General features: G+C 37.5%; 2 protein-coding genes across 5 annotated transcripts; both read right to left on the bottom strand.

Moving 5' to 3' along the window:
* Positions 1 to 41,373: 41,373 nt before the first annotated feature.
* timm21 (translocase of inner mitochondrial membrane 21) lies at positions 41,374 to 49,902 on the bottom strand. Its single transcript, XM_028005844.1, has 7 exons — positions 49,823 to 49,902; positions 47,026 to 47,454; positions 46,780 to 46,842; positions 46,347 to 46,444; positions 45,822 to 45,895; positions 45,589 to 45,694; positions 41,374 to 41,684 (listed from the first exon to the last, which is right to left on the bottom strand). Exons 2-7 carry the CDS (start codon positions 47,318 to 47,320, stop codon positions 41,592 to 41,594), a joined length of 729 nt encoding a protein of 242 aa, XP_027861645.1. The 5' UTR covers positions 47,321 to 47,454; positions 49,823 to 49,902; the 3' UTR covers positions 41,374 to 41,591.
* Positions 49,903 to 50,572: 670 nt separating this feature from the next.
* Positions 50,573 to 120,790, bottom strand: neto1l (neuropilin (NRP) and tolloid (TLL)-like 1, like). Of its 4 annotated transcripts, none has more exons than XM_028005729.1 (12): positions 119,889 to 120,788; positions 119,359 to 119,418; positions 119,123 to 119,257; positions 117,250 to 117,498; positions 75,910 to 75,951; positions 74,571 to 74,698; positions 70,175 to 70,257; positions 68,785 to 68,930; positions 62,403 to 62,516; positions 58,701 to 59,331; positions 57,784 to 57,858; positions 50,574 to 51,305 (listed from the first exon to the last, which is right to left on the bottom strand). In XM_028005729.1, the coding sequence occupies exons 1-11, from the start codon at positions 119,914 to 119,916 to the stop codon at positions 57,798 to 57,800; spliced, it is 1,677 nt and encodes a 558-aa protein (XP_027861530.1). In that variant the 5' UTR covers positions 119,917 to 120,788; the 3' UTR covers positions 50,574 to 51,305; positions 57,784 to 57,797. The 4 variants fall into 4 exon arrangements, with proteins under 4 accessions (XP_027861531.1, XP_027861530.1, XP_027861529.1 ...); XM_028005728.1 differs by lacking the exon at positions 50,574 to 51,305 and adding an exon at positions 51,582 to 55,932 and having other exon boundaries at positions 119,889 to 120,789; XM_028005730.1 differs by lacking the exon at positions 57,784 to 57,858 and having other exon boundaries at positions 50,573 to 51,305; positions 119,889 to 120,790.
* Between the last annotated feature and the right edge of the window lie 18,394 nt (positions 120,791 to 139,184).

Genomic DNA, 139,184 nt, shown 5'->3' with positions numbered 1-139,184 from the left:
ACTAAGCTTAAATTATTTAGTAAACCCAAATAGGCAGTAGGTTACACCTCAATATGTAAAAAGTAAGCAGACTTGTAGCTAAAGACTTGTTGCAGAAGTTGCAGATTCTGAAAATTAAACTATCATCTTCCTTCAACTTAATTATTCACTATTTTCTGTTGATCTCTTACATAAAATGCCAATAAAATATAAATAAAACCTTTGACGTTTATGGGTCTGAAATTACAAAACATGGAAACTTTCACAGGGTTTCAATATTTTTAAAATTGCACTGTAGGTTCAAAGACATCTTAAGCTAATCCAACGCATTCTCTCTCATTTCTATTTATTTGTTGTTCTGTTTACCGACTGTAAGCTTTTGCATTTGCGATGAATTATGTGCATGTTATTAGTGACTGTAAAGAGCGGTTGAAGGAGGAGATGCTAACAGCCGGCCAAGTTCAGTGCTTTTGTGCCAATCTTTAGTTGACCGTAGCCAAGACCCCATATTCCTTCTGTCAAACAGGCCATCTGTCATGCTGTTTTCTGCCATATCATGTCCCAGGTCAGCCCACACCTTGCAAACACATTCGGCCAATCAACCCACCAATGGGGACATAGAAAATATGCCCTCTCATTGACACACAGAGAGAATATTTTCACACGTCGAGGCTGAAATACGATGGCTGCAAAAAACGAGTGACACATGAGGTTTTGCCTGACTTGGGTTGCAAACAGAGGTGAAGGTGCAGGTGAGGTAAGGGGAGCAGGAGATGGTGTTTAAAGGCAGAGCAGGGGTGCATGACTATGAAAAGATAGTAAGGGGTGAGGGAGAAGAACTGGCCAGCTGTGAAAGACTGCAGTCATTGCTCACTCTCAGCTCTATACCTGCAGACTCAATGAGCCGTTCCCGTGCTGCAGCAGGGCCAAAGCCGTGCGATTTCTCAGGCTCATTCAGCCCTACCACGCCTGCAGAAACAGACGCATCCAGGGCCTTGTAGTGCCAAGACTCTGCAAATCTACTTCCCCTGCTACGATTCGCTGAGTGAAAGATTGAGCAATGACACTGTGACATTTAAGGGTGTCAGATCATGTGTCAGGTGGGGGTGAGCTTGTCGGTGTCACCAACAGCAACATTGTTTTAGATTTGGATTTATCCAATAAGTAAATGAGACAATGTTTAAATATTCTTGTATTTCGTTATATAGCCTGTTTTTGTGGCATTCCTACATTTTCTACATCCTCTCCAGAACCAGGTCCTGAAGGAAAGAGTGAGTGCAGAGGTCTGCAGATGTTCATTATATCCTGTCATATGTTCAGGCAGACACAAGGGTTCTTAAGCAAATCAAGGTATGTAAATTTTCCAGTGTATTTCGGTTCTGACCAGACGCGTTTAGTGAGGGGATAGATGTGTCCAAAATAATGTTTTTTAACATGGAGAAGAACATTATCAAAAGCTGAAAAACAAATTACAGTGAATATCACTTTTTTTTGACACAGGTGAAAAGCATCTAAATATTTGCTTAATCAAAATCTCAAGCAGCCCATTAAGTGATGCTCCTGGCTAATTTTCAGCTTGGTGATCTCTTAGTGGATCTGGATATATACTTTCAATTATTCTGATGTTGAAAGTCAAAATTCAGCTTCTTTGTTGAAACATCCAGATTATATTCTTTAAATCTCCAGAAAAGAGTCTTTGTGGACATGCACTTTCACAAAGTTCCCAGGCCTTTTGGAAGAGAAAGACACCCACAGCATCACCGTCCCTCTAATGTACTCAACAACAAAATATCCATCCATTCAGCCATCATCTATAGTGGCTATAGTGGGGGGAAGCTGTAGTACCCAAAAAGAACTGATGCATGCATGGAGAGAACATAAAATCTTCATATAGAAAGACTCCAGGCTGGGATTTGAATCTGGGACTATTGCTTCTAATTGCCCCACTGCGACCACCTACCACAAACAACATAGACTATTTGTTTACAAAATATGCATTTATTTTAAGGCTTTTTACACATCTTCACCAGAAGTGCCAATAAATGTGTCAGAAACTGTGATAGTGACGCTACTCCTCAACAAGCCCCTCTTCTATGAATAGGATTTTTATTTCTTAGTTTATTTATTTCTCTTTTTTTCCAGTAAAAAAAATAAATAAATAAATAACCCTCCAAAATCTCTCAAAACACTTTTGACTCTTTGAATCTTTATATGCCAGGGATGAGCTCTAAAACTCTTCTGAAGCATTGTTAACACTTTTTTTTTAAAACACACTCCACTCTGAGACTTTTGTTGTGTTTTATGTAAAACTAAAGAGGTTTCCTAGTTAATCTTTATGGAAGACTTCCATCTTGTAGCATTAAATCCAAATGAGAAAAAGCAATCAACCATCAAAAAACAAAAGTCTACATAAACAACACAATAATTGTTGGAAATTTAATCAGAATTTTCACATACACTCCAAAGCTTTTGAAAAGGCCTTGAGTTGAGATGAGATGACGTGCACTCCAGCAGATAATGTTCCTGAGATTGTCAAAACATGCAATATTTATGATTCAGAAATGTTGTGATCAAGAACCTGTCTAGATGAATGTCGCTGCATTGCATCGCAGCATCCTTTAATGTCAAGTTAAGCAATCTCATTCTGCTAGTTGTAAACTCAGTAAGCTTTCGAAATGTAATTAATTTATGAGTAGTGTTAAGCCCTGAATGCACAATTGTCTTTTTACTTCTCTTGAATGATTGCATGTCTCAGACCTTATATAACAGAGAAGCTACTCTCCCATTAATGGATATTCTCACTTCAAATTTTGATTTGGAATATTCCGAGATTAATTGCAGGGTTGGGGAAGTTAATAAAATCAGCTTTGGTACTGAAAGTGCAAACTGCAACCTGTATATTTTCCAAAGCCTCTTCCAACTCGGGCTCAGAGCCTGGTGATATCCTTTTATGCAGCTTCTGCAACGAGACGCCTGAGACAGTGAGAGACACAGAATTAGAGCCATAACAGAATCAAAGCACCAAAAAGCTAAGCAATGTTACAATTTAGAACAAAATTATAATTCTACAACATAAAAATATGCTGGAACCACTTAACAAATAAAGATAGAAACATTACATTTAATTTAAATACAAAATTAAAATAATGCCTGCATGATGTTGAGAAGGCAGTAGGCATTAAGAAAATGCAACAGAACTGAACAAAGGGAAACTATATTTATTGGTAGAGAAAGTTAACTTTCTTTTCCAATAAAGTAAGTTTATCTGTGGATACTGTGTGGAGCTGAAAGTATTGGCGTGTAGGATATGAAACATGTATAGGTGGTACTGACTGAGCTGTTGAGAATCCGGTTACTTTAACAACACCCAGCTGTGCATAGGCCCTCAGTAATGTAAATCTGAGCTGTCCAAGCTTGGACTCCACGAAACGCTAAAAAGAAACTGCGCCAACTCCAAAATATCTCTTACCTGCGTAAAATAAAAATGGCTGAAGATTCCACTGCTTCTCAAACGTCTCAGTATTCACTGCAAAAGACAAATTTATCCAAAATTGGTCCAAACGTTAAGCCTGTCGCTGATAATAAAATTAAATTGTCAGTTTGTGGAAAGGGAGCGACTTCCTGGCTAGTTTCTTCACAAATTTTGTTGCTTCAGAAATGGAAGAAACAACACATTTACATTTTTTTCTCCCTTACTCACAGCTTTTAGTTTTAAGAAAACCAAAAGTCTGTAATTAGGGTATGTTACGAGCTTTCAGGGAAAACGCTTTACTAGCAAACACAGAACAAATTAGGATTTAGTTCGATACCCAAAGGTACCATTCTCAACTAAGATACAGAAGTGTTCCTTTAGGTGTACCTTTGCTGTGTTTATGCAGATGAATGGGATTCCATATTGTTCGAGTTAATATTTTCTTTATATTTAAACCTGTATTCTTGCTTAAACAGGTGAAACATGTCTATAGCAAGGGAAAATAACACTTGAACAGATGGACCCAATTGCCACTGTTCGCAACATCAATAAGGAAGTTTACTTCATCTTTATCCTACCCTTGGTGTGTCTAGCCCTCATCAGTCTGCTATAATGGTCTCTGGATGTGTTATATAGTAGTTTTAGGGCAGAATCCATCCAAAGGCAGTGAACAAATGGACAGAGTGAGGTAATAAAATGCAGGGCCAGAGTCCAGGGGGTCATCTCTCTAGTTTTCTACTGATATTCTGGCTGGACGTATCTGTCTTTGTCCTCCCCTCTGTGGTCCATGATGGATAGCAAAAGGAATATGGCTGATGGTGAAATATTTCCTGTTCTTTTAGGGTCTTCTTTTTCTCCCTTTCTTTTTTTCTTCCAAGATCACCATTAGCAAAGAGGCAAAGTTAAGGGTTGGAGAGATGAACTCTGTGAAATTCAATCATGGGAATTGAAGGTTTGGAGGCGTGAGGTCTTGGCCCCATGGGCGGCTTGGAGATTGCTTCAGATTAATTAATGTCAAAAAATGGAGCGGGTTCAGGCCGTAGAGCACAATTAGATATGGGACTGCTGGGCATGATGTTCACTATTCAGTGTAAAAAAAAAAGGAGAAGAAGAGGTGATACCTGCTGATTTCCCCCCCTGCTTGTGCAAGGAGAATATTTCAAATTTGGAGTTAGTAATTTTGAGCATTGAACAGTTATTTAAGTGGAAATGGTTTAGGCAAAATCTGCCCATGGCTAAATAAACAGAAAAATGTCGACTTTTATGACTGTACTCAAGCTGCATATAACCAGACAATGAAAAGTAAGTAGAACTATCTCTGTCTCCTGTAAAACACAACATGCTGAGGGTTAAGTGGTGGTTAAAAGGGGGATAACATTCAGTTAGAATGTGCAGATGTTTTTCTAAAGTTTGAACTATACAATCAGTTTGGGCTTCTGTGTAAATACATCCCATCCCTCTACAATCAGTCTGACTCAACTTTATTTTGTTCCTGATATTTCAAAATTTAACCTAACCTCAAGTAAATTCTCATTCAACTCCAGTCACTTCCTAAACTTTTTGGGTACAGACACAACACCGCTTTATGAGCCGCTTAGATTTTAGGCAGGTGAATAAGCTACATCCTGCTCCGTTTAGTCCATGGGGAACTGGAGTAATCGTTCACCATCACTTTTCACAGGGAGCAAAAATAAATCCTCCAATTTTCAGCTCAGGCAAAGCCATTTGTTTGCTTCACCACCATCCTGTGGTTGCGGGTGACTGCACCGACCTCTCACCACATGGCACTCACTGTCCTCTCGAGAGCACACATCCACACATCTCTGTGCTCACAAACAGAGGGCACAAGGATCACGGTAATATTTCACACCAAAAACACACAAGATCTTTAAAGCTGGGTGCTTCGTCTCCGCACTGCCTGATTTGACTTGTGCTTTTGTTCCTTTGACGCGGATCAAATTCCAGAAGGACTACAGATTTTGTCTTGCATAGAAATACAAAGTAGCAAAAATCTGGGAAGTAAAAGAGAAGTGACATAAAATTGTTTATTTCTTTCACGAATATCGAAAACTTAAATTTTCTAATAAAAAATGTGGTGTGCATTTGTATTTTTCCCCTGTGATATCCTTTAATAAGACCCAGTGCAATCAATTGCCTTCATCAGTCACCATATTAGTAATGCAGGTTTTGCAGCAGTATCTCAAGCTTTGAATATGTCATTGAGCCCCATGCAATCCTTAATCTGAAAATGATTGCACAACTATTGCACAACTATAAGCCTAGCAACACATGGCAATTCACCTGTGCTAAAAGAACCACCCGAGGAGCCAATAGGCCTGTGGAGGAGCTGCAAGGAGGAACTTGTCAACAGCAAAACTTTTTCTGATGCACTCCACAAAGAAAACAATAAGAAATCATATTCATGTTTATTGTTTTGTAGAAGCAAAGCACAACCGCATATGTGGCAGAAAACCCACACCGCACATCATCCTGAACACCATAGACCATAAGAATGTCTCCACAGGGAAAGAGCAGTAGGTGATTCTACAAAGAATTAAATAAGGGATACTGACTATACACACACATAGTCTATAGGCACTCTCATTCAGATTTTTATTCAACCAAGAAGATGTTTAACTTCCACATCATAATTATGTTTTGAAACACAGAAGTTTTTAGCTGTAAGATAGCACATTGACAAGAATATTTTGCAAAGCACTATAAAATAGAAAATAGCTTTTTGAAGATTGATTTTCATAAACGGCACCCAAGAGATAACTGCGAACTCTTACAAAAGCAAGCAAAACATGTATAAAATGATACTAATCAAACTCATTACTGGGATATTATACTTTCTCATTATTCTCTGTAATCTACACCCTGCTTTAATAATGAGCTTAGATGCAGAATAGTGTGCTCTATTAGAAATATAGATATCCATCATGTCTACCCCTCTCCCGTAGCGGCCAGCTGCGAAGGACTGCAACGCGCTTTCCATGCTTCTCATGAGAAACGAACCTTGTTGACAGGCGAGGGGACGCCTCTGTGATTGTTTTCATCCCACGTTGGACAAGTTAATTAATTTCAATTACCTGCTCTCGTGTTGAAGGCTAGAAGTCAGAGCTGGGAAGAATTTTGTCAAGAAGGTTGTCTCAGTTTTATTATTCCATTTATCAAAGAAGACATAGCCATACACCTGAGAGAGAGAGATAGAGAGAGAGATTTGACTTTTTTTCCCCTCTCAAGTAGTTTTAAGTGCTGCTCTGCCTACAATAATAAAAAGGTTATGAAGCAAGAACAAACCAAAAAGCATTAGTTAATGGAGGATTCAGCTTGTTTTCCCAAAATTTTAGACCATTCTGAAAAAAGCTAAACCTTTATGGCTTCTGCTTTGAAAGTTTCTTCACTCCAGGAGTCATTTTCAACTCTTTCTATCTTTGAGACATGCCTTTGGAAAAGATGAAAGTAAATGTCTAAGCCTTTTAGTCAGGGTCAAGTCAAAATGGAGAGTGTTCAAATGTCTAAAAGCATGAATTTGAAGGAGAACAAGAGACTTTCAAAGGATTGTAATGGCTAAATTGGCAGCAGCAGCCATGCTGAATTATTTTGGACTAAATTAAGAGACGCTATCTGGTTTCTTTTAAAGTAAAACGTCTTTTTCTATTAAAACTCCCATGAATGTAACAACCGTCTAAGCTGAACAAACTAATCATCATGGATTAGGCAAAAGCTTGAGTTCTAGTAAAAATAGAAAGACACATGAAAAACTTTGAAACAATATAGACAGAATTAGTAAAAAGGCAAAGAGAGTGGAAACCTGTTTGATGAGTTTTGGTGTCAAGCTTTCCCATTTTAATGTCCATCAAAATTTTCCATTTTCATTTGATCAAAAATATCTTGTGCATCTGTTATTTGATAACATCCAGAATTTTTTTTTCACAATCTCTATCAATTCTTTGCCATTTTATTTTACTGGCTCTTTAGCACTTGTGTCATGTTTTGAGGTTTCTGGTACACCTGAGAGAGTGAGGGCTTTGACAATTTGCCCAAGCTAAGACACTTAAGCGTATATGTAGGTTTGCGAATTTTTAGAAACACATTGAAACCTATAAAATGTTCTGAACTGTGTTTTGGTAATAGAAATAAGCAAAGTAATAATGATGGAAATGCTTTTTATATAATGAAATCCAAGAATATATGTGCTCTACATGGAGATTTTAGAATTAATGTTCTGGTCATGTTCCCTGTGTGGCTGCATAGATCAGCAGGCAGGTTTTTGAACAGAGGGATTAATTTATAGCAATTGTCATGTAAGAGAAAACTGTATATCACACTGAATATTAATAGTTCACTGATATTTCATTGTGACATAGTGGTGAAGATTCAATTTATATTCTATTTATACTATTATTCACCACCATGACGCTAGTTAGCGTGCACCAAAGTCTGTCAATTTGAATGATTAAGGTACAACTCAATTCATTTCACTGATTATCAGAATCAAATAACACCAAACTTTTATCTGAATATTAATTTTTAACCTTTGCATTTTTAAAATGCAATTAATGTAAACCAAAAAGAAGATATGTCTTATCACTTTCATTATCTTTATTGAAAGAACAAGCATGGTAAATCTGATAATTTTACTAGAGGTTGCAGGGATGTCATGTTCAATATTAAAACACCAGTGTCAGCTTTTTTAGAAAAATAAAACCATCTCAAATTTAAATGGCCCACATTTTGACTTAGAGGATGTGAATGAAGCACCCCTTCCAAAAAATAAAGTAAAAAAAGAAATAAATGCAATCAATACCCAAAAGATCTCAAATATCTACTGAATCCTTATATGTCAAGAGGGATATTATTGTGATGGTCTAATTAGGGGTTTTATGACCTTATTTAATGTGAACGTGTCCAAAGGGAAGCATAAGAAGGAAAGAGGGACCATGTGGATAGAAGAACTTGCAGTTTTTGACATTTTCCTTTTCATGCTGACCCATGAGAGTATATGTATTATAGCGTGAGAGTATGAGTATATGAAAGTGAAAATAAATGTGTGCATGAGGAGAAAATATGTATGGGAGTATGCCAGAATGAATTATGGCCTACATGACCCCCCATAGATGTGTAAACTGCTGTAACAACACTTCCAAAAACCGATGAGACAGCAGGATTGTCACAACGAGGCTTCCTCCCTGCTCTCAAAATAACAGGGATAACTTATTGAATGTGGCAAACACAACATGTTCACTGAGCCTTATGTCATCTCTGTTGTAGGTTTGTCTGCTTGAAGCCAAGCAGCAGCCATGGGAAAATGGAAAAGATGATAGGACCTCATTTAAAACCAAACATCATTAAGAACCAAAAATTAATAGAACTTCACTGGGAATTATTTCAACATTCAAAATCACATCTTCAGAACCAATTACATGTAAAACCAACACATACAAGAGCAGCTGGCTATGCATCAGCTTCCTCAACCTCCATTAGTGTTCAATATTCTACATGTCAAACATTTTGCTAACTGTGTAAAAAGGAATACCATTCTGGTTTCCTTTCACAGAATACAATTAGCTTCTGGGGTTTTTTCTTCTTCCTATTTTCCTTTCAATTATTTAAGACTTAGGCTAATGAAAATTACAAGCTGTTTGCAACAGATTTATATAATTAATATTTATTTCCCATGCTTTATGTATAATTTAAACATTCACCAGATTCATTAGAGTTTAGAGAGCAATAAAGCAGGGCTTCTGGACTTATTCTCTCTCAAACAAATAATTTCCAGAGATCCTTATATGATCAGAGTTTGCTAAGCAGTCCTTGGTGGCGAGATCATTCCTAGGTATGAAGCAGGAAAAATAAGTACTAGAAATGCAAAGGTTTTTCCTCAGTAAATGTATGTCTAATAGGATTTACTGGCCTGAAATGGACATATGCAAAGATCAAGAAAAACAAATTAGTCCATAAACTCTGTAATAAAATAAAATGGCACAGGGAAGGATTAAATCTTTCTCAAATTGATCTAATACATTTTGAAAAAAAAGTGTTAGGGCCTAATTTGTTATAACAACTCTAAAAACTGTCTTCAAATCTTTAAGGTTTTAGCAGCTGTTTTCTGTATGGTCATTGATTTTCAATTTCATTCAAGTAGCTCAATTGCCAGGACTACTATTTGAAACAATACAAATATTTCCTGGGTTGTGTGTGTGGGTCATTGTCTTCATTGTTTTATTTTTGCATTCAAGAATGTTTTGATTCATTTCCCCACTCATGATAAGGTTACATATAATATTTCTGTCACACCATGACATGCTCATCATCTAACCCCATTTCATTGAGTTTTTGGGGAGATGTGCAGCATCATTCCTCCTCTAAACACAGTGTGCAAAGCAATAGAAAAAAGAATTCAGTTTGGGTCTTGTTTAACTAGACTTTATGTTATTGTTCAGTGGCAAAAATTAAATGAGTTTCAGCACGCTTTCTCCTCAGCAGTGGTGTCTCTCACACTATTTAAAGAGGCCATTTCAGTTAAGTGCATTGTTCACTGTTTTGAGTGAAACACTGTAACTACAATTTCAAGATCTTTCTGAAGTTTTCAATGAGTGGCCATTGGCTCTTGGATAAATATTCTTTTATTTTCAGACTGACTGATTTATTGTGACATTATGTACTTTCAACCTCTGGATTATGGTCCCAATGGTGCTTCAGTATACCACTGATATATTAATGTTTTCTCTGCATAAAGCTTTTGAAGGTTTTGAAAAAGCTCTTTGTTTTTTTCCATTAGGATGTGTTTTCTATTAGCTAATTGGTAATAAAAACCCTTTGTACAGGCTATTAACTGTGATTCACCCAGCTGCTATTAATTTGTACTGTCAGAGCTCAGGGTTGCTTTATAAATGCTATCAGATTTCAGCTGACTTCTTAATGTATTACCTTCATATATTCAATACTTTTCTGCCCTTGCATCATTTAAATTATTATACATAACATCATTTGTTTTGATTGTTTTTGCATGTTCGCATTACTGAGGTTGTTACTGACATAAAGAGTGAATTTTATGTGAATAGCCCAATTGAAAGGAATAAAACACTTGACATGTTTAAGACCTGTGCTATTACACATTTCAAGCAATAAAATGTGAATTATAAACTATTTGCCAAGAAATAATGGAGTGGAATAGAATTACTTTATCTATTTCAAAGGGGTAATTGAATAGGTGAAGAGCAGACAAATAATAATAATAATAATAATAATAATAATAATAATAATAATAATAATAATAATAATAATAATAAGCCAAGAGTTAAAAAAATGTGACTGGAACAACCAAATAAAAAAATGTAGAAGCCACCTATTTCTGATGCCTGCCTTGTCGAGCCAAGCACACATTTCTCACTTCAACAATACATGCATTACCATAATAGCTACATGGAACACCATAAACTCCTAAATTGATTGCTTAATTGTTCAGAATACTCGAACTGCACCCTAATGACCGCAGAATGTCGCCTCGGGGATTGTAGGATTTGTGTCAACATTTCTCCATGCCATCTCATTCATCCCCTCCTTTCTGTTTCGCTTCTGCAAAGCGTGAAGCATGAGATTGGATTTACAGTGTAATGGAATAGAGCGCTTTGTTTCTCCTTCATGAGAGACAAGGATAGCACTGATAAAATGCTCTAGCTTGGCCAGCTGGAAAAAAGCTGATCAAAGACTTTGCAAACAGGAAGGTAGATTGGTGTGTTTTTCCATGACTTGTTAAGTTTACTTTTCCAAAAACAATTTTGGTTTTTCGTGGCAGCGTTGCAACAGATTTGCTCCGTTGTCCGTCTCCAGCTAGAGTTTGGAGGGAGAGCAGGAGTAAATAAAAGTGGCTATCAACAGGCGGTGAAAGGCTCTGATATGACAGGTGTTATGTTTTGCCTAAAAAACCTGCAGCGAGATCCACATCGAAACAAACATGATAAAATCCATGCTCCTTGCTTCAGCTCATTGTTGTTGGAAGCTGTGATGAGGATTACTCAGCACTCATGCCATCCCAGTGTGAAACGTAATCAGACGGAATAAAATTAGATTCTCTTCCTTTCAGTCAAGAATAGCCGTTTTTCAACATTCGTGGTCTTTCAGTTCTTTGCGCTGGCTTTCATATTCACTGAATAGAGTGCCATTATCAGTTAATTAATTCTTATCTACATTTCTTTTGCAAAGATATAATGTTTTGCAGTGTCACACCAAAAGCCTGCTCTGCTTAATGCCACAGCTAGTGTCCATTACCACAACTTCATTCCCATTTGTATTTGCACAAACTAAAGGAGAGAGAAAAAGAAGCATCTATCGATTCTGGCTGAAGCAGATTCACAGGAAGGTGACCCTTGAAGCAATTACTGTCCAGAGGACTTCTAGATATTGGTTGTACTTGATGCTGAATTTATGCTCTTGATTCTCCCAGATAAGATAGAAAAGTACAGTATTGAAATGAAACGTGTCAGCTTTTTTAAGAATAGCATGTTGCTCAAACAAACAGGATTAAGATTTTAATTTCTTTCTAATAGTCTCTACTACTCACCCTGGGAAAGCAGTTGTGCACTGAAATGATTTATTTGATCTCACCTTGAAATTTACTTCCCAGTTGCAAGTCTGTTTGTCATAGTCCGTTTAATTTGTACTCAGGTGTCATAATTTCCCAGTGAAAAATAAAAAAAAAATCAAACTGCTGATTACCTCTCTCTACAAATCAATGAGGTATCTTTAGGAGCTTCTTTCCACTGCGGCGTGAAGTGGAGAGAAGCAGTAGTAAGTAAATTGGAAACATAAAATGGGGTTTTATTGAACTGAAAGAACCCCATGTTCACACCCATGGTTTACCAGGATGCGGCGGTGAGCGGTAAAATATCTCATTTCAAATTTATTAAAAGTCCCAGCTTTTAAAAGGTTTGAAACATATTTAGTTGTTACAGTGCCACGGCGCATTCAAATATTACAATGAGCTGAGCTTATATAATGCTTTTCTAATCAACCGCTCAATCAAACTCATAACCGTCTGATCACCAGATGAGATTATTGAGATCATCCCTGCCAATGCAGCACAGTTTTATTCAGAAAGTACATTTTAAGAAGGTTAAAGGTCAAAGATTCAAAGTTTTTTGTCAGATGTTTGTGGTTGTCGTTGGTGCTGCATCTGTTGCCCTAAAGTGATGCAGGATCACAGGACGATGCAGCCATAGAATTTAGTTAGAATATTTATATTCAAGTCAGACCTGGTCCTGCATGCTTCAGTCCTCTTGTTGTTGAGGTGCTGTGTTTTGTCCAAAATACGTTCCTTAGATTTATTTATAGTACTGTAAAGCAATATTTGTAGCAGAAATTTGCCCCCTTACATTTTATTTTTATCACACTTTGCTGTGTGATAAAAATAACAAACAAATGTTACTTTCAGACACAGATACCCTGACCAAATACAAATAAAAACTGTTTTCAAATGATAGCTTCATTTATTGAGGAGAAAAAGCTATCCAAACCAATCTGGTTCAATGTGAAAGAGTAATATACTTCAATTTATTTAGATTGCAAATGAATTGCTGCTTTTTGAGATGTTTCAGCCTAGTTCATGTTGTTGGAGAGATTCTGTTTTTGGTGGATTTTTTGATTGGACATCTGTTGCAATAGAAATACCTACGATGGGCTTGTGAAATTGAACTCAGATGTTCAAAAATGTAGGTTGTTTGGTGATCTGAAACATGTAAGCGTGACAAAAGGCATAAACAAAAGAAATCTCAGCACTGTATATTTAAGGGAGAAAGGTTGCTACTTTCAGAAGCATGTTTTCTTGATTTGTTTCAATGATTATCAAGACAAATTATATGTAAAACTATTCAGGGTTACTGATTGACAACAGTATTTCCTTCATGGGTGAGGAAGTGGAGGTGATGAAGGAGCAGAAAGACCTCAGTGTTCACATGGTCAAAAACCATTTATCAGGTAAATCAGCCTCTGCAATATTTCAATATTCGTTGTATAATTTATTTGATGTTCATTAGGATCGGTCTATTTTCCAAAATCATTTGCAAGGTATATGTCTCACACTGGCATTTGTCTGAAGGGCTATGGCTGACCAAACGCAGACTTGCTGAGGAATCATATTGTTTTATCTCATCTATCCAGACAGATTTAGCTACGCAACATGCCACATCAAGGAAAGCTAGTACATGTCTGTACTAATTAGTGTGTTTGACTAGTGATAAGTGTGTGATCTATAAGCACAGACAAAGCATTCTCTCTGGAACAACTCTGGAACTTCACAACTGGAATATATGCTTGCTATTTTATAAAAGCATAAAAAGAGCTTGACAAGTTTCAACTGCATACAGGCCTATATGTAGCGATAAACGTAAAAAATAGTTTTGAAGCATTCCTTCACACTCACAGTCCAAAGATATTCCTGTGGATTACAAATATAGTGATTTTGGCGCACTAAGTTGAGTTCCCCAAAGACAGTGTGAACGACTCTGACTGCCTGTCATCTTCTACGGACTCCCACTTCAAGCCCATGAGCTTTTTATTTTTTTATGAGGAAGGAACTCAGCACAGTTTGGCTCAAACATCAGAATCCAATTAAAATGTAAATTCACAGTAAGCTGATAAACGGAAACAACAGTCCTTTTGGCACCATGCAGGAGGCATCCTTCTTTACAGGGAGGCTTGTATCTTGCCTAGAACAGCATGTGAGCAATCAGGCCCAGGAAGTGCCTGGAAAACAGAACATCAGGGTGAAGACCGGCAGCTTAGAGGACTATCATTAAAAATATATATATTTTTGCTGTTTTTTTTCACAGTGTTTTGTTCAAGACAGATCTTCTTCTTGTTCTGTAAGACTTTGCTTTGATGTGAACTCTAACTTACTTGGAAGTCAGTCGTTTTGGAAAACAGAAATCTTGACATATGTCAGATTTCTTCACATATACGAATCCTTAAAATGTTTCCAGATCAAGATTTAATCCAGGGTTTGATAGTGCCACTGGAATCAGAACGTTACAAAATTACTGAAATGGCTGACATTTTTTCTTAAAATGAAAGCAAACATCCAAAGACATTTGTACACATTCGAAGCAACAGAGTATAACAAGAAACAATTCAGAAAAAAATGGTGCATACAAATTGTACGTACCAACTGGGCTTATTGCTGAGACAGGACCAGAAGGCATCAGCGTTAGGCCCAAAGCACTTTAGCGATTTGTAACTTATCTTTATTACAGTCGAGACTTTTATTAGAAAATGCGAATGTCAATAAAAGAATATAACATTAGCATGATGGTGCTGATAGAGAATACATTATTGATCATACTAAAAGGCTAAAATAAGCACATTACAGTCAGTAAGTGACCAAACCTGCTTTCAGACTTTAATCCTCAAGACAAACTGAAAAAGGGAGAACAGAAATATATTCTGAGACTTGTGCAAATGTGGTGATCAATTACAAAACATGTCTTAAGGTCTTTGTTCGTCACTAAGTTCAATGTCCTGATTTTACACACAATGACTATTTCAATTATTTATTTCCATGTTTGAATACTTAGAAATTTAAGTCTATTCACAAAATGAATCTACAATGCCAACAGTTTCTCCCACTGTAGAGGAGTAAGAAAGAACAATCAAAGGAAATTTTTTCATCTGATACATCAAACATTTAATATTAAACATGAGTCCAGTCTTGACCGCCTTATCATTATGTCTGGACACATGCATGTCTGCAGCATATGCTCATTTTTCTTCCAGACATTCAGACATCCACGCTTATCCTGTCATCACACAGATGCGGGAGGCGGCATGCCCCCGTCCTCAAGATTATATCTAGAGCGGCACTCCAAGGAGAAATGATCAACATGCTTATCGCGCTTTAGACATTGATGAAGATGAAAAGATGTGGATGGCTCTATTATAGTTTGGAGTGATGAAACAGCTCATTCTATGAATAAAAAATTCTAATTATGTTATTTTTTTCTCCATGTAACACGGTGTGCTCTTATGGAACATTCGGATTACTTAAAGAAACTCTGTGTACCTGATAATATCAAAGCTTACATTAAAACAGATTATTTGAATAATATCAAAAGATTTAGGTACAAATAAAAATCTAAGCGTTCACAACTGGGCATGCTAATAAAAACTGTTTGTACCTTTATCTGTTAAAAATGACAAAACAACCTCAGAGGAATATCAAATTGTGATTTTCACTTTGAAGCAATGTTCTCCATTTTTAAATCTGCTTCAGCTTAAGTTGCTCAAAATAATTTTCAGTTCTCTTGAACTCCTCTCTCGTCATTCAGGAGGAATTTTGGATCTCTCTTTTATACGGTGTGGCTGCAGTTCATTACGGTTTGCAGATTCACATTCATGCACAGCTCTCTCAAGATTCTGTCACAACATTTCTACCAAGCTAAGATTTAATTCTTTTAGGCCATTAGAAGCACTTAATAATTTTGCTTTCTCAGTCGTTTAACTGCTGAATAATGTGTGCATTTGAGCTCACTCTTCCAGGGATTTGACCGAATTTCAGCCAGTCTTTGCTTGTGGTTAATAAAGTGAACCCAGTCAGTGACATAGGGTGTAGGTCGTTCAATGTTTTGTAGCTGTCCCTCTTTGAAACCTAAACAGTAAGCGAGATTTGATAAAATCTTGGCTACCACTTTATGGCTACAAGTGGTGTAGGTACATGCCGTTACACAGTACGAACATTGAGTAATTAACAAGTTGGAACTACAATAACTTTTGAAAACAAATGTATTTTATTTAGAGGTTCTTCTTTTTAAGCCTGTTGATAATGACATCATTTTTAAGACACGTCTCACTACCTATTTTAAACTCTATATCCTGTATTTTAAGGTGTAGTAAGTATATTCAATTTCACAAAATTTCAACATGGGCTTTCTTGTTTCTTGTGTAGTTTTGCATTTTAATGGTTTGTGTTTGTGAAAACACATTTTTGATCTTTTTTCCCACTGCTTCCTCTCACATATGGTCATCACACCTTCTATGAAAATAGTTGATAGCTTCCTCAGTAGATATAAAGCTATATAAAGATATAAACTAAAATTTCCTTATTTGCTGTTTTGTTGGTTTATACCTCAGTGTTAGTTTAGCTTTGTTTGTGACGTCTTGTTTTGCAGTGGGAGAGTTTTGAATTCTGTAAAATTAATGTTATTCATCACCAGCTGCCTCCCGCCAACTCTTTCTGCTTTGGATCCTCAACAACCACCCCCACGACAGATGATTTTAATTTTATCGTCACGCGTAAAACCGTTGAGTCAGGAGAAATGTAGTTTCTGTTCAGCGATTGCAATGCACTGGCCTGGTTGATGCCAACAAAAGGATCAGAATTTATCGACAGAAAAAATAAATAAATCTGACTGCATAGTCATCTGTCATTTCACAGATAATGTGGTAGAATTATACAAATTATTTGTAATTTTTTTTAGTAAAAATGTGCCTGTGACTTCAATAATGAGTTTTAAACTATGTAAGCTTTCTTAATTCATTTTCAAGAGGTATTAGTATTTCTTTGCAGTCAAACATTTGGAATTTTTAGTTAACTTTCTGCAGAATATGTTCACAGGTTCATAAATTTTAATTTTAATTATCAAATTTTAATTATTTATCCAAATTTGATGAAATTTGATAAATCTCCCCTCAACACCCCATAAAGAAACTACAATGGCAACATGACTTATTAGAGTTTGGATAACTTGTTAAATGTTTTCCTTTGCACAGCTGAAGCCCTATGGCAGATTTTCATCCATTCATCCATTATCTAAACTCGCTTAACCTTGCAGGGTCACGGGTGAGCTGGTGCCTATTTCCAGCACTCCTTAGGGTAAAAAGTGGGGCAACTTTCATACATAAAAATCTACTTCTTTTAGTAGACTTACCACAGCATTACAACAAATATTGTATAGTCGAAGGTGTGCAGACTGAAAATGGAGGCCATCGTTTATCAGTTAAATGACTTGATAAAGATCATCTACAAGAATCTTGTAGAAGTAAATTATGTTAAAACGTCGTTACTCAGGGGAGTGTAAGGAAAATTAATCAAGCCAAAAAAACCCCACAAAAACTGTGCAATTGTCTTAACTTGGAGATGGACAGAAAAAGTTCGATGTACGACAACCATTTCCGAACAAAAAATTATTTTCTTGCAGAGCTCAAGAGGTGTGGTGTTATTCCAGACTTTGCACCTTCAAAATGCCTGTTGGTTATTACATATTTGTGCATTCGGATAGCGAAATTCATCTTTTCCAGATGTCTGAGGGTAATAGAATCATGGTTTCATTTTTACAGATGGCCTTCCAGACCTCAATATCCTCGCAAGGGGTTCAGCAAAGGTATTTGGAAATATTGTTTTTGCCTGTTTACATTATGAATCTCTTTAGTTCAGAAAGTACCAAAATATTAAAGATACATCCACGATAGATTGTTGTCTTTTTCTAAGAAATTTTAAGATTTCTGTTAGTCAGCAAGCCTAGCAATATAATGTATGTCTGAAACAGTGAATCAGTTAAATCTTTTCAGCAGTTTAGCCTTGTTTAAATCACATAATAACTTATTACGACACTTACACAAGCAGTATGTAAGTGTTGAGAAAGAAACATGTTGTGTTTAAACTCAAATTTAAACTTTAGCTTAAAATTTCAACTAAAATTTATGTATCAAACCTGCTCATAGGCAATTTTTTTTCATACAGCAGGTAAATGTTTAGAGCTCAATCACATCTTGAAATAGGACTGCTTAACTTATCTGCTAGCACCTTTGAAATGCAGAAACAAGAAACATAACATCCCTTAGCATTCATTCCATAAAATGGGCCAACAAGTGATTTTAATCAAACCAATATCCCCTTTGAAATGTATAAATCTTTAGAAGGAACGTTATTGTCAATGTATGTCCCTTGATGTGTGATAAAGCACACCTTGGTGCTGAGCTAATTTCAACCAGATTCACTGCTGCTTTGATGCCCAGCAACAAGTGCGCCTTGCCGAGTTGCGTAAGGCCAAATCATAAATTGGGCAACACTGCTCTCTGGTGGCTAATTAAGGGTAACATCCTTATTTCTCTAAAAACTTAACCCACCAAGTCAGTCTTATTCATTGATTCTTTTGGTCCAGCATTACATTTTATGAAACATGAGCAAATTTAAATGCCAAGCTATTATTTAAATTTTACCTAAATCAAACCCTGCACTCTGGATGCTTTTTTTTCACTGATTTCACTTAATGTATTTAAAACAAGTAAAAAAAAAAAAAAAACACACCTCCGCACATAAGAAAATGAACTGAAATAAGACTAACACAACATAAATTTCATGAGATTTCACAGACGATTTTTCAGAAAAGCAAAATTTAACAGTCAAACATTGTGTTGGGAGTGAGATAATAAGCCATGATCAATGGAACCACGAATTTTGCTATTTCCAACAGAAAACCTTTAAAGTTGCAGTATGTAAGTTTTACAACATTTTTTTATACATGTTAAAACTGTCATGTTGTGACACAAAACAGGTAATCTGTGTAAAGATTGAGCTTATGTATCTTCTCCCATTGCTATCAGAAGAAATGCACCGCTCATGGTCAAAAACAACCAGTGTCTTAGCGCTGTCAATCACACTTGTGTAAACACTCCTAAATATGCAAATGACAACTTACCGTTATTTGCTGTCATCGGTGGTCATGCTAACCAGCCTGAGCTCTCATGGCAGGTTCTGACATTGAGAAGAAGCTGTACCACGGCATAGAGAAAGGGGGAGGTAGTACCCATGAGTGATTGACAGCATTAAGAACCCCCTCCTACCTCTGATTGGTTGTTTCTGACAGAGCAGTGTATTTGTGCAGAAGACAGTAGGCCCATAAAGAGAAGGCAGAGGAGCTTGATTTTTTCACAGGTCGTCTCGTGTTACACAAAGTATAATATGTTGTGATCATTTTAACAAATATGAAAAAGAACATATTTCTGTTTAAAAAAGTCACATTCTGTAGATTTATGGAGGTCCAGACATCAGTTTGTGATCTCAAGCTTAAACATATGTCTAATTGAACAATGATTTGAAGCACACATGCAAGTATATCACTCACTGAACAAATCTGTGTGTGGCCAGGTACTTTTCACTGCACTGTACTATGGAAGCTCTTATAGATGCACCTTTCTCTTCACAGTATGCCAGTTTTAATCTTTAACAATGTCTGTCATTCCTTGCCGAGCCAGCTCACCGTTACAAAGCTGAAGCCTTTTATTCAGCTAACTTGACTTTAACACTCAAATACTACTGCAAGAAGAATGTTATTATTGTATTTACAATGCATTGTTTATGAGTGATCTATGCTTTCCAAGAAATAAAAAGCAGAAAGCTGTTCTCTCCTCTTCTGGTGAAACAATCATTTAAACGCTGCTCAGCTCGTGTATGTTGAGTACAGACTCTTCGACTCACAAGCAGAAATTGATAAATGTCTTGAGCATCAGTGATATTTTATCCTCTTGTGCATGCACATATTTTATCTGCTTGTGTGGAAAACCATGTTAGACAGATTTGCTGAAATATCGAGGCACATGCTGCTTCACATCTAGGTGTTGGCAGGGTCTACAACTCATCAGGATTCACGTACCCCTGGCATTCAAATGTGGATTCATGCTGACAGAACTTTTTTGGCAATCTTCTACGTTCAATATCTTATCCCAGGTAAAAGTTTGCTTCACGCTCTGTGTTCCGTTTTTTTTAATATCCTAATTATGTGACAGAGCAAAACAAAGCTGTGCATTATTGTAAAACTACAGGAAATGTTTTGATTTAAAAAAGAAAAGAAGATTCAGATCTAAATCTAATTTGAAACCTGTGCCTATAAATCCTGAAAAATTGCATTCATAGACTACCCTGTGCAATCCAACTGAGTTTGAACTAATTTGCTATGAAGAATGGGCAATCATTTTTGATGCAAAGCTAGTGGAGACAGACCCCATAAGGCTGTCATCTGCAAATATAGAATAAGGTTGTTCAACAAAACAGGCACAGCAGGCAATGCACAGCACTGCTCACATTGTGCATTAGCCGTTTTTGTTCTGCAACATATAATGCCAAGAAAATGCATTGTTTGTGTCACGGAATATGAAACAGCTTAAAGACCATGCGAACTTTTGCAATTATTTTAAAAAAATAAATGTGAGATTTTTTCAGATTCATTTAAACTTTGATTTATTTGAGAAAATAGAGGCTTAAATAGCTGCAGTCTGTCTTGTTTTGCGTTATCGGTATGCTGCTAAATTTGTTTTGTTCTTTTGATTGCAATAGATAAAAAAAAAAGAATGAATAATGATGCTTTAAACTTCAAAATTACGCAACATAAAAGGAAAGCTTTTTATACAGAAGATTTATTTCCCAATTCAATGCACAAAAAATATTTTCCCCCTTAACTGTCACCTACAAAACTGGTTGAAATAATAGATTTTTCAACCACCATAGGGAATGAGTATGAAGTGAACTAACAGAACATACAGTATATAACAGGACAGATTTGCTTGTAGCAGAATGGTTAGGACTGTTTAACATGCTGCTACTGACAGGTTAGTGATATCAAGCAGGTTCAAACATGCTTTCATCTGCACCTTTGCTTTTGCATCCGTCAGACTGAAAAACCAAACAAATGTATCCAGTAAAAGGCATAAGGAACAAGGACATTTATCAGTGTAATGTGATGACTAACCATTACAACAAAGCATAGATTAAAAAAAACAACCCACCCTATTTCATACATGTCCCAAAAATTTAAATACAGTTATACAGCATCCATTCGTTCTTTCATTTTATTGTAAAATCTAAGGGGAAACAGTGATAAGATGGCCGACCAGTGCAGGAATGGGGAATGTGTATGTAGCTCCATAGTCAAAACACTGTGTTGACGCCATTACAGGAAGCCATTAGCTAAGATATGAGGCCCATTTAATCTCTGGTGGAAAATTTTAGTTTAAATGGGGGGGAAGCTTTAAATTAGGTATACATTGGTCTAAGAGAGAAAGTAAGAGAAAATGTTTATCCACAACTTTTATTCTGTTTTTGGATGCTTCTTTTAGGGTTTTCCATGGGAGATAATCAGCCTCCATTTCAACCTGTTACCAGCCTCCTAAACTGTTATGCCAAGATTTTTTTAATGAATATGGGAACACCTTCTGTGGTCCTCCATAGCCAGGTAATCCAGTTATTTTACATTTTTTAAAAAAGATGCAACTTGTATTTTCATGTGCACCTCCAATTTTCAAGTCTGTTAGTGCCAGAGTGCAACACATACAATGTAAAGAAATCTTAGAAGAAAAACTTCAGTGTTGTGTCTTTCACCAACCGTGTCTCATGCTCACCAAAGGCTACAATTAGGAGCTAGCTTGGATGGAATTTTTTGCTTTGTGCTACTACAAAGAGTCACTGCTTGGTCACAATATACACTGTTGTTGAACAAATATCTGAACTTTATTTTCCAGGAGTATATTACTATTTTAGCCTTATGATAGTCTTCTAAAAAGGACACTAAACGCCTTTCCAAAAACAGCAATTTACAAGGAAATACAACACTTGAATAATGTCAAACAAAATAAGTTTAGTGGATGACTGCAGGCATAGCGATTTTACATAGTTTAATTTCATTTCATAAGAACTTTTATGCTTCTGTTTATCTTTTGGAATAAAGAAGCAAAAAATGTTCAGTAGTGATGACTATAACTGCAAGAATATATCTACTGACATTAAATGTTTCATCACCTTGCTCCCCTTCTGTGCTCAATCCCATTCAGTTAGGTAAACTAGCATCTCAGTATAAGCCACAACTTAATTATGTAAATGATTTAGTGCATTTATAGATACCTCAAGTGAAGTAATGATACACCAAGCAGACATCTGATTATTTCTTATGCATATGTACACCTGCTGGCTCAAGATGTTTTAGATTGTCTAAAACAAGAATTTTAATATCAAACAGGTGCTGAATAATTGTGACAACTACAGAACAAAGTTAAAAAATGTAAAATTAGGAACAAGAACAAACTTCTCCAAAAATGCTGTAAGAATAAAGAAGTTAATCCAGCTCTGTGGGACATTGCAGACAAAGAGCAAGAGGAAAACATATAAAAATGAACACAGATTAAAAGTCCCTCTTTCTGTTGTTAATCCTGGCTGGGAAACAGGTTCTGCGGTCCTGACCGAGGCACGAAGGCTTGCTGCAATCATCTGTTATTGAAAACTCATCAGATGACCACTTTTTAATACAAGTAGAAAAGCAAATTGGTTTTAAAACCAACAAAGGCACACACACATACACAGGCACACACCCACCCAAATAAACATTTGCTCTCACGGTGAGATTAAGGCAGGCAACAATCACTGAGGTTGAATGTAGGAAGGCAGTGCATGGGGTGGAGGAAAGGCAAACTTGAATGAGCGGCTGTTTAAGTGGCCCTGCCTTCTGGCAGAGGCTCGCTCTGGCTTACAGGATTGCCCTGGGGGCTGGCTACTGGAGGCGGAGTCAGTGTGTAGGGGGGAGGAGCTTCGCTGATGCGAACCGAGTTTCCACCCTCGGAAATGAGAGGAGTGTTGTGGGAGAGATGAGGGGAGTCGGTCTCATCGGTTTGAGCGCATTCGCTGTAGGGAGGCGGCTTCAGGTCATCCTCTGCAAGGGGGAAAAAAAAGCCAGCCAGTTTTTAGCTTTTCATACAAATATATTCAAGTTTTAACGTCACATGATTTTAAAATGTTTGTATTTGTATCCAAAACTTATATTGATTTTTGTCAGACCACTTTTATCTGATTTACCTTCAGGATTCCTTAGGCCATCTAAGACTTTCTCAGGTCTTCAATATTGTTTTCTAATCAATATTGCTCACTTTTGCAACAGGTTTCTTGAAGACCTAAAGAAGCAATGCTGATGGGTGTTTTTTAAAACCAAAAAATATATATATATATTTTTTAAAACCTCAGTTTTAGGTGAATTTTAGTAGTTCTGCCTTGTTAGGAATGCAGCCCCAGTAATCTAATTTATCTAGTTTTTTAATAGGATCTATTTATGTTATTGTTAAGGTATATTTTCTCCAATGTTAAAATCATTCCACAACATTTCTTCATTATGAATACAACTGTTACAATTTGGAGATTGTTACAATTTGGTTGGCTAACATGTAATCATATACTACTTCTATCCTTAAGTAACAATTTTATAGTCTGATTATTATTGACTGCCTTAATACATGTCTCTTTATTTGGAGATATTATAAAAATGAAACTTAATTAAATTTATTCAAAATAAATACACTTCTTAAATATATATACTTCTTTCAATAAGTGACGCATCAGCATGGCCTCTCCTCTCATCTAATCTCCAGTCTAGGAAAGCAACATCTGTGGTATTAGTCAAAAACTAATTTTACATCCTTCTTATCAATACACATGCATGTAAAATCTGCACATCATAACCAATGTACACAGTTCACAGTTAAGGCCAGATGGCCAGACAAGTAAACAAATGGGAAATTATGGTGAAGATGTCTTCTTTATTAATACTACAATCTGCAGGAGACAAATATAAACAGTGTCAAGAAAATCCGAGCTCATCCCACTTCCCCATGCTAGAGATTTTAGTTTAACAGTAATAATAAAGTTATCTTTAAAATGAATCACTCAAGTGATATCAAGGCCCAACAGTAGACTTAAGTGTCAATAAAATAAATCTGGTTGTGTGTGTTGTTTTTGTCTCATGCAAACTTTGCTTTAATTCTACTTTTTTCTATCTAATCATAAGAAATCATAGTCAGTCAGAGAGAGTCATTAAACAGGAAAAGCAGGTTTCCTGGAAAAAGAGGAAGTTTCCAGCCTGCAGATTTATAAAAATAGCTGAGACTATTTTAAAGCATGAAAGTTTTAAAAAATTAAATCTAAACATTATTAGTAATTGGATAAGATTCAAAGTAAAATACTTATATGAATATTGGTTTACTTGTAATAATACACTTATATTTGTGGGAACTACAAGAAAAACAAGTAACTGTAACTTTAGTAGTAAATAATTAGAATCATGTATTATTCTTGGTTTCTTTTCAGAAAAACATCTGTAATAACTCACATTAAGATTATAATAAGAATAATTAATAAGTTATGGTTATAAAATCATAAATGAATGATAGATCAGAGAAGCTGAAGAAAATAAATGTGATATAAGTTATGGTTATAAAATTATAAATGAATGCTAAATCAGAGAAGCTAAAGAAAATAAATGTGATATAAATGTGATTTTGACATTAAACTTGAAATGGTGTAAAAAGGTGTAACTGCAATTAAACATCACTGATATGTTGGAGGTAGAGAGTAGGTGAAAGGTTGTGCAGGCAAGGGACACAGGAGGTTGAGCAACCCTGAGACATTGGCACAGACATCAGGAAATGTCTGTAAGACAGTGATGGATATGAGATCATCTGTCTAAGCAGACAGCAGGCGCACCAGGGGGGTGGATAAACCCTATAAAAGGTGGGTGCAAAAGAGGAACCTTTCGTTGGATCCTCCGGGCAGCTTCGAGCCAAGATCGAGATGGACAAAGAACTCTGCAGCTGAAGAAGAGCCGGGGCCACGGAGCCGGAGACTGTCCTGCACATGGAGACCAACCCGTCTGGCCCACAATCTGTGGCTTCGAATCGCACTTCTCTCATCGGCTGGGTTCTGACCCCAAAGACAAAGATGAAGACAAAGACAAGGAAGAAGAACTGGTGCCTTTTTTCCTGCCAGCACCAAGTCCTGTGTGACCTCAGCATCCATGCGGAGAGGAGGCTCATCAGACCTGCGGAGATCCTGGCCTTCATCGATCAACATCTTCCTCCTGTTGCAACACCTTCTTCATCATCGTGCCAGGTCTGGGGTTCGAGGCGCCAAACTCCGTCCGTCTCTCTCTAAGGTTCCCTTTTTTAGTTCTCAGTATCAGCAGTAGGGAAAGATAGACTAGATGATTGATTTTACTTATTTGATTATTTTTGCTACTGAATGAAGCTGTACTGACCCTTGCAAAAATGCCTTACTAATAAAATATTTAGCATAAAGAAAATCTAAAAGATGTTGTGGACATTCAGTTAATGAGTCACCTTAAAGTTCTTTGATGGTTGTAAAATAGCTGTGATGTTTGATTCTGGAGAGGAAGAGGTGGAAAATGTTTTTAGGTTGCTGGTAGCCCATATTTAAAACCTCATCCTTGGGACTCGCCCGAGTCACTAAAACCTACCTGGTTCAATAACAAATGCAAGTTGTAAAATAGAGAACGAGCGACCGTTAACAGGTGTGCTCTGTGAAACTAGTTGGCTGTAGGCTGCTCAGTCTGGCTAATTCACAGGGGGAAGAAGGGTGGGACACCTGGATGTAGGCCGTCAGATAACCAGGCGAATCGTTTCTCGAAACCAGCTTAAACAGAGTTTACTTCAGTTCTGGACAGGGTAAATCCCAGCAGATTTAGGAAACTCAACGGACCCGTTAGACGGAGAGCTGGTAGCACATCTCCCCTCTCAGAAGAGGAAGTACGAGAGTGAGAGAGTAGAGACAGAAAGGAGGGGGGGGGGGGGTGTTGCGCAACAACAAGTGGCGCCCAACGTGGGGCTCGATCCAACGGAGTAGGAGGGCCCCATAAACCAAGTCAGTAAAAACAGATGTGTGATTCTGAATAGCTCACTTGGATGGTTAACTCTTAGGGAATAGAGTTAATGGTGACTGATAAGGCCGTCAGTCACAACCCTTGCAGTAACTGTATAGCATACAGGTGAGGGAAAGCTTCTACTGAGGATAAATGACCGGATCCAGACAGTGAAGCTAGTAGCCAACATAGTCTAGACCCATCCCTGCTCGAAGGCTAAAGAGAGGCTTTGGGGGATAGACAACTCGAACCGACAGAGAGACGGAGTGATGGATGATCACTTCGAGGAGGAAAATCTGGGGAAGAAACCGGAGGAAGCCGGCCGTCCAGATCGTTTGGAAAAGGAGGAGACCTCAACAGAACTGCATCAGCTTCTACACAGCTACTGTGACTCAGACCTGAAGCAAGTGGGGAAGTTGGTTCCAAGAATGAGGAACTGAAACATCAACCCCTGACAAAGGAAAGCTGGCTCACTCTTGCTGGAGTGGTTCGTGATGTAATGCTGACCAGACCAGCCAGCAACCATGCAGAGGAGACGGAGAAAGGTGTCATCAGCCGACGATGGATGAGGAAGCACACCGCGTCCTCCACTGCAGCCATCGAGAAGACATCCGGCAACAGAGGAACAAACACCAGCAGCTGACATCATCACACAGACGCAGACATGGTTAAAGACATCCTGCTGGACCCGGAGCTTGAAATTGGGCCAGCACAACCCACCAGTAAGAAATGACCGCAAGAGACATCTGAGAAGCCAGAACAACCGGAATGGACAATCTACACCGATGGATCCAGAAAGGGGTCCGACCAGTCGGCATACTGGGGATTTATTCTGAAGCAGGATGGCAGAGAGAAATGCCGTCAGAAAGGAAAAGCTCCCGGTAGTGCTCAAGCCGGAGAAGTAACGGCAGTACTGGAAGGATTGCTGGAGCTGGTGAAAAGGAAAATCAAGAGTGCCAGGTTAGTAACTGACAGTTACTACTGTGCTCAGGCCCTTAGAGAGGACTTGGCCATTTGGGAAGAAAATGGTTTCGAGACTGCAAAGGGCAAGCCCGTGGCACACAAAGATTTGTGGAAAAAGATTGCTGAGCTAAAAATGCAGTTGGAGATAGAAGTTGAGCATCAAAGAGCACACACGCATGAGGGAGCTCATTGGCGTGGGAATGATGAAGTGGACTGTTATGTCCAACAAAGGAAGATCGTCTTTGTCGGTACCGAGAAGTGGGACAGAACACCTAAGGACAGGTGGTCCTAGAGTAGCACGGGGAGCAGGTAGTACGGTGCGTGCATAAGGCCCTCGAATATGCAGGCGTGCTACACCCCCGTGAAGAACTGAGCAAGCAGGACTGCTGGATGTCCCTTCAGCCCATCCGATGCAGCTGTGTGACTTTGAGGTATGTGGTCGATACGCAGGGCACCCAGGGCAGCGGATGGAAGGTTTGTTCATCAAGAGCACAGTCCCATGGGGTTCAGTCTGCATGGACGTAGCAGAGCCAATGGGGACAACAGGAAAGAGAGGTGAGAAGTACCTCTTGGTGCTGATGGACACAGTGACAACTGCTAGAAGAGCAGGTCTTCCCCTGCAGAGGAACTCCGTTCACATCACAGAAAGCAGGGAGGCGAAGACACTTCTCCTTTTTGCTTAGAGAAGGAAAAGGGAAGTTGCAGCTTGAAGTGTCACTGAAAACAGGGCAGAGAGTTTGGATTAAAGCTCAAGATCGGCCTGCAACTACGGTGATCAAGCTGAGATTCAACGCCCAAGATTTTGTAAAGTAAGTACTGAACTTCAACACAGTACTACTGATGAAGAAAGGGGTCCATGAGGAAGCAGTGCTCAAGCCAGTTCTTAGCTACAGCGAACCAGAACATTACAAGAAGATGGCCAGAGAATCAAGCACCATGCCATCCTACAGTAGACTGGTCACTATTACAGGAAGGTTGCCGTTCAAAGAACAACTTCAAGGCTTTGGACTGGGAGGGCCGTGAAGAAATTGGATTATGCTAAAGAAGAACTCCTGTCACAACCTGATGGATTAAAATGGAAAAGGATCATGATTACGGATAAAGCGTCATGATGCTTATGCTTTTTGCTTTGCTCTGCTGAACAGCCAGAATTTGATTTTTTTTTTTTGAGGCCTTCTGTCTCAGCCCATCTTCCCTAAAGAACCATTCCACATCCTGAAGAACCGACAGTTCATCCAGCGAAGGTTCCTGTAGAAGAATCAGAGCGATCCAAGTTTTCTTCGACATTCATCACCTCATGGGGGAAATCAAAACTCCAAAGAGGGGGTGTCAAGAGAAGTGGAGTTTTGATGACTACACTGAGCCCTCTGTGAAAACTGAGGATGAAGAATCTGCATCTTCACATCCCAGACGAACTTCTTCTCTTTCTAGGGGATGAGGACGGCGAACTGCAGGAGGGTGATGGACTCCCAGCATGTGAAAGGTCTGACCTCGTGGAGGGGGTGTCAAGAAAATCCGAGCTCATCCCACTTCCCCATGCTAGAGATTTTAGTTTAACAGTAATAATAAAGTTATCTTTAAAATGAATCACTCAAGTGATATCAAGGCCCAACAGTAGACTTAAGTGTCAATAAAATAAATCTGGTTGTGTGTGTTGTTTTTGTCTCATGCAAACTTTGCTTTAATTCTACTTTTTTCTATCTAATCATAAGAAATCATAGTCAGTCAGAGAGAGTCATTAAACAGGAAAAGCAGGTTTCCTGGAAAAAGAGGAAGTTTCCAGCCTGCAGATTTATAAAAATAGCTGAGACTATTTTAAAGCATGAAAGTTTTAAAAAATTAAATCTAAACATTATTAGTAATTGGATAAGATTCAAAGTAAAATACTTATATGAATATTGGTTTACTTGTAATAATACACTTATATTTGTGGGAACTACAAGAAAAACAAGTAACTGTAACTTTAGTAGTAAATAATTAGAATCATGTATTATTCTTGGTTTCTTTTCAGAAAAACATCTGTAATAACTCACATTAAGATTATAATAAGAATAATTAATAAGTTATGGTTATAAAATCATAAATGAATGATAGATCAGAGAAGCTGAAGAAAATAAATGTGATATAAGTTATGGTTATAAAATTATAAATGAATGCTAAATCAGAGAAGCTAAAGAAAATAAATGTGATATAAATGTGATTTTGACATTAAACTTGAAATGGTGTAAAAAGGTGTAACTGCAATTAAACATCACTGATATGTTGGAGGTAGAGAGTAGGTGAAAGGTTGTGCAGGCAAGGGACACAGGAGGTTGAGCAACCCTGAGACATTGGCACAGACATCAGGAAATGTCTGTAAGACAGTGATGGATATGAGATCATCTGTCTAAGCAGACAGCAGGCGCACCAGGGGGGTGGATAAACCCTATAAAAGGTGGGTGCAAAAGAGGAACCTTTCGTTGGATCCTCCGGGCAGCTTCGAGCCAAGATCGAGATGGACAAAGAACTCTGCAGCTGAAGAAGAGCCGGGGCCACGGAGCCGGAGACTGTCCTGCACATGGAGACCAACCCGTCTGGCCCACAATCTGTGGCTTCGAATCGCACTTCTCTCATCGGCTGGGTTCTGACCCCAAAGACAAAGATGAAGACAAAGACAAGGAAGAAGAACTGGTGCCTTTTTTCCTGCCAGCACCAAGTCCTGTGTGACCTCAGCATCCATGCGGAGAGGAGGCTCATCAGACCTGCGGAGATCCTGGCCTTCATCGATCAACATCTTCCTCCTGTTGCAACACCTTCTTCATCATCGTGCCAGGTCTGGGGTTCGAGGCGCCAAACTCCGTCCGTCTCTCTCTAAGGTTCCCTTTTTTAGTTCTCAGTATCAGCAGTAGGGAAAGATAGACTAGATGATTGATTTTACTTATTTGATTATTTTTGCTACTGAATGAAGCTGTACTGACCCTTGCAAAAATGCCTTACTAATAAAATATTTAGCATAAAGAAAATCTAAAAGATGTTGTGGACATTCAGTTAATGAGTCACCTTAAAGTTCTTTGATGGTTGTAAAATAGCTGTGATGTTTGATTCTGGAGAGGAAGAGGTGGAAAATGTTTTTAGGTTGCTGGTAGCCCATATTTAAAACCTCATCCTTGGGACTCGCCCGAGTCACTAAAACCTACCTGGTTCAATAACAAATGCAAGTTGTAAAATAGAGAACGAGCGACCGTTAACAGGTGTGCTCTGTGAAACTAGTTGGCTGTAGGCTGCTCAGTCTGGCTAATTCACAGGGGGAAGAAGGGTGGGACACCTGGATGTAGGCCGTCAGATAACCAGGCGAATCGTTTCTCGAAACCAGCTTAAACAGAGTTTACTTCAGTTCTGGACAGGGTAAATCCCAGCAGATTTAGGAAACTCAACGGACCCGTTAGACGGAGAGCTGGTAGCACATCTCCCCTCTCAGAAGAGGAAGTACGAGAGTGAGAGAGTAGAGACAGAAAGGAGGGGGGGGGGGGGTGTTGCGCAACAACAACAGTATAATAGGAAGTATTATTAAGCTGAAATTAGTCATATGTCCTGTTGCAACAGATTGACTACAGGTCAGAACCATCCTCACATCTTTCAGCTAAGCAATTACTGGGAATTGACATCAAATCTCAAAATATTGATAATGATCATCATTTAGTGAAACACTTCCCCCAACATTTCGGAGACCCATTTCTCTGACTTAAAATCTAACTTATTTTTAGCATTTTGTCAATAAATGTTGAAGCACAGTGATTTGGGGGGCTGAGTTACCGCTCACTACCGTCCTGGGTTCATGACAAGCACTGTGCCTCAACCAGAAATTTTACAACAAGAATATTTTATAATTTTCTTCCACCTTAAAAACACTTTTCAGTTCTTCATCAAAGCTTAAAAAATATAACATAATGAATAAAACATGAGCAGGGTTATGTTGGAAAACACCTGCAGCAAAAAGAACAGACTGAAATTGTAGTAAAAGTTCCCGAACAGCAGCACATTTCCAACACGGCTTACAGTGGAACCTCAAATTACCAGAATCATGACTCAACCATGCTGTATCCTAAATATTTTTGGCCAAAAATGTACAACTGAAATATCGAGAAGCCATATATGCAGTGCCTGGAAAAATATACAAATGCCCTTGAACTTAAGATTACAACACTCCCTTTATTCTGATAATCCTAAATAAGATCCAGTATAACTAATGGTCATCAGAATCTAATAAGTAAAATGAATCTGAGTAATTTAATCAGAATATAGATCTAGCGGTTTTCTGAAGATCTCAAAGGTTTGTAAGAGAATGTCAGAGAAAAAAGAAACAGCATAATTGCAGACATGTTAAGGATTACATTTGAGAATGTGAAAACTGAATCAAGCTGCATTTTATTGAGGGGTAGCACAGTCAAGGGGCTGAATAAAATCACAGATTTTTATTTGCACTCTCTACTACTTGATGTTAGTCTGTTACATACAATTCCACTGAAATGCACTGAATACTTTCTCAAGGTATATTAGGTAAAAATTGTAGCTCATTTTTTTAGGAAATCCCTTAAAGGAAAAAAAAAAAAAAATTCCTTTATGGGATTTATCTATTAATCACAATATCTGATTTGAATGTGTCCGTTTCAACTATTTTGTTCTTCCAAATACACCAAACCCTTTTACAATCCAAATTGCAGGGTTAAAAAAAATCTATTTACTTTTGGGTATTTTAGATGTATACTATTGCCAACCTAAACTGAATCTGGGTTGTAAATGAGACACTTTAAAATTATAATTCAGTTAAAAAATACTTGAACATAAAATTATTTAAGTACAACAATAGAATTTTAACAAAGTCAGCATGTTAGAAATGTACAATAACTCAAATAATTGACTGAAAACAGCAATTGATTCACAGGAACAGTGTTGTCACAACATAAAGTTCAAACAAAGAATTTACTGATAATCCTGTTACTCCTAATAGTTGATAAAACCATGACATATGCAAGTGAAATGAAAAAGCTCCCATCATGTAATGACGTTTCTGCTGAGATGTCACCATTTCCATCCACCATAACCACATCCTGCCATCAGACTAAACAAGCATTCAGAATCAGAATGCAAGTTACAAAAGAGGAGGCTCTAAAGTTCATCTCAGAGACAGTACAACTGGAGAAGAAAGCTCAGGTCAACCTAAATAACAATAAATAAATCTCAAATTCAAATTAGGAGCAATCATTGAGCTCACCAAAGGAACGACATTGTTTATAGCATATTAGTGAACAGAGGAAAGCCAAAGTTAGTGAGGTAAAATAAACCTATAAAAAAAAATTGACAACACTAATGGATACTGAAAAAAAGAAATATTTTTAAAACATAGATTAATATATTACTTTATTTTTCTTTTTGCTACAACTAGTAAGATAACAAATGTGTAGCTAACTTATTTAAATTCAAACTCATGATCAGCAGAAACTGTTGCTGAATTTTCATACACACAGACAGCTACTTTCCTGTGTGTCCAAAACACAAAGCTTTTATAGTCCCTTACTACCGTATCAGGGTAAATTTCGTCCTCTATGAGGCTTCCTCTGCCTGAGTGAAACTGTTCAGAAAACCACCGAGAAGTCAGTGATGAAGCCAGGCGGACTTTCCCCACCATCAATAGTCATAAGGTGTGAATTTTTTTTTTTTGCAAAAGCAGGGACCAATTCAAATGGTGCAGCATAACATCTACCAGTTAACTATAAAACACTTGCAAAGGTGTTTATGTCCTTTAAACTATAACATATTATGTCACATTTTAACTACAAACGTCAATCTACTTTATTGGGATTTTGTGCAACTCAGCAAAACAAAGTCTCAAGTGCAGAACTAAGTGGAAGAGAAATGATACATGATTAAGAATTTTTTGTAAAGTGCTTTTTGTCACCCTTTAAAATTTAACCACTAATTAAAATCCAAAATAGTCAATAGTCTTCAGAAGCCATTTATTAGTAAACAGAATCCATCTGTTTCTAACTGAAATGTCTGCATAAATACAGTTATATCTCAGAGAGCATTAGTGAACAATGACCAAGAAACACATCATAGAAACTTGTGAAGTTTGAAGCAAAGTTTTAGTAAAAAAATAAAACAAAAACAAATCAGGACATCCAAGGTTTTTAACATGTCATGGAGTAAAGCAATCCCTCATTTGAAAATGCAAAGCGAGTGGTCCAACTACAAACCTACCAAAAAGTGCCTGTCCACCTTAACTGACAGCTCAGACAAGAAAAGTCAGAGAACTAGTCAAAGGACCTGTGGTAACTACAGAGAAGCTTCTCAGATGGTTGTTGTTGACAGCAGCTTGTGCACTCTATAAATCTGACCTTTACGAAAAAGTGGCAGGAAGAAACTTTTTGAAAATGCAATAAATTTGGCAGAAGGTGCTCTTGTCTGATGAGAGAAAAAAAACAACAAACGTTCGGGTCTACAAGAAAGAAATAGAAAAACAAAAAAACAAACCATGAGTGGAAGAAAATAAACACAGCACATCCCTCTGAAAACACTACCCTCAACATAAAACATGCTGGCAGCATCATGCTGTCCCCCAGTGCTTTCCTCAGTAGGACGCACAAGGAAGGTGGTCAAAGCTGATGTGAGTATTAATAGAGATAAACACAGAGCAACCAAAGAAGAAAGCCTGTTGGTGGCAACAATAGATTTGAGAATGGGGTGAGGGTCTCTTTCCAGCAGGACAACTACATGAAACATACAAAGACAGCTAAAATAAAATGATTTAAGGAAAAATGCTATGTATTCATTATGTATCTTTTAGAGAAGCCCTCTATGTCCTCAATGCTGCTACTTGGATACAAAGTACAACACAGACATCTAACATGTGAGTGTATAGCAGCAAAACATATAAGAGGAAGGGGATAGGAAAAACAAAACAAAAGTTAAGTATGTATGCTGACTGGCTCTGATTGCATCAGGAAATCAACTGATGGATTCCATATTACAGGTCTTATGTGCATTGTTACCTCCAGAGACCACCTCGTATGGTGGGGGCATTTCCAGGTGGGAGAAGGATGCAGTCGGGGGCATTGTTGAGGAAGGTTCCTCGACTGAAAAGTCCTCCTGAACGCCGTACCAACTGGGCCACACAGATGCTTGCTACAGAGGAAGGAGATGCATAGTTAATATAAACACACGAGCAAAATGCAGAAGCACTGAAAATGCAGAAGTGCATAAATATACATACAAAGGACATCCATTATGAAGTTTTCAATTGGTCTGGTTTTATATGGACACTTCTCTAAAGATAACAGTTATGATAGCATTGATTTTCTACACCTGTAACTCTTAAAGAGACAGTATTATGCATTTCCAGGCACATACTGCCATTTTATAGCACAAACAAGTAACTAGGTTACTTTTAGCTGTTATAAAAATGTTGTATATAACAAATATGATTTAAAAGAAATGTGATGCCTTTAAATTCCATCTGTCTCTTTAAGAAACTTCTGCTCTTTCCAACGTTCCACCTTCAGCACGTCATCACAACAATGCTTTGCATTATGAAGTTTACAACCATCCTTAGGAGAGTTGGAATGAAAAGTAATTGGTATGAGCCCAGCAGATGTGCAGTTCCCAAGGTGTTTGTTATTGGCTGCTGGTGCTAGTCTAAAGGAGCTGCAGGGGAAGGGTGCTCTGTGAGGCAGAAGTTCGGCTAAAGACTGCAGCTCCAAGGAGGAGCAGTGTGAAAAAGACGGTGCTTGGTCAGACCAAGTGTTTAGGTACCACCCCCAATGGTTGCCATGGGAGATTCAAGGATTTCTCAAACATGCATTAAAAGAATCAAAGCAACACTCCATGTATATTTTTGATGATGGAGTAATACTACACGATATAAGGCTAAAAAAAAAATGCAGGTTTTACATAATACCACCTCATTATCACTTCTGGACCTTAGTTATCAAATTTCATTAGGCCACAACTTAACTACAAAGGCCTTATTCAAATAAGCAGCGTACCAGAGAAATATGAAAACCAATTTATATGAAAGGTAGCATTCATAAATACATTGATGTCTCTTATCATATTATGAGTTTTGTAGTTAAAAGTGAATAATGTGGTTAGAGAAGATTTAGCAATTTAATCTTATTCATTTAGGCTCAAAATTGAGATATTTTGTAATTTCCCCAAACATCCATTGGGTCATGGATGACCTTAAGACCTTCCTGCTCCACATTCCATTATCATCTAAACATGGAACATTATCCACCAGAGACTGCAAAGGCTGCAAGGAGGACAGCAAAACAACAGGAGGAGTATGTAAATAATTTATAAAAAGACAGAAAAGTGGGAACAATCAGTTAATAATCAGACGGAATAAGTAGTGTGAAGAAGCTGGAAAAAAGTGAGAAATATGCAACAAAATGTGTGTCAGGTTAAAGTTCAAGGTGAGAGGGATTCTTATTCTACAAGCTTGCATGTAATTACTTGTCTGACAGAAGCAACTAGACTGCATGTTCTTTCATGTCTCGTAAACATTCAGATATGACACAGGATATTATAAATGATCAGGGGAAACCCGAGCCTATGAGCACTGGCATTGAGCAGTTTCATTTATTTTCTTCTGCAAATGGGGCATTTCCTGGGGAACAAATATCCCAAACAAGGCTAAAAATACAAATGTCTGTTCTCAGATGTAACGAGATCAATTAGAAAAAAACAATATGTTGTGGCTGAAATTATTTAACTCCTTTTTCTTTGGACATTTTTAGAAGAAAGAAAGGAAATGCAAACTGTTTCCACCTGTTTGTTTTAGCAAATTGAAGATTCTGTCCAGTTGTTATAGAAACGCTATGAAATTTACAGGTTGTGGGGCCAAACTTGAAGAGGTCATCTAAGGTAATCCAAGGCAGTTCTTGACTGATCACTTAAGCATCAATACAATAGGAAGTTATATTTTAAGTTAATTATATTTTAAAGCTTTAACAGATCAGACTAAAACTAAATTAATTTTCTTTTGAGTATTTCTATGCTTTGGATGACAAAGAAAAACAGAAGATGAAAATATCAACAATCAAGCAAGAAGGGAAATACAAACAATAACTGGTAAAATTGCTTTTTCAGGCAAAAGTGGAGCATACAGTTGCCTGTAAATGAACTTGGCTCTTAGTTTGTTATCAAAATGATTGCATAATGCAGTTCTTACAAATACGGTTGAAAGTCATGAGTTAAACATCTAGATTTCAGTTATTTATTCAACTAAAGCACAAAAGCATCTACTGAATTCCGACAAAGATCTTTATACTTTATATGGATAAAGTAAGTAATAAGAGAGAGCAGAAACAAATGCATTCCTGCATTCCTGAGTGAGACCACAAACAACTTGTCTGTTAAAACATCACCCAGCCAACAATGACCTTATTTGACTGCGTCTTACTCGCTGAACCAAATGTCTCTTAAGAGATTATCTTTATCCCAGAAACCCTTGAAGCTGTCCAAAGCCATGACCCAACAAAAATTAAAACATGCTGGAAGCAGAAAACCTCTTTAGACGCTGACAGCTAAAATGACGCATTTTAGAAACAGGACATAGGTTCTGCACTTACATTCTGTCTCTCACACATCTGATGAAGGTAAGCCCTTCCTCCGACGATGACTATCTGTGCATTGCGGGTGTTGCTCAAATATGCTGCCAGCTGCCTTTGTCTTGACCGGTACCAGCACACATAGAAGAAGATCTTTATGATGATGAATATTATAACAACTCTGTGGGAGGAAAAATATGTTTAAAATAAAAACCTCCAAGATCCAAGAGGTAAAAATTAAAAGGTGCAACAGTCAAAATTCTAAGAATGAAAGAAGGAGGTGTCTCGCAAAGCCTCTAAATCATAAATGGTGTCCATGGGTTAAAATATAGTGACCACGGATGTAACAACTGTTTGCATGTCACACGGTTTGCACCTTTTAAAATCTTTCCCACACATATGTATTATCTGTAACCACTGTTTGTGAATGTGTTCCATCAGAAATACGCACTGTTATACACACGCTTAGTAGTTAATATGCCTTTGAGTACAACTGGGTTCTCCTACTGTTTTTCCAAATTGCAACTAAAACATTGTGAAACTGATGTTATTCCAAGTTCTGATTAGAGGGAAATGGAATGCCACAGAAGCAGCCACCAGCGTTTTTTTTTCTCTCTCAGTTCATTTTTTGTCCTCTTCACTTTCTATGGTGGTTCTTCAACCATTTTTTTAATTGCACATCCCTTTTGAGGAGTATCTGAGGCAATGTTTTTGGTAATTATATAGAAATTGTATCTACATTTTTTCTTAAGTATTTTGTAAATAACTGAGACCAATGTTTCCTTTGTGTTAGTTTGTTAAAGTCAGGAACTGCTTGATAGGCGATTATGTTTAGGCTGGGGGCAGTGCAGCACAAATGAGCTTCTTGTGTGAAACACAAACCGAGAAGTGAACATGTAATGCTGCCCTGTTTGCTTTACGTTTTTTGTACTCCATGCACACCTCAGAAGGGAATATAATCTGTGATGCAGCACCTCCTACCTCTGTTTCACATGTAATTAGAGCTTTTCTGTGTAAATGAGTACAGCAAACACAACAATCATTTGAAGGTTCATAAAATCGAGCTTTCATAATTTACAATGGTGTTTTGTTGACTGCAGTTGTTTTAAGAGGGTAGAGTCCTGCCATTTGAGGTCATTTTAACATAACTTTCTGAAATCAAATAATCTGTATATATACTATAGAATACCTAATGAGAGAAATCTATTGAAAGTAATGTATTAAAAACGTACAACATTCCAACAAAACCTGATTATCTATATTTGTAATATTAACTAAACTGACATAATCTTAAATGTATTCTTGTTTTCAGGCCAGAATATTGTTCGTCTTTGTCATACATATATATAATATGGTCCATTAATACTTATTACAAGTCAAACATAAAATAAAAATGACAAGGAATTATTCATCAGAATATGAACAGTTGTTTTCAGGACTGTATCCGTAAGATTTTTTAAGCATTTTTTTAGCAATAAATGATAGCTAAAGCGCATAATACATTTTTAACTTATAAATAGCAGATACCAAAATTTTCAGTATGACTACAGTATAACGAAAAGGGACACACTGTTGGTACCTGAGTAGAAAGTAATCAGTGTACAGTCAAAAAGAAATAAACACACAGCTATTGAAAAAATAAATAAAATAAAAATCCACTTACATATACCAGTAAAGCTCCATTTCATAAGACGTTTATAACTCAGAGGAGAGTCTCATTACTGAAGAACCACACAACTTTCCCTGCAGACACGAATCATTTTGGTTACAAGGAAGCAACATTTGTCACGTCAGTTCACTTCGCTGCTAGCAGACTCAAGCATGTTGTAGCGTTTCTGAAACTTTAAACATAAACAAATTTAAACATCAAAAGTCCTTTGTGAAATTAGAAACAAATTTAGTACAGAAGTAAACTTACCTTAAAGAGAAAGAGACGTCCACCTGAGTTGGCTAGCAAGGTGTGCCATTTCTCTTTCTATTTCGGGTGAGGAAGCTCCAGGAGCCAATAGAGGCTGCTGCTAGTTTTAGCTAGGATATCCGCGTAGCAGGCCAAAGCAACAGCAGCTTTAGTCACTTATTCCGAGCGCAAAACAATGACTAAAACTGTTCTGTTTGATAAATACGCCTCTCCGTTGTTCATAACATGCCATGTACTATCAATTGGGCGAGCTATTCGTTGAATTCGGGTTAAATACAGAACTTAAGTAGACTGAGCGCAGTGGGAGCTAACGCAGACTGACTGACCACATCCTGCTGTGTTCTGTGCTGCTTTCAGTTACCCAGGTGGGCGTCGTTAATGCGGGTGTTGATTTCGCGCTTCCAGTAAGATGCTCCCCCTTCACACAAACCAAATTCTCAGTACGAATTAATTGGTAGTCTTTGCTTTAGACTAAATAAATAAATAAAGATACTGTCATCCATGCCGTACATGGATGACAGTATACGGTTTGCGTATTTTCTTTCTGATTTTTTTTCTTCCATATTTGTAACCAACAGAATAATCATTTAAAAAAGAACTACAGATAAGAAAGTGCATAAAAATGTTTTAAGGACTTGATCAAAAACCCCATCAGAGCATTGCATAAAACTAGCTTCTTCCTTTACTTTCTAAATAGAAGAGGCTTTCAAGTGTCAGGTTTTAGTCTGACTTTTGATTACATATTTGTGTTGAACTACTTTGTGTTCCAACAATTTCAACAACTTTTATTATTGACTAAATAAATATACATGTGCAAATATTACAATTACGCTCCACTGCTCATCAACAGCTCGGCTGTGGAGGTGGTCAGCAGCACCAAATTCCTGGGGGTGCACATCACTAACGACCTCACCTGGACTGTGAACACCACGTCTCTGGCCAAGAGGGCACAGAAACGGTTGTATTTCCTGCGGAGGATGAGAAGAGCCCACCTGTCCCCGCCCATCCTCAAGACGTTCTACAGAAGCACCATAGAGAGCATTCTGACCAGCTGCCTCTCTGTGTGGTGTGGAGGCTGCAGCGCCTCCGACTGGAAGAACGTGAGGAGAGTGGTGCGGACAGCAGAGAGGATCATCGGGGCCCCCCTTCCCTCCATCCAGGACATTTCATCCCAGCGCTGCGTGTCCCGAGGCCGAAACATCATCAGTGACCCCTCACACCCCCACCATAGACTGTTCTCCCTGCTGCCCTCTGGAAAGAGGTTCTGCAGCATCCGGTGCAGGACCACCAGGTTCCGAAACAGCTTTTTCCCACTTGCCATCAGACTGCTGAACTCTTAACTGGACTGCACTTAAAAATCTGGTCTCCACTTTATACCTTGCACATGTACAGAGCTAAATAACTTATATTTTACTGTCATTTCTGCACTTTATATTCTATATTTATATTCATATTTTATACTGTATTTTATTTTATTCTGGAGTAACCTCACAACATTGAAAGCTCAAAACACTGTCCTGAGCCGTATGCAACGAAATTTCGTTCTGTATACAAAATGATAATAAAGTCAGTCTAAGTCTAATTATCACTACGTACTTTGTTTTATGCATTTGTCTTTATGATTTATTAACTTAGAGACTTCATCACATTTTTACATATACTTTCTGATGTTTCTCACTACATGATTGTGTTTCTTCAGTTCTGCAATATTTATAAATGATTCAACACACTTCTCTATTTTAGTGTTTTGTTTGTTCAGCTGTTTTTAATATTTGTGCAGCACTTTTGAGCTACACCTGACCGTAAAATGCCAACACAGCAAATAAAGTTTGATTGCTGTTCATTAGAAAATAGCAGCAGCAACAACAACTAAAACCCTTGGAGACGGAGTTAGTAGCAATTTCATTTGGACAATTTGACTGACAAACCGTAAATGTGGCAAATATGGAAAACTCCTGCCAAAATATTTCTGGTGCTTGCAAGTTGTTGGCTTTTGAATTAGGCCTATTAGATTCTATAAAGTATCACTGTAATCTCAGTGGTACTTCATCGTTTCACTGGGAGTAAATATGTAATCAAAAGACAAATTTTGATAAGTCTAAGCATACATTACTTTGAAGGGTCATTATGATTTTTTTCACTTCCAGTCATCACGTAAAATCAACTTTAAAATAGTTTAGTACTAACAGACTTCTCTTTTGAAAAGCATTGGTAGACATTGTTTTGGAAATTATCTTCTGTAAGTTTAAACTTTCTGTTGTTGTAACCCAAGACACTTCACCCTGATTTTTTATAGAGTATCAGTAAGATTTATAATAATAAAAAAAAACACAATTTGAGTAATTACTGACTATTTAGATCCATGCAGTTTATAATCTCCTGCATTGCCATAGCAGGAATAAAAGTAGCCATCCAGAAATATTTAGAGGATATATGGCCATACTTTACAGGAAAAATTAGTTGCAATATGTTAAGTTATATTAAATTAAAAAAAAAAAATAACTCAAATATTGTCATGATAAACAGATAAAATAAATAAAGAACACAACACACAGTGTTTCCATTTTGTGTCTCCATCTGGTGGTCAATATATTAAGATGCACCAAACTATTCAAAACAATGCAGAATCATACACTGCTAACCTACCAATTTCACAATTTTTAAAAAAGTATTTGCTGTAAAAACTAAAAAAAAAAAATAGGCCTTTATATATATAAAAACTCTACATAAAATGTAGCTGGAGCAAAATAATCTAAAACCACGGACAACAAATTAGATGAAAAAAGAAACATATTTTAATATTACAATCCAAAACAATTTCTATTTGTAATACAACTGACTTTGTTATACTGCTACAAGAAAAATTACTTTCAATCAATCACAAATTTTGCAAAAAATAAAGAAGTTTTTCATCCATGGACACAAATGCCTGCATTTTAGTTAGACACCATTTCCCTGTTTTTAAATGCTGAGAAGTCATGAAATCTTTCTCATCTGTTGTCTTCCACAATAATGCTCCTCCTGGGGTATGTGTCTACGTCCACAAATAGATAGCGAAATTCATATTTTCCAGTTTCAGCATTCTGAAAATGACAAAACAGATGTCAAGAACCAGATAAATATAAAATTAGAATATTCTCATTAGTGTTTTGCAAAATATATATTTTTTACACATTGTCATGTTATAAACAGAATCTTTATTCTAAATAATTAGGATTTTATATGATAAGACCAGTTTCACTCCTCCATGGGCTGCCACCTTATCGTGGTGGAGGGGTTTGAGTGCCCCAATGATCCTAGGAGCTATGCTGTCTGGGGCTTCATGCCCCTGGTAGGGTCACCCAAGGCAGACAGGTCCTAGGTGAGGGACCAGACAAAGTGCAGCCCGAAGACCCCAATGATGAAGGAAAACCTTGGACTTGGTGTTCCCTCGCCCGGACGCGGGTCACCGGGGCCCCACTCTGGAGCCAGGCCTGGAGGGGGGGCACGATGGCGAGCGTCTGGTGGCCGGGCTTTTACCCATGGAGCCCGGCCGGGCTCAGCCCGAAGAGGAAACATGGGCCCCCCCTCCCATGGGCCCACCACCCGTGGGAGGGGCCAAAGGGGTCGGGTGCACTGTGTGATGGGTGGCGGCCAAGGGAGGGGACCCTGGCGGTCCGATCCTCGGTTGCAGAAACTGGCTCTTGGGACGTGGAATGTCACCTCTCTGGTGGGGAAGGAGCCGGAGCTAGTGCGTGAGGTCGAGAGGTTCCGGCTAGAAATAGTCGGTCTCACCTCGACGCATGGCTCTGGTTCTGGAACCAGTCTCCTTGAGAGGGGCTGGACATACTTCCACTCTGGAGTTGCCCAGGGAGAGAGACGTCGGGCAGGAGTGGGCATACTTGTTGCTCCCCATCTCGGCGCCTGTACGTTGGGGTTTACCCCGGTGAACGAGAGGGTAGGATCCCTCCGCCTACGGGTGGGGGGACGGGTTCTGACTGTCGTTTGTGCTTACGGGCCGAACGACAGTTCAGATTACCCACCCTTTTTGGAGTCCTTAGAGGGGGTACTGGAGAGTGCTCCTCCTGGGGACTCCCTTGTTCTGCTGGGGGACTTCAACGCTCACGTGGGCAACGACAGTGAGACCTGGAGGGGCGTGGTTGGGAGGAACGGCCCACCCGACCTGAACTCGAGCGGTGTTCTGTTGCTGGACTTCTGTGCTCGCCATGGATTGTCCATAACGAACACCATGTTCAAGCATAAGGGTGTCCATATGTGCACTTGGCACCAGGACACCCTAGGCCGCAGTTTGATGATCGACTTTGTCATCGTTTCATCGGATCTGCGGCCGTATGTCTTGGACACTCGGGTGAAGAGAGGTGCGGAGCTGTCCACTGACCACTACCTGGTGGTGAGTTGGCTCCGGTGGCGGGGGCGAAAGCCGGTCAGACCTGGCAGGCCCAAACGTGTTGTGAGGGTCTGCTGGGAACGTCTGGCGGAATCCCCTGTGAGACGGAGCTTTAACTCCCATCTCCGGCAAAACTTCGAACACGTCCCGGGGGAGGTGGGGGACATGGAGTCTGAGTGGACCGTGTTCCGTGCCTCCATTGTCGAGGCGGCCGATCGGAGCTGTGGCCGCAAGGTTGTCGGTGCCTGTCGCGGCGGCAACCCTCGAACCCGTTGGTGGACACCTTCGGTGAGGGATGCCGTCAGGCTGAAGAAGGAGTCCTATCGAGCCTTTTTGGCCTGTGGGACTCCGGAAGCAGCTGATGGGTACCGGCGGGCGAAGCGGCATGCGGCTCGGGCGGTTGCTGAGGCAAAAACTCGGGTGTGGGAGGAGTTTGGAGAGGCCATGGAGAAAGACTTCCGCACGGCTTCGAGGCGATTCTGGTCCACCATCCGGCGTCTCAGGGGGGGGAAGCGGTGCAGCACCAACACTGTTTATAGTGGGGATGGTGTGCTGCTGACCTCTACTCGGGACGTTGTGGGCCGGTGGGCAGAGTACTTCGAAGACCTCCTCAATCCCACCAACATGCCTTCCACTGAGGAAGCGGAGCCTGGGGACTCTGGGTTGGGCTCTCCAATCTCTGGGGGCGAGGTCGCCGAGGTGGTTAAAAAGCTCCGCGGTGGCAAGGCCCCGGGGGTGGATGAGATCCGCCCGGAGTTCCTTAAGGCTCTGGATGTTGTAGGGTTGTGTTGGTTGACGCGACTCTGCAATATCGCATGGACATCGGGGGCAGTTCCCCTGGATTGGCAGACTGGGGTGGTGGTCCCCCTGTTCAAAAAGGGGGACCGGAGGGTGTGCTCCAATTATAGAGGGGTCACACTCTTAAGCCTCCCTGGCAAGGTCTATTCAGGGGTCCTGGAGAGGAGGGTCCGTCGGATAGTCGAACCTCGGATTCAGGAAGAGCAGTGTGGTTTTCGTCCTGGTCGTGGAACACTGGACCAGCTCTACACCCTCAGCAGGGTCCTGGAGGGTGCATGGGAGTTCGCCCAACCAGTCTACATGTGTTTGTGGACTTGGAGAAGGCGTTCGACCGTGTCCCTCGGGGAGCCCTGTGGGGGGTTCTCCGGGAGTATGGGGTACCGGGCCCTTTGATACGGGCTGTCAGGTCCCTGTATGACCGGTGTCAGAGTCTGGTCCGCATTGCCGGCAGTAAGTCGGGCTCGTTTCCGGTGAGAGTTGGACTCCGCCAGGGCTGCCCTTTGTCACCAATTCTGTTCATCACTTTCATGGACAGAATTTCTAGGCGCAGCCAAGGTGTTGAGGGGATCCGATTTGGTGGCCTCAGGATCTCATCTCTGCTTTTCGCAGACGATGTGGTCCTTTTGGCTTCATCAGATCGTGATCTGCAGCTCTCGCTGGATCGGTTCGCAGCCGAGTGTGAAGCGGCCGGGATGGGGATCAGTGCCTCCAAATCCGAGGCCATGGTCTTGAGCCGGAAAAGGGTAGAGTGCCTTCTCCGGGTCAGGGGGGGTGTCCTGCCCCAAGTGGAGGAGTTTAAGTATCTCGGGATCTTGTTCACGAATGGGGGAAGAAGGGAGCGGGAGATCGACAGGCGGATTGGCGCAGCGTCTGCTGTCAAGCGGGCGCTGTACCGGTCCGTCGTGGTGAAGAGAGAGCTGAGCCAAAAAGCGAAGCTCTCGATTTACCGGTCGATCTACGTTCCCACCCTCATCTATGGTCATGAGCTTTGGGTCATGACCGAAAGAACGAGATCGCGGATACAAGCGGCCGAAATGGGTTTTCTCCGTAGGGTGGCTGGGCTCTCCCTTAGAGATAGGGTGAGAAGCTCAGTCATCCGGGAGGGACTCAGAGTAGAGCCGCTGCTCCTTCACATCGAGAGGAGCCAGTTGAGGTGGCTTGGGCATCTGGTCAGGATGCCTCCTGGACGCCTCCCTGGTGAGGTGTTCCGGGCACGTCCCACCGGGAGGAGGCCCCGGGGAAGACCCAGGACACGCTGGAGGGACTATGTCTCTCGGCTGGCCTGGGAACGCCTCGGGATTCCCCCGGAGGAGCTGGAAGAAGTGGCCGGGGAGAGGGAAGTCTGGGCCTCCCTTCTGAAGCTGCTACCCCCGCGACCCGACCTCGGATAAGCGGAAGAAGATGGATGGATGGATGGATGGAAGACCAGTTTCACATTCTAACAGGACCAGTCTAAACATACAACCAGAGCTACAGAGGAATAGCATAAATCAAAGCGTGAGAATCAATAGAATAAGCCCAAAGGTCAGTGCTAAATTATATTGAGAAACTGGCAAGATTTAGAAACTGTTGTTCACAGACATTACCTATCCACTGCGCCTGCTGAATAACTTATCAGACTTTTCTTTGCTATAAAATTGTTCAAACCACAGGTCAACTTACTTAGGCTTTAGAATTATGCACAACGTTTTGTCTGTCTAGGACATAAATTGAAAATAACATTCAAATCTGTAGTTTTGAAACTGGAAAAATGTGTAAAAGTATGAAGCAGTATGAATAATTTTGCCATGTAAAGTACACACCTCTTTTGACTCCGAGTGAACCGTTCCTTTCAGGCCCGGTTCTGAGCCTTCAATGTAAAATTTAAGTCTCATGTGTTTTAGTCCATCCTTCATGTACTCCACGTGACTGAGTCGGAAACAGAAGCAAGCACAAAGTTACAGTGAAGCCACCACAAAGACACTGTTCTCTATTGAGAGCCTCATAAACAACCTTCCTAAGATATTTTAAGAAAATGTTTGATATTAAAGCCCACCTGACTTGCTGCCTCCTTCCTCGACGGGTGGTCTCACCATAGCATTTGATTGGCTCGCCAAAGGCACCAATCACCTGCATTTCAGATTAATTTAAATGTTTCAGAGTAGGTTACATGTGTCTGAACTGAACAAACAACAAAATATCCCCACCTTTGGTTATAGTGGGAGATGCAGTCGGTTCTCAGCTGTCTACTGTCTTATGCTACATTCACACTCCAGGCTTCAATGCTTGATCCCAATTTTTTGTGAAATCCATTATTTTTGTGTGTGGTCAATAAATATTTCCAAATATATCTGACTTGTATGTGATCTCCTGTGGGAACTGCAAACAACCTAAAAGTGTTGATAATGCGCAGTAGAGGACGAAGTAATGTCACACAGAGTAAGCATACTCAGTGTTTGCGGAAGTAAGTAAACATTGATGGTAATGGTGGAGCATATTTTGCGATTTTAAAGTTGTTGTTCAAACGGAGCCAGCACATTGGCAACTCATTGTCACAGTTTGAGCGCAGCCATATTCTCACCTCTGGGTGGGATTTGACTATGTCAAAAGCTCTGCTGTAGACCTTGTTTGGGCTGGAGGAAGAAAACAGTTCTTGAAACACCACATACAGCAGCCCACCTAAAACAGAAACGCACAATCTACTAAAGCTCACTGGTATTTCAATTGAAATGATTTAGATAAAAATATTTTACGTGACATTAATAAAGCATGGTCACAGGGCTTTCAATAGCCTAATTCCATGTGTTCTCATTAAAATAGATTGATGCTAAAAAAAAATGGATGGATAACAGAATGGGACTGATGCTTAACAGACAGATTGATAGATGAATAAAGGATAAATGCACATGGATTAGTGGATGGATGGATGTAATATTCACATAATAAGAAAGTGAACAAAGTCTGGGTATTTGTTTCTATAATTTCCCAGACTGAAAAAGAACCATTTCATTTACCTGTCACTCCCAGCCCGATGAGAACTACTATCAAGTAGGTGAAATCTCTTCCAGCGTCTTTCACTGCAGTAACCATAGGACAGGAGGTTAAAAGCAGATTATCAGATCCAGTCTACAGAATGTCGTCGAGCTATAATGTATTCAGTGGGATGCAGTAAAGAGCATTTAGTCTGAACAAAATATGTTTCTACTAAGCTTACAGAAACCACTGATAAAGAACGGTCATTTTCTCGTCGCCTTGCATACCTTTCTGTGCAGCTGAAGGTTTAGGGGTCCCACTCTGATACCTGGACACAGACTTGCCTCTGTCTTCGGGGCTGCTTCTGTTTCTGGCTGTACAATGGACAGACGCAACTTGGTGTCTCTGACTTGCAGTGAGACAGTCCAGTGACGAAATCTTTGTCCCGAGACGGACAAATGCTGGTGCTGTGCATAATGCCCTGTGCGTGTGAACAACGTAGCACTTTTGCACGCAGAGTTGTGTCGCGGTTTGTCTCAGACGTCTGTGCAGGACTTTCAAAATGTGAGCATAAGCCATCATTATTCTTGTTGGGAAGCCAGTAAAAAGGAGAGATAATTACACTACCGCCCTGAATAACTACGTAAAAGTATATTATTATGACATGGATACAAACTAAACTACTCCAACCTCAACCGCATAGTGTCAAACAATTCTTCTTCTTCTTCTTCTTCTTCTTTTTGTTTTTAATGGCGGTTGGCAAGCAACTTAATGGTGTGCATTACCGCCACCTACTGGTATGGAGTGTGGATCAGGACGCAACTTAAAAAAAAAAAAACAAAAAAAAAAACACTAAATCCTTTCTATCAGTTTAGTTTTCTTAAGAAATTTTATGAAATAACATAAATATTCAGAGGAAGAAGAATATCCCAAAATATCTGATATTTTTAACTGTAACTTATTCTTTAGAAGCCTATATTCTAATTTCCTTCTCTCCTCGGAGTACTTTGGACATAACAATAAAACATGTTCTACTGTCTCTTCTTGAAGACAAAGATCACAATTACCTGATGGATGTTTCCCCATTTTAAATAGTGTACTGTTTAAACCTGTATGACCAAAACGTAATCTGGATATAATGTTTTCTTCTTTTCTACTTCTTTCTGTTGCCCTCATTGCACCAACTGTCCTTTGAATACAATAAAGCCATCTACCAGTTCTTTCTTCTTCCCACTGCTTCTGCCATCTTTCCTTAACCTTTTGTTTTATAATAGATTTTATTTCCTCTTTACTAAAAGGAATCATTATCTCAATGGAACTGTTTTTTGAAGCTTGTTTTGCATATTTGTCTGCCAACTCATTTCCTTTTATTCCTATATGCGATGGAACCCATGTAAAAATGACAATTAATCCCATGGCCTGAATTCTATAAAGTATTAACTGAATCTCAAATAACAGGTCTGGCCTACTATTAGACTGATTACGTTTAATTGAATATAATGATGAACTTGAATCAGAACAAATTAAACTTCTCAGAAGACGAACCTCTTCAATCCATCCTAATGCCAGAATTATTCCCATCATTTCCCCTGTAAACACTGAGACGTCATCAGAAATCCTCTTACATTTTTTAATACCAAATCCTGGAACGATAAACGACACCCCATTGTTGCTACTTAAACTTTTAGATGCATCTGTATACACTTGAACATAATTAAAGTATTTATTTTCTATATATGCTTGCACTGAGTATGATTCTAAAATATTTCCTTTTTTCCTCTTCTCCAACAAAGATAAATCCACAATGATTTCATGAAACAGAGATGGATGGACCGGTGATAATGGAACAGTTTCACTCATTTTTATAGATGATAAATCAAAATCTTTCACGTCCCTCTCTATCTCCCAACCAAAGGATTTTAAAGTCTTTTTCCCCTTTTCCCAGCTAGGTTTTAAAATTTCTTGACATGGATGATTTTCATACTGACCCTTTAAATAACTCCAGTAAGATAATCTTAACTGTAATCTTCTGAGGTAAAGTGGTATTTCCCCCATTTCAACTAACAAAGCTGAGATCGGAATTGTTCTGATGGCTCCTGTACACAACCTCAAAGCTTGATACTGAATAATGTCTAATTTTTTAAGAAGTGTTTCTGATGCTGATCCAAAGGCCAGACTACCATAGTCTAATACAGATCTTATTAAACCCGTATATATTATTTTCAATGCTTTTCTCTCAGCACCCCACTCTCTTCCCACCAAACACCTCATAATATTTAAAACTCTCTTACATTTATCCACTACTTTTTGAATATGTCTACTCCAAGTAAGTTTTTCATCCATCCACAAACCCAAAAATTTAAACTCATTTACTCTTTCTAAATCATGTTTATACAAATACAATTTTAAATCATTAGATACTTTCTTTCTAGTGAAAAATAAGGTCTTTGTTTTATCTATTGAAATTTTAAAACCCCAATTATATGACCACTCTTCTATACTATATATTGCTTCTTGTAATTTCTTAACTATAAATTTCAAGTTCTTACCCCTCTTCCAAATTGCTCCATCATCAGCAAATAATGAACAACCCATACCACTCTCCAAATTGTCAAACATATCATTAATCATAATAGAGAAAAACAAAGGACTCACAATACTTCCTTGAGGAGTTCCATTTTCAACAAAACATTTTTCTGACAACTGTTGACCTATCCTTACTTGTATAGATCTATTATGTAAAAAATCTTTTATCCAATTAAACATTGACCCTCTAACCCCCATTTTCCTTAATTTAATTAAAAACCCTTCTTTCCACATCATATCATAAGCTTTCTCTATGTCAAAGAAAACCGCCACCACACTCTCCTTATTAACTTGCCCTTTTCTGATTTCATGTTCTAAACACAAAATAGGATCCATAGTACTTCTACCTTTCCTAAATCCACTTTGAAATTTTTTCAAATACCCCTTCTTCTCCACAAAATAACTCAATCTTTCATTTATCATTCTTTCCATTATTTTGCATATATGTGAAGTTAACGCAATAGGTCTATAACTTGTAGGATTTGTGTCAAACAATTCAGAAAGCAGGGCGCATGACTTTGACGTGCCCTTACTCTCCCATATTTGGGTTTATTTGGAGGAAGCATATCGCCACCTACTGGACTGGAGGATGATCTGGAAGAAGTAGATGAACTGAAAATAGATATGTTTATTTATCTGGGATTAAGGATTCAAATGACGATGCCATTAACAACAAGAAAGGGGGCAGACCGAATTTAGATTATTTTCACAATTTCTATCGGAAGTGACACAAATTAGAAATAAGGCTGAGTGGTTTGGAGACTATATTAGAAAGGAAAGGCTGCGATGCATTGGGCATATGGAGAAGAGGAATAGTGGGTTTATTCAGAAAGAAATTATTGAATATGGAGCCACAGGAGAGAAAGAAGCATTATGTGAAAGATGAGAAAGCTGGGGATAGGTTGAAATAACATGATCCACTGTGTTCCCAACAGCTAAAATATAGACATAGCTTAAGAAAAAACATATTATCTTATTCTATTTCTGCTTGAAAACAGGTTTTTGAAGAAAAATAATCCAAAATTAGCAAAGGAACTAAGAAGTTTCATAAATAAGATTTGACACCCAAACTATTCCGTTATTGAAATGAAATATTTTGAGATTTTGTACTCTCTGATTTGATTTTCCATAAGTCTGCATAGTTTAAGATGTGTCCCTGTTCGTATTTTCCTTTGACTCTCCAAGATTCTGCTAATGTGGTCTGCTCATTAGAATGTAGAAGTAACATAACTTCTGTGGAAAAAAAAAAAAGAGTCACAAAAATTAAATCAGAAAGCATTAGTTTATTGAAAACAATTCAGTCCAGCATTTTCTTAAGTTGTTATCAAATACAAGCTAAATTAGGTAAAGAAAAAAAAAACCCCAACAAAAACAAGTGTTAAACTTGAAATAAGTATGACAGAAAAAAAAAAAAAGTACAGTGCGATTGAAGTGTTATTAAACAAATGTTTAAAGATCAGCAGATTAATTTGTAAGTCTACCATGGTTTTATTTCACATATTCTGACCTGTCATTTGTGTTTATATAAAAGGAATCTGATTCTCAACTGCAAAACCATGACATCAAAATTGAAAATATGCAATGGTCTGTATGTTTTGTATGTGTATGTGAAAATGTTTTTATTAACCTGATCCTGTCCTTTTTTCACCTAAGAGCAATTTTACATTAAAGGTACTTTACTTAAAATAAAAGTCTGTCTTCTATCAGAAATAAGTTGCTCCATTGCTCATCAAGCCCAACCTGATGTAGAACTGCACAGGAAGGGGGAAATGCACCTTTTATCATCCAAGGCAAAGAAGAAGACGGAAGAAAAAACTTTATCAGTAACTTAAAAAATATATTCTGATCACAACACTCTACAGCAGTAAAGTTACTTAGGGTAACAGTTCATCACTGAGGATGCACACAGGGGAGAAACTTTAGCTCCAAATGATGTCAAACTTGGCAAGATGCAGTGGAATGATGCATCTGTCTGATGTATCTGCAGAGAAATAAAGACACTATTACTGAAAATCTGCTCCAGGCCCTGTTCCGTTCCAACCTGCTGCCTGGCCTGCCTCGGATTGAGCCATTTCAGATTTGTTCAATTAGAGATTGTAGCACTTCCACCTTAGAACTGGCAGATGGGTTTGCATTTATGTTTGTGGGTACATTTGAGCATCTGTTGCATAGCGATTGTGCAAGCTGTGCTAGATACTTTTTGAATTTTCCTTAGATGTTGGATTATGAACTAAGAAACAACAGAAAAAGTCTACAATTTATGAACAGAAACAAAGTATTTTATTGGTACTTGTCAGAGTGTGTATGACCCTGTGTTTATGTAATGAAAAGAGCACAAATGTAATCATGCATGAAGTACATCACACTAATAACAATAAAAGTAAATAGTGTTGATAGTGGTTACAGTGAAAAGAAAACCACACATTTAGACAAAACTTTACGAAAAAAATATACACAAAATGGTGTGGACTGAATGTTAGAGTTATGTCTGTCTGTTTTAGTTTTTGCACTTATCACTACCAAAAATGTGACCAACTCATCATAACAAATTATCATATTTAAAATATATAAAATATATATATATATACATAATATATATATATATATATTCTCAGAATTTTTCTCAGAATCCTGAGATTGAAGTCAGAACTGTTTTATTTTTTTTTTCCAGTGGCCCTAATCCTCTTCCGTAATAAACTCATCACAAAATTGGCAGTGGAAAAATCCTCCTAAGTGACACACACGTGTTTTGTGCCTTTTGTGTAGCTCTAAAGGCTATGCGAGGCCAAACGTTTAAGATTTATTGCTTTTTGCGCAAGTGGTTTCCTTGCCGTGACGCTTGACATCTTCACCTCCCCATTTTCTTTCTCCTCGTTTTCCCTCACATGTTTTGCTCACATATATTCTTAATTAGCTCATTAGTCTTGAAGTATATTTCAGTATTCCATCCCTTAATTATAGTTCATTAGTTAGTCGATTTGATTCTTGATTGTTCATTGTCTGTAGAGCAGTAGATTGCATAATTAGTAGTCCGATATGGGAGTTGTTGGCTGAATGTTTTGACTGTAAGGGGAATCTAATTCGGTTTCTAAATTCAGAAGCTTTTAAAATAAGTTGTTGTGTATTCAGGTAAATGTGTGAAGTATTATCTGTTCAGTGGGGTTCAATTCACAACTCGTCAGACTGACGAGTTTGGTTAACGAGTCTGTGAAATGGTGCCCGGATTTTCTTTTTCCTAAAAAAAAAAAAAACAAACCCCAAAATTAAACTCTACTAATAATTTTATTAATAGTGAATAAATAGGGTTTACATAATTACATAAAACATTGATACAATTCCTGTTGCACAACAGTATGCTAAATCTAATCTCATTTGCATGTTGCCATTCGGTGTAAAACTAATTGGGTTTAGTTTAACGCTCATTTAGTGTGAATGTTTAGTTTAACACCGAATGGCAACATGATTTACTGTTTAAACTAAACAGTAAATAAGTGTTAAATCTTGTCTAGTTATCTAGACAGGAATATGATTATGTAAATCTTAAAATGTAATAAGTCATTAAACCGGGAGAAAAATATTTGAGAGATCTTTATCTGTATAGTTAATCATTAACTCATGTCTGTTATAATAAATTAGACTGCTTTTAGCAAAATGGTGCTTGTTGGGGAAATGTGGGCGTGTGTTTGCATGTGTGCTTGTGTGTGAGTGGGACTGTGAGGTTTGGGAAATTTGAAGTGTAAAACAGTTACTCTAATGCATCATTCATGCTAGGGCAGCCTTAATCTTACAGCTCTGATGTCGGGCAAACGGTAGAGTTTTCTCTTTATATCTGAAACCTCTTGAAATTGAGTTTTGTGGTCCAAAACCATTTAGGTGAATGTCGGGGCAGCAAACCATAGTACTTTGTTTAAGAAAGATTAAGTCATGCCAAATGACAAAAAATGAAAGCACACAAATCCATTCAAATTAATGACAGAATAGATGGAAAACAACAGAAAAAAAAAGATTCATGGTTTGGAAAGACCGGAGTCAAATTTATTACTTCAGCCTAAGAGCAAAGCCGTGTTATGTCCTACAAAATAGTTTTAAGTCAACAGTGTTCACAAATTTGGCAAAAGTGAAAATATTTTGGTTTTTAGAAAGAATTACCTTAAAATAAGTCATTTTATTTTATTAATGGAGCCATCTAAAAACAACTGCTGCAGCTAAACAGACTAATATTTTTTATTCCATACTGGACTGTGACTCAATTAAACACCAACGACTGACTGTTAAAGCTCAATGTGTAACGTTGATTTTATAATGATGACCAGGATATAATTATGATTAATGGATGTGTAATCATTATGATAATCCTCATGATTGTAAACACAAACCATTTTTATCTGTTAGTTTTTTTCTTACAAAACTATACCAGCTATTTGGATAGCTATACTGTTCTTTTTTGTAGACATGTGATAATGGAAGTACACCCCATTTCAGCAATAAATGTATACATACCAGAAAAAAACATAAACACTATGATTACAAAAATGTTCTGGGCTTCAGATCATTTTTAAAATTAGGTAAATAATAGATAAATTCTTATTTGTTGTTTTAAAAAAGCCAAGAAGCAGAAATTGTCAATATCACCCAATATGCTATTTTCATGTTTGCTATGTAAACATGTATATTTCTATGAAACTTGAGTAGCTGCATTGTGGTTCAGTGGCTTACAAAGATACTTAGTTTTAAATAAATTATGATCAAGCATCAATTTTCTATGCATCTTATGCTGTATTATATATAATTTAATCCCTAGCAGAGCCATGCTGAAATAATTTTCTTAGGCATTTAAAAAAATACCATGGAATGCACATTCATTAAATTGCATGTACATTGCAATTTAATGTCATTGGCATTGGAATAAATGCAAATGCTATTCAAAAATATTACTGCAATAAAATAACACTTAAATTAAATAACCTTAACCTTATACAAGCTAATCTATCCAAATTCTTCGTCTTCACTGATCACGATTTTGTCAGTTTGATATGAAGTAGTTAACACACAAGTGATTTGAACATACAGTATTTTCTAATTAACCAATAAACATAGAAAAAGAAAAGATTCATATATCAATGGAAGATAAGATTATGATTTTCCAAGAACAGTGACAGAATAAATTTGACACACTCCATCTCTCTAGGAGGCACTAAGCAAAACAAAGATGCATTATTTGAGAATTTATGTTTTTACAAAGTTTTCCTCTTTACCGTTTTAGTTGTGCATAAGTTTAGATACACCCAAATAGGTAACATAATATGAAACAGAATAAAGTTTTGACTAATATTTATATAGTTTACATTTGGCGATGAGATCCAAGTGTTTGATATCACTGTAATCTTTAGCTCCCTCCATAAATGGCCAGATTCTGTAACACATTCTGGCTGGGCCCCCTCAAAATGTTAACCTTACTTTCAATCAGAAGAAACACACAATATTAAAGAATTATGTCACAACTAAATCTGTTACAGGTATTAATAAAAAGTCTGGGATTTTGAGATATTAATGGTTTGTTCAACAATCTGAGGACACGCTTAATGGACACATGAAGGAACTGATTGACATCTAATGAATCAAAGAAAAGAATAAGCATTGCATTTATTTTAAAAAGCATCAGCAAAATAAGCCCTGACAGATAAGTTGAACAATGTATAACACTTCATTTTTTCCTATTATAAAAGTCTGTTTTTATACAAAGATATTGAGCTTCAGTAGAAGAGAAGTCAGTCAGACTTAAATATTTGTCAAAAAGGCTCATTTTAAAGTGAAAGTTTAAGTCAAAAAGTTAGTCAACATATCAAAAGACAGCAACGTCAAACTCAAATTAGATTGTGAAAATATGATTGAAGAACGCCGTGTAGTGATTTACCCACACACCATGCAATGTATTTGACTCATTTGTGAATGCTATTTAAATAGCATCTGAAGCTCATATGGTGTATGACTAAGTGTTTCTCTTTTCAACTTTAATGTTAGTATGTTAATGGTCTAATGGAAAATAAAAGAGCATGCACAACCCACACACCTCTACCTTAGATTGTTATCCAACATAAAACCGAGCTTTCATAAACCCAAAATAAAAAAATAGTTTAGTAATACATAGAGCTAAATTCAAAGAGAATAGACCAATTGCAAGCTTGTATAATTTGTTGTGAAAATCATAACATGTATGCCATTGACTGAAAAAAAGACATGCTGAAAAATGAACTTAGATATGTTCAAACAAACTTCTTTTGTGGTCAGAAGGAATTTATGTTGAAACGCAGATGTTTCGCAGCCCAAACAGAGGTCCTTGAACTGTGTTCCTTCTATAAAAGTCACAAAACTGCATCAGCAGCACAGATGACTGTTTTTCAGATATCCGTCCTTCACAACATTGTGGCTAGAGTATTTCCATCTAGTCCTTTGTAATCTTTGCCCATGAATACACCTCCAGTATCCATTTCATTAAAGTGTCCCCTCATCATCATCAGCATCATGCTGGTGTAAATCTCTGCTCCGCTTTGTCATGTGTCAGTGACGCCCGTTCGTACTGTTCCAGGATAGCACTATTCTCAAGAAGTCTACATGATGGAGACAATGCAACATAAAGTACAGCATAAGCAGACACAAACACATTAAGACAGCACATTTCTCACAATAAGAAACATAACAATGAGTAGTAATTATTGGAACGACTTCATTATATGCACACATGAAGCTGAGGCCCTTTAGAGCACAATCATGTTTTACTTCATCAAACAGTTTTGACTAAATCAAACTATCAGTCAGATTAAAAAATAACTCAACAGTTCTGTATATTACTACTGGGTGCTTACAATTTCTTGTGCCACATTGGGGTTTTTGCAACTTCATGCAAGCAATGTGATGGAGCATTTGCACATAAAATGTTACACACAAGCATAATAAAAAGAACTGATATGTCATGCAATTCTATAAGAGGATCCCCATGTAGGTGTAACTAATGGCATAGGGGATCTCAGTGAGCTTTATTAATTAAGTGTAAAATTGTTCTTTGACTTAAAAATCTAGAACTGTGTTTGGTTTTAATTCCTGTGCTTCGATCATAGCAGATTAGGTTTCTTATACTGACTATATGAATGTTTTTCTTTTTCCATGGGTCATTCCTTACCAACTTAAACTTTCCCATCTCAGACCACTGATAGCTCTGAAGAAGAAATGTCAGTGAAAACTTTTCAGACTGTCTAAAAATAAAATATTACGTTGTAATTTGTTCTAAATTTGTTCAAAATTAATGTTTACACTCATTTTACTTATCCATAAACACATAATTTGATTAACTTAGAACCCACTATTTCAATTTTTTACTTATTTAATAATTTTTTTGACCAAAACATTGCATCCAGATGACCTTTTATGTGTTATAACCATGTGTATTGGCATTAAAATCTGATGCCATTTGAGGTGAGACAGTGCCACCAGTGACAATCCAATGTTGCCACAAAACAGGGTTTATCAAAGAGAGAATTTGGTGAAAACTGCTGTTCCTGACCTCTATCTTATTGAATACTTGTGGGATCAGCTTGGGTGTGCTGTTCATGACACAATGACCAGCACAAGCACGGTGGCTGACCTGTGACAAATGGTGATTGAAGAATGAATGACACCCCAGAGTCGTGTGTGACCAAGCTGGTGAGCAGCACAGAGAGGAGATGACAGACTGTTGGGCTTGTGTACTGTTTTTCAACAACCCAAACTCACTACAGAATGTGTCTGCTAAATGACAAAATTGTTATATTGCTACTCTTGGTAGTCAAACGTCATTCTTGCAATCCAAAAAATTAAACCAAACAAGCCAATAATAGAATAAGCTGTTTGTCATTGGCAGAGATAATTCTCATGATCATAATCCAAGTTTAAGTTGCATTTGGTTACACTAAAAATTTGTAAACGATAGTAACAAAAAATACAAAGATTAATGTTTTTTTAATTTGAGAAAAATATAAGAGTTTGTCTTCTCTATGATGCCAGAAGTCTTCAATCTACCAATGAGGAGAGTGCAAACTAGGAAGCTCATGTAAGTTGGCAAGGAATGATCTGTGCTTCTGCTTGGAGAAATAATACGAGTTATAACATATTAAGTGGTATTAATTAAAAAATATATATCTAGAAGTCCATGGCAATACATGTGAAAGTGGTTATTAGAGAAAAGGCTTTTTAATGATGAACATACTCACTTTAAAAGCAAGATGGCTACAAACAGGAAGACCATCTTGATAAACAGTAAAAATTAAAAAAAATACATACAAAACTGAACTGGTAAAAATAACAAAAAGCCCATGCAAAAGTCACAGAAAAGGAAAAATAAAAAATTAGACAAAAGTATATACTGACAGGGGGAGATGTCAATTACACAACAAAAAAGGTGTCGAGTGTTAGATAAGCGTGCTTACCTTGGGATTGTCTCCTAGACCCTAGTTGTGTTGTACTCTGATTCATGTTTGCTCAAAGAGCCAATGAGGCAGAACCTGAAATGTTATGTCTCTTTCATTTAATATCAAACTCATTTTGCATAGAGGTTAGAATGCATTATGTGCTACACACTGTAAATGTAATAAACTTAATTTGTCATTTGACGGGCTTAAGGAGCCTTGCATGCACAACTGTAGTTAATCATTATAGCACAATCAGGAATATCCTGGAATGAGTACATAGAAAGTGCATGCAAAGTTCATATAAAGTTTCTTAAATGATCTATGATTCCTTCATACAGTATTTTTGTAAACACACAGCAGTTTTCAATCCGTCTAGATGCAATTACAACATATTTATTTTTGTTAATAAAATAGATGCTAATGTCAAGAGAACATATTTTCCTTATCACAGTTTGGAATCAAATGCATATTTTGTAATTTGCATTATTGTAAAAAATATATGGAATTTCAACAAGGCACCAATTTAAGCCCTTTTGATTATTGTCAGATTAGATACTAAACAAATGGCATCAATGACAATAAAATGACAAATCTCAAAGAACAGGTTGGATTAAATATGGCTGTCAAATACATATGAACAATTATAGAAAGCTAACTGGGATGTGTTACAAGTTTGAGGATGAGCATGCGAGATGAGACATACTGTATTTAGCCCTTTGTTAGAATTTGGGATGGCAGAAAACAGATGAGTAAAAAGGGTGAACTGAAAAGTGAAAGGTAAAATGGTAAATAAACAAAAAAAGGAAGACTAAGAACAATGCTCAAATAAAACAACAACGAAAAAAACAGAGGTGAATATTTGTTGCACATTTCAAACTTTTTCATTAACTATGGTGCAGCTGTTCCTTCCTCATCAGAAATCTATGGATACTGACCGCTGTACTGCCTTTTCGTGGCGCGACAGTCGGTGGCTCGTCGTGGGAACTTCTTCCAGGTCATCGTCCAGGTCGCACCCATTGTCTGCCGCCTCTTGCGAGTAGCTGTGCTTCATGACTAAGATGCTCCTGCGGTTCCCTGTGGCTGGCAGCAGCGGCCGCACAGACATGGGCGGCTGTGGAAGGTCTGCGAGCAGAGCTGCTGCGGCCCCTGAGTCACGGGCACTTAAGTTACTCCGGCTCCCTCGCCCACTCAGCGATAGCTGCGATATGTGCGCGGATCCAGGGCAGGAGGGGGAGCCACAGTGGTGGTCATGGATGCAGCGGGAGGAGGCCTGGCGGAGGGCATGGTAGTTCTCGAAGTCCTCCGCCAAGTCAACCAAATCTGCAGAGGCTGCTGTGGGTGTGGCAGCACTCCGTAAAGTACATAGCTCATAGTGAGGGGGCTCGAAGACCTCCTGAAACATGGTGGGGTCGAAGTCTTCTCGTCGCAAGATGTACTTTTTACGCGGCTGCTTTATCTGAACAATTACCGAGACAATGAGGAGGATGAAGACGATGCAGCAAGTCACACCAATTATGGCCCCATTTGTGGAATTCAGATTGTCCAGGAATTTGGTATTAGTTTTTTCTGCAATGGTAGAAACACATAAAAACCTATATGAAAAAAGAAGAATCTCATGATAAATACGAATATTATTTTCTCAGTAATAGCAGAGTGAAGACAAAACATTGAGTGTTAGGTCATTAGATAAAATAGTTAATTATCTGGTCACACTTTACCAATGTTTACTTCAGGTAGGTATATGTGGCAATTCATTATGTCACACAGGCTCAAAAATACCAAATGGGATTGAGTATTTACCCTCATTAATATAAACTCAGATGTTCCAAAAAGAAGTTGCACCTCGCTTTTTTGCACATATCATCAAGCATCAAGCATTAATGCCTCTTTTTTTAGTGGAAACGGTAGAGTTAATTTAGGTTAGTTGGTACCTGTAACAATCCTGACTTTTAAGCGTGACTCATAAATTCTGCAATTGAGTCTTTGTTAAACATTTGGAAGTGAAGGAGTATAAAAAGTCAAATAAACTCCTAATAGTAGACTATTTTCATTAGTTGTCTTTACCACTCTATTCTTGATTTATTCCTGTTTACCATTACCATCTCTTCTTCATCATCATGTATTTTTTCAGTACTTCAAACCAACATCAGCTCTATTAACTACACATATCTCTACCTCTCTTTTTCCATTCTTTGCCTTTGGTAGATTAGTTATTTTTTTTCTATTATGTTATTTGTTTTGCCTTTATCTCCCATTTTTCTTCTCTGTAACGCAATATGTGTTAAGCTCAAGGTGTACAAATTATCGATTGAAAAAATGTTCTGACATTCTCCAGCAGAAAGCAAGCAGAAAAATCAGGCAAATAAAGAGCAAAAATTAGGAAAATAAACTCATGTAATAATTAAAGAGGAGGCCACTTCCTTTTGGATGCCTCACACAACTGAATAAAAATGTCACTTTAAAAATACATCCATTGTTTTTGTTAATGGCATGAGTATTAGTAAAGACTAATTCCAACAAACAGTGCATATAACACCAATCTGTACTCTGATCACTGACATTTAAATGCTGGATGAAATCATAGCACAGTGCACAGAGCTTCAGTGACACTAATGGGTTACATTCAAAGGAGTTAAAGGGAAAGGAATAAATCTTGACATTTTCACAGTAATTCAAAAAATTGTGGACGTAATGCATTACCACAGGAGAAAAACGCTGGCACGATGACCGGAAATCCCACAGAGCTTCTTTCTTGTTTTGTTTTGCATAATTCAGACGCAAACTATGCAGTCTATAAACGAGGCTTTCTGTTCATCTTTTCGGTGTATGAAAACAAAAATGCATATATACTGAATTGCTACTTTTTAAACCTGAGGACCATAGTTGTCAAATAAAAGTGACAACTCTTAGTGAACAATTGAAGCTGTGGTGACAATGTGTGCAAAGGATGAGAAGGCTGACAGATTGGAGGAGTTAAAATGACTTTGCTGCAGCATTTTAAAGTATTATCAGTCTGCCCTTTCCCTTCTATCATAATATGTGTGAAAAAAAGGCTTTGATAATACAGCATTGTTTCAGATTTTTCATGTTAATATGAATAATTAGGTTTATTCTTTTTAATTGGTAAAGAGGCACATTGCCTAACACCCCAAGCACTTGACATGCTTATTTGTAAGCCTTTGTCAACAGAGAATGCCCCAGAGTAAATACTAGGGAAATATGATGCCATACTGTTGCTGGAAATAGTTCCTATATGTGGTTTACAACTTCTTACTAAGCATGTAACTAAAGGCCAATTTCACTGATTTCTTAAAACCAGAACCGGGATATTCTACACTCTACAGAGATTCTGTTAAACACAGATCAATTTTCGTAAGTCTTTATATATATTTTTTAAAAACACAAACATATTTTCGCAGTTTTTCTGCCATTTGGGAGGCCTTAGAAGGTTGTTGGAGTGCAGAAAAAAGAGGCCATTCAAGCAAGAACAACCAATACCAACATTGTAAAAGTTGGTTATTTTTTATAAATGTGCCAAAGTGATTCAAGATATTTTAAAGCAGATTAAAAATAATGGTATTCAGCAAGCTTCTGTAAAAGCTGCTTCTTTCTCTGTAACTCTCTCAACAATTTCTAAGCTTTTCCTCAAGCTAAATGCTTCAGCAAACAAAGGCTACCAGCTCCAAAAGCTAGGTAATTGCATTGTGTGATTTATTGAAACACTATTAATTTAATTGCCAGGGTCAAGACCTCTGTGTTCATCCAGTTCATCAATTGCACCTGTTCTTTTGGCCTTGTCATAGAAAACAGATGTCTCTTGTTAAAAACTAATGGGTCCAATTGGTGCCAAGACAGACCAAACAACTATTGAACACTGTTGTCCGGTTTGATCTGGATTTTTAAATAGGCAGTGCATGATGACAACTAGGAATTTTGTTTCACTACAGAAAAGGTAGCAGAACAGATATTGGCATAAATAAGCAAAAAAATTAAAATAATAATAATAATAATAATAATAATAATAAACATGAAAATATGCTACATAAATGCACATACAGTACCTTGCAAGAATTTTCCTTGTTAATTTTTTTGTATTTTGTACTTAAGAGTAGCACTACTTCAACATATTTTTACTTATGTAAAAGTAAAAAGTAGCCATCCAAAAATTACTCAATTAAGAGTAAAAAAAGGTACTGACCAAACAAAGAAGCATGTGTACAAACAAGTTTCCCTTTAACTTCTACTGTATGTTTGTGTGATTTTGGGTTTAAAACATGTTTTTTCCACAGTTAGTGAAGTTACTCGGAGTAGGTAGGGTATAAAGAAATTTGTCTCAAGTAAAAGTAAAAAGTAAGCCCAGGAAAGTTACTCCTAAAAGTTTTTTTTTTTTCCTGGCAAAAATGACTTAAGTAAATGTAACTAAGAAAGTGTAACTAGTTACTACCCACATCTGTTCTTGGCATAACATAAAATGCCAAGAAAATACAATAAAGATGTTGCTTTGTCTTGTGACAAAATGTAAAAATGTTCAAGGGCAATTAATACTTTTGCAATGTTACTGTGTGCTGGTCCTGTTGTAAGAACCTTTGAAAACACATCTGTCCAGTCTTAGACTTCCTTACACATCTGCATCTCACCTTTGCATTGATTCTCATCCCAGGGGTAGACACAGTTCTGCATGCCATTGCACACCAGAGTGTAGTTTATGCACATGTTACTGTGACAAAAGAAGGCTTCAGCATCACATGGAGCTGCACAGGGGGGGAAAAAGCAGTTATTAAACACTAAAATCCAATAATTTATTAATGAAACATTAACATTTGACCTGTCCCTTTAAATCTGATGAGACAGATGTTCACATTTTATAAGAGCAAGTCTAAGAAATAATATTTGCTAGAGCACAAAGTTGCATTTGAAGTAACAGATGGGGAGAAGCTGCAGTGTGCCATGTTTTTGAGGAAAAATATTTGGATCAGTATTATCAGCTCTTTTGACGAGGCATGTTTAAGCTAGAGCTTTCGATATCTTCACCTCTCTGTGTTTGTAGCAAAACCATCTGTCAGCAGGAAACAGACATGAAATCAATATGGAACTGTTGCTAACGCCATTGTCATATAAATGTATAAGTGGAGGTTCAGAATTAAAAGTCAAGGTGCCCTTGTTCTTCACAACCAATCATACTAATGCACATGCCAGATGAATGGTCAGTTCATAGCTCTTAGCTGACAATTCTGGAGAAAAAAAACAATGGCCAATACTTAATGTATCAAGCATGCAAATGATCCATAATTATGTTACATGTTTAGACATACAGCAGTTTATTTTTTCTTCATTTAATCCATAAATAACAAAGAAGGAAGTCAATGTCACATCATGAAAAGGTTGAGATAATTTATAGCATGCTTTTTTTTTGATAAACCAGACATCATTTATTAATGGGTGGAGTTTTCACCAGTATCTAGAGTTTAATTATGTCCCACGCTGCTTATTCATCAAGGACTTTGTTCACCAGAGCAGCGAAAGCTCTTGTCAGCTGCTTGCTTTATGTGTGTTTGGGTTTATGTTGGCATACAGTTTTGACAATATTTATTTCTACCCCTAGTAAAGTTGCAAAAAAAAAAAAGCCTTAAAATGAATTAATATTTATTGCAGTATCATAATGTCACATGGTAGGCCTTTTATTTGAGTACATTTATTGAGTAAGGGAAAAAAAAGTCTTGCCAAAAGATCGTTATATTGTGATAATAAAATCACCCTTGGCACAATTGATGGTACAACAAACAAACCCAATAAAACCAATGGAACGCAAGCATTTTTTGTTTATACTTTACTTTTTAGTGTTATTGGATGTAATAGTTCCTTATTTGCTGTTTCCAAATAAGACCTGACACAAACATACATTACTTTTAGCCCCTGGCTTTTAGTCTGTGTAATATATTCATCTTGCCACCATGTAAAGTGAGCAGGATGGTAAGGGAGGTAAATCTCTAAGGCCTTCTCCTAGAAACTGCAACAAAGAGTGTTGTTGTGGAGTCACTAAGTTTACACAACAACAGATGATATCTGAATGCCAAATGGTTGATTGGAAATTATGCCAGGAAAAAAATGCATTTTTTTTCCTACCATCACAAACCTAAACAGATGAAGTCTTCTAATTTCTACCAAGATTTTAACTGAAACTATGCAATTTGATCTGACAGGAGCAACAACAAACCTTTGAAAACACTTTGTGTTTATCATTAAGTAGAGTGGAGGATCTGTTATGCTGTGGGCCTGTTTTTCTTCCAAATTCAAACCTTGTTAGAGGGTATAGATTACAGATTCTAAAATATCAGGATACTTTAAATAAAATCTGGTGGCCTCTACCAGTAAACAGAAAGTGGGCCAGCTGAATGTGCAGAAGAGAAGAGTTAATGGAAATCAGGACTTTAAAAGCTCTATGGAAACTGCAGAAAGAAAAATGTTAATGTTATATCAAGATATCTCAATGAATGTAGCCTGCCACATTGTAAGATATCACAGAAGTGTTGTAACATTTACAAAACAGGTTGTAGAAATGACAGCAATAATTGTAGTAATTGATATTGTGCTAAAAATGTGGGATTTCTGTCATGACTTTTGCAAGGCCCAAAATGGAATCTCCACTCTGTTTAATATGCATGGCCCATTTTACTGGCATTTATTTGTATGTGAGGCATGTTTTAAGATGTCTTTAAATAGTGAATGTCCCACAAGTAACTCCTGACACGCAAGGATAATGGATGGCTCTCTTTGGTCATTAGTCGTTTGTTACAGAGGAAGTGTCCTTCCCCTTCTTCTCCTGCCCGTCTCATGTTGTCTCTCCTTATCTCTTTCTTTCTCCTCCCTCTCACATAACAGTGTCACTGGCACTGAAGGAACTTGGCAGAAGGGTGGCAGAGCTGGGGAGTCTCTGACAGTGTTACCGCTGTGATGTATGGCTGTTGTTATTTCAGTTCTCATCCCGATTGAGTAATAACACACACAAAAAAATATAGAGCAACTTATCTCTTTCTCATTCTCCTGCGCATCCCGCCTGGACCTTTGCCATAATGTCCTGAATCAAACTATCCTCTCTGTGTGTATCTGAATGCTCTAATTTTCATTCAAAAATTCTCCGTATGTATGTTGATCTGGTTGTCAGAGAGTGCAACGTCCTACATTATGTGCCAAACCTCTGACAGTTTGTTCTAGTTACCAGCCCCTAGAGGGAGCCCATGTCATCTCGTTTTGCCACCTCCTGTTTCTTCTATTCTCCTCGAGGAGAGACCAGACATAAAGACCGCAGTCTGCTCTTATCTTCAGCTAAATTAATTTCAGGACATTTTGTAATAAATGTGCCCTTTTGCCCACAAATAAATGTTCACAGTCACTAGCAGAGAGACATAAATTTACTCCTAAATGAGTGTCTGGAAGAAGTCTTTGGGTGTCTGCAGAGCCAAAAATGGTCTTTTGCTGCAAAGTAGAAAACCGGCTTATTGAGAATCTTTTAACTGAAAAAGTGAATGCCAATCTCTATTTAATTGCTAGCTCTTTGCATTACAAGAGCCTGGTATTGGTGTTTCAATGCACCGTGAATGAAGCACCCTTCATGATTACTGGCATCCTTCATAACGATGTTTAACACGCCTCAAAATACATTTAGCTTTTATTGCAGTTGCATAATCTTACACTGACAAAAAACAAACAAAAAGAAAACAAACAAAAAAATACTTGTCACCACATTTGTCCAAGTCCACAGCCAGAGCAATAAATTAAGTGTAAAACAACTAAAACTGTGATAAACAAGCTGGGATGAGGGATGGGGACAGAACCAAAATTGAACGGTAAGGTAAAGTAACAACAACTCAGAGATGGAGATTTGCATCTTAATGTCACCATCAAGACCGTAAGTGGAACTGTGCACTTGAACAAGAAGAGACTAAGATTGAAGGTTTCAACAACTAAAATTACAGGTGGGTCTGGCATTAAAACAAAGGATGCCGTCATATGTGGCAAAGCACCCTCAGGCAAGGAAAGATAACATTGGAGGATGCTGTGTAGGTGTGATAACTAAATATATTTTGGATGGATGGATATATTTTTCTGATTCCAATATGCAAACATTTTTAAAGTAAAAAAAATGCAGTTGAATACAGCTGGATGTGTTTCACTGATCATTAAACAAAAGACTCATCCATGTACAACTTTCTGAGCAGACACTGGGCATGAAAGCTGGCATAATTCATAGAGTGGCATAGGAACAAAAATGACATTCAAGTTGTTTGCTCAAAGTCTGAAGTCTGTGAAAAATTTGCTTAACATTTATTGTCATTTTTGCCTTATGAGTACACAAACTGAATTTGAAGCAGATTCTAATAGAATGAATGTTTTCAATTTCCTATTCTGTGTGGTCTACGTGGAGCTCCATGCTGGTGTAGCGGTGATCACTTCTCCCTGACAGCAAGAGTTTTTGCTCACCTCTTACAATGAAAATTTAATGGGTGGAAAATTATGCTTTCTTCACAAAAATAAGGCATTTTCACCTATTACTGCAGCTTCAATACTCAGTTTGCCTCCTACGAGTCATCCATCCCTTTTGTCATTAATTCATCTGAGATGCAGTGAAATACTCCAGTCCAACTTGCAGTGGCTTCTTGATTGCAACAGAAGCTGGGATAACAAGTGTACACACATGGCATAATCTGATCAAAACCATGCAAAGAACCCGCCACTAAGACAATTGAGTGAATTTATTTAGAAATTGGCGTGCAATGTTGGTCTCAAATGCATCAGCGCACACAATAAAGAAGCTTTCCAAGAATAAAAAAAAAAAAGAAGTGATGTGTGTAGTGAAGCCAGAGCAAATTTCCATCTGCAACCCCAGAGACATGTTGCAGATGAGGTGAAACAATGCTGACGGCTGAGATGTCACACAGGCACATTTATCACCTAAGACATAATTGCTTCTTGGATGAAGGGGTTCGCTGTCTTATGGCTCACATTTGTGATCGTGGACTGCAAAGCAGGACTGTATGTGTGTATGGACAGCATAAGGAGGTCAGTTTGAATAAAGGAAGATATTTGCATTCATGAACACTCTGCACACACATACATCTCTCTGGAAGTTTGCAGCTGTAAACAGTTCTCTAAAAGCTGTTGGTTCCACTGGGAACAAACGAACAAATATGGTTAACATCAGGATAGGCTGCGCTGTGAGCTGCAAATGCATCCCCCTTCAACCTTTTGGTTGCAATAGGTGGACTTATTTGGAGATTGTCCCATCATTAGGGATTTGTTTTTGGATTTTTTTTTTCTTATCACAGCAAACAACACTATATATCAAAAGAGGTTGCTCTTAAATGCATGTACCATCATTAGGAAGCTAGAAAGCCTAAAATCTTGAACGGGTAAAACATGGACAAATTATAGTCTGCATTTTCATTGTTCTTCAAAAGCAGATACATTATTATAAACAGACCTTTCTGAAAAAAAAGATTTGAGTCACACCCACTGAAACAGGAGATTACTACCAGACATGAATGATGACAGATTTTTTTTTGATTGTCCGGTATGGAAATCCCTCACATTAATTACTGCATGGATGTTTTTTAACTAAAAAATAAATATATTTTAAAAGGGACTATATCAACTGGAGGGGTGAACACGTTTTGGTAACACAGGAAAAAAAAAAAAAACAGAGGATAGATTTGCAATTTGCTATGAAGATCATCTTCTATGCAAGAAGGTATTTAAGGGGAAAAGCCGAGAAGAGGACATAACACAGTTCATAGGATAACTGAGACAAACGGTTTGAGGGGCAAAAACAGTCTGATTACCATCACCATCAGAGTTCATATTTGTAAGCATAAAGTCAGGGAAGAGCATGCTTAAGTTTGTAGTGTTTTTTTTTTTTTATGTGTCCACTGTCAGGACAAAACATCAATTTAATCTCTCCAATAAACATAATTGCACAAACATTAGTTACAACTGTGACTGTTTTTATTTTTAAATCCAGTCAAAAAGCAAATACTTCTCCTGACGTCTTCCTTCTCTTTGTATATTATGGCATATTAAAGTAATCGAACTTGAGCTGGAGACTTTGCCATCACTACTTTTGTTGTGAGTCAATATTGTGTCATCACTCTTCGTCAGCTTTTGTCAACATTCTTAGCAGCCTTGCTTGCTCTTTTTACTTACATTTCTTTTTGGCATATTTCTTAAATTTGGCAATGAAATTGACTAAAGCTACTGCAAGATACAATGCAAGATACACTACTGAAAAGATTATTTCATATGCACTTAATCGACCTGATACTTTTTTCAGCGTATCTGATTTTTGAGTGAACTTTAATTGTTTGCAAAAAGAAACAGTCTGTAGTAAAGTTGACTAAATTATTTGCTCTACCACTTTGCTTTGCAGAGATCGAACCCATCTATGCATTCAATGTTGACAGAGTTGTTGTGGAACTGCTCAGCTGTGGTCGATGCTGCTCTAAATGTGAGGTCTGGCTGAGGACTGCCTGAATGACTTAGACTGAATCGTTGCCCCGGCAACAGCCCATCATGGCTCTGCATGGTGAAAAAGGTCTTCTATAGGGACGCACACAACACATCACAAGTATTTCTACAGCGAGTGGTGTTACCTATCCTTACAAAAAGCATGTGTCCTGCTGTAGCAATTCATGTAAAAAGTAAAAATATCTACATAGTTTGATCCTTTTATGTGTAAAAAGTGATATTTCCTTATTTCAATAACTCTTTTTTTACCACAATTTGTTGCATAAGTCAAGTTCAGCTGATGTTTTGCACCTTTTATTATATTCAGAAATTACTCAGACAAACATTCCTTGAACTGCCTGTTTTGCTTTATGAATTTCCCTGTTTTTCTAATGAAACCCTGAACATGACCACTTTTGGCTTTTCATTCTAAGTCAGCTTCCAAAAACTTTTACTTTGATTTAAACACACCTGAGCAAAGTTACATGGATGCAAGTGTGCTTTTCATGAAATTTGTCTTACGTTCTTGGTAGGTTGTGAAAAGGATGCGGAAGCGGCTCTTGCGGCTGAGCTCATCCGCCCACATCCGGATAACTCCCAGTGTGGACACCAGCATGATGTCGTTGGCCACTGTGGAGCAGAACTTGCTCTTCAGGTCTTCCACAGAGCTTAAAAAGAAGGATATTAGAAGATGTATTTAACTGCAAAATGGACATAACCACTGCACCTCTAAATAACCCTCCATGCTGACTTCATTTTGTTATTAACGCTTCTTTTGTCATTTCTGGTGTTTACACTTACAATGTATGCAATAGAAAGAGCCTTTTGGGACATGGGCCAGCTTTGACCTATTGCAACCACACACATGGATGATTATCTTCCTCACAGCTGATCATATCATCATCCTCCTCATTTTATGGCTGTTGGCAAACACAAATAACTATTTTCTTTAGATGGGCCATTGTTAGACACCAAACTAGTTCTCTCCAATAGCACAGAAATCCTGAAAAAAATCCCCTCAAAAGCTTACTGTAAATAAAGTAAAATAGAAATACTGTAATGCTGTTCACCAGTATCCTATCAAGATAGCACATTTTTGGTTTAAATTACTTCCTGTTCGGTCTTGAGGAAACTAACTATAGTATCACAGTCAAATATTTTTAATACGGTTTCTGTTTCTGGAGAACAGATGGTTGTTCTCAGCAATTACAGTTGGATTATTAGACAAAACATAAAGTGAAACAAGAGAAACCTTTAATGTTTTTTTAAATTTTTTTCATTAAGAGTTATTATTCACAGTATGATAATGTAATGTCTGTTATGTCAAAACTTTGTTTTATTTCAATCAATCAATCAATCAATCAATCAATCAATCAATCAATCAATCAATCAATCAATCAATCAATCAATTTCATCTATAAAGCACCCTTCATGTTGGAGGCAGCTCACTGGAAGCACATAATAAAGGGTATTTCTGGATTGGGTCATAGTCTGCAGGTGCAAATACCAGAGTTGTGAAGTAAACTGAAGCTGGTAGGATACTCCCTTTTGCTCCCATCTCTGCAAGAGGGCTGGTGGATATTAAAAGCGATGTACCTTTGTCTTTTCTTCACTTCCCTGGACTAACCAGGGGAGTCATTGCTCATATTCTTTGCTTAATTTCTTAATAAAATAATAATCAAAATTCATTTTGATTTGTTCTTGATTGACTCAGTGTTTCACCTTAGACTTATTTATTTCCTTAACAAGTCTTAAAACAACTGCACTTGGTGTTTACTCGTGCTGTCTCTGACTAATATTTCAAATAGTTAGATTTCTTGAAACAGAGTGATAAATATGCAAAAAAAAAAGGAAATCAGTAAAGGGGCAAACACTTCATAAAGCTGTACACGATTTTATTTGAAAATCCTACCTTCCTCCATCATACACTGCTACAAAGTTGCGCTTGCATTCATTGGAGTTTGCCATTTCATAGTCCAGAAAACGTAGATAGATCTGGAACAACACAAGAGAGCAGATTGGACAAAAACAAATTAACTGGGAAAATGGTGTACACTGTTGTAAAAAGGGAAAAGAAATATAGCACATTGGGGAAGAATCATCAAAAAAGCTTTCGTTTCAATCTTCTACAATCTTGGAATTAAAACACCTACTTAACACACCTTATCATTTCACAGTATGTCTCCTATGCTCCCTGATTGTCTCTGCATCAATGCCAGTTATTTATTCATCAGGCTGAGATCGAAAAGCATCATAGCTAGGCTTTGTTCTGCTGTGCACAGTCCTCACCATCATTCCGGGTTAATGAGTGGACAGCTATGACAGGGAAATGTGACACTTTTGAACGCCCAAAGACACAAGCTGCAGATCGGCCAGGATAATGGACTTCGCAGTGACAACCTGGCTTTGACAACATGACAAGTGAAATGTATCGGAGCGCAAAAACAAGCTAAATGCTTCCCCCGGGGTCTCATGTAAGGGTCAATAAGCTTTCATCGAGCCAAAAATGGTCAATGTCAGCTACTCTATTCTCACATCTACACACTTGTGTGTTAGGCATACTTATACACCAACACTTGTATGTACAATGCCTTGCAAATTTAATCAAACCACTCAAAGTTTTCATATGTTGTGATGCTACAACCACAAATTTTGAAACATTTCATTGAGATTTTTTGTGATAGATCAATACAAAATAGACAATAACTCTGTGAAGTATACAGAACAGATTTGTTAAGCCCTATTTAGTTTGATACCACAATATAAATAAAACTTTTCTGTGAAAGCCTTAGAGGTTTGTTGGAGGATGTAGGTTTGTTGGAGGATGTAAGCGAAAAAACAACATTATGAACACACCAAAAGCAGACAGTGGGGACGTATAAAGCAAGATTAGGTTGTAAAAAAATATTTCACACATTAATTCTCTACATATCTGAAAAAGGAAAATGTACACCATAGTTGAAAACTATCTAAACTAACAAACCAAGTATATAATATTTATACAGTAACCAAGGAGTATTATCTTGTCCATCAAGCAATATGTAGATAGGGGATTGATATCTTCCATAAATGTACGTATTTACTAATTAGGTGTCTTCTAATGGAATTTTTTTGAAGCGGCTTTTAGACAGTTGTACAAGAGTAGAGAGGGCTTAATACAAATGCATTTCTTTTATTGGTCTATTATATCAAATTCTAGCGAAATATATAGAAGCTTTTAGTTGTGTGTCATGACCAGAGTGTTAAGAATACTTGGCCATGTACACACACCAGATAAAGAAATTTGTTTATTATACATAATGTATTAATAGAATCCAATGTTGATGTTTACACCTGTATCTTAATCAATTTAATGAGGTCAATGCTGAATTTCAAAGTCATTAACAGTCCGATAGATGATGCTGCACCGACTGGAACATTGGCAAAACAGCATAATTATCTGACAAATAACCTGAAAGGTAAACACAAATAAAAGGAATTGAATGCTTTTTTTCAGCTGCTCCTTTGATAAACTGACTGAAGAAAAATCCAAGGCCAGATGGCAAAACACAAAAAAGAAAGATTTAATCAAAATTTGTCAGTCCGAATTACTTGCTCTCAGAGGAAAAAAAGAACTGCTGCCTCCTTAATAGCAATAGCCAACAATGGTAAAGACTCAATCACTGACTGAAGAAGATAATGTTCTCTCTGTGGCTAAAACGTGCCCAGAACACAGCATGCTGCTCCTTACATTCAGAGTGATCTTTGTCTTCATAAAATATATACAGTACAAAGTGTCAGAAAGTTCAGACAGATATGTTGGAAAGAAATAGACAGGACAAACTTGTTACATGGTGGAAATAATCTTTGACACTCCCAAGAGCTGCCAGGTGTACTTGGACATCTGTCTAGGCAGAAATAACAAGAGGGGGAAATGTAGCTGAAAAATAAAAAAAACCCACACACACAACCAATAGACACAAATGTATTTGCAGTCTGACGTTTTATTTTGCAGGCTTGTGTCTGATTAAATGTTCTTTCATGATGCCTTGGATACCAGTAAAAGCTCATTAATTTTGATTTTTTTCTCCCCCTGTGGTTGCTACAAATTCTCTTTATAAAAAAAATGATGTTCAGATGACACATGCTGGTGTAAAGATCTAACATCATCATTAAAAGTGGTGCATTGCTGTCACTTCTGGCAACAACACATGGCCATTACTGCTTTCTGCAGGTGTGCCTACCCTTACCATGATTCTTTCTCTCTCTCTTTGCCATCTGCCTTCCACATTTAATTTCCATCCCTTATACATTTAGACCTTAGATAAAATACATTATTTAGCAACCCCGAGCCCCCTACCCTCTTCCTTTTCTTCACCCCGTTTTTCCTGCCTTCTCTCTGGAGTCCGCCGGTGCAGTCTAATTAGAGCCTCCGGCATAGGATGTCATTATCTCTCTACTGTTTCTGGCACACTGGCACCAGTGCAGCACTGTAAGAGCATAGGGGGTATTGAACAATTTGCCAAGATTACAGCACAGCAACATGTATGTAACATAAAAAGTAAGGGAGGTGGGTAACATAAGCGTGTGTCTGCGCACTCTGACAGAAACATGAACAGAGGCTTTATATGCTTCATGAGTTTTGCAGATAGAACCAGTGAGAAGTTTAAAACCGTGCACCTGTATAGATTGGATCATGCTTGAAAATGCATTCGCGCTCATGCCTATCAGTGCCAGTGAGTGTAAACCTTTGGCCCTTGACATGCCCTATGATGCGATTTTCCAGCATGACATTTTAAACTGATTTTAACATTATAAAATACATCACTTTCCAATGGTCACGTTATGTTGGCTTTTCATTAATCACATCTGTAAATTGTAAAACTGACTCACATTCTTTGGCATGCACGCAAATATTGCTGGTTACAGTGTAATATCCATGCTGAATAAATAATAATAATAATAATAAAAAAAACAGTCTTGTATTAATAAGAGCCCAGCATCCCTCTGCCTTCCTTTCACTTTTTTTTTACTACTACTTATAGCACATCCCCAATTGGCCGTTGACAATTCAGAAAAAGTCTGAAGGTGGATGGTGCAATCTTGCAGCTCCAGTGGCCTTGACTTTTAAAGCAGCTGAATCAGAAGGGCATTTCCGACGGAAACAAAGGCATTAGTGGGAAATATGCAACCCTGAAGAGGATGCCAGATAAGAGCAGCTGCTGCAGCCATGAATCATTGCCATACCATTGTTATCAGCCAGCCATATCATAAACCAGCATGTGTATGCATCAGAGGAGGCTGCAACATAAAAGAGCAGGGGGTTATTCTCTTTTCTGAGAGCCTAAGAAAGTCCGAATCAACTATTACTTTAGCTAAGAATCATCCAGCTTATTGTCATTTAAATTACTTTATTGTTAGGGAAAACATGCAGCAGAAGAAAAACAGAGTATTGATCTGAATGAAGCAACAGTGAAATTTACTGGAAGCAAACATAAATAATTTTTAAACAGGTATGACTCAAGGTAAAAAAATAAAATGCACATGAATAAAATATTTCATTAGTTAATAATTCAAAACAATTTCAAAATTGTATACTTGAATTGGAAAAAAAATACACACAAAAAAACAAAACATGTAACTAATCAAATGTACTCCATTCAATAATCAATGCTCCTCAACAGTTTTGACCTTGGTGGACATAATGTTATGGCTGATCAGTGTAACCAGCACAAAGCCTTTGAAATATGTGTTTTTTTTCTGCTTGGTGCTCCAGGCTCAAGAGACTTTTAATCCTTTAGCATTAATGCAGCACAGGTACCTCCCAAAGATAAGGAAGTGAGTCTACAGTGTATTAGTGGCTCGAGTGAAGTTGTGCATGTTTACGAGTGTTGGGGCATATCTGTATTTTTTTTATGCATGCAAGGTTGCGTCCAGACACTGGCATAGAAAACAAATATGAGAAGTCTCAGGGTAAAGGGTCAAACTGCATCGTAACACCATTTCATCAGTGCTAAATCACCCTGTCTTTTTCTCCCCCAACCAAGTCTTCCTCTCTCTCATCCTCTCTTTTTACTCTCCACATCCTTTCAGTGCTTAGTTCCTCTTGGCAACACTGCTTCGATTAGAAAAATGAGCACCTGGCCCTAAGTAAACGCTTCTGCCTGTTTGTCTTTCTGATCCTAGTGGTGGAACTCTTTCTTCCCCGCAGCAACAAAAACCTTCACAAGCAACGGAATATGTTTTTGCATTGTCTGAAGAGACACAAGATTAAAGCAACTAACTTACATTGTAATCACAGCTGGATGAAGAATAGTTACGTCACTGACCTTGGAACGGGGTGGAGCACGGATGTACCATTTACAGTCGACAGCCTCAGCGGCACCAGCTTTCCCATCTCTGGTGATCTGATGGGACTCAACGATACCTTCTGGACCAACCATGTCATACTGACAGGCTGAAACACAAGTGCATGCATAAACACATACAAAAACAATGTTCCATATACGCAGTCATGAGAAAAATAAATATTCTGCATGGAAAAGTAATTGGAAACGCTAAGTATACCACATCAATCAATAAAAACTTAAAGTAGTTATTTTCTTAGATCACTGTGGAGGAATTTTGTCCCATTCTTTGTAACATTGCTTCAGTTAATTGAGGTTTTCAATTATATGTTTGAATAGAGATCTAGTAAGATCCCACCACAGCATTTTAGTTAACTTTTAACCCTTCCCTATTTTGTGGGAAGGCAAACCTCTCTGATCCAGAACAGCAAATTGCCCTCTTAAATTTGATATAAGCAGATATACTTAAAGTGTATTCACACCAGCCCTGTTTGGTCCGCTTTAGTCAGACTCTAGTTTGTTTGTCTAGAAAGTCCAGCTCTTTTGGGAAGGTGTGAATGAGCAATCAAACTCTGAAGCGGACCAAAAAAAGCAAACACTGGTCTGACTAAAAACCTAGGTCTCGGTTCAATAGAAGTGAACTCTGGCTGTGTTTGAATGCATATGTGGGTGTAAACAGACCACAGACCGCTCCAAAAGCAGGAAGCAAACTCTAGTGCAGGCCATTCTGGGTGAATATAACCAAAACAAATGCAAGACTCTAACTCTAGAGGGAGAAATGGCTTGTGGTATTTTACCAAAGACAAAAGTGAAATATTACAACCGCTAACATAAAGCACTTTGAAATGTCTTGCTGCTGAAATGTGCTATACAAATAAAATTTGATTGATTGATTGATTGATAACATTTGACGCTACTCTATTTTTGTTTACATTTTATGAAGAAAGAAGTTGTACTCTTGTCTTCTTGGAAATGTCACAAATGTTGCAGTATTGATCCACAATTGATCCGAGTCTATCAGAGTATCAGATGTGAAAACATACTTAGTGTTTTACTGTATTGTATTAACAGTCACTGAAAGTAATAATAAATGTACATCTTTTCTCCAATGTAGGTGGTGTAATGTGGTGGATGGATGAATGGATGCCACAGGTACATATGCAAACATTTCAACGGTGAAACACAGTTTGTTCAGAGCTACATTAAAAGCCTTAGGAAGAAGAACTGTGGTAAAACATAGTGAGTAATGTAATCAGAAGTGAGGCAGAAAGAGAAAAAAGAAAAACAGAAGTAAAAACAGAGACTGAGAGAGTATACCTACAGGGCAGAGGTGGGGGTACTCCCAAATCAGCAAAGTCGGGATCTGAGGAGATAGAAGAGGGAAAACAGAGAGGTGGGGCATGCATTTTTAATGCCTGAAATAATTTTTTTTTACAGATAACACAGCAGCAAAGTGCATAATGCATAAGGGAAGCCTATATATGAAGAACTCACATGTCCTAAGTCCTAAATTAGTTCTGGCATCCTTAAATGAGTGGTAAAATTCTATATTTTTTATGTGTTTTTATGAACAGGAGAATTACAGTATATTGACAACTTACACCAGTGAAACAAGTATAGCTATGGTTACATATTGTTATATTTCACCATATTGGAAAATAATTGAGCATGAACAGGCGTTTCCTTTTTTTAACATATGTGACTGAGCTTGTTTAAGATTATTATATTATCATAATTACATACCAGGCCATGCCTAATTATATGTGCATGGCTTGCACACTCGAAACAGACATTTTACGGTTGTGATATTAAACCGTAAATATCACAACCGTGATATTTTACGGTAGACTTATGGAAGTCTACATTTAGACTTCCATAAGACAAAAGAGATGTTTTTGCATTCATTTCTATCAGCAGTGCAGCTAGTTTTAATTTGCTTATTTCTAATGTACGCAGTTCAACACAGCATTAGAGGCACCAGTGTAAAAGTACATCAGACTTAAATGTGCATGTTTTCTGAATTCCCAGAACAAAAAGCAAAGTGCACATGTTGACGTCACTATAGGTGTGCAAAGTATTTCATACTGTAAGAACACAAAACATAATATCTCTTGTTTTAATGTACAGATAAAATGCATGGTTAAAGTATGAAAGCAAGCAATATCGGGAGTCTTTCATGGTTCATAGAAATAATACAAAGTTTTCTAGGGCATTACAGAAATCACAAACATTACCAGGTCACTCTTAGGTCAGCATTAGTACTTACAATTAAGATGACCCTGGAAGTCACAAAAAATATGTTTACCATTTATTCATACTATTATTTATATTTACCAATGTGTGCATGAGTGATGGGAATGTGCTACAACAGATTTGACGGCAAACAGATTGAGCCAGGATGCAATTGCAGCAAAACATATTGTACTTGCTATCTTTGAATTAGAGGAGCTTTAGCATTAGCAGCTGAGACAATGAAGACAGAACAGCTATATGGACAAGACTACCTGGATGTATTTTATTCAGGTTTTGATTATTGCTGCAATAAGTTGCTTCAAAATGGCTGCCACTGACGACACATGTCAAATCTTTTACCTATCATCTCAGTTTGTTAATCCTAAAGATTTAATGTTATGACGCCTCTATTATTTTGTAGAGAAGTCTGTCAGATGTTTTTTCTACAGACAGAAATCATCTAAGCTTCAACTTGCTCTTTTGTCATCACTTCAGTGGGAATGTTTCTGTTTTTCAATAAAAGTTTGAAATTGGAAAGTCTACATTTAGAAATTAAGATCAACTCCGGAAATATTAAAGCGTAATTTACTAATTATGATTTAGCACATTGCTTTTTGATATAAAGTGTAAATAGAGCAAATAGCATATTAAACCAGTTCCACTTGATTTCATTTGATTCCAGCATAGTAACACAGTTTTTGGGCCTTTAAAGATCTGCAGTCAGTTATGATCTTCTGACTGCCTTCATCTGAAGACGCACAAAATCCACTTGAGGATAAATGGTGACATGGCTACCACTCAGCTCAGTGTGGAAAATGAGCTTTGATTGCACAGCATGAACTCCTTTCCTAAATGTCACTGACTTTTTTGTCTGTGTATGAGCTCTAAATTCTTGGTCTAGACATGAGTCAGTGATTATTTGCTCAATCTCAGCAGACATGAAAAAAAAAAAATCCGGAAATAGCTTGCAATGAACACCTGGTGACAGAACAAAATTTGCACAAAAATGTAAATCAAATCTCAAACAAGGATAAAATTAAAGGTAAAGTTGGTTTTTGTCAACTTATTGCAGCTATGTTCAAAGTCAAAACATAATGTCAGTAAACTTTGTAAAGGACAGTCTTTTGATAACCATTTAAAAAACTAAAAAGACTACATAAAATGATTTATAATTAGTGTATCAAAACCTCTCACAAATGATCAGGGATAAAAGTCAATAAGAGATATGATTGAAGTGATATGCTCTTTCAAGGCTTTGATTACTTTCCACACCTGACTATCTGTTGCTCTCAACATGATGTAAAGTCTTTCTCTGCAAAGTTGAACAACAATTAGTATATGCCTATCTGGCTTTAGATTGCTCAGTGATACTGCACGACTAATTTTCTTGTTTGTTTTTATCTTTTAAGGAAAGAAAGTTACAACTAAACAACCTTGATTTTGCTCAAGAGCATTTTCCTACTTTCTGCAGGAGAATATGAGGTGATTATTCATCTTAGTATTAGATATATTGAAAAAACCCTAATCTGCATAATTCCTAAAACATTTGGTCGTTATGTAAAGCATAATTTCATTACAAACTTTGAAGGCTTTTATCCTCTCTACCACTGTCCGTGTTTGCCTGTCTTATTGCTAATGTCTGTGAGAAATGGAAAAAAAAAAAGAGTAGAAGACAGTTCATGAAACATTGACCTCAAGGTCATCTTTGCTGCCTTTATGAGAGATTTCTCATTTGCTTATAGGTATCATGTTCCACACAACGATCACAAGGCCAGCCAGAATGAGAGCAGAATGACAGCACACTTTTAATAAAGGCTGCTCTTAACATAGCAAGAGAGGCCTCACCACAGGACTACAGTGCCTATAAATTCCTCCAGGGCAACTCTTGACCTTTCTAAACTTGAGAAGTTGAATGTTAATCAGGCATCCTCCATGCCTCCATTGATCAGCCCCCTTCCTTTCCTGTCTGTCATCACTGATTAATAGATCCAACCAATTAGCTGGATTGATGAAATGAATGATGAACTAAATGTTTACTCTCTGTATGAGTGATGATGTAACATATTTGCAATCTCAGCAAGATTCATGATCTCAGCCACATCGGTGACACTACATCACAGTGTGAACATGATATTTCCAAAGCTCTGCTGAGTTTCATCACAGCATGCTGACATTATTAATTTGTTTGTTTTGTGCTGTCATTGTCATTAATGTCCCCTTATGAGGTCCCCAATTTCTGCACTGTGTAAACGGCTTTATATTAACAGAAGAAATTTAGTGCAAAATGCCACACATTTTTCTCTGTTAAAGTCCAAATTCTTGAACTTAGCTCTGACAAGAACATGCTCACTTGAAAGACCAGGACGTAGTTGACTTCTATCTGTTTACAATGGACTGTCTATTGAGGTTCATTTCGAAGCAAAATGCCCCTAAGATGCAACAATTTAATGTTAAGTGGTACAAAAATAGAACAAAGTATTTTGTGGTTCGGAGCTGTGTAGCTGGGAACTGCATCTCGACGGGGGATCTCAGACCAACAGCACCCTCTCACTGGACGGTCTGGTCTGAAAAACTGATATTTAACAAATAGCTTGAGCCCGTGTTCACTAAGAGGATGACTACTGCTCTGTTTCAGGTACAGAAGCTTTGCTGACCTTTTTAAGTTGCTTTTCAACATTAGTGTTGTAGACCTAGCGTGTAGCATTAGCACAACCAGATTCTTTTAAATTACCGTACATAAACTGGATAAAAGAAAACTGTATACAAAAAAAGGTATACAGCCTTGACCACAAGCAAACATTTTTATGAATTGTTCCGTTACACTTTTTCTAACATATGCCTTCATATGAAAGGCTAGTAAATTGGAAATTCCTGACGTAGACATTAGTGAATTGTTATAATGTCTTATGCCCAGATGAACACAGTTCGGCTGTGTAGTACAAAGTGTTCCCCATATGTCCTTTAGGCACTCACAAATGAAACAGCATGCTACAAGAGCTGAAGATGTGAATTTCTAATGACTACAATCCCATAAGTGTTGCATTACTTTTCATAATACAGACATGAACGAAATGTTTTATTAAAAAGGTACAATAAATCGCATTTAAAGTTAAATAGCATACTTCACTGCTACACTTGCTACACATCCCTTTGCTATTAACTCTTGCCCCTAATGTATGCATGACTAATGAGTAAGCTCATGATTGTGAGTGTGGAACAATGTTTCAAGAATTAAACATGAGAAGAGAGAAGGAGAAAGCAAGGCACTGAGAAACAGCCCAGACACAAAACTCAGTTTCCCAATGGCCTCATTTCCTCTCAACCACTTGGTGGTGACATTTAAATAAGCATCTGATTAATAATCTCTGTTTATGTGGTTGATCGAGTTAATGAATAGCCACCATTAATCACACCAACCACAGATGTGGATAAAGTTCCACTAATCGACCTAAACGGAGCTGCAGGCGAAAAGAGAGAGCACGGTGAAATCAAACAGGGGTGACCGTTTCTCATGTTCTTACAGTTCAACTAACATCCAGATCTCACATCAAACCAACACAATACATGCTGGACTGTTTGCTTGAGAAAAGATATGTCACTGGGAAAATCTCTTCTAATGAAACACTGCTTTAGAGATTAGCCACATATCTGATGTGGCTCAGCAGGACTTTGTCATCGCTTCAGATGACAAACCATCTGTATTTTGAAAAATTTTATGTCAAATGTGGATGCTGTAGGACCTGCAAAGGACTGATAGGATTTACCACAGCCTGAGGGTCATGGTCAATGAGCTGGGTCTGTGCCCTGAATGGTGATTAGCGCCGATGTGTACCGCAACGCCATGTCACGAGCATCAACATCTACACATCAGCAGTCCTACTAGAAACTGCACCACACAGCAAAGTAGGAAAAAAAAAATCATGTCTTGCTTATGGAGAAGAAAAAAGATCTGATGAATATATTTTCCCTGTGAACCTTAGTTCACTTTGTTTTACATTCATACAGACAGCTGCCCTTGACCTCGTAATATATGGTCTGTAACCCTGCAGGAAGAGCTTGTCGCTGGCAAAACTCTCCTGAGTAATTTCCAATCCTACTACAACCATCTATGGTTCAAGTGCCCTTGATTAAAAGCACTTAACCCCCAGGATGTTCTGGTGGAGGATTCCAACATCCAGGAATATCTGTTCAAAAAGAAAGATCCTCTGTCAGCACCTGGAGGACAAACCGTTACATTTTTAGAGGCATATAGATTACAAAAAGGGTGTGATCTCTGTCCTTGTGTTTGAACTAACGATTCATACGATACATTATTGATCTCCATAAGGAAAGCAGTGAATAGAAAAGCACTGGAAGCAGAAAGGGATAAAGTGTCTTTCTCAAGGACACCACAGCACAACAAGAATACTAGCACATATGCATTGTCATCATGGTGTTGTTAAAAGACTTAAAGGTGCCCAAAGCACAATTTTCTGCAAAGGTTTATAGAGACAACACTAAAAGTTTGCTCTTGCTCCATCAGCACAATGTGCTCAAGCACTTAAAGGGTCAAAGAACAAACCAAAATGACTGTTGCTTTGAACAGTTCTGTAAGAGAGAGAAATAAAAATCTTTAACCCATTCACTGCCTTGCACATCTAAGCACATTCTGTTCATAAGAGACAGCTGGTCAACTAAGTGAGATATATTAGACAGTTGGGAAAATAAAGCATGATTCCAAATGACCAATATGCACCATTTTCACAAAATAGTTCTGTCACACAGCTGCACAAAATGCCTATTTAAGCTGCCTTCCCATTGCTGGCAGTTGACATTTACTTTCTTCATGGACGCTCAAGGAAATATGAACTCTTAACTTAAATGCCACATTGGCTTTTCAAAACTTGTTTTTCCTGTTTTGTTTTCAAAAGTCAATTCATTCCTTCACCAGAAGTGTTTCTAGCTTGCACAGGTAAACCGAGTGAAGTAAAGACAAACAAAGCATCAAAATTGCTCAGAAAATATTTGACAAAAAATTATAAAATTTAAGAACTTTTTGGAGCTTTTAAGAAGCCTTCAAAGTAAGATTTTGCAACCTAAATTAACTTCTATCTATGATGGGAAGACAAAGAGAGAAAGGATTGAAAACAGCTTTGAGCCATTAGTTTCTGTAAAATGGAAAAATGTGCCTTGGTTGAATAAATGAGCAGTTTGTCAACACACAGATCTGGCTTTATCTAATTTATGCATGCATTTGGTTACAACATCCTTTGTCTTTGCAGGGCTGAAAAGAAAATGCAGCCATTTATTCAAACTGCCATTTCTGTCCAATAAGTCAAGAAGTGCAGCCTCGTCTCCCTCACTGTTTGGCAAACTTTCATGTCAATCTTCCTCGTAGCTGACAAACAAACTTTTGTCAATCCCACCGGCTACGGTGCTGATGTGTGTGCAGCAGTATAAGCAGTGTGTCAGAAATTTGAGCAATACTTTTTAGCAAGTCACTTTTTAAAAATTGCTAATTACAATTAACATGTTGAAGTCGCAGTCCTAGTTAAAATACTAATGTTGAAAACAGATTTTTAGCAAAAACCTAAAATATAGCAGAAGATTTTTGCCTTGCCAAAGGTTCGCAGTTTGAGTTTGCACTCTTCTCAGTAATTCATCTATGACTTACTTTCTGTATATTGAAATCTATTTTCATCATTCTTTTCAGCTGGGAGTTCTGTAATGTAGTTTTAAATATTCCATCATTACAGCGTGTCCAACATATCTAAGCTTTTGGCATTTTTGAGCTAATTCAAAGCACTGTAAAAGCACTATCAAAGGTTCAAGTACCCTTTGTTCTCTAAACCACTCTGATGAGTACTTTTTATTACCACAATACAATTATGTACTGTGGGGTTTTGAGGACATGTTCCTCATTTTCAGTTAATTACTTTTTCTTCTCAAGGCTTTTGAGAAAAAAAACAAAAACATTTTTCTTTAATTAAAGAGATATTTCATTTCAGTTAAGTCAAAAGGGGTTTGTGTCAAACTTGCTGGATCTGATGCAACACGTGACTGCTTGGCATCATGCAGCGTGCTAAAACACGAACCGGGTTTTTCTGTCTTCGAGTCATTTCTCACACCTTAGGTAACTTAACTACCAAATGTATCTTCTTTAAAAATATGTTATCTTTATTCTCTTTTTTTAGCCGACAACAACTCACTCTCCAGTGGTGCCTGTTCTGGCCCCTATCTGCTCCATAATACACACTGTCCACTCGAGAGTACTTCACATAAGCCCACTTCAAATAGATTTCAATAATATTTTGACCAGGCTGTTTTCCTATGCAACTATTTTTTATTTCATTTATTTTTTGTCAGCAAAGCTCTACAGATTTTACTTAGTGTCTGGCACAAACTAAAGTCACCTGTAGTTGCCCTCACAATAGTTGAGTAAATATGTCCATCAAGACTTTCAATCTGAGAAGACAGCACAGAATTTCAATCACCCAAGTGGAGTTATTTTTTGTTTCCCAATTCGCACTTACTCACAGTAATGCGAATGCTGTCCCTGTCCTCATTTGAGTGTTCCAGGGAAACAGTGACAAATCCGAAAAAACTGATAAAACATCACAATACTATCACCTTGTGAAGAGTTTCTCCTGTCCTGTGTGAATACAACACCGCGTGTCTGTGTTAAGCAATGGCATGTTGAAGTGATCCAAGGATGAAGTATAGTCTCACTATGCTTTGCAGTCATCTTTTTCAGTTTTGGCAGTGATATAGTCATCCGATCATCTTCTTTCAGTTCTAAGAAATTCTAAAAGATAAAATGGATCTGGTCTTTACAAACTGTAAATTATTAAAGTCTAATCTAAAGTGTAAAGAGTGCAAATCTCACACTAGTAGAGTCCATTAAACAAAAATGGAGCCAAGTAAAAAATCTGTGCATGGAAACTTGCTGCATTCAGATGATTTAATATGGGAAGTAGCTGCTAATCAATGCACAGCACAGCTTATGGCTTGTTCAGAAACTGTTTCCAGTCTTGCCTCTAATCAGCTGAAAATGGTAATACTGAGGAGAGAAGGGGAGATGTTATGCGTAGATACTCATTTTCGGCTATTAAGTAAAATATATTTAACTGTCTAACCCATTATGTAGAGATAGTTTCAAAAAAGTGACTAAAAATGACTCCACAGGCAACCCTCACAACAAATCATGACATCGGAATACAGCAGAAAAACGTATCCTAACATCGAAAGCAAATGAGAAGCAGTGTGATATATTGAAAAGCTGTCTTCAGAGTGAGCAATAATACCAAAAAAAACAAACAAAAGGAAACTATCTGAATATTAACCGAAGCTTACCTAATTGAAAGTAAATAAACCAAATGACAAAAACGTACCCCCCTAACTGAGAAAAACATGAGAAAACTAAGCAAACATAAATGGCACATCACTCCTACAAACTCCAGAACTTTTACAAGGTGTTACAGACAAACAGTATGGCCGGTTGAGATGAGCTGAGGATGGATGGCAGGAAGTCCGCGTCTGCAGCTTTTACATATGTCACCTTCGGGAGGCCGCCAATTGGACATCTCCATCGTCTTCTAGGAACCAATCAGAGACAGGCACTCATATTTGCATAATTAAGTTGATGATGCCAGTCGTAACACTTTGATGTTACAGTTTCAGAGAACTCTGAATTATCTTTGAGAGAAAAGCTTAAAGAATGAAAAACCTCTTGAAAAAGGCTTCTCCCATGTCCCAAACCCGAATGGGCTTTGCAAGGAAGAAAAAAAAACAAAATAATTGTCTGGACAATTTTGACATAACAAGAAGATCCCATTTGAGATTTTTTTTCTACCTGGCACAAAGGAGGAGCTTCATTGTGATCTTGGTAGTTTTTTTCTTCAGTGGAACAATGGAGCTTTAGGTGCACAGAGAGTCAAATCATGGGATAACTACGTGTGCAGTTATCCCTTTTGACAGAGGCCCTTTGTCTGTACAGTGATTTTCCATTCAGAAAATCCTGCATCTTTTAATGTTAGTATAACAAAAAAAAGAAAAACAAAACTCTTGAAGATGAAAAAGATCGTTCTGAATGTTTCCTTGACCTAAATCTCAGTATAATTTTTTTTTGATGGGTGACAAAGAAGTTTACAAAAATGAAACTTACTTCCAGACTGTAATTGGTTACCATAAAAATGAAAAAACCAAAAAAAAAAAAAAAACCACCTGCACCAGTTGGAGCAACAGTTTTAGTTCTGTTTGTTTTTGTGAAGTCATGCTCTCAAACATCCATTAAGTTTAAGGTTAAATGTTGTTTTCAATAAATTGCTTACTCTATTTTTTCACTTGCAATTTACAACCTGACCAGCATGATATGCAAATACTTTAATCAAAAGCTGAAAAAGGTCAGATTGAAAATGCTACACAACATATTCTACAAGTGGTTATCATGCCACAATGATGTGTGTACTTTTAAAAACACAATAATCTTGGTAACATTCATTGAGCAAACATGCTATTAGTAAGACCTAATTTTATTTATGTAAATATAATAGTGCTTATATAGTATTTCAACAAATGTGTAGCATATTCCGATGTACATGTCTGATACTTTATAGTGTGGTCTAAAATTAGAGATAAAGGAGGTCAAAACTAATACTTCCTTCACTGATGTCCCTTAAACAGAATCTTTAAATCTGGAACTACTAGCTGAGTTATATTGTGGAAAAAGAACAAAAAATACCCTTGAATTGGTGAACATTACTACCTTTTTCCATCTAATGTGTCCTTAACAAGAGTTTTACTTTTACAACAGTAAGGGATTGAGTTCTATTTAAAATAGATTAAGAATAGGTTAGTTGAAAGAACAGACAGGTATTCCCTTGCTTTACAAAATTGATACTACATAGTTTAACAAACTGAAAACAGACTGCAAATGTTATTTTGTCATTTGCATGTGGGCGTGTATTGGCGTGTGTGTTTGTGTGAGTGCTGGTTGGAGATGGGGGAGCCATTACTAATACAACAGTTAGTTGTCCCAAGGCATCACAGGTGTTTCTATCTGAGGGATGCTACAATGACAGACATTTTCAATCTAGGTTCTATTTGGCCAGCCATGCAATAAATCAACACAACATCCCTACTCTGCCACTCATTACTGCAAACAGTGACTGAAAGGCATGGAGTAAGGCTATGTGTGTGTGAGAGAGAAGGGATAGATCTGCTGATCTGCAAACAATGCTCCACTAAGAAAGGTAATTGAAGATTCTGATTGCTTTTTTTCAGGGAAGGCGTTTTATTTTCTTGTCATGAAATTATTAGAGGTGGCAAATCTCTGTTTCAATTGTCGCTGCTGCTCTGCAGTTGTTTTAGAAGACCCAGGGGGGAATCAACAGCTCAAAAAGACTTCTTTTCTGCCAACAACAGGCTACAATTTAGCCCAGTGGGGTAATGAACTGCAGGCAAACACGCCGATGCTTACAACCAACACAAGCACAAGTGGGTTAAAGTGAAGAATGTTAAACACATTCTCTCTTGCATCTGCACCATGATAATTTTTTCAACATAGTTTAAAATTAGCAAACATGTAATTCTAAGATAACATTTTTTTCTTCGAACAATCTTCTAAAATGATGAAACAAGGCAGTGACTTATCCAATGAGGATAACAAAGTGTATTTAAAACTGAAGTTGTGGAGAAAGGTTGATATTTAAACACAAAGATTATGAGAGAGGGAGATTAAGAAAACGAATGGCAATTCAGAATTTGCACAACCGTGTTCTGCTCTGTATATTCAGTGAAGTTGCTGAAGCAATTGGGGAAAATCCAACACCATGTGTTGCTGTGCTGCCAACATAATACAACCAAGAGAGCTGTGAATTCATCAAGAACTGGTCAATGAGCTAAAGGTGAGACAAGTTATGCTGTAAAAACAGTATACAACCTGTATTCAGAAATGTAAGGTGTGGTTCCTTCTGAGATTGAAACATGTACACCGTGGACTCAGCAACTTCTGGTGTGTTTCTTAAAACTCTGCTCAGGGGAACCCAAGAGAAAGATGACCTGTCTGTGAAGGATAAAACTTGAGAGTAACAGCAATAATATTTTTAAAAAGTTGATTTCTTTTTTATTTTTATGCCTTATACATATTTTACAAATGTATTTTGTTGTGTATTGTTGCACAGGAAATAAAAAAAAATAATTCAAATAATAAATCTGTCTATTTTCCATGAAAACCTTATTTTCCTTCTGAATATAAATATTTAAATGTAAGCTGCAGAGCATCAAAAAATCATATTGTAATATTGCTTCCATCACTTTCTGTGATCTCTAACATCTGAGGTATTATATGCGTGAGCATCTACTGCACTGAAAATCCATCCAATTGGCTGAATTTCATGACAGACAAAACTAACAAAAAATACTGCACACCAAGGAGTCCTTTACATTAATGTTAATGTGAATACTTCATCTTATTAAGCATCTTTAAAATACCATCATTAAAAAAAAATACTGCAACTGTTTTCTCTGTGTATTGTACACCTAGTACATACAAAACCAGATAATTTGAAAACAGGTTCGAAATTCACTGTATTCACCCAATTCTTAATCAATATCCAATAGGGACTTGAGTTTCAATTATTTTTTTTTTCTTTTGTTTTGGTTAAGAATTAGTTCACTTGCATATAATTGTATGACTTTGTCAAGCTTTAAGATCTGTGAAAAAATAAACATCACACAAACAGTTCAATGCAAAAATGTGCTTGTTCTGCACATACTCTCTTTTTTCAAATGATATTTTAAATGCTGCTTAAAGCAATACTACGGCGATGTTCTTACTTAAATACAATTCAAATTGTGGTGTTACTCCCATAGCCTGTTGACTACTTCATTTATTCAGTGATTATAAAAATGCACCATCACAAATCTCAGCATTTAGAATTTGTCAAAAATACATAAGAAAATGCAAAAAGAGAGTGCGACCCACCTGCTGAAATGACAGGAATTCCCATAGCAACTGAAATACGGCGGCATGCATTTGAATACATAGAATAGATCTTTCTAAGAACTGTTACAGGTAGCGTTGTGAAAAGGAAAATAAAATTAATAGTCTGTACTTAACAATACCTTGATTCACAGAGCACTGCAAAAATAGTTTTGCCTACTGGATTTTATGAGTGAAAATTTGATCTAATTTCATTCTTAAAACTCTGCAGTATTTTTCATCATAATGAAGTTTGTCCTCCCAAACACTATGCAGTCTTATTAATATGACTATGTTCATCAAAGTGGGGATAGGCTATTTTAAGCACAGACTTCAATTAGGAGCTTGCTAATTTTCACACCCTGCTGTATCTACTATAAAAAACCCTGCTTTATCTGCCCTACTGTGTGGAGTTAGTTTGATAAAGATTGAGCGTTGGGTTAGCTGTTAACACAAAAGCATAAGGAAGCTCCTCCACTTGTTAAACTTTGTCCGGCTGCATTTTTTGTACTTGGTAAATTAAAGAAGTAGGTAAAGGAGAATATTGTTAAAATTCTCATAAACTCAACATCATGTACAGTCTCATCCCTTGAGATGAAACAGTATGAATGCACAAAAGTAATACAAATGAATGTTTGTATTCATTATTCATTATTTTAGCTTTGATGCTCTAGTTTTTACTTATACTTGTAGAAACAGAGACAGCCTATGGTATTTTACTGTTTACTTAATATAATCAGTTTGTCTTTTCATGCAACGTAACAAGATGGCATAAAATCTCATCATACAGTACTGGTTTATAGAAATTTCCTTTGTGAATAAAAGTTTGGCCACATAAGTACTTGATTTATTTAACCTACATTTACCAATACTTTTAATATTACTTTGGATCAAATCAAATAAGTTTCTTGTGCCTTTTTTTGCAGTCTAGTTGAACATAGTTTGTAGCTGTGGCAAAACAAAGCAACAAAGACTCTCATAAAGGGATTTTCTTTCTTCACCAGCAACTAATAACCAATGTCCCCCTCACACATTATTTCAAGCTGTTACTACCTTCTGTTGTCACCAGAGACAAGCTGCCCCTGATTAACAACCCAATGGCTTCTCAAACAAGGTAGCCAGAAAATTATGAAAAGAGATGACGGAGAAAATGCAGACGAGCACAAGCAGAAGCACAAGCACAGAAGTTTCCTTCAACTTTAATTGAACCCTTGTCTGATGGGATAACAGTGTGTGTTAAAAAGGCTTATTCACAATGCAAACAGACAATACTGCTGGGCATCTGCATCAGCTTCTCTCATATGGCTTGGAAGATAATGCATGCAGAGCTGCTGTCTTCAGCTTGTATTGGAAACAGCAGATGTAGAAGGACACAAAGCCATTTCTACCCTTTCAATCTTTCCTTTTGTCATCTGATCAAACTAAACAGGATTACCCTCCTCCCTGGCACAATGTAGGTACATTTCATTTTCATTAATAATAAAGGCAGGTAAAATCAGTCTGAATTTGATTCAGTTGGATTCATTTCCTCTGTACAAAGCTATAAGCTTATAAGAAAAGTAATAATCCACATGCGATGTTTGTGGGATAACCTATGCAACAGTGTCTGACTGTTTATTGCCTTGTCCCAATGCAAACTATTGCAGGTCATGCTGTTTATTCTTTTCACTAATGGTATAGATGTAGTAATAGAAAATGTATTTAAAATATTAAAACGTTGGCCAAGAAAAATATTCATGTCTATATTATCACTTTCACAAAGGACTGCAGAGATGCAATATGTGTTGACTAATTTATGGAGATGCAACAATCTACTTTAAACCTCTGCCTACACTAAAAGATTTCCAAAAGTTCAACACTTCTAAATTCGGCAGGTTCAACTGCAGACAGAAGCACAGAGTGCAAAACAAATTCAGAAAGAACAACTTTCTCGTAACATGTTCAGTTTTTCTGTTACTGGCTGTAAGTCTTGCTCTTACTCGGAGCCTTAAAGAACTGCAGACATTTCTTAGCAAACACAAACATTCACCCACCTACATACACACATGGTTTTGGAGGTGCTGGTTCCTATTTCTAGTTCATTGAGTGACAGGTGGTGTACTCTCTGGGCAGGTCAACAGTACATCACAGGGCAACACTGAGGCAAACCAGTCCAACCATGTTTAAACTAAATAAAGGGCAATTTAAAGAGACATGCATTCTCCATGCAGAATCAACCCAGATCAGGATTTTAAGCTAGGACCTTTTTACAGTAGAAAACAGTACTACCACAATTGTCGCCATTTATGTCTTGACGTGTTATAGAAAATTCAATTTCCTCTTGGATAGCTTCCTTTGACTTCATTTTTAAACACATCCGTCGACTGAAAAGCGCTAACGTTAAGTTTTCTTCTCTCAGTAACAATGGTCATACTGAATAGCATAGTTAGAATATCCTAGTAGTAGCTGCTAAGTATTCATTGATTGGATATTTGAGTTTCAGTTTGTCTAGTCAACAGTCATGGTTGATCAAGCTGAAAGTCATCCAGTAGCTGTCAATATGCAAATTGTGTTTTCATAATTCATTAAATTTACGGCTTGATGGGGTCTATCCAATAGATACACACAACTGTTACATATGACAATGCCCAAAATGGCAACGTTGGAAGCATTGTGACATAGATGAGAAGGAGAAGAGGAGGAAAACACAGTTACTGCACCTGATATTATTAGGACATTTGACAATAATATTGCAATTTATTTCTAAATACATTGCAGCTCCAGTCATCAAGTAAAATAGCAGGAAATAGTCAAATTCTTTTTCGCTCTCAGCAGAAAACTCATTTCGGTGGACGTCTGTTAGAGAAAAAAAAAATACACACATCACATATTGAATCTTAAAATGTCATGTCAGGTATGAAATTAAGTGAAATAGCCAGATAGGTCATCACCAAGAAATGACAACACCTCACAATGACAAATATTCACTTTAAGTGCTTTCTTTGATTGGTGAATTATTTTCAGGCCACAGCTACTCAATGGGTGAATGCAATCAGCAGAGACAGAGAGAGAGACAAAAAGAGAGATGCCAGCTCTGTAGCCTCTGTGGGTACACACTAATAGAAATCAAATTCCTTGGTGCAGAGTGAAACCTCAGGTTTTACTGTTTCAGCTGTTACCAACAACTCCCAACAGAGTGGAGAACAAGGTAATGGAGGGTGACCGCCGAGTTGGACTTCATTTTGCCGGCAAATTAGAAACAGTGAAAGAGCTGAAGCGCCTGAAATGTGAACTCATAGTGGTCTCACCTTACAAATTCATTAAGGTATTTTAAGCCATTTATTACATGTACTTGAGCCCTTTTAAATACATATTTAAGTGTTAGGATAACAGCCTAAATATGTAACTTGAATACTTCAGGTTGTTACAGTAGTAATTTGAGAATATTTTTGTGTTGTTGCTTAAGTAATGCCTTTATGCATTATTTCAGTCTCACAAAAACTGAAAAAATTAGCAATTGTGTCAAGACACCTGTGAGATGCATCATCCTTCGGTTAACCCATAGTCTCTTTTTGACAGAGAATATTCGTCACATATTGTATGTTTTTAGCCTGGTGCCTCTTCCATTAAAACATATTTATTTGGAATTCTTCAAAGTTTCTGTTGAGATACACTACTAAGTATACAGTACATTCATATAGAAATTACACTCCTTTTCTTTCTCAACCTGCTCTTTCTGTCCCTCCACACTTATAGGAAGTCCTGGTTAAAATATGCAAAGAAAAAATAAACAAATATTTTATTTTTACAGCATGTTCTAATGCCTTAAGAAAAGTCAATTTGTGATTTAAATGTCTATGCAGTGGGGAAAACAAAAACATTGTTATTAAATTACTGTTTCAACAAAATTAGTGGTGGCACATGTATTCAGATGTATTCATAACTACTTGAAAAGTGAAAAAAATATATACATTTCAAAGACATGACAGGACTTGGTGGGCCATAAAATCTCCTTCTTTCTCATTTAGACACACATGAATCATGTTTTTCAAAGCGCTAGCTTGGCAACATAGGAAACAATCTGACAGAAACCTTTAACCACCTGCATTCTGTTAGCTTAAGATAGCATGAAAGATATAACAATCTGTACCAAAAAAATGGCAAAGTGCTGGTTTTACTGAAAATGAAGTGAATAACAATATTTTCAAAAATGTCAAACTCTTCTCTTAAATCAACACACTTTGGATTAAAGAAAGACTTTCTACATTTACAGACAAAGCCAAGTGGAGAATAATTCAATATAATATATATATAGATTTTAATTTGCTCATTCCAGTAACAATGCAGTAGGACTCTTTTGGCACAGCAACAAATATCTGCATGCACAATAACTATGGATTAACCACAGACTTACAGTCTCACCCTCTTTGCTGTGATTGTTCTTTGTCCTTTCACCCCCTCATGCAGGGGAAAGAAGGTGGCGTGTCACACACTCGACTTCATTACACCCTCATTTCAGTACATCACTGATCACTGTCAGTGCTGATGGATTTCACCCAGAGGAGGGTGAGCTATGAGGTTGTCATGGTGCTGTGGTCAAAGCAATCCTGCAGGACCTCATGTCACAAGTAAATGTGATTCATATGGTAACACGTCCGCGTGTGCGGGGTGACAATTTGCATGTGTATTCTCTACTCCAGAGTATCTATAAATGGCCCATTCTGTTTTACTGCAAGCTGCCATTGGTTTTATGAGCGCTCTGACATGACAGTCAGTGAAGGACACTGATGGGGACTCTAATATGACTGGAGAGCTGGCGGAGTTTGCACCATTGATGTGCAATCACATCCATCTTTGTTTACTGTCAACATCCTCAGTGTCTGATAATCAACAGATACGATGAAAGAAAAAAAAAACATATATTTATGTGGCTTGCGGTTCTGTTTAGCAGCCTCCAAGAGTTTTGCTGCTCGCCAAGTCTATTCAAATAAACATGTATTTTTAACTGCAGAAGTGCAGTTTCTGTTGGCATAAGTACTGCTGGTCAAAGCTGTTTTTTTAGAAAGCTTGCCTTATTTTTGACCCTGTAATTTGATGCTTTCTTTGTTACACAGTGAAAAATCTTAACTTATATTTTACCCCAGGTACCCAACATGGTGATATGATGACATTGGCCTAAAAGTGAAACATTAGTAACCAAGCTTGAAATCTTGGCATAGCTATAAATACTGCAAGTTTTTTGTTAAGAGAAATTTTGAAGTAAAGAAGTAAAGTTGCGGAGATGTTCAGAGCAAGTTTATGCTAAAAACAACTGCAGCCCTATTAAGACATGGCTGTTCACTATAAAGCAAGGGCACTATTAATAGGTAAATTAGAAAAAGCAAAGAGGCCTATAAAAACTCCGCAGGAGTGACAGAGATCCACAAGAATAAGAATCTGTAAACTAGAACTCTGGTGTTTACGAAAGCGTAGCGTGAAGAAAGCTTAGAAAAAAACCTAAAAAGATCCATTTCCTGTTTGCCACAAAATGTCTTGCGCACACAGTCAATCCATGTGGAAGAAACTGGTCTGGTCCGGTAAGACCGAAATTATTTATTTTGGCCCACATGACTGAAAAATACCACCACACATCATCCTGATCATTTTTCTCATGGCAAAACATTGAACTGCCAGATTCGTACTGTGGGAATGGAGATTTAACACAAGTTCTCCTTTCAGGAACTCACATATTCTTAGCTACTATTGAATGGCTTAGATCAACGCATGTGCATGTGTATGTGTAAGAATGGCACCTTTATAGCGCAGATCTAAATCAAGCTGGAGATCTGGGGCAATACATATTGCAATGCAAATATGTCCAGCCTTTCTGATTTCAATTTTACTTATTGGAAAGATGTAACTACAGCATAACGTAGTTTTACAGAGACTGAACACAAATGCATAACCACAAATTTCTAATTCGCATTTATACATTTTAAAAACCGTGTATAATTTTCTTTCTCATTCACAATGATCCACTTCCTTGTGTAAGACATGTAAAATTCCAATGGAACGCTTTGTATTTTGTGCTACAGAGTATTGTTATATGTGTGAATGATTTTGCAAGGCATTGCATAAATGTTATTGGTAATAATACAATATATACAAATTCTGATTATCAAAGACATATAGAAATGGAATGCCTAGACAGTCGAGACAGTTACTCATATTCTGTTTCATTTTTTTCATTGTTCAGTATCTTCTGTTTCTGTTATAAGCCATCATACTCAGCCCTAAGGCTCCTTGCAGAAATATCCGATTCTTGGAGAGATAAAGGGAAAAAAAACTGTTTCAAAAGACACTGACACAGTTCTCTCCTTTTTTTAAAAAAAAATATCTAGTAAGATTGCAGAAGTTTTACCACAGCCTCATTGGTGTAAGGAGTTTGTTATGGGACAATATTATAGTTTATTTTAAAATTCCTTTCCTCCATCATTGCATGCTTGTGTAACTGTCTGTATTATTGTTAAAATAGAGTGGCACAAGGAGTTCTATGTTTATAGATTTAGCAACCTTTTCTGTTGTAAGCTTCTGCAATAGTTTTTTGATCAAATATTTTTGCAGTTTTTCTTAGCACAAACTTCTAACTACGATTCTTTTTGTTTGGCTTCCTTAAGAAGAAAGTGATGTATATGAATAATCGCTTGAAACAAATAGGAGATGAGTCATATGACTCTTATTTGCTGAACTCACACCGACCGAGCCTTTTAAATTAAAATCCAGTCAGTTCAGTTTTCATATACCTATGGATCCTGTATGTTTGTGTGTGAGAGAGCTGCTGTCAACATGTCAACTGTTTCCTTCCCCATCTCATCAGGATCTCTCCGGTTGTGCTTCCTCTCTCTTGGTGCATGATAGAGAAAAGTGAGGAATGTCTTGCGACCCCTCCCTCTTCTCTTTCAATTCTCTGCGTTTGCGTGTCACTTCTTGAGGTTAAATGCCAAAAAAAGAAACCCATTGTGATATACAGTCAACATTCTGCATCCAACGTAGGCTTTGTTTTGGTCACTCTTTGACATCAGAGCTCCATAACATTGAGTTACTGTGTTTAACGTTAAGGCTCATACTTGTTTGTTGTCTTTGTAATTTGTTGTTAACGTCAAAGACCAGCAACTATAACTTCACTGTAATGAAAGCACAGAAAAAATAAAATAAATCATACCCAGAGGTGTGCATCATCTCAACATGTCACACCGACTCTTGTATCACTTTCCATTGGGGAAAGTGCTAGTATACAAACACATCTGTGTCAAAACAATCGCTTCTTCCTTTCACTCAAATTTCAATGTTTTACAAGCTGCAGATGAACATGGACCACAGCTAAAATAAAACTAAATGTGAACATTTGTCTAGGTGTTTTTGTAAACATAAAGGTATCCAGATCTGTCTTTAATTACTGTAGTATCATATGCAGAGCTTTGCAAAACTAAACACTCCCACCTAACGTTTTACATAGTTTTGCTAACTAGAAATGTGAGCAGCTTGGCTGTAAACATTTAGTGAAAATCATAAAACACATACCCATAGACTAACAGGACTTACCCAATGCTTTGGCACTGCGCATGCAGCTCTTTTACGACTTAATGTTAAATTATTTTAAAAACAGACAAGAATAAGCTTTCACATGGAATATAAATAGCTGCTTTGCATTGTGCTTCATTTCAGGCATATATATATACTTTTTTTTCCCCAAACATGACCAAAAAGAATATTTTTAATCAAAACAGTCACTAATTTGGAAAGTGTTCAATGTTCTGAAAAAAGAAAAGTAAAACGCTGAGCGAGAGCACATCCAAGCTAGTGTTGGCACTGGGGTGACAATTGGCTTCTATGGCAGGTTAGAAAAATAGGTGGTGAAAACTTCACTAAATCACTGGCTTTAAAACTAAGGCACAATCATGGGAAAGATAATTACTGCATAGCGTACTCACTGGTGTTCCTAACAATGGTGCATTAAAACAGACTTTTAATAATCTCTCTGATAAATGTCCCTTTAACAATGAGTAATACACTACCATTGTTTGATAAGTCACAATGTCTGTGAAAAGTCACTCAGTTCAAACTTTCACACTTATTAGGCAATGAAGCACATGCACACCTGTGTGCAGGGTGACAAAGAATCACATGAGTTTGTTCAGAATACCTTGTTTGGAATGTATTTATGTGATTTATTTATGATTTACTGGTATTTTTATTTTAACAAGGCGATAAAAAATGGCACTCAAAAAAGACTACACCCTGCTTCTCTTTTCATGTGGAGAAGATTATTTAAGGTCTAGGAAAACTAGCACGTTTACTCCACATTGTTATTTTTTATTTTTGTTTTATGTATTTTTTAAAATATTGGATGATAATTCAAAAGACATTTCACCAAGGATCCCATTGACTATGCACAAACTAATTTTAAAGAATAAAGTTCTCCTGTTTCTTCATCTTATCACTCTAATTGGAAAGCAGAGGAGGTCACTTGACATTTGGAAGATGCAGCAACTGGTACAGTCTTTTCTTTTACTGTGAGCCAGATTATAAAGGGTATAAAACCTGCAGGGTATTGTGCTACTTTGCAAGCCATGCAGTGAAAGTACACATTTTTTTACTTACTGTACTGTAAATTCTTACAACAAATAAGTATTGGAAAGTGGGATTAGCCAGGTAGCCAGTTTCTGTTTCATCATCTAAAATGTTTTGACAAGCAATTTGGGACATCCTTCATCGACTATTTCTATGTAAAAAGTTAATCTTATGTAAGTAAATAACTTATGACAAGTAAAGGTAAATCAAAACTGGAGAGCAGATTATGTAGACAACACGGGTCCTTAATGACATCCAAATCACCTAAACGTCTGTGAATAGCCTTCATAAATGTGTATCTGAGAGTCAGTGAAATACATTCCCACTTTGACAAACTATGCATAGAAACTATACCGTGCATTCTATGAGACAAATAAAGACCAATAGGAAACAGAATAATTTTCACTTCATAAAAATGTCATCAAACATTTTAATTCAATGTTATATTGGTCTTTGTTTATGCGTTTTGTATTATAAGCTTGTGAGGGCACAATTGGAACCAGTTCTGCATTAGATTAGCATGTATGAATCTGTAAATAACTGTGTGCTCTTACGGCACCAATAACAAGTGCTCACTGTGACTGTGTTGATAAAATTCCTGCTGTGTTGCTTAAGTATACATAATGACACCAAAGACAGGAGTTAGCTCTCATTTCTATAAACGTTTTGGGATCTACTTACTTGATTCCTAGGAGTCTGTCAAAAAGAGACTATGGATTAACTGAAGGATGATGCACCTCACAGGTGCAGGTTGACAGAATTGCTACATTTTCCAGTTTTTGTGAGGTATTTCCAGTCTGCAGGAGTCGGTATCTATTAAAAGTGGTCTAAGGAAACATTGGTAAACAAAGACCAATGTAATGTAGCAAAAGGCTGAATAATGGGAAGTAACTTTCATGTCGCCAAATCCAACAGACAAGTTACTGTTCACATGACTGAATAAGATTCTCCACAAGCATGTGTCAGTCAGGGTGTTTATGCTGGTTATAATGTTATGCTTGATCGGTGGAAATAAAAAGAAAAAAAAGCATTACCAAATACATAATTTTGCCTGAATAATTAGACCAATTATAAAGACTATGTCTAATCATATTCGCAAAACACACAGAAAGTATTTAGTTATGTTTTAATGAAACTAACAGTAAACAAAAACAAAAAAAAAGATTATTGTTTTTGGTGTTTCTATACATCAAAAGAGTGTTATTGAAAGTTTATTGCTGTGGTGGTCATTATTTTCAACACTACAGGGTAATTGATGCAATATTGCCTATCCCTGTTGTCAGCAGTCATAGTCTGTGTTTTCAGTTTGCTAGATGGTTATGGCTTAAAACACTCAATTAAAATGTGCACTTATTAAAAAATCATATAAAAGGGGGTGCATTGCCACTTCTTTAATTCACCCTTCCATTTTTACCAATAAAGATGAGAGAGTTAGAATTTCATTCAACCTCATTTAACATCATAGTGCTAAAAAAAAACCCCACATAAGTGCAGCTTTGAGGAAGACTAAGGCCTAGTTGGCAGTAACGTTTCTTTCCCTGCCACCAGCACAATAAGAAGGCAACAGGAAGCTAGCCAAGCACTAGCTCTTTAGCAGAAGCCATAAGGATCTTCAGTAAGCAACAGAACTACAGCAAAGAAGCACTGCAACATAGTTTTTACTATATCTGCCAAATCTGAACATGAATAAATAAATACAGCTAGATCTGTCCAATTTTCCCTCAGCCCCGAGGCATTAGACCAAAATACTTTTGACACCTGCTATGATCATTCATCCTTTTCAAGCATGCATTATTTCACACAGGCCAAATCAGACTTTGTACACTTGTGATAGATTCAAATGGATGAGAGAAATGTACCCAGCTTGACACAGACACTTGTGCCAGATGAGGAGATTATTGTGGGTTAAGCTGTTCCAACTGCAGTTCCTACAACCAAATTACTCAACAGGTCAGATTTCACATTGGCGGATACTAAATAGTCTGCTGAGAGCAACAAGGACCTCCCCCCACAAAAAAATAATTTACAACTGAAGTACTGCTTAAGCTGAGTAAATCATTTTTATTATTGTATTTTAATGAAGTGAGTGCTTTAGAAAGGAATGACAGTTCACACATTAGTTCAGCAAAATATTAAACTTTGAAAGTAGCTTGAAACAGTGTGATAATTTTCCTTTCCTCTGAAAGCAGCCTTTGTGCAATTCGTATGTATAATAATCATTTTTCAAGGTTGCCGTTTTGTTGGGCTTATTTGATCAAAAATGTACCAAGAAATAAACCTTACATAAGAGTGCCTGATTGTTGTTTGTAAGAGCAAAAAGAACCATTCCTGATATTTACAATAAAACATAGACCAAACTGAGTTGGAATTATCACAAACATATGAGATGCAGCAGAATTCTGCTCCCTTTGTTGAGCTCAGTGAAGACTACACTGTATGGTCCTGACATGACAAGTAATCAGCTCATCACCTCCTGCTGCCAGAACAAGTAGAACCATTTCTATCATGTTTCAACAGTACAACACCTTTAGAAGGACTGTGCATGGAGGAAAATACAAAGAAATTACAAGATTAAGCCTTATAATTTGGATTTGCAAACCTGATTTTCTGGTCTGCAGGAAGACTGTTTCTACAAACAGAATGGGGAACTTTCAGGAGATCAATAAATTCAAACTTTGTACTGTTATTTCTCTACTAAATATCCAACCATACATTTTTTATAGTCACTTGCCACGTCACGAGTGCCTATCTCTAGAGGACAATGGGCAGGAGGCAGGATACAAATAGCAGAAGGTGTTCAAGCAAGCGAGACAGCCTGCCAGTCCATCACAGGTCAACACAGAGTCACACAGGACAAACAACCATGAAAGTACACAAAATACCTAAGGACAATTTAGAGGAGTCACTTAACCTAGCTGGCATTCATGTTTTTAAAACCTGGAAGGAAACCACACCACCCAGAGAGCAGCCATGCCTGCACAGAGAAAACATGCACTCCTTGCATATCCCACCTGAAATTTGAACAGTATCTTTAGATGCAAGTTAACAGTGCTGACACCTGTGCTGCCATGCAGCATCACTATTAAATATCTCTCAATGAGAAAAAAATGGCCTCCAGAACCTAGCCATTGTGCCAAAGAGCAAAAAAAAAAAGATACATATGTAATTAAAATTATTTTTTAAAAATGAATTAAATAATAAATGTAACAATAAAGAAATTAAAAATACTAAACCCACCAGTTTTGTGTGTGCACATGTAAATGTTAGCATTGCAGCACCTTTGGCAGCATAATGTGTACAATACTACTACTACTACTACTACTACTACTACTACTACTACTAATAATAATAATAATAATAATAATAATAATAATAATAAACAAGACAGGCCTACCTACTTAAGCCTTAATTTATAGCTTCACAGATTTCTTCTGCTTTTTGGCCAAAATAAATACTGTCCTTTTCTTAGTAAAAGCAAGATCAATGGCAAGACACTTTGTCATCAAAAGGAGCAAGTTCCACTTAGATTCCAGACAAAAGAAGTAAACAAATTAACATCTGGTCACACTTTTTATCATATCGTGGCTCTCTATCAGTGAAACACTAGAAAAAAAGTAAACTAATTTCTGAAACATAGAAATATGTTTCAGAAATTAAAATGTGCTTTTAAAAGTTACATTGGACAAATAAATAATGAATTTTAGTCGAATGATTCAACATAAAAACAAATAATACCATCTTGCCAATAAACAATCTGGTTTGTGAAAGTCAGCCAGTTAACCTGTATGGCACTCAGAGCCACGGAACCTGTCCACAGCAAATTGACATAAATAACAGCCTGACACACATAAAGACACCAACACAGGGGAGTAAAATCTGTCCTAACTGTCAAGGAAAGGAAAGAGGCAAGGATGCGAAAGAGTTCTGAAGCAGAAAGAGGTGAAGGAAAGATTGGGAGTAAAATGACAGGGGCTGGAGAGTAAGAGGGAAGTGAAACTATACAGACCACTAAATAGGATCAAAGAAACGAACAGGGTGGTGATGGGGAATAACTGCACCTGATGGGAGCAGAATGATGGGGAAGAAGACTAATTTAATACACAGAACATGGACACATTCAGCAAAAACGTGCAATGGGTGCAATGGGTGAAGTGAATACTTCAGGTAAAGTTGAGAGTGTGTTTGGATGAATGGTTGTGTGTCTGCTGATGAAGGATAGATTTCTTGCAAGAAACCAGCAACCTGCCAAGTGCTCTATAGCCAACTTGAGAGAAAAAGCATATGTCTCAGCAAAACAGGGAGGAGCAATCAATAACTATACAGTTAAGGTGTTGGTGTACATGTGCAGATTTTATCAGCATTTCTCCTGTAGGCTCTAGACCCCAGGTGTTGTGCTTACACTACATGCACAGTACATGCATTTTTACAAAGGAAATTAGCACATTAAGCTGTAATGATATGAACTAATGAGAATATTGAGTCTTGAGTGCTGCACTGTTGGACTGAGCACATTTTTCTGAAGCTGCTGCTTTGATTTGGTATGAAGGTGTCAAACATTTGATAATTAAAATTGAAGTAAATGAGAAAATGAGAATATAAGTGCCTTTACCCTAACATAATTGCTGTTCTATCAACATGCAGATTTGGGGAAGAATTTTAGCCAAAGCATTTTCTGGTGGTGCAGCATGAGCATGCCAGAAATGCTTTTAAGAGCTACTTAGTCCCTGTATACTCAAGTGAAGAGCTTTCCATATTCTTAGCTCAAAGTCAAGCTTATTTGCAGAGCGAGTTTGACTTTTTCTGGGCTGTTACTTGTTGCTGAGCCTGTTCTTGGTGTTTATAGACAGGATCTCGGGCACACATTGGAGATGCAGATGCATGGTTTAGAAACCTCAGGATTTGGCAAATGCTGCAATTTTGTTGGCATCTTTAGAACATAAGCTTCAGCATGCACTGAAGTGGTTTGCTGCCAAGAGTGAAGTGGTTGGGACGGGGAAGATGACCGGGAAGTGTCAGCTGAGGGCATACATGGTAACTGGAAAAAGATAGACTGCTCCATCCACAGTATCTTGTTCATAAGTGACAGCAGAATTCACTGGAAGTATTATTTTTCTAAGCTGGGAATGCCATGGGATCTGCCAGAATTAACTGAGGAGTGTCACTGTGGGGAGGAACATCTGAAATTCTGTCCTGAACCCGTAACCGAATCTCAGATATGGGTATGGATATACCCATATGGATGGATGGTATGGATTTACCCATATGGATGGAAAAGGTAAGTGGAATGACATTGATAGTGGATGGTATTTGAATAATTCTAAATCTATTTTAAGATTTGAATGAAACAGGTGATGAAAAGAAAATTGTTTTTGCATTCTTGTAGACAGTTCACTAATAAGATTCCTGGCTGATTTTTTTTAGTTGAATAAAAAAAGCAACTGAACGTGTGCATGCGCATGAGGACCATATGCAACGTGTTGATTGATGTGACAGAGATAGTTGCTAGAGGAAGCGTGAGATCAAAGTTGATGATAGTTCTGAAGACCCCATACAACACAGCAAATGTAATGCAATGTGATGTAGTTTCTATGACTAAACTTCTCTTTGGGATTAATAAAAACTATTCATTCATCCATTCATAAAGGCAGAAGGATCGGTCCACTACAGATTTTTGCTTCAAAAGGTTCTCCATTCAGAACATTAAAATACATGCAATTAAAATCCTCTCTGTGAGTTGCCTCATTTAGCTTAATATTACAAGGACTGTGGGGAAATACCTCTAACAAAGTGATTAAAACTGCATCACTTGCTTCCTGCTCCCTTTGATTCCAAGCCGCAGTGCACAGTCAATATGATTCTTTTGTCTTACTTTTACCCCTCTACCCCCACCGCTCTGGACATCATTACACCCATAAATACATCCAAGAAATGAGACCGTAATCTCCCTGAGCAGCAGCATAATAACAAAATCCATTTCTATTTGCTGCCCAGTCTTAACAAGAAATATCCATTTATGAGACACAAAATAGAACGGCTCCAGTGACACAGATTACTATGCAAGAGATGCATGAGCACTTTTATGCAAATATATGTTTTTGTTCTGTGACCTGCAGTAAAAACAAAGTGCAAATTGCATAATGGATTTCCATGACTTACCTGGAAATCCAAATCCGATTTATATGCATAATTGTAATGAGAATATACAAATGTTAGTCTGGAAGAGCTATCAAGTAGGACGAGTATACAGAGAATCGTATGCACAAACACACAGATCCATGATGGATGAAAGTGTGGCCACAGTTATCAGGAGGATGAATTATACATACTGTACATGTACTCAATTTATCCCTCAATGTAACCTTTGAAGTCTAATAAAAATGGGAAGAAACACTCTGATCTCCTAGGGAGAATAACCCTGTTGGTCAGATTCACAGCATTCAAAAAGACTGTCTATTTCTCAATGTGTGTCAGAGGGAATTAAGAGCCCTGAATGATAAATTATATCATACAGCATTTCCTTTCATCTTCTCTTGAATCAATAGCATGCCATAAAATGTCAAACTAGACCTTTCCCGCATCCTGACATTTTCTGCAAATTAAGACGGCTTCTTTCTGTCTTATTTTTTTCTTAGTTTCCAACTTTGATGGACTTCTTGCAACACCTGCCACATAATTCGTTTAGATGTCAGGTTTATTCATAGTCACTGTAACTGGTTGAAATAGGACCGTCATCAGCATGGCTGTCCTTAGAATACACATATTTCCACCATCCAATTTAGTCAATTGGGGCTTCTCCCTGCTTCAGTGTTTGATGGACACCCAGTGTAGCTGGGCAGCGGAGTGGAGAGAAGGCTTTGATGTTTAGGCCCAGACTGTTGGAGTATTCAGGTTGACTTTGATAAACCATATTAGGGTGTCATCATCTCTCCTTCAGCTCTCCCACTCTCTTTCTTGCAAAAACGGTCAGGCTATGAGCTCCTGAGGAATAAGTTTGATAACAAGGTTGCTCCAGGACTGCATTGAAACTGAGTAAGTCAGAGAACAAAAGGATAATAGAGGGGACACATCTCCTAATAAAAGTGTAAGAATACCAAGAAAAAATTATTTAAAAAATCAAATAATATAATTTCAAAATAATTTCTACAGAAGTTATAGTTATAACCAGTTATTGATTTACTGTGCACTGTATAAAGAGAATCATAATATGTTCCATACTAAAGGTGTACTGTTTTAAGTCAGGTAGGATTGCCAACATTATTTCTCTTTCCTAAGTGCAAGAATACATTTTTTTTAAAACTTTCAGACATTTTTTGATCAGAGTATCCAAATTTCATACTATTTGATAGAATTGCCTTTTAAACTACATGACTTCAGACAGGTATTTTGAGTTTACTTTGACTAGCTTCTTATAAAAGCATGCTGGAATTTTTGCCCATTTCTCCCCGCAGAACTGGTGTTACTGGTTTTGTAAGCCGTCTTGGTCATCAACAAATTTTGAAATCAGCTCACACATTTTCTACAGGATTAAAGATGGCCACTCCGCCACACAGACTTTGTTGTCCTTGAGCCATATTGTAGTTTATTTAGAAGTATCCGCTGTACAACTCAGACATTTTATTTGATTGTGTAAGAAGTGTAAATAGAAATTAGCTGGTACCCAAAGTAAAGTTGTGCAGGGGTTTCAGTTAAAAGTTAGTGTCCTATTTAAAGACAGATGATGGCAGATGCTGTACCAGTTTGTCATGGTAAAGAAAAAGCAGAGTTGAAATGTAAAGCCTTGGGCACTGCTTGGCTCAGTTGGTAGAGCATGTACACCATGTGAAGAAGCTTTAGTACTTAAGATGGTTGTGCTGGGTTCAGTTCCCAGTTAAAGGGCATTTCCAGCATTTGTTCCCCTTCTCTCTCTTACATGTTTTATCCATATATGCTATTCAATAAAGGTCATTAGAGCCTAAAAGAATTTGCCAGCTAATCTTTGTCCATCACCTAAATTCATGATTTGTGGGTGAGGACTGAAAGAATGAAATTTCCAACAGATGTAAATTGGCCGTTTGTTTAAATAGATGGGAACAAAGGTGTGGTAGTTCAGGCATTTGATGAGGACACCATCTTTAGAAGAAATTTTAGACATGTCCCAGTGCAAAACTAGCTGGTAAGATTACATCTTCTGCATGGGATCAGCCAAAGTTATTAGAAACTCCAATCCTTTATGACTTTGTGAACTCAACTGATGTGGCAATAAAGGCTCTTGGATCCTTCCTGCAGTCCAATAAGTTAACAATAGAGCTTCCAAGAGTTTGAAAGGGGATGGCATTTGCATAAAAAGCTGATTACATTGTTAGTACTGTCAGACTGGTGGCTTGATTAACCTTTAAAAGAAGTTAGAATAGTCTCAAGAGCAGGCACACCGCCATTCTTAAAATATTTTCCTCATGCTACTGCAGACACCTTTTTTTTTAGTCATCTTAACCCATGGAGATGTGAGCTTTATTGTTTTGTCTTATTTGTTAAATAGAAGCACTGCTCATTATTTAATGTTTAACAACAAAAGATCGCAATTACTACTCAAAATAAGTTATGCTCTCTTTATGTTTATAGGAAGACTGATGTTTGACAAATGGTGTGTCAAGAGATCCACTGCTGGGGCATAAAGAACTAAAGAACTAAAGCCTCCACAGTTGGAGACACCGTCAAATGAAAGTTTAAGCCACCTCAAAGCCCTTCTTTCTAGCCTCACAATTTGAGCATTTTCACTCAAACCACAATTTAGAGTTTCCACAAAGCCTTGCACTTCAGAGCACGATAAAATCAATGCCTCAAAAGACCCTCCTGATCAGCCAGTCCCTCCCTATGAGCAAAAAACACACGATCTCGTATCTGGCAGTGTTTAAATCTAATCTCTCCTCTCATCTCCAAGCTTTTCTTTATTTCTCTGTCTGATTTTCAACCCTGTGATTATGTTTCAGGTCTTTCTTACCTCGCTCTGTTCTGTGGTTTTGTGAATTCACCAGTTTACTGTGATGTGCATTTCATTGATGTGTATTAAGAGATAAAGGAAATTACGCTCTATCTGCAGTGGAAAAAACTCTTCACAATTTGATTGTATTAAACCCTACAAGAACATGCGAAGGTTTTCACTTTCCATTTGCAGACAATTTTCAGATAACTAGAGAACAAAAGACACAACTTTTTAAAATACTTAGAAAACTTTCTTGCCTTCTGGGCCACAAAATTCAAAACCATGTTCCACCAGCTCAACTTCTACGTTTTTAATTTAGAAGAAAGGAAATGATGTCTTTGTAGCATACAGTTATCTAAAAGTAGATAGTCTTTTCAATCTCACTAGAATTCTACATCCTACCAGAGCAAGCTTCAAATAGATTATGCCTGAATATTTAAAATAGTACAATGTACAGGAGGCTATTTCTATTTCTTAAAAATACATTTTGACAAAGTAAAGCAGCATTTCACAAGTGTATTCCAGAAAAAAAGGAAAAAAGCTCTAATACCCAGCAAGGTCACCTTATCCTTTTCCCGTTCACTGCAGGAAAAAAGGACATTTCTACTGCCAGCACACAAATGTAGAATCAACATCGCTCCATGAAACAAACTGGAAGTACAAAATGAAAAGGATTTTTTGATCTGAGAGCCGAGATGTAGCTGCAGTGTGGAGGTCCAGAGTGTGTGGCTGTGTTTGTGTGAGGGGATTAGGAGCAGCATACAGATTTAAGTAGTCTCCTTCCAGCTAAAGTCCAGCCAGACTCCAATCTTTGGTAAGAAATGTCCTAGCTGTGAACATAAGACTAAAAAAAAATATTACGATGAAATGATAGCTGTTGAAAAGGAACTCTCTACATTTATTGATCACACAGAGAGCAATCGGAGTGATCATTAGAGAGTGCCGAGTCAGTTGATTTTCCAAATAGAACTGTTTGGCTTAGTAATGCAAATAAAGATGCCCTTCAGCCTGTGAAATTATATCCTTTACTGTAAATATGATTGTCCAGAATAAAAAAAAAATCTTATTTTAAATGCAGAAAATAGGATACTCATAGGAAGAAGTGATAAAAACAGTTTTGCAGTTGTTTGGATTGAATGACTATATATTAATGTAAATAAATTGGAACTGTTCGTTCATTGTGAATCAGTACTATATAAAAAAAAAACTTAATTGAATTGAATGTCAGCTGTTCATTCACGTTGTCACTTCACTAAAACTGGCAGTCACCAGATAGCATGAAAAATATGCACATTACAGCAAAACTGTTGTTTTATCCTTTTGAATAATCCAATTCTATCTGCTGTGAAAAATGCTGAATTTGTGAAAGTTGGCAGTCTTTTGGAAATCCCACATTGAAGGTTCTGACACACAAATATGAAACAGATAAGCAGACATTTGAAAACATAAGGGGACAGCAGGGCAAGAGGAAGAGAGGCCAGACATAAACAGAGCAGCAAAATTGCCTCCTAACAGAGAGGAGGGTACTTTGGCAAATGAGATTCTTGTAAAATCCTGGATCAGGAATTGGCATTAAAATCTCTAACATGTGCTTTGGTCTAATTATTAAAAACACTTGATTAATGAAGAGAACATCTGCATTTACACCAAAGTTTTTTTCCTAATATTTGTTCTAGCCCTCTGCGGCAGATCAAATATTCTATTGAACAGAAGGGATGAACAATCAGACGACATGCATGAAAGAAGATAATGTCAGCATGCCTCATTCTCAATCGTAGACATAAACAGTCACAAGGCTGCTAGAAAAATATTAAATCTAGTGATGTTTTTGTGATGCAGAGCTATGTAAACACAACAGATAGAGCATTTTATTTTTAGTATTTTAACCTGTTTGACACCACTTTTTTTAGAAAACAAGGGAGCAAATGTTTGTTCCTAAGTATCTTGATGAGTGATTTGTGTGCATGTTAGACATAGAGGCTTATTAGAAGCCACTAGGTAAAAGCCACTTGGCATCCTTTCATAGACTATGGGGAGAAAAGCCTGTGTCAGTTCAATGAATATGCAGATAGAAGCAGCGCCTTGAGGGGACGTGGAACAGTCCCAGTCTTTTATCAGTCCTCCTCACAGCTTAGCCATAACCCAGTCGCTACAACCCACATCTTTCCGGGTATCACTGAGTCCCTCTTTCTTTTCCACCTTCTCTGTCTCCTGTCCTGTTTGGCCTGTTACTTTTATCCCTCATTTATTCAGAATCTGCAGTACCAGAATGGTCTCCTTGCTCTTTCTCTGCCTCAGTTGCCCCTAGCTGTACATTTTCCCGCGTGGGGGAATAATGAGAGCCAGTAACGGTGGGTGGCCATGTGCGTTGCATTATATAGGAGTGCTGTGATTAATCGAGCTTGCCAAATGGAAAATGAAATGCCAGCGAGGCCATGCTGTTTATAAGGCTATTGGTGTTTGTTTGGGGGGAAAACGGAGATGAACTCACATGATCGACTTCCTGACTCTTCCAGGTCCTTGCTCTGGGCAGTCTGCCAAAAATACTCTAATCTTTCATTGGGAGAAGATGGCCCTAATTGACTAGGTGGACTCAACTGATGTACGGTTGGTGGTCTATGGACCTCTTGGACCCTCTGCACCATAACAACCACAGGCAATAGCACTTTCTAAGCTGTAAAAATAAAGAGTGTTTTCCAATAATATCATAACAACAGGCAATGCGTACTTATGCCCTCATTTCACAACTGTGTATCTACCTTTCAGTTCAATGGCACAGGCAGACAAAATCATTAAAGAATTAGGCTACAAATCTGACAATCCAACACATACAATTTGATTGCCACTGTTTGGTTGTTACTGAACACTTGCACGTCTGATACAAAGTCGACTTAATAGCGACTCAATAATTGGGAGAATTAACTAAAACTATCATTACATTGTCGCATACTACTTTATGCTGACTCTTCCCTCAAATGCTACGTACTTGAAACTAAAAATCAACATGACAGCACAAGACACATTGTGAATAAATTATCTATTATTTATCTGAAGCACTTAGCTGATTGAAATTACATTAGTAGATGGTTTGTTGAACATTTTGTATGAACAAGCCGTCACAGGAGGCTTATGCGATGGCAAAAGAAATGTGTACAACCTTAATGCAGTTGAAACAATTATAATCCACACTTTTGATTGAAATACATACACACACTATTATAAATTGTAGTGCATCAAAAGAGACACACATACTGTACTTCAAAGTGTCAAGGTACTTGATCAGCTCCAGACTCCTGACGTGCTTAAGTCTGAAGCTGGTTTGTCGTGGCCATTTATGTAAAAGTTTTGTAGTTTATAATTTTTACCAATTTTGTTTTGTTCTTTGTGTAGTAGGAATATATTTAAGTTAATTTAGATTCAAAATTTGTGGTTGATTTTTATATTTGGAATTATTTAGATTATATTGTTAATCGTTAGACCCGCCCACCAATTTGAGCGATTAAGAACACACCGGGTGCTGGGTGCGGGGTGGATTGTTTGCTGGATTGTTTGGTGGATTGTTTGGTGAATGTCTGGGGTGGACGGGAGGTTTTGGTAGAATGATTTTTTGACCACTTGAACATTTGAACACTTGAACAGTTGAACACTTGAACATTTGAGCACTTGGACAGTAAATGGAAAGTATTTTTTATTTATTTATTTTTTTTATTTCAACTAAGTTACAAGACTTTTTTATTTCAACTTTAACAATAAATGAATCGGCAAAGTGTGTACAAATCCCAAAACACCCGTTACCACCCACAGCCTTTATTGGAGTTTATCTTTGCTTTTTTTTTTGGAACGAAAGGCTGCGACACTGGTTAAAGTACCACAACAGTGGAAGACCTCTGTGGTACCAGTGCCAAAGATCAAACATCCAAAGACCCTCAAGAGAGTCATCTACTCCTCCTGTGGAGGTAATAATGGACTCTGCAATCCTTACATCCGAACGTAGGCCATGAAAGCTGGGCTGCCTTCTAATAGGTCAATGTTTCTTTGCTGTCACTACATTGACTGAGGCATCTCAGATACAACAGTAACGGGATGACTTTAGCTTTGTAATTATTAGTCCATATTATATATTTCTTATTTTTCTTGTAAAGTGCTTTGTGATATGTACTATGAATTGACTCTCTGAGTGAACTTAATTGAACTAAAACAACCAAATGTCTCATTTATACAAGAGCATTCAAACTTGAATACTTTTTTCTCGATTCAACTGTTGCTCAAACCAAATGTTCAAATGTCTAGATTGTTAACTTTCTCAAAAAAGTTAATCTAGACACTGACAGAAATATTTCTACAAAATTATTATGTGCGTACCTGTAATTTCTATTGCATAAAAAAGCTACAACTCAAAGAAAACTTCAGTAACACTTATGATAACAATAATTCTTATTTTTAAATGATGATCACCTGCTTATTTATGGTAAACGGAAAATAATCAAAACCGACCGGGAGACAAATTCACAGTCAAGTTTGATCTATACAACCTCATATGGTAGAAATGAAATGCATTAAACCATTAGCACACTTCTTTGTGATCTTTTAACTTGACTCTCACTGCCCAAAATGTGCTGATATTTCATAAAAATATATAGTCTGCTCTTTCCATTTGCATTTTATGTGAAGGGGCATAATATATGCACTTCTTTAGCTGTCTGGTTAAATCAATGACTGTTTTGTAATTCTAAAGTGTTGTGTAGATTACTGACATCCCATATTTCATAATCCCATCATGGTCTTGCCCTCCTTCATTGCTGGATGTTGACTTGATTCTCCTGGCAGCAAAACAAACGCTTTCCATTACCTATTAGATTACACTGATGCCAAATATAATTTAGCTCCCTCTGGAATCAAACATTTGCTCTTAGACGATAAGCTGGGAATGTAGAACTTGAGCCAATGCCAACAAGCATATAAGAAAATCGTGGAGCAAAGTCTTGAATCCAAAAACAAATAATTCATACTCTGAATATTTGCTTGTTTTGGCAAATGCATCTACTTTTTAAAAGAGAAAAATGTCATCTAAAAAAAACAAAAGGAACTACTTGTTCTGTTCTCAAGTAAAAACAGCTTTAAGTTATTGTTAATGGGCTAGTCCCCTAATGTACAGATAGATAAATCACACAACTTAGTCTGACTGCTAATGGTAAAAGTCGGGCTCTCTGCATGACAGCCAAGGATACGCCACAGTGATACGCTAATGAAAAACAGCCCTTAGCAGAATAAGGGGGGGGAAGAAAAAATGTTTAAAGAAATAGACAATTTGAGGTTATTGCAATGCAACTCAGACAATAAAGACCATGTACATCATCTATACAATATATTGCAGCTGACACCTTTAAAACATAATGAAGTACTCTGTTAAAGTTTGAAAAGGAAAGATAAAAAAAAAGAGTACAGATTGAAGGGGTACATGTCATACAGAATCACACAAGCTTCCAGGAAATAAAGATGATGCATATAGGTGGGCATAGCAAATACACATCTGGAATGTTATACAAACACAGTATTCCAATCTAAGTGACCATTCCCCTATGGTTTATGTTACAGCTGATTCCTAGATAACAGTGTCCTGCCCTGATTCCCACAGCATCTGCAGCTGAACAGCATGCCTGGCTAACAAACTGCCACAGAGGACCAAGGCGGTAAGCAGGCCAAGCTACTGACTGATCTTCAGGGTAACTGGGTGGAATCTACTAAAACAGCAAGCGAAGCAAATTTTAGCCACCTTATCAGCAAAAGGCTTTGGTTGTTTCCTGAGTGAAGATATAAAAATAAACTTAACTGATTTGAATAAAACAAACCAACCAACCAACTGAACCAATCAACTGAACAATCAATCTAATCAATAAGTCCATGCTATCATCCAGCCAACTAAACTAACTGTGCAGTCAGTCAATCAACTCAACAAACCAAGCAACCAGTTAAACAAATTATTTACCAAATAAACAAATGTTTGTCCCCTTAATAAATAACATTTCAGAAATTAAAAATGAAACTGCAGAGCCAACCTACAAATCAATCAACATGAGTGATGTCAATGTAACTTCTAAGATAACATGATGATTGTCAGTAGAGCTGGAACAGGGTGTCTCAGGGGACCACTGACCACCCCACTTTACAACCCTGCCTTTCAGCTGGTCCCACCAAACATGTACACAGGCTGCACCCAACACTGACAAGCAGAGACTGACATCTATCTCTGTGTCTATACACAGGTAGAGGCACAGACAAAACCTACAGCATTCTGATGCGGGCCAAATCCGTTAAGGCTCCAGATCCGCATAGTAGTCACCAGAGGGTTTATGCACATGCGCCAGCTCTGGGTTGGGCTGGGATCATGAGGCTGCCTGACACCTGTGAAAAAGGCTTTGGCTCTGATCCGGTCCGGGTCTGGACCAAATCTGCCTGAATGTACTTGTGCCACATCTGGCCCAAATGCAATATTTAAAGCCACTGTGGGCCAAATAAAAAAAAAGAAGAAGAAAGAAAAACCACTCCTATGGTGGTGAGAGAAGAAAAGGAGTACTGTTATCTGAAAAAGAAAGAGCAAAGGGATGGGTCAGGAGAGAGTGGGTAAAGCTGACCTCTTCCACAGCTGCAAGACATGTGATTGCAATGCTAACTTGCTCCTATCTAACTCTCTTTGCAATAACACAGGGGAGAGAAAGGAGAGAACAAATGTTAACACCTGTTATTCTTTCCTTTATACATAAGACCATAGTCATTCTTCTAATATTGAGGCTGACAGAATTCTAAAACAAAAAAAGCTTAAAGAGAGTGCAAAAAAGTCAAATGGGAAAGCGTGTACTCTTTGAAAACAACTCGGGTATTTTCTGGTAGACTAGAAAATTAAAGACACTCCCTTAGAACAAGGCATGCCATTCTGAACAATGGGGGAAAAAAAACTCCCATCTAGCATAATAATAGAAAGAGTAATTATTGGAAAGAAAGATTTTTATAGTGTTTTTGTTCTGGGATTTAATGAGATTGACTACATTGATCCAGCTCATTCAGAGAAGTTTCAAACTATAAAGTGAATCCTTTCCCTTCCAATTTTTACCAGTATATTTGAGTTTACCAAATGAACAACACTGGAGCCCGACTGAGAGAAAATAAACTGAACCATTTTTGAATCAATTCATTTACTTTAAAACAATAACCAATGGCAATCTACTAAATCTTCCTCCTGTTAAAGCCAAAACTAAAATCAGAGCTTTGATAGTACAAAAGATTGATTTTGCTGATGAATATAAACTTGTAACCCACCCCTTGACAACCTGCAGTAGATCACAAGTCAAGTTGTAAACAGCATTAGCTTAAAGGACATAGAGCTTTATCAACCAGCCCCTGGCTTTGCCTATGAACAGTCCACAGTCCTTGTAGCTAAAACACCAAATTGAACTCTGTGCAACAGTTAAACTATTTATACAGCAAAGTAATATTCATATATTTCTTGGATCCAGATATCTCCACTTGGACGTCCACCCCTACTTCTGGTCAACTGAAACAAAATAACTTTTCTGGTCAGAAAATATCTGACAGGACGAAAAGTACACAGAGCTATTGTAATCATAGTTTTGTTTTATGGGTGCAACACGTGGCAAATATACCTAAATCAGCAGCAGTTCCAAATGACCTCATATATGTCGTTATGAAGGGCTGAGATAGCTGAAACTTTTACACTTGTGGTAGCGCTCCAGTAATGCTTGGCTGGCTGTTTTGAGAGCGTGTCCAAGGATATTATGCAGGAATGTGCAAACAAGATGGATTTACTTTACAAAGGTGTCCTACAGCGGCACCTGAAGAAAACTAACATCCCAGAAAAGCTTGGGGAAGCAACAAAGCACAAAATAAAAACACAGAACTGCACTATGGCTTATAGTATACAAACTGACTTGGGTCTGCTGGTTAGGAGAATTCATGAGCCTTAAGAATCAGGTTTGTGGGTCACCAAATGACCTGACCTCTGATTCCAACAAGATAAACAATCACATTCTTAAGGATGGATTGCCACACATTCTCTGAAGATTACAATACAAGACAAAATCCCTCTCATAATAGCACCACATAAGACATTTTTTTCTCACATTTTCTTACAAAACAAATAAATCACATGAATCCCTAAATTTCTCCCTCTCTCTCTTTCTCTTTGTCTTTTACAGTCTGGTAAAGGTCCTTATCCACTGGGAATCTGAGACAGTTTGTTCAGAACAATTAAAACAAAATGAAACACAAACAATGAAATGTCACAGGCTGCCACTGGCAAATGCCTTTGGAGGGAGATGTGAAAATCAGAAGTTGCCTGACTTTTTATCCAGTCACAGCAATGGTGCTGCTGAAGTGGGTTACTTCCAAGAGCTACGAGTCAATCTCCATGGTTCAATTTCCAATTTCCCAGTGTGAGCCCATCTAGGCTCAATATCATAATGCTGGCTTCTTGATGATAGGCCCACATATCCTATTCTAGCCATAATCCTAAATGCCACTTGACTCATTTTATTTCAAAGTGCAGCTAGAACTTGGATTGACTTTTTCTCTTGCATAAGTCAGTCACCTTAATTACAAGTCGTGATCAGGTTTTTAATTATTAGGAATCATTTCATAACATCGTAAGGGTGTTGATAAGTTTCAGTAATACTTCTTCTGACATTTTTTCCATATAAATGAAAATGTTTGATTTTTCTTTTTATATTTTTTAATCACCCATTTAAATGCAATTTTTAAAGGTGGATTAAAATTTTTAGAGATAAAAACTTTTTAAACAAGTAGAATTTAGGACAACATATTTAAAGTATCAGGGACAGACACTGTATATCACCCCAAATCCTTCACAAAGTGCTCCATGGAGGTATCTTTAGTAGTGGCAGTGTTTGACTCTGCAAATATGGCTTAAGGTGCTGGAACATATTACTAAATATAACATCCACAGGTAAAAGTGCTCTAGAACAACAAAAAAGCAGTATGCTTTTCAAATATTCAAATAGCCCTAGGATTGCACATATAAACTTGCATACTTCCACCACAGTTCCTGTGTTCTGTAATTTCTCTATTGAGCATACTGTATTCAAGTCTTGCACTTGCAAAAGTGCCTGCGATAATGTAACACATTTGCTTTCCTGTGAAGTTGAAGTCTGTCAAGAAAAACATAACCTTAACTAAGACTAACTCAAAGGAATAGTCTGATGTGTTATTCCGCTTCCTAATTGATAAGAGTTGGTTAAATTACGTTAGTGGATAAATCAAGTTAGCGCTGTAAAAAGTTAGAGGCTGTTAGTGCAAATTATAGGTAATGTTTGACTTCTTATGACTGAAGGTTTGAATTTTGAAGAATTCTTTCAGCACTGAACAAAGGAATGTTTATGGCAGAATGGGCAAAAACGTTAATTTAAATTATGCAAATTGCGATTTAATTCACAGTCACTAAAACAAGCTAGTTCACTCAAATCATTTTTTCTCCTGGGCCAAGGAGAAAAAGAAACTGGAATCTTGTTCAGTTGTCCAAAGTCCTCTTTTCACAGAGAAGTAAAGTTTGCATATCATTTGCAAATCAAGGCACCAGAGTCTGGAAGAAGAGTGGAGAGGGACACAATCCACATGGAGAAGCTTTCACAGTCAGTGATGACTTGGGGTGCTATGTCATCAGGTCTTGGTCCACTGTGCTTTCTGAAGTCCACAGTCAACAGAGCCATTGACCATGACATTTTAAGCACTTCATCCTTCCTTCTACTGACATTCTTTATGGAGACGCTGATTTCATTATCCAGTAGGAATAGGCTGCCCACATTGGCAAAGGTACCAAAACATGTGTGTTGATGCAGTAATTCATGGAAAAGGAGGCCAAACCAAGTATTGAGAACAGAGAAATGAGTATACTTTATAGAAGCCTGACATTTCTGGTTAGTTTTAAATTTGTTATTGCTGTCATATAATATTTAAATTTTCAGACAATGTGTCTATGTTATTTAATAGAAAACTAAATAATATAAGGATACAATCTCCAACTCTCAAGTTAGATGTTTGCAGGGAAGAACACAGCAAAATAAATATTTCACAAAACATTGTCAGTGAGATTGTAATTGGTGGATGGTAGAGCACTGTAGGGGTGGAGATCCAAAGAACTTTAAGAAACCATTGCATTTTAAAGCACAGCCCACTGTGAGCACTTAGTATTTAAAGTCATTAAGGGCGTATAGCTTTGAAAAGTAGGAAATTAAAGAAAAAGGAGGAAAACGGTTTCTAAAATTTCTGAGGAAAGAAACTAAGAGGTACAGATTCATGTCGCCTTTCTTTGCCACTACATTCCCATTCATCAGAGGGCCGTTTGAAAAGGCGTTGCGAAGAGAGCAGCTGCAGATGCAAGACACTATTCATATTCCCAGATTTCAGAGGATCAAGTCGAGTGAATTCAAGACTTTTATCTTCTTTAATTATGCAAATTATACGCCACAGATATTTTCTATCAAGATGAGAGGCCTTTTTCTTTTCTCTCAGCAATTTTTTCGATGAGACGCCCAAGTTAAGCGGAGGGAAGAAACAATCCTTGAAATGCACATTGCACAAAAAAGTGGTATGGCTTATTTGTCACTGCAGTTCATGAATTAGAAAATGGATGGATTTTTATTAATTTCATTAAACTGAACATAAGTTTTCTTTGCCTTCCTGCTAAATCACATTTAAAAACACAACACACAACTGTATAACAATGGGACATTTATTGGGGCTGCATGAAACGGACGGATTTCATTGCTACTAGCCGTGCCACTTCATAGTAATTTGCCACAAAGGACTCAGGCATTCTGATTTCTCAATAACACCAGTCATTACCAATAAATCTTTAGCCCCTGCTCTGCTCAGCCACTTTCTCCTCAATAGCCAGAAGGTGATTCCATGTTTATTGAACAAAAGGTCTTTGTACTCCAAGCATGTTCATCACATAAACGATTGACAAACCCTTAATGCCCAATAGCATTATGCCCATGAAGGGGCAGAAGAGACATAGAAAGACAACCTTGGGATTTTTGGCACTTTGCCTCTCAAGAGTCAAAATCTTATTGTTCTTTTTAAAAACTGAGTAAAATGCAGGTGAAGGAATATAACAATTACAAAACTGTCCGCTAAACACGTTGTATAATTCTGATTGATGTGGATAGTAATAAGCTGGCAATGACATTGCAGTATATCAAGTTATTGACAAGAGACATTTCAAAACCACTTTTTTCTTTCATTGTACTTTTTCAGTCACACTAGTGTGGAGTAACTTCTCCAGAGTTTCTTATCTGCTTCATAATGCAGTGGAGTACTGCCACTCTCACTTCATTTTGCCCTGTCCATGGGTTTAAAGAAGGCTAGAAAACCTTGCCTTCACTCACAAGAAAGACAAAAGATAAGCGCCTTTCGCAAAAAATAGAGAATCTGCCTGATATCCCAAATGAGTCCCACCCATCACTTCAATTAAGATAAACCTGTCGTCCGGGTCCTTTTTTTCCCTCCTTGTTTACCTCAGACCACATAATTTGTCGAGTGAGAAAAGCTAAGCAAAAGTGTGACATGCAACTGAAGTAAAAAATGTAGAATAAAGTTTATGCAGGAGATTTTTATAAACTGGAGAATAGTGATGTTTCTCTCAATCAGTGCCAGAAACAACAAGTAGGAAAGTACCAGGATAATCCTATTGCAAGCTTACCAATGACTTGTACCAATGGTTGAGCAATGAATTAAAAGTATTAAGCATCTTCCAAAAGATCAAGAAAAGCAACACAGGGACTGGGGTCTTTGGGATGTTTATTTTTTTTTTTGAGTCTATAAGCAAAAGGGAAATAAAAGCAGAGAAACAATTATGAAAAATGGCAATGCTTTATAAAAGACACACATACCTGCTGTGAAGTTGTAACTTGCTGAAAATCCCACCCCTTCCAGTTCTCCATCCGTCACAAATTTTATCCACAGGTATCGGCCACTACTCCTGATATCTGGTGGGCTGTGCTGACCGCAGTACCGCCCAAGTATCGGGGAGAAGCCAAACGGTCCATCGCGAACCTCAATGTTGTCAAATTTACATTCCCAAGAGGACTCAATGGAATAATTGTCCTCGAAGTGTAGATCAATGCACTGTCTTGGGGGAGCTGGAAAATAAATTGAAAAGTAATAAGCAAAAGTATCGTCTCATACAGTAGAGTCAATATTTTCATTGATATTGATAACTCTAGTGGTTTAAGTAGCTTGGGGGTAATGAGATTTTCTACAAGCTTTTTGTGACATTGAAACACAATTATCTTTCTCATCAAAGCAAAACCGTTCTCAGCAATGTATCAGTATTCAATTAAGTCATTTGTCTTGAATATAAACCTGAGTATTAACATTAATAACCTGTATGTTTGAGATTCTTGAAGCAGGACAGGAAGTAGTTCTTGAGTTGCCATGCTGCAACTCAGCTACAAAAGCACTGAAGAAATGCTCAGCACTCTTGTATTGTTTATGTGGTAGCATTTTGTGAACTTGGTAGAAAAAAGGAAATTTGTAAACAAAGTGAATATATTCAACTGGCTAACTGTTAGCACTGAAAATTTACACTTATTTTAGAAAGCTGGTCTAGATTTGATCATCCAATCCAAATACCTAAACTTATCAAACTTGAAATGGATAATTCTATGCCATATGTATTTTTTTGAATCAGTATTTTACATTTGAAAATTAGACAAATCTAAATTGACTTAAACCTGGAATGAAATATTCTACACAGATTGAATTTTTTTAAATTAGGAAAACATCTATATGAAAACAGATCACATCTATACATGTGTAAACAGAAAAAATGGTTTTGAAAATATTTGAGGGCTCTTTTCAACCCAGCATGTTTTCATCATCTCGTTACAGGAAGTGGTTGTATTGTAAAGCCTTTATTCTAATTTAAAATGGATCTTCAGGTGTGACTGAAGTTAAATGGAGTATTGCGTATCTTCCTCAAACATAGTGCCATTTTATAGTACAATCAATTAGCTATGTTATGTTCAGTTGTTATAAAAATGCTAAAAAAAATAACTTGACATCACAATTTGACACATTGAAAATAGCCTGTGTCTCTTTAAGAAGCTTGCGCTCTTTCCGATACTCTGCCTTTAGCATGCAATAAAAACATTGCTCCTCCATGACATTGTTTACAACCATTCTTAGGAGCATTAGACTGAGAAGTAGTTTGGATGATGAGCTCAGCAGACACAAGTTCCACCAAGTGTTTGTCAAATGCTGCTGCTACTAGTCTGGAGAAACTGTGTGTGGGAGGCGTGACCTGAGGGGTGGAAGCTCAGCTGGGAATGGCAGCTGCAAGGAGGAGCTTTGTGAGAGCAAGCGCTTAGGCACCCCCAAAATGGCTACCATGACAGATTAAAGGATTTCGCAAACATGCATGAAAGAATCAAAGCAACACTCCACCAGGTATGTTTTTGATTAAAATAATAATAATAATAATAATAATAATAATAATAACATTATAACATGATATAAAGCTCAAAAAGTCAATTTTAACATAACACCCCACTGGTCCCACCGTAAATGGTATCTCTTTTTGGTAAAACATCTTTCTGCATAAAAACAATTCTCTATGAGCATGTCTTACTAGTCGTTTACTCAGAATAAAAACTATAGGAGTGCTCTATTTGGGGGAGAGTAGGGGGGTGGAGAGAAATCATATTTAAAACACCTGGTGTTTTTTTCTATTTCCGCTATTGCGTGTGTCATGATCATATTCACCTTCAAGGATATAAACACACTCTGTGTTGGGGGGGTATTTGTTTGGGTAATTGGGGGAGGTGAAGAGTCCTCCTTCTGCTTCCTTTACCCACGCTCCACACTGACCTGCAGGCTTTACTCCAGAATTGTTTTTCACTAAAGATTCATACAAAAAAACAGAAAGAACAAAAACAAATCAGCGATAAATGAAGCTTTGCAAGGACTATAAAAATATATATTTTTGTTGTTGAGATTACCTGTAGCCGTATCCTTTTTTGTTGCCCCAGACAACCCGAGTATGAGTAGACTTGCCACAACTGTAAGATCAGAAAGAACAATACATATTTTATTGTTTGGCTCCTTTCCCCCCCTTTTTTTTAGGTTTGAGATGGCACAGTTCAGATTCCTGATACTGGCTCACTTCAGCAATGTGAACAATTTTTTTTATTATTTTCTTTTTTACACACTAAAGATGATTTTTCAAAATATAACCAAAAGATAGGTATGAGACATGCACAATGACATAACAGAATTACTTCTCTTTTGAACTTGTTTGATTTTAATTTTAAATATTTAAAAGAACATGCAGCAAGAACTTATGTTATGACCTTCACTGGTAAAATTGCAGGCTGCAAAATGCAGCCCTACCATTATTTAGCTAAAAAATGATTTCAGCTTGATTTGTTTCTCGTATAGGCTACTCAGTGTTCCTTTTAAATTGAGTTAAGGCTATAAAGAAAAAAAAAAAAGACATAGGAGCAAGTGTGCTTCAGTTATAGTGTCTTACCGTGAAGGAAGCTGTGCCCATGTACCATGTCTGTTTCTTTCACAAACGGCTTCACACTCAACTAATTCCATTTAGATTTAGAAAAAACTTGAAGAAAAAAAAAGTCAAAGATGAGAAGGATTTTTCTTGCTAATTCACACTTTTATGAAACCTCTTACCGGAAGGAAGAAAGAAAAAAACCCTCCTTAAATCTGTGAAGTTGAAGAGAAGAAAAAAAACCTCATAAGAATTAATCACCAGTTTCATATAAAACCAAAAACAGTTCCGATTTCCATCCAAACGCTTCTAATGCCCCTTGGTGCTTTTGATGCACTGAAAGGATTAATAGTCCCTTCATCAGCCCTTTTCTAATCGCTCCACATTTGCGATCTTCTTTAGGGAGAAAAAAAAAGCCTCGTTTTGTCCTCTTTGGTCCCTATATCAGGAGCGGGAATCCTTCAGAAGCACACCAGACCGCGCAACACTCATCTCTGCGGCGTTTTCTTTAGTCTTCCGGGGTGCGTAAAATTGTCCAGAGGAAAGAAAAAAAGACAAACGAGTTGTGTAGCCTACATAATAGGTGGGATTTCATGCGGCGTTTTCTCTCAGAAGGTTGTCTGTAGTGATCTGAGTGCGCCTCTCTGCATTGGCTTCTGTCAAATGGAGAGTCAGCAGGGGTAAATGCGTGATCGCCCTCCTCCTTTCGATTCTTTCCTTGTCTGCGTTTGGCACCGACTGTTTAAAGATCCAATGCGCCACGACCATCACGCTGCCTTTCACGCGCGCTTTGTGAACTTCTACCACAGCGTGCTGCGGGATCGGCTGCACGCGCGAGAAACAAGTGATAAACAAAACAAAAACAACAATAATACACCGCGGTGCGTAAGTGAGCTATGTACCCCACGAAAATGCACGTAGCTATCTATATACACCGTGTATATACTGTTTGTTTATCACTGAAAAATCATTTAACAACTATTCCTTCTTCAAATCAAAGCTGAACGTGATGGCGCATTTTTAAGGTTAATTGTAACAGTAAAATAACGCAGGTTCATTTCAGCAAATCAGAATATAATCAAATTTAACAAACAAATAAAAAAAAACGTCTTATACATAAACATCCGTCACAGTCTTAAAGTTAAACCTTTTATTTCAGTTTATGTGGATAATAGCTTACAGGCAGTGTCTCCAAACATTTTAAAATTTAATAAGAACTAGTGTAAAAAAAATACATGAACTCCTGGACTACTGAAGTGTGGCATGGAGGCAGTGGAACCTCCTGGCTGTGTTGAGGTGTTGAAGATGACCAGGTGGCAGTGATTGTGCGTCAGCAAGTCTTCACTGCTGGTCAGGCAAGCACAGTGGTAACCAGAGACATTAGAGAAAGTAGTATTGTTTGTGTGACAGGTGCCAGGTCCTACTGAAAAATAAAGGCAACAGTCAGCAGAGGTAGATTGTCAGCATGAAATGCTTTTAAACTTCCTGGTGGATGACTGGTCTTTGGATTTGATGATACACAGTGGAGCAATGGCAGCGGATGAAATGGGTCCCCGTATCGTCACTGACTAGGAAAACTTCAAGTGTGACTCATCTGGAAAAAAAAAAAAATGAAACACTGAGCAAGTCTAGTCCTTTTACTTATTTGTCCCAATAATATGTATTGAAACACTACCCCTGTTTTAGGTGTGTGTTGAGGCAAGGAATGTTACTTTTGTGGCCATGGTTTGGATATATCTTTGTGTGTGGTGTCTCATAAAGTTCTGACTCTTGGCACACTCCATGCCTTTTTCATCTACACAAAGGTCTTGGACAGGCTTCACAATTGTTTCTGCTGCTTGTGCATATTCGTACCATACTTGTTTCTTCCACTCAACTTTTCATTATTGTGCTTGGACATAGTAATTCTCTGGAAGAGCGCTTTTGTTGCATTAAGAAAGTTGTGGGTTAAATTCCAGCTTCCTTCACTTCCACAATAAGGTGTAAACTAATCTGATTGACACTACATGGGGACAATGCATTTTGCAATAACATTGATTTATATTTACATAATATCCTTTATCTAAGTTTTGCCGCACCAGAAGTAAAATATTTATCCAACTGGTTGCAAGGTTTCATGAGGTCTGAGTGGTAATAGTGGTAATTCAATAATAACAAATCTGTTTGGTTCTTATCAGAACTGGTGTTGACTCCTTCCAAGAGTTGAAACTATTAAATCTGTTGTTGCAATAGCTCTGAAAGTCAAACGCTGAAACTGCATGCTTAACACTACAAAATGTGTGGGATGTCATTTTGAGTTCCACAAGACACATGACACGTTTAACCATTGTATGTGATGCAAGATTTAATTTTTGACATTTTAGTTTTTTGAAGAAAATACTATGTTCACAAGCAACAATTGAAAAAAGCAATCTCAACTGACTATCCGATCTTTGGACAAATAAAATATTTTGCGCTGCTGTCCTTAAAACATTAGTGTTAAATGTAGAGAGAGCTGCTGTAAACTGATTGAGACGCCAAAAAAAGAGTGGAACAGCCTTTACCATCCTACTTGATTGTGAGTAAACTTCAGTTGTCTGTGATTTCTGGAAAATGCAGATCAGCAAACAAAACAATAGGTGAATAATTTGTCACTATTCCATCAGTGTTATTCCTGTAAAACTAAAAAGAAAAAGTCTGGAAAAGTATTGAGTTTTGAAAGGAAAATTTGGCTGAAACTTCATAAGAGGTTTTTATCATTATTATTATTATTATAAAAAATAAATAAATAAATAAAATTATTATGTGCTTGGACATAGTAATTCTCTGTAAGAGAATTTCTATTGCTTTTCCCAAACATGCCAGAATGGGAAAAGCAATAGAAATAAATTGCTTTTTGAAGTTCAGCTCTCATAAACAGACAAAAACTACAAGCAGATCTTTAATTTATCAGAGCAGTGTGAATATGTCAGTTTCATTTGTCAATACAGCCTCTCTGGGACGTATCATTAAACATTTAACTGTTCTTGAGCTTTGCTGCAACTCAGCTCTTGGTTTACATGAATAGTGTACTTTCCACATTTCTAAACTCTACATTAAAAAGTGAAAGATTAATGATGTTGGATGAGAAAGATCACTTTTTACATTTATTTTTTTTTTATCTCAAACTTGCGAGATTACTTTCCCAAGACAATCATGTCAGAATGTACCTATACGCTCCTTCACTGAGTGCAGCGGCTCTCGCACCTGATGACAAAGCTGATCAGAGGGTGCTCAGGGACAACTCAGGGGCTCAGGAGCCCAAAAATAGTCTTGGCACTCAGGAGACAATATCCATCTTCTGATACTCCTGCTGCAGACGCAGCATTGGCCTCAGTCTCTCTTTGCACATACTGGTTGATTTTACCTCACCAGTTTTGATCAGTGGAGGTTTTTATGTTGGAGTACAGCAACTTTGTCTTTTTAAATCCCTGTGGTATTTTTTGTAAAATATAAACTTAATAGCAAAATTCATACCCAGGAGATTTAGTTTTTACATTGTATTCTTAAATTGATTCAGTTCGGCAGCAATAATGCACACCTTGCAGGTGCCACACTGACTTAAACATACATATGGGGAATCTCAGAGCTCTTTGCATCTGTGATGGACAATGATTTAAAGAGACTTGGGATTTAGGACGCATACATGCATACAAAACAAGAACAAAAGTTTCTACCAGCTTCCCTTTTCTCTACTTTAATAAATTCAGATAAATCTGCTGGGTAGTCAAGATTGTTAGTCATCATTTGGATGAATGTAACTGGGATGCATCTATCTCTCGAAACCACATGCTTTACTTGCATCCAGCCCACAAGGGAACCATTGCACATCCTGTGCCCCATCACTTGTTTCATTTTCTCCAAAAATATTTGTCTCCTTCACGCTGGATATGTTGTATTTGCTCACGCCCTCTTAGACAGAACTGATGAAGATCACTTAGATCCCACAATAACAGGTTGGCTAATCTGTTATGTTTTCAGAAAAGCAAAAATATTTGTCATTGTGTCCATTTGGCTGGACCAAGGTCTGTTGAGTACATTAAGTATGCACCTTTAGTGTGACACTGCCAGTTTTCCTTTGTCAATGTAACAGGGGACACCCCTAAAGCGGATAAACTCTTAGACTAATGCCTCCTGGCCAATGGGACTCGAATTAACCCTATTAGTGATGCATCAAGAAATGTGCTGACCTAAAAATGAAAAAGGAGAGAAGAAAAAGTATTTGTTATTCAAGGTATCTTGTTCATTAAGTAGAACCCAGCACCAAGAAACGTTTTGGTTTTTTGATTTTGTTTTGCGGCCATGGAACAAAGTCTGTTCTGCTCTTTATGCTGCATTAGTTGTCTGGGTCTGTGTTGATAGACTGTATTTATCCTGGCTGTGCACCTGGAGCACCAGCAGGAAAAAAATGCCATCAGATGATAGTCACATAAACTACGTGTGGCATCATTTTTGCTGAGCTGCTTTTGTTGGTTTGAAATTCCTAATCCGATTTCAAATCCCTTGGTGTTCTCTCTCTCTCTTTCTCTCTCTTCTCTTGCTGTCTCTCACTTTCTCTCCTTCTGTTTTTTTTTTCCTTGTATGCGCTCAAAAAAAAACCATCAAGGTGTTTTGAATTATAAAACAAACGGAAATGTGCATAAACACTCTTAATCATACCAGCAAAAGGAAATATATTTACATAAATCTAAGGAAAAAAATGTGCTGTGCCTTTTCAAGCACATTAGTGTAAGTATTTTGTGAAGGACAATAATATAAATGTAATCACTAATCAGATGTGCAGTAAAAAGCAATTTCCTATTTGTAATGCTTATGCTGGATTTCTAAAATGATCAATAATTTAATAAGCTAATTTGATTTTAAAAACTAGAGAAAAAAGTTCCTTATTATTTCATCCTTTTGTAATAATCTGCAGGTGTTTGAACTTTTAATTTCATTTGGCTTTCCATTCTCTATTGTTTATTTACTTAGATCTTGTATTTTAGCTTATTCCATTGTGTTAGTACTTTCATGCTTTAACTCTTATTTGTACAGTTGGAGTTCTCTCTTTAGATTATCGTTCCTTCTGTTTATTTTGTCAGTTTAAGTTTTTTCCCATAATTCCTCTGCTTTCTTCATCTTTCACCTTTCTCTCAGCCTGTTGGTTCGCTCCCTTCTCAGCTGTTTCCTATCCTTTAATTTCCCTCTGCCTGCACTTTCATTCAGTTGTTTTCCATTCTTATCTGATTAGCTACTTTGGTTTCTTCCTCACTTTCATCTCTCCCTCAGTACTTAAGCTCTTTAGTTTGGTCCACTCCTCAATGGCTTTTTTTGTTAAATTACCCATTCTGCCATCTGTTTTGTCACTCTGCTGTCTGTTCCGTCAGTGTTTTTTAGTTTTCACTAAGTCAAATACCATTGTATTTACATACAGATCCCTCTGCATTGCCAATTTAAAAAAAACCCAAAAAAACAACTCATTCCTGGAAACCAACACTTTACCAGCAGTTCTCAATGTCAGGTTGCTGCTTCCTTTGTTTGTCTGATTAACTTCCAGTGTTCCTTTTGAGAAAATCTTCTTTTGAAACGATCAAACCACTTACTCATTTTTTTCCCTCTAAGCTGCTTCTCATTTAGCTTTCTTTTTGTGGTGCAGCTCAACTGTCAATCATGGAGGTATTATCCATCCGGCAATTACTTCCTCTAAAGAAGGGCAGCTGCACCGTCCATGAGCCTAAGTATCTGCTAAATTGGCATGCTTGATTTCTGCTCTAGCTATAGCTCTGGGAGGAATTTAGAGTGCCATTGTACACCAATTTTTCAGCACCCTGTCCAGTGTTTCAGCATGAAGCAAGCAATGATTTTTCACTCTATTTGGGCTAACATGCCCTCTGCAATCTGTTCGCTGTAGGAAGTCCCATTCCCCTTGGTTAAACCAACTGTGTAATTTGTCATTTGACCTCATTAGCCATTTAGGCAGGGTGCCATGGACACCAGGTAGTGGCACTTTGTAAGTACCACCAACAACAGATAAGGCATGTACATAAGGGAAGTGCCTTTGCTATTGTCCCATTTGTGATGCAGGTAGAAAGTAGAGAAAAAATTATATTTGTCAAAGAATTTTGAGGAGAGATCTTCCAGGTCAGTGAAAACTGTCAGTATAAACATTTGATTGTTTGTCTATATGAAAGCTAATAGTTTGATATTGTCTTTTATGGAATCTTTGTTGATCTTCTTTGAGCATTTTTATTTAGATTTTTTTTTGTTTCTCTGGTAGAAAATACTTTATTATAACCTCAGAACCTTTTAAAATGTCTACTTTGGTGTTTTTAATGTGGTTACGTCTGTCAAGTGGTCGATGAAAATCATACGGACATTTCTGGATTCAATTTGAAAAGCATGGTTTCAGACTGATGGCAAGGATCCTCCGCTCTTGTTACGCAAGACTGATTTATTGTTTCTGGTGGTTTCTTGGTCATCCCAGCACAGTGCTATCATCAAAATAATCAAAACCGCACCAGGTTTTTTACATACAGTGAGTAGAGTCGATATAGAAATTGGGAGGTTCTTGCACTCCCTCAGTTTGTTTTAATTGGAAAAGAAAATACCATCGCAAGTTTGATAAGGATAGGATTCTCTACCATAAGGTAAATGAACAGCCAAACGCAAAATGTTCGGCTGTTATAAAAATATTGAAAAATAAAACTTCATACATGTTGGTGCTGGGACCATTTTTATATATGTAAACTGTTTTTTGAAGTATGAGCTTAACTGTTTTAGCAGAGATTAAATTAATAAGGTATTCTCATATAATTTGTTACAAAGCTGTAGATGATTTTTCCTTTTTTCTTTGAATTTTCACTCATCGCAGTCTGATGGGTAACAGTCCAAACTGAGTTCATGTACGTCCTGGAAAGCTGGCATGCAAGGAGCTCATTTTTGCTGCTATGCTTGCTGGGCTCTGTGCAGTATGAGAATATGACCTTTCATATTTACATCAGTGTCTGGAGATAAACAACAGTTGTAGAGATCCTTTCACACTTAAACATCCCTGTGAGGCACCTTACTGTGAGAGCATGGTACATTTCACTCAGTTACAAGGCACTGATTTCTACCACTGTTGAAAATGTCACAGTAAGGTGTACATTTCCTCTGAGGTAATAGGTCAAGATGAGTTCAGAAACTCATGCTTTCTTGCTTTTCAGAATAAATGTCAGGTGAAGTGAGAAATAAAAAAAACAAAATTAACAGTGTTAGCAATCATGGACTTCAAGAGATGTGCAAGAATTATGACATTTTCAAAATTTTAAATGTGTCCAAGAATTTCATTGTGAAACTTAAAAATACTCTTAGCATGACAGAAAACTCAGACTCTTCTCTTCCTACTTAAATTATATCAGTTATTAATTGGTCAACAATATTCAGTTTATAATAATAAAATCACATGACAGAAAAGCCAGCGAAGCTATGTAGTCAATATAAGAATTTTGTGACATCTTCAGACAGCAGTAGAAGCTCATGGAGGAAGTGGAGGAGCTCGAGCTTTTCATGGATTATCTGGCTCAAAAGTTACATACTGTAGCATTAAAGCTTGTTCTGTATTATGAAAATGTCAATTCAGGATGAATATTGGTCCATAAGAAGCAAACAAACTAATTTACAGATTTCTTAGAAGGGGATATAATGGCATATGGGTCTATGAGTGAGTCAGAGTCCAGACCAAATTTTTCCAATATGGCAGCTGAATAATTCATCTCCGAATGCGACTCTTGCCATATTGCCCATATTTCATGTCAGGATGGCACATAAGATGCTTGTTTTTTTCTTCTATTTTTTTTGTATATATATTTTTAAAATCTACAGTAGCTATTCAGATTTCAATTTCCTGTACTTTCTGTACTTTTTGGAATTGTGAACTTATCGTTCAGACATAAGAAACACATTTTATCTTACATCAGTCTAATATGTAAAACATGCCTGTGTGTTTACAGTAAAATAAAGACAAAATTGGATGGAGCCTCATTTTTTAACCTGGTACAGAGATTGTTTTGCACTACAACCTAATTAGAAGTTGTATCAGAAAAGTAAAAAAACAAAACCCGTCACTATATAGTTTATAACTGCAACTCAGCAGTGTAACAGAACATTCACTTGTTAATTTTATGCAGTTGATTCAAAATTCAATTGGGTTGCATTCTAGCCATTAGGCCCTTTTGGTCTTATCTCATCACTGCAGCACTTATACAAAACGCCAGAGAACACAGCAGCAGTAGAGTAGATGCAGAGTGGAGCAGGGAAATAACAGAAAATGTGGAAAAAGAGGTGAGGGGGAGCGTAGTAGAGTAGAGGAGAAAAGAGGAAAGGTAAGGAGAAAAGAGAGATGATTAATGACAGCAGCTGAAAAGATAGCCGAGGTGGTTTGTGAAATTAACAGAGCCTTGGCCAACAGGAGTCCATAGGGAATAGAAAGCACTCAGGCTCATACCAACACAGATGAAGCTACTGTATGATTACCTGTTGAAGGGCTCACCAGCAGCTGGCTAGGAAGAATAACAGGCTATATTATAATATAAATGTTAAACAAATTTAAAAATAAAAAAAAAACTCCATAAAATAAGAACGAACCTGACACACTTAAAAGCAACAAACTCGTATGATTAACAAAAAAAATGAGTGTTTCGCAACCCTGGACCTCAAGGCACACTGCTCTGTATGTCTTAAATATTTCACTGCTTCGACACACCTGATTAAGATGATTGCAGTTCAGCAAAAGCCTGTTAATCAGCCATCAATTGAAGTGTATTTGTGTAAATATTAACAGTGCAGATATTGAAGAGAGTTTAGGACAAAAGTAAGCAAGTCATTTCTTGCATATTTTACAAGTTTACAGCATGTTTTACCCAGAGATAAATTCAACATTAAAGTTCATGCTGCTTTGCACATAAAACATTCCTGTTATTTCTTTATTCAAAAATGGTTTAACATTTGTTTTTCTACATGGATAATGTTTTTAATTCTCAGTTTCTATTAAACTATAAACTTGTAATCAAGAAATTATAGAAATAAAAAACCCACCTATGGCCCTGGCTTAGGAATGTTGACTGGAAATCTAAATACTCTGTAGTGTAGACAGTATTTATATTATTTACTCAAAATCGGTTATTTACCAAAATAAAATATATCTACTAGATATTATTTATATATTATTCTGGTGAGTAATAGTCAAAATTAATGCTTGTGAAAATATTCATAGTAGTCCAGTGTACCCTCAAATTCACATCTTTGCTGTATAAGGCTTTAACAGCTATTATTATCGCTGTAAATAAAGTCCACTGCACACAACATTTCTACCAACTAATGACACTTTATTTTTCCCAGCTAACATCATATCAAAACTCTCTTTTTCCCTGAGGGGTTTCTTTAATAACTTGGGTGTAATGTAATACTAACTTGCACTGTAGAGGAGTCCTCACACAACAGGAATTCCCTTTTACCACCGCAAAAATCAATACGTCCAACTGTGCTACAAGGCAAGTAATTCTTGTGTTTTAATCAATCTTTTCAGCATTCAATAAAAGCTCATGATGAAATCAGCTGGAACCCATTATTCTGAAGGAGGATAATGCTGTGCCAGTGGGACATTTGTGCTCACAAAATGGATTCATTATTTGCAAATAAAGCACTGTCATTCCTAAAAAAAAACCTATGTGCTTTACTGCTTTACCATCCCAAAAAATAAAAACCCAAATAACTTATGGATATGTACAAAGCAGTGACCTTGTTTTTATATCACACAACAAATATATGTTAATTTTAAAACGATCTAATAATACAGAGTGCCTGTGTCAAAACTAGAGCATGATATATGGATTGATGCAATTTAAATATATTATGTCTTTCAGGTTCTTTGAGTAAAATAAAAGTGAGACTTATGCACAAATTCTCCTCTTTGCTCAGAATATTCTACTACTTCACAGTACTTACTATTCTTTTAATGCTGATGCACAAGTGATCCAACAGTAGGTTTTACTCATGAGAACAGAATAGTGTCAAGACTTTACAAATTACATTTGATTTAGGATTTTGCTCCAATTTAATGGGAAAGGTTATATGTTAATTTTGATTAAGTTCAACTTCTTTTCCTCCATCCTTCATTTTGACAACTCAGAGCCCATGAGAAAACTGTAGCCTTTGTGGCATATGAGCTGTCTGCCGATGTCAATTAGGAATTAAATAAGAAACGAACGTGCCGAGTGCTGAAGGCTGATAGACGGGCCAGGCCACAGGTGGGATTGTATGGTTATTTGGAGGTCTGATGTCAAAAGTTTCTAATTACGCATTCAGTCATAGACAACCTGTTACTGCTAACTTGTCCAATTCAATGGTGAAGGCAGACAGAGGGAACAAGCCCAGAGAATTGCCAGCTGCTACTCCTAGCCTTGTCTGTTCACAGCCACTGGCTCTAGCACAAGTAGCAGGTAGAGCAGAACACAGCAGAATGTGGGAAAATCAGCACAAAAGCAGAATAATTTGCACACATTATCCAAACTTGATATTTTTTAGCAAATGTAGCACAACTAAGAGAACCAACAATGACTAAGTGAAAGCACATTGTGTTTAAAGGGTGGCATCATGTATTTTCGAGGTACATAGTGTAATTTTATAGCACAATCAAGGAACAATGTTACTGTCAGTTATTAAAATTCAGCATATTTTATGAAGACCTAAAAGAAATTAAACTTTGTAATTTAATGTCTTGACATTGGGTCTCTGTCTCTTTAAGGAGATCCTACTCTTTCTGGCACTGCTCCATCAGGACATCATCCCAAAAACATTATGCTGTTTTCTGTTCTTAGGAGTGTTGGACTGAAAAGTAGTTTGTATGATAAGATCACCAAACGCACAGCTCCAGATGTCACAAGTATGACATCTGGAATAAGCGCACCACTGATGCGGGTCTGAAGGCGGTGGTACCTGGTGTCAGGAACCACCTCCCCAGAGAGCTGGATACCAGTGGAGGACTGCTGGGACAGACTGGGTGTCTTGATCTCGCTATCAACATTGATAATTGCTACTGCATGTCCTCAACTCCTTGTAAAATTAAACATAGCAAACAAAGTCTATAACTAGAAGCTGCAACCATCAAAAAAAAAATCTCTAGGAAGCATTGTGTAATACTGGAGTGTCTTTTTTTCCAAAATCCTGCCACTGTTCATTTGTTCATTTGTTGATCATTTCTTTGTTGTTTTCTTGCCATATCAGTTCATTTGCTTGTGTGAGTTTTACTTTTTTTGCTTGGATTCTGCTCTCTAAGGGTTGTGATGTTCCTTTTTCCTTGTTCTATAGTTTTCTTGTTTTCCACTTCTATGCATGTCACAATCCTTCCCTTAGCCCATCAGTTTGCTCACAACTGTTGCCTATCACCTGATTGTCATCACCTAAAACCAATGCCGTTCTCCATAATGCCTCACTGTATTTATAGCTTAGTGGTGTCATCCTAGTTGCATATGTTTTATGGTGATCCAAGTATGAAGAAGCACATTGTATAGTTCTGTCATGCTTTGAATAATGCATGTGTATTAGATGAAGGGCATCTAAAGTAGAGCTGTGTTCTGCAGGAAGAGCTAATTAATAGCAGCTAGAGCTATTAACTCTCTACCTGCTCTTAACTTTTGACTTTTCCTAAGCCTAGAATATACTCCTACATCAGCTCTTCTATTTCTTTTTGTGTATCTGCTTTGTCTTCTCAAACCTCGGTTTGAGAAAGTCATCTGGTAAACTTTTATAACATTTTAACATTGTTTCAAAAATCCTGAAATGTCCCTTTAAGTTTTCTTTCCCTCCTGAACTCTACTTTTCTCAAACTTTCAGCTAAATATGTTTTTGTTAGTTTCCATACTTTTTATGGAACTTTTAAAAATGCAACCTTTGTTCCTGTTGGTTTGACAGTAACCTCGTTTTCTGGGATTGTTTTAATCTGTCCATGGCAGGTCTAACACAAAACATCACACCCGTCTTGCCATGCCAGCTCTCCTTTTTGTGGAAAACAGTTTGGCTCTGTGACAACCTCTCCTTAGGAACAAGAGCAACATCACTTGCTCAGAACACAGAACCGTGTTCTACATAGAGTGATGAGGAGCAATGACAGTGCAACACATCTACATACATGCTGAAAAATTAGGGAATCACTAAATGTTTCTGCCACTTTCACTATTGTATGCAGACTGTCATCTTATTCAGACATCAGAAGATAAATAGAACAAGTATTTTATCTTTAAGGAAGGCATAGTATAAAGACTGGACTTTTATCAAGAGACATAAACCTTAGCAACTGGACAGATTGTCCTAATTTGAAACAACTTATCCCTCGTAGCAGCTGGTGTTTTTCAAGTGATTTTAACATAAAATAAACTTTTAAAACTGGTATTTTTCTGGTTCTTAAAAGCCAAAATTTATCCACACTCTACCTATACTGAAGTGCAATTAAAGATGAAAAAAAAAACATCCCTTACAGACGGAGGCTGGTTCCATTTCCGGCCGGAATATGTTTATTCACTTCTGGGGACTCTTTGGCTGTAATCAGCTTGCATAAATCTCTTTGATGATAGCCACAAGAACATCTGCTGAAGCAATAAAAAAATTGAGGGAGGTAATAAAATGTCTGGCGGAACATGTGCTAATGGAAATGTGAGTTCTTCTGTGAAGTTTGCTACAGTCCCAAAGTTGCTGCGGTGGTGTCACTGCATCAGTATAAAATTCAAGCTCGGGTTTATTGAACGTAACAAAGCTGATGCTGTTATTCCGGCTTCTGCAGAATTATACACACGTCCCAGCTTTGGAAGTTGTGAGGCGGTGAAGGTTTTGTTTACTGCTGAGACAGCTTTGCCCTTCACTAGTTTTCCTTTACACCCTGTTTATAGTGACAAGCACACAGGCATGCACAATTCTGCTGTAGGATCCACAATTTATGCTGTTTATCTCTGCCTACAAAAGTAGGGTTGTAAGAGATAACTTTTTGTCACAGGTGATTCTCTCTCTGCTGCTCATCAATATTTAATAAGTAAGTAATCACATGACTTTAGTGACTGTATAATTACCAAAAGACAAACTGCAAGGGCTTTATTTTGTTGTCTATTTGAACTGCAATATATTTTGCATACCCTTGTATTCCGAATCAACATAAATTGTTTAAGTGTCTATCCGTACAACAATTTGAATGAGAATCTCAAAATCCTGCCTTAAATCTTCACACAAACATGGCTTTTTCTATGTAATTTGCCAGTTTTGAGATTTCAATCTCTTAGACACACAAACGCTCAAACTGTTTGAACTTTCTGTATTGTAATGTTCAAGTTATCTCATATTTAGGGCAGCTGTAGGCTCACTCTGCTGTGATGGAACAGGAGTGAGGGTAAAACCAAAAAGAAAGCAACTTTTATTTTTGGTGAGCGAGGAAAGGGCATGCATTGAGATTGATTTTGTGGTGGAGGAAACTGTTCCCAAATCATCCAGTACTCTTGTCATGTGTCTGGTTGAGTTAATTGGGTGAGAGCAATGTGGATGGGTTTCTGTGACTAGATAATTGATCCATTTTGTGGGTGTGAAAACCACCCATAGAGCAGGGCGCAGATAGTAAAAAGCATACACAATACTGTAATCTTGCTGCTGAGCTGTGGAATTTCAGCAGCAGAAGTCCTGCAGAGGGCTTAGGAACAATTTGGACTCAGAGCGTTTCCATTTTAGCCCCACTTCACTGGGAAAATACCACAGTATATTTCAGTCTCAAAAACACAAAACAAAACACTGCACAGTTTGTCAACACTTCTTGCAGAGGATTCAGGTTAAACCTGGTAATTGTGTTATTGTTTTGTGAATATCATTAATATGGGTTTCATCAATACAATAGCAGCTCTTGTAACAATGGGTAGCTTTTGAAAATACATTTATTCATTTTACTGTCTTTTTTTTCTAACCAAATGAGTTTTAGCAACATGCATATGAAACAATGCTGCTCAGGCACAGTGCCAATCCTAAGTTTAACTCACATAGAATTTATTGCTTGCAAGTGTATAAATTCTCTGCTATGGCATACTCCTATATTGGAACTGCTTCTCTCTTCCTGTTCAGAATATAGGTGAGGAAGATCGGCAGATACAAAAGTACTATAGGAAGGTTGAAGATTGTAATACGGGCTTAAATCTTCAGATATGAAGGATGTAATCTTGAAGAGACTGGTCAGAGTAATGGGTGTGTAGAGTAAGTAAAATGCACATGTAAGTAATCTATGGCTGTGTTGTCATGGTGAGCTGCAGGCAGCAGCATAATGAATGGTTGTTTAGGGAGGCAGGAGGGAAGACGTCAGATTACTCAGTGACACTGAGTGACATAAAACTAAGTATTATGTATGATGTAGCAACATTCAAAAAGTCGAGTGGACAGGAAAGAATATGTTCTAAAATCTAAAATGTGTGGCAGACATTTTTATTCAACCAACTCTGCTATGATGGCCATTATTTAAGACCCTATGTAAGAAACTGCCTTCAGAAGTGACCTAATTAATAAATAGAGTTCACCTTTGGGCCTAATGTCTCAGCACAAATACAATTGGTATTTGAAGGCTTTATAGGTTTGCTAAGAAAAAAAAATAGTGAATTAGGATCATGAGGCAGATGCTTTGACGAGAAAACGTAGATGTGTATTCTAAAACTCTAGCCTTTATGGTAGAACAGACATATGTTGAAAACACATTAAAGAAAAAAGGAGACCAAAATTCAACTCACTGACATACACGCAAAACTCTGTGAGGTGGAGAGCTGTGACATAAACCTCAATAACACTGAGACATGCTGGTGGTGGCATGATGATATGGTCTGTTTCGTTATTAGAAGGGCAAGCAAAACTGGTCAAAACAATTACAAAGATGGATGGAACTAAATGCAGGGCAATCCTGGAAGAAAACCTGACAGAGGCTCCAAAAGACCTGAGATTGTGCAAGACTTTTTTTTTTTTGGGAAATAAAAAACTTGTCCTGGAACAGGTGCAGTGATACTGAGATCTAATTGTACTTAGATGGACATTATTGACTGATTATGTCCTCTGAAAACAATTAGTTGCACTGGATTGTTTTTGTGGTAGCAGAATAAAATGAACTAAAAATGAATGCAGACCATACTTTTCAGATTTTTCTTTTGGAAAATTTGCTTTTTAAATCCTTCCACTTTAAGTCATGATAAACTGATGCTTGTAATTTTAATGTGACAATGCATAAAAAAGTTTCAGGGATTTAAATATTTTGCGATGCAGTTTAAGCTGGAAAAAAATCTCCAATTTGATTCAACAAATTACTGTTGTTCTCTGGACAAGTCAATTTTGTTCAGTCGTTTTAGCTTACCATGACAAAGAATATGGTTTAGTAATCTATGGCAAATGTACTGTGCTAACATACAAGCAATGCGAAATCTCAGATTTTTGCTGCCACTCAGATTTATTCAACTGTTCGTCACACTGGAACAAACTTTGCCATCATGCGTTTAGGTGACTTCTAGATGAGCGAATTTGTGCACATGCATGCATTGGTGAGCGGGTCCATTTCCATGGTGCTCTCAAGGCCACGTTGTTGAAGTAAGAAGGCTGTAATTAGTGAGCCCATGCATATTAAACAGCATCCATTCATCTTGAATAACAACGCTCTGCTGTCACTTGGAGCTGATAAGCCACAGATAATGTGCAGAAGGTTGCACATGTCACTCTGAAGCACCCATCTTACAAATTCAGTAATACAGTTCCCCCCCGCTGACCTTTAATGTGTGATGTGGAATGTATAATTATGATGAAATTATAAGGATGGGAAGAAAGAAGTTTGACAGCTTCACCAGGCATGACTAAATGAAAGTCAATGTCAGTGAGTGAAGTTTTGCCAGGGGTATATTCATATGTTCAGATTTTTGTCTCTGGTTCTTTTTAAGAGTAGAAGAGCCACCATATTTTTTAGATATGTTTATGCACAAAAACAAAAAGTATGTACATAAAACATGAAAAGGTGTTTTTGCTGTTTCCATGGTAGAATATATTGAAGATTTCTGAAAATATATATCTTTTTCTTATTTACCATTGGGTGTGATGAGGAAGAAGTTTATAGAGATATATGGAAGACCAACTTCATTTGTTCATAATTGCTAATATTAGCAAAGACACATTGCACTGAGATTGGGGTCTGCCACTTACTTATAGCATCTTACTTTTAACCATCATCAGGTTCATAAAAGAAGGAACAATATGGATCCATTAATGAAAATAAGATACTGTGATTGCCTGCTTGTGTGCCAGCCTGTCTCAAAACTGCCTCCACCATTCCGGTGCCAAAGAAACCTCAAGTCACCTCTTTCAACAATTACCGGCCTGTGGCACTGACTCCCATCATGATGAAGTGCTTTGAAAGGCTGGTAAAAGAACACATCGTCTCCAGACTCCCCTCCACATTCGACCCATTCCAGTTTGCCTACCGCCGAAACCGCTCCACTGAGGACGCTATCTCCTCCGCCCTACACCTGAGCCTGGCTCACCTGGAGGAGAAGAACACTCATGTGCGGATGTTGTTCCTGGACTTCAGCTCAGCATTCAACACAATCATCCCACAGCATCTGGCAGGAAAACTGGGACACCTGGGCTTCAGCACCCCCCTGCGCAACTGGCTGCTAGACTTCCTCACCGACAGACCTCAGTCAGTCCGGATCGGACAACACACCTCCGATGTCATCACCCTCAGCACAGGCTCCCCTCAGGGCTGCGTCCTGAGCCCTCTGCTGTTCACTCTGATGACACACGACTGCGTCCCCAGGTTCGCCACAAACCACATCGTGAAGTTTGCGGACGACACAACGGTGGTGGGCCTCATCAGAGACAACAACGACCTGGACTACAGAGAGGAGGTGGAGCAGCTGGTGGACTGGTGCAGAGACAACAGCCTGATCCTGAACGTTGATAAGACGAAGGAGATGATCGTCGACTTCAGGAAGAACCGGCCCAGCCACGCTCCACTGCTCATCAACAGCTCGGCTGTGGAGGTGGTCAGCAGCACCAAATTCCTGGGGGTGCACATCACTAACGACCTCACCTGGACTGTGAACACCACGTCTCTGGTCAAGAGGGCACAGAAACGCTTGTATTTCCTGCGGAGGATGAGAAGAGCACACCTGCCCCCGCCCATCGTCAAGACGTTCTACAGAAGCACCATAGAGAGCATTCTGACCAGCTGCCTCTCTGTGTGGTGTGGAGGCTGCAGCGCCTCCGACTGGAAGAACGTGAGGAGAGTGGTGCGGACAGCAGAGAGGATCATCGGGGCCCCCCTTCCCTCCATTCAGGACATTTCATCCCAGCGCTGCGTGGCCGAAACATCGTCAGTGACCCCTCACACCCCCACCATGGACTGTTATCCCTGCTGCCCTCTGGAAAGAGGTTCTGCAGCATCCGGTGCAGGTCCACCAGGTTCCGAAACAGCTTTTTCCCACTTGCCATCAGACTGCTGAACTCTTAACTGGACTGCACTTAAAATCTGGTCTCCACTTTATACTTTGCACATGTACAGAGCTAAATAACTTATATTTTACTGTCAGTCCTGCACTTTATATTTTATATTTATATTTATATTCATATTTTATACTGTATTTTATTTTTTATTCTGGAGTAATGGGCAGAATTTCAATGCCCATTGAGCTTTCAATGGGCATTGAAAGCTCAAAACACTGTCCTGAGCCGTATGCAACGAAATTTCGTTCTGTATACACCCTGCGCATGCAAAATGACAATAAAGTCAGTCTAAGTCTAAGTCTAAGTTGTGTAAAGTGGTTCGATATGACAAAAAAATCAACATACAATTGTAGCGTAAAGGAAAAAAAAAAATAGCACAGAGAATCTCTCCTCTGTCTTTCCATCATCTTCCATGTTTAAGACATTCCTGCTGAACTCTTCTAATATTTAGTCACATTAGAAGCTGTCTTAAGGCCTCGGGTGTGTTGTGAATACCTGTCATCTTACTAAGTTATCGAGAAATCTTTGAATACCAGACGTTTTAAGAATTTTTTATGAAATGACCACACTGGGAACAACATACAGTTTTCCTTGACATTATGGGCCCCGATCAAGACGCTGGGATCTCCATGGGTATGGAAGCCCTCTTACCATTTTCATTCAGTCTTTATACCCATATTTGGTATCTTGGTTTGCTGTTCTCTAACCCTTTTCCCTGCCCCAAGAAGTTCAAGTTAACATTTGTTCTTGGGTTTGTCTTTTTTCATTTGCACTGCAGTCCCACTTGTCCTTTTCATTAAATGAGCTTTTTAGTTTGGCAGACCTTTCTCTCATCCATTTTTCTCATTCAGCAACTGCCATAGAGACTCTAGCCTCACTCTGTTCTGCTGCTTGAGTGTGGCACTTTTGTTCAAATGTGGTGAGCTGTGCTTCTTTTCCACAGCAAGAGAAAATAGGGAGGTGAGATGAGCTTCCTGTTTACATCGAGAAAGGCAGACTTGTACATTCTGAGTTGAACAGCTTCCCTCGCATACTTTTTTCAGAATTTACTTTCCTCTGCAGGCAAAAACAAGGTCATTTAAGAAAAAAAAACACAAAAACTATTGCTTTGGTATGCTTATAGTAACAAACCATCCATTAGTTTGTCATAATGTCACACGATTTATTGCTATAAGTGTGGATAAGAACTAGGTTAGCTTAGCACAATAAAAGTGCTGGTCTTGGAACTCATTAATCACTGATAGAGGTTTACAGGTTGCAACATTTGTCCTTTGACAGAATTTCCAATATACTTTATATATATATATATATATATTTCTATTTTTCAAAATTTAAATATACAATATTTAAATTGAACCTTTCTATGAACTCTGTGTGAAGGCAAAAAATAAAAAAATAACAGACCGCCTAGTGTGGGGTTGTTTTTCTTGTTTGTAAGTAATTGGTTGCCCTTTTTCTCAACTGGCAGATGAAATGTATATGCTTATGGGCAAAAGCACTTATGTTGTGCTGGAAAACTAAGTTTGAGCCTGAGCAAATCTGAAGAAAAAAGGGAAACACTGAGAAAGCTCTAAATGACATAAACATATTTCTTCCCTCTAAGGGCTCTTTTCTAAATAACAAAACCAGCTGCTACAAAATCAATGAATCAATGATCGCTAATCAAATGGGCAGGGAAATATATGAGTCTATGGCTGCAGCAGGTAAATGCTTGCTGAATAATTAACATCCCATTGAAAAATTTAAAAGGGGGATAGACCTGAAACCATCACTTCTTGTGTGCTGTGCATAAGACAA

Source organism: Xiphophorus couchianus, chromosome 21, assembly GCF_001444195.1.
Source record: "Xiphophorus couchianus chromosome 21, X_couchianus-1.0, whole genome shotgun sequence".
NCBI classification, from domain to species: Eukaryota; Metazoa; Chordata; class Actinopteri; order Cyprinodontiformes; family Poeciliidae; genus Xiphophorus; species Xiphophorus couchianus.
Note: the sequence above shows the minus strand (reverse complement) of the source record. Positions and strands in the feature narration are given on the sequence as shown.

Excerpts from the sequence above, each read along its gene's own strand:
- timm21 (XM_028005844.1), bottom strand. The coding sequence starts at position 47,320 with ATGATGGCTTATGCTCACATTTTGAAAGTCCTGCACAGACGTCTGAGA. Across the intron at positions 46,843-47,025 it reads ACCTTCAGCTGCACAGAAAG|TGAAAGACGCTGGAAGAGAT; the intron begins GTATGCAAGGCG and ends TGGTTACTGCAG. Across the intron at positions 46,445-46,779 it reads CATCGGGCTGGGAGTGACAG|GTGGGCTGCTGTATGTGGTG; the intron begins GTAAATGAAATG and ends TTTCTGTTTTAG.
- neto1l (XM_028005727.1), bottom strand. The coding sequence starts at position 119,916 with ATGGTACATGGGCACAGCTTCCTTCACG. Across the intron at positions 68,931-70,174 it reads GCAGTGTATGATGGAGGAAG|CTCTGTGGAAGACCTGAAGA; the intron begins GTAGGATTTTCA and ends CTTCTTTTTAAG. Across the intron at positions 59,332-62,402 it reads GGATGAGAATCAATGCAAAG|AAAAAACTAATACCAAATTC; the intron begins GTGAGATGCAGA and ends CTACCATTGCAG.